Source organism: Caretta caretta, chromosome 9, assembly GCF_965140235.1.
Source record: "Caretta caretta isolate rCarCar2 chromosome 9, rCarCar1.hap1, whole genome shotgun sequence".
Classification (NCBI taxonomy): domain Eukaryota; kingdom Metazoa; phylum Chordata; order Testudines; family Cheloniidae; genus Caretta; species Caretta caretta.
In genome coordinates this window covers 7,434,808-7,566,456 of record NC_134214.1, presented here as the reverse complement: position 1 = coordinate 7,566,456, position 131,649 = coordinate 7,434,808, and the positions used below count along the sequence as shown (strand labels likewise).

At 57.3% G+C, this 131,649-nt stretch overlaps 6 protein-coding genes across 7 annotated transcripts; 2 read left to right on the top strand and 4 right to left on the bottom strand.

Moving 5' to 3' along the window:
• The first annotated feature begins 621 nt into the window (after window positions 1–621).
• On the top strand, window positions 622–21,656 carry LOC125643143 (cytochrome P450 2J2). Its single transcript, XM_048865327.2, has 9 exons — window positions 622–1,002; window positions 3,948–4,110; window positions 4,958–5,107; window positions 11,551–11,711; window positions 13,670–13,846; window positions 14,366–14,507; window positions 19,100–19,287; window positions 19,927–20,068; window positions 21,387–21,656. Exons 1-9 carry the CDS (start codon window positions 832–834, stop codon window positions 21,563–21,565), a joined length of 1,473 nt encoding a protein of 490 aa, XP_048721284.2. The 5' UTR covers window positions 622–831; the 3' UTR covers window positions 21,566–21,656.
• A 5,331-nt stretch (window positions 21,657–26,987) lies between these two features.
• On the top strand, window positions 26,988–49,068 carry EIF4E2 (eukaryotic translation initiation factor 4E family member 2). Of its 2 annotated transcripts, XM_048865333.2 has the most exons (8): window positions 26,988–27,133; window positions 28,562–28,676; window positions 29,407–29,541; window positions 32,524–32,628; window positions 34,909–35,061; window positions 35,236–35,372; window positions 45,719–45,797; window positions 48,595–49,068. In XM_048865333.2, the coding sequence occupies exons 1-7, from the start codon at window positions 27,114–27,116 to the stop codon at window positions 45,762–45,764; spliced, it is 711 nt and encodes a 236-aa protein (XP_048721290.1). In that variant the 5' UTR covers window positions 26,988–27,113; the 3' UTR covers window positions 45,765–45,797; window positions 48,595–49,068. The 2 variants fall into 2 exon arrangements, with proteins under 2 accessions (XP_048721290.1, XP_048721291.1); XM_048865334.2 differs by lacking the exon at window positions 45,719–45,797.
• Window positions 49,069–54,510: 5,442 nt separating this feature from the next.
• LOC125643147 (phospholipid scramblase 2-like) lies at window positions 54,511–62,108 on the bottom strand. Its single transcript, XM_048865330.2, has 7 exons — window positions 61,525–62,108; window positions 60,597–60,671; window positions 59,842–60,034; window positions 59,417–59,528; window positions 56,854–56,953; window positions 56,141–56,199; window positions 54,511–55,330 (listed from the first exon to the last, which is right to left on the bottom strand). The coding sequence occupies exons 1-7, from the start codon at window positions 62,006–62,008 to the stop codon at window positions 55,304–55,306; spliced, it is 1,050 nt and encodes a 349-aa protein (XP_048721287.2). The 5' UTR covers window positions 62,009–62,108; the 3' UTR covers window positions 54,511–55,303.
• An 8,619-nt stretch (window positions 62,109–70,727) lies between these two features.
• CHRNG (cholinergic receptor nicotinic gamma subunit) lies at window positions 70,728–84,605 on the bottom strand. Its single transcript, XM_048865329.2, has 12 exons — window positions 84,563–84,605; window positions 82,016–82,155; window positions 81,039–81,083; window positions 80,192–80,301; window positions 79,405–79,560; window positions 77,996–78,093; window positions 74,719–74,922; window positions 74,118–74,232; window positions 73,174–73,288; window positions 72,266–72,473; window positions 71,328–71,461; window positions 70,728–71,005 (listed from the first exon to the last, which is right to left on the bottom strand). The coding sequence occupies exons 1-12, from the start codon at window positions 84,603–84,605 to the stop codon at window positions 70,841–70,843; spliced, it is 1,533 nt and encodes a 510-aa protein (XP_048721286.2). The 3' UTR covers window positions 70,728–70,840.
• Window positions 84,606–91,285: 6,680 nt separating this feature from the next.
• On the bottom strand, window positions 91,286–101,926 carry CHRND (cholinergic receptor nicotinic delta subunit). The gene is made up of 12 exons (XM_048865328.2): window positions 101,761–101,926; window positions 99,321–99,466; window positions 98,752–98,796; window positions 97,890–97,999; window positions 97,261–97,416; window positions 95,702–95,823; window positions 95,157–95,357; window positions 94,259–94,370; window positions 93,852–93,966; window positions 92,911–93,121; window positions 92,188–92,306; window positions 91,286–91,569 (listed from the first exon to the last, which is right to left on the bottom strand). The coding sequence occupies exons 1-12, from the start codon at window positions 101,810–101,812 to the stop codon at window positions 91,387–91,389; spliced, it is 1,572 nt and encodes a 523-aa protein (XP_048721285.1). The 5' UTR covers window positions 101,813–101,926; the 3' UTR covers window positions 91,286–91,386.
• Window positions 101,927–112,857: 10,931 nt separating this feature from the next.
• Window positions 112,858–128,258, bottom strand: PRSS56 (serine protease 56). The gene is made up of 17 exons (XM_048865336.2): window positions 128,083–128,258; window positions 124,234–124,395; window positions 122,992–123,192; window positions 121,938–121,991; window positions 121,005–121,191; window positions 120,512–120,620; window positions 120,170–120,329; window positions 119,717–119,859; window positions 119,084–119,243; window positions 118,498–118,686; window positions 117,866–118,027; window positions 116,775–116,829; window positions 116,085–116,244; window positions 115,483–115,603; window positions 115,047–115,136; window positions 114,281–114,387; window positions 112,858–113,697 (listed from the first exon to the last, which is right to left on the bottom strand). Exons 1-17 carry the CDS (start codon window positions 128,171–128,173, stop codon window positions 113,524–113,526), a joined length of 2,325 nt encoding a protein of 774 aa, XP_048721293.2. The 5' UTR covers window positions 128,174–128,258; the 3' UTR covers window positions 112,858–113,523.
• Window positions 128,259–131,649: the final 3,391 nt, after the last annotated feature.

Here is a 131,649-nt window from a genome sequence, read left to right as displayed (position 1 = left end):
TTGCCCTTTGCTTAGTTTGCCCTGCAAGGAGCCGCAGTGAGATCCTGGGGGCTCTGCTTAGGGGTAGGGATTATCTGGCAGGTTCGGGACCTATAGTTAGCGGATGTTTAATTAGGGAGGGGAGACCCAGATTGTGGGGTGTTGGATATGGTGAAACTTTTCTAACAGTGCTCCAGGAAGCATTTTGGAAAATAGTTTCCCCTCGTTTCAAACTGTCTTTTTCTCACTAAATTGAAGCCTGTACTATTCAAACCCTAAAACCTCTGGTTTGAATGTAATTCATGGCTGCTTCTAGTGCAGCCGGGGAACACAATTCTAAACAAAGCATGCAGCAGCCCAGAACGCTTGTTTTGCCATAGCCCGAGAGAACGCCCGACTCAGACGCTTTGAGGGGGGTTTAAAATCAGAACCCAATGATTTTGGGGGGAATTCCGCATTTGGCCAATAAAATCTCATGCCTGGATTTAACTATTATGTAATCAAGGTTTAAAATAGCTTTACGCAGAGAGATCTCTCCAATCCACTCTGCTTTTCAATGAGGAGGAGGCTGCTGTGGTTTGGAGCTCAAAGGTTAAGGTCTGGTGGGAGTGGTTTGGCTGGCGAGGACAAGGTATGTGGTATAAAAGTCTGCTCAGATAAACTTGAGCCTGGCATATCTCCAGACTCCAGTGTGATGGTGGGTCTGAAGGAAGAGAAACAAAACCAGAAGTGAGGCTCATAAGAGGGTTAAAAGCTCCCTGGGAACTGTTAAGACTCCAGCAAAGTGAGAGCTCAGCCTGCGAGCTCCAGGAGGTTTGCCCAGCGCCCGACGATAAAGGCAGCGGCAAGAGGATGTTGGGGATCAGTGAATTTTTTGTGGCTCTGGTTGCGTTTCTCTTGATTGTGCAGTTTCTGAAGCTGCAATGGGTAGGCAGGCGGCTTCCCCCTGGACCAACTCCCCTCCCCTTCATCGGGAACTTGTGGCTGTTGGGATTTAAACTTCATCCTGAGACTCTCGAGAAGGTAATTATTTATTTTTGTATACTTGATTAACTTACTTCTCAGACTCTCCCCAGGCAGCAGCTGAGATCAGCAGAGGCAGGGGAGGCTAGCAGACCGCTGTCTGATGGGCCCCAACCTTTGGGATGTGCTCCTTTCTTGGTCTGAAATCTGCCCAAGTTTGTTGATCTTCTGGGGACACAGCAAAGCCCATCTGTTCGACTGGTCTGGGCTTTCAGACTGTGTGAGCTCCGCTAACTGAGGATTGCTGCTGGTGAAGGTGCGGGAGAGGAAACGTCCATTGATTTTTGGTTTTGTAACACTCCTTTTATATAATGTGTTTTTCATTTCTGTGACAGGCACCTGGAGCCCCCTGATGGGAGATGTTTGGTGTGGAGTTTTGAACCTCAATTGGATAAATACATTTCAGTCATTTTCTCGGTTATTAATGTAAGCAGAGTCAGGATGAGCTCTGCCCTAACATCTGGTGGTGAATGGTGGCGAGTTGTGGCAAAGAACTTCAGGGGCTGATCTTGTTTGCATAGGCACGCCCACCTGCCTAGCATGAGCCCACAGCAGCCCAAATGCTGCTATCAGTGGAATAAGATATTTTTCATGCTCAGGAAATTTTATCCAGTGTCTAGGCTCGTGCAAATAAGTCAGGGTCATACATTTCATTTCTGGTTTGCAGGGAAGGTGTGACAGTGACATGAATCCTGCTGAGCACAAGATTTAATGGCAACTGAGTATATCGGACTTGACAAAAAAAAGTCATCTCACGTGACGAGAGCGACTTTCAGAGAGCGGGAAATGATCACACAAGATGTAAAACCTAAGGCCAAACGTTTCAGTCCTGGGAGCCTAACGTGGAGCTGCTAAATCTGCATTTAAACGCCTAAATGAAAGGCCTTCTGGGGGGGGTGCTATTTCCCTCTTCACGGCGACTGGTTGGTATTAATGAGACCTGGATTCAGGTTTGAATGCAGTGGCCCTGGGTTTGATGCTGCATAATGCCTTGTGAGAGTACAGAATTCTGCCTTCTGGGGGGGGTGCTAAAAACCTCACTGTCGTCAGTGGGACATGCAGGTGTGAGGACCCTGGGAACGTTAGGCTCCTTTTAGTTAGGTGTCTGAATGTGTATTTAGAGTCTCACTTTAGGCTCCCAGAATCCTAGGCTCCCCTCGACCAGCTACATTGAGGGAAAACTACCCTTGCCTAGTCCACACCAGTATTTTATGCCTTAGCTCTCTTGCAAAAAACATAGCTTTTTCTAGCGTAGACATGGCCAGAATGGCTGCATCGTGTAAGTCTTTTCTGATCCTTCCCCTGACCTCAGGCGCTATCCGCCCTATCTTTGGAATGGTGTTAAAGCCAATGTGCTTCAGGGAATAAGCCAACTTCTCGCTGAGGAGGGTTAGGGAAAAACCTTCCCCTATTGGCAGGCACAATTCTCCACTTTGCGACTTCTTGCATCTTTCTCTGAAGCTCCTGGCGCTGGTCTTTGTCAGAGACAAGATGCTTGACTAGATGAACCCTGGGTCTGACCCAATTCCTATGTTCTGTCTTCATCATTTCTTGCACCATGGCATTGTGAAAGATTCTACAGAGCCAGGCACATCTCTATCACAGAGTCCCTGAGGTGGCATCCCTGAAGAGAGCTGGGATACTGGTTTGTATGGTGTTCCCAAAGTGGCTCAGTTCCCTGAAACCAACAGCTTCTAGCAACACAAGCACTGCCTTCCAAGTCTCTGCAGACCTCACTCGCTCTGTACAGGTAGCGACAGGCACAAATCCCAATACTGGGAGCGTTCCAGGTACTATCTAGCCCCTTATCTGCTGAACACTCACAGAATTACCATGTCTACTATGCCCAAATGACCAGAACACGCCATCTTGTGAGATTCAACTCTGGACCAGCACTTTGCTTAACACCACAGCACTGAGATATATTTATAGTGAAAACAATAAGTTTATCATCAGAGATTCAAGTAATAGTAAGTAAGAATACTGGAAACCAGACAAAATCATTTCTAGAGACTAAACTTAACTAATAGGTCCTGTCTAAAGCAGTTGCCTAATGTTCTCTTCAGCATTTTCAAACAAGACTGGCTGAGACCTCTATTTCATTAAGTAAAAAGCACTGTCTTCCTCAGTGAAGGCTGAGGTGTCGTCTTTGCCTTGTAGAAGTACCCCCAAAGTTCACTCTCTTTACTCATAGACAGGACAATTCCCCCATGGCTAGTTTTTTCTTGTGTTGATTTCACATCTCTTTGCTAACCTTTGGCTTTGTATGGAAATGGATAGCCGCTGTGTGTAATTTAGATCCTGACATCAAGTTAGGTGAATAAACAACTCTGACAGAAAAGCCTGTTTTTCACCTCCTCTGGTGACTAATACTTTCATACATACTTAAGAACATATTTCCAGTTTGTATATCCATAGTTTGTTACATAATATCTGTACACACATTTCACACTGATAGTAATAAAACCAGTGTGATGCCAGATTTCATGGAAGACCTCACAAGACATTCTTGGGTGAACCACAATGTATAGACCAGCATAGGTGCCAACTCCATGGGTGCTCTGGGACTGGAGCTCCTGCGGGAAAAAATAGCGGGTGCTCCCCAGCCACCCATAGATCAGCTATGCCACCGGTGGCCTTCCGCCAATCAGCTGTTTGGTGGCGGCCAGGAGGCACTGGGGAGAGGGGGCGGAGCAGGGGTGGAAAGAGGCGGAGCGGGGGCAGGAAAAGGTGGCATGAGGGTAGGGTCTTGGGCGAAGGGGCGGGTTGGGGCAGGGCCTCGGGGTGGAGCACTCACCCAGAAAAATGAAAGTCAGTGCCTGTGCATACCAGAATCAAGACATTCCTGTAACACCCTTACCAGCTGGCATTAAGAGGTTCTTGGGTCACAATTTGTTGTACACAATTTTTCAGCCGTGCTTTGCTGACACTGATCATGTCTCTAGTTGGCACAGATTCATGGGAAGATCTTCACCTTGTGGTTGGGACAGAGCCCTGTGATTGTATTGCATGGATTCCAAGCAGTGAAAGACGGTCTAACCACCAACCCTGAAGATGTTTCTGGCCGGCCAGCAATGCCTTTCTTCAATGAAAAGGCCACTGAAAAGGGTAACGTTCTCTTTCCATGGACACCGTACAAAAACCTGGGGTGCCCATTGTAAGTGTGGCTGTTCCGTTATTCCATAGCCATCTTCCCCATGGAGCCGCATCTCCAGACTGCAAAAATAGCTACATGGATAGCTGGTCTGGTGATGAGTAATGGGGCAAGCAGCCACTGAATGGGACTGAAGGGTAAAGTCCTGAGTGTTAAGGAGCTTGTTTGAACCATTCATTGTCTCTTGGGCCCAGATCCTCAAAATCAGTGGGAGTTAGGCATCCAAATAACTTTGAGGATCATTAGTTCTTTGCTGTCCTGTGAACATCACTATCATCAACAGGCTTTCAGCACGGAGCATGAGCATCACTCAGTGTCCCACTGGACATGACGTTGACACAACGCTAGTTTTTGATCATTCACACAGCGTGAAGGCTTTTGAAACCTGGCCAAGATCTTCCTTCCTGCTGGGTTTCAACTCATAGTCCTGCACTGTCATTCAAAAAAATGCTCTTTTATCCATGCCCTGCGTTGCAATTGACCTCACCCCACATCTGTGTGCGTCCCCAGCTGTGAAATTATCCTCATATTTTCAGGTGATGTGTGAATTATGAAACCTGTATCCTGCGTGTTTGAAGCCCTGCTTTCTATTTCACCTAAAAAATGCAACAAAACCCTCCATAACGGGGAGTTTTCCAGAGTTGTCACAATCCATTCAGGCCTGAGGCCCCAGATAAAGCAACGAATAATGCGCTCACTCTTCTGGATTTCTCTCTCATGTTAGAAAATATATTTTAAGTTGAACTCTTACTTGGTGAATGATTTTGCTTTATATAAATAACGGATTCTCAATGGCCTCAGGTATCGTTATGACAAGTGGTCACACCTGGAAGCAGCAGAGACGCTTTGGGCTGATGACCCTGCGGAACCTGGGGCTGGGCAAGAAAGGTCTGGAGCACCGAATCCAGGAGGAGGCCCATCACCTGGTGGAGTACTTTATGAATGAGAGAGGTACATCATTGCCAGCATAGCTGGGGCTTTTCACTTACCATAACCTTATTTTCATAGAATCATAAAATCATAGGACTGGAAGGGACCTCGAGAGGTCGTTTAGTCTAGTCCCCTGCATTGAGACAGGACTAAGTATTATCTAGACCAGGGGTCGGCAACCTATGGCACGCGTGCCAAAGACAGCACGTGAGCCGATTTTTAATGGCACACTGCTGCCTGCTGCCGAACCTAGGCCCGGGACCCCAGCAGGCAGCAGCGAGCCATTAAAAATCTCCCCCCTGGCCTGCTCTTCTCTGCCTCCGCCCCCCCCCTTCCTCCCCCACAGGGGTAGTGTGAAGAAGCTTGGTCCTGCCGGCTGCTGCTGCAGGGAAGGCAAGTTCCCCCTCCCCGGCCTCTTCCCACAGTGTGCTGGGTTCCTGCCCCTCCTCTGCTCCCTTCCTGCCACCCATCAGCTGACGGCCCTTGCAAGGGAGGGAAAGAAGCGGAGCCGCAGTGCGCTCGCTGCTCCGGGGAGGAGGCGGAGAAGAGGTGGGGACGGGGCCGTGGGGATAGGGGGTGGAATCAGGGCATATCCCCTCCAGCCCCCTGCCGTGAGCTGCTCTGGGCAGGGGGCTGGGACCACCCCCATGACCCTAGCCCACACTCCCAGTCCTCTGCCCTAACCCCTACACCCCCCACACACATCTCAGCCGCCTGCCCTGACCCCTGCACCCCCCCACACACTCCCAGCCCTCTGCCCTGACCCCTGCACCCCCCCTCATACACTCTCAGCCCTCTGCCCTGTTCCTGGCACCCCTCACACACACCCAACCCTTTACTCTGACACCTGTACCCCCCCATAACCCCAGCCTTGACTCCAGCACCCCCCACACATACCCAGCCCCTCCACACCCCATGCCCTGGCCCCTGCACCCCACCACCACCCCAGCCTTGACTCCAGCACCCCCGACACCCCATGCCCTGACTCCTGCACCCCCCTCAGATGCCCCCAGCCCTCTTCCCTGATCCTGGCACCCCCACACATACCCAGCCCCCCAACACCCCATTCCCTGACTCTTGCACCCCCCACATTCTCACCCCTACCCTGAGCACCAAACAGGAGCTCCTGCACCCCCCTCCACATTCCTACCTGCACCCCTCGCACCAAATGGGAGCTGCCCATGTAGGCACTCCACACCCAAACCTCCTGCCCCAACCCTGAGCCCCCTCCCTCATTCTAGCTCCTGGCCAGACCCTACACCCCAACCCCCAGCCTGCTCCTTCACCCCCAGCCCTGTGCTCAGTGCTCTCCCACCCTCAGCTCAGTGCAGAGAGAGGAAGAGAATGGGCTAGAACCAGGGAGAAGGTAGGTACTCACTCTATGTAGGCAGGGCCGGGATCCCAGACCGGCAGCGGGCTGAGCGGGGCTGGCAGCCGGGACCCGGGCTGGCAGGAGCCGGCAGACGGAACCCGAGACTGGCAGTGGGCTGAGCCACTCAGCCCACTGCCAGTCTGGGGTCCCAGCCGCCAGCCCCACTCAGCCCATTGCCGGTCTTGGGTTCTGGCTGCTAGCCCCTTGCCAGCCGGGGTTCTGGCCACAGGCCCCGCTCAGCCCGCTGCCGGTCTGGGGTTCTGGCTGCCGGCTCCTTGCCAGCCGGGATTCCGGCCACAGGCCCCGCTCAGCCCACTGCTGGTCTGGGGTTCTGGCTGCCGGTTCCTTGCCAGACAGGGTCCCGGCCACAGGCCCCGCTCAGCCCACTGCCGGTCTGGGGTTCTGGCTGCCGGTTCCTTGCCAGACAGGGTCCCGGCCACAGGCCCCGCTCAGCCCACTGCTGGTCTGGGGTTCTGGCTGCTGGTTCCTTGCCAGACAGGGTCCCGGCCACAGGCCCCGCTCAGCCCACTGCCGGTCTGGGGTTCTGGCTGCCGGTTCCTTGCCAGACAGGGTCCCGGCCACAGGCCCCGCTCAGCCCGCTGCCGGTCTGGGGTTCTGGCTGCCGGCCCCTTGCCAGCCGAGGTTCCGGCCACAGGCCCCACTCAGCCTGCTGCTGATCTGGGGTTCTGGCTGCCGGCTCCTTGCCAGACGGGGTTCCGGCTACAGGCCCCGCTCAGCCCACTGCTGGTCTGGGGTTCTGGCTGCCGGCCCCTTGCCAGCCGAGGTTCCGGCCACAGGCCCCACTCAGCCTGCTGCTGATCTGGGGTTCTGGCTGCCGGCTCCTTGCCAGCCAGGGTCCCGGCCACAGGCCCCGCTCAGCCCACTGCTGGTCTGGGGTTCTGGCTGCCGGCTCCTTGCCAGCCAGGGTCCTGGCCACAGGCCCCGCTCAGCCCACTGCTGGTCTGGGGTTCTGGCTGCCGGCCCCTTGCCAGACGGGGTTCCGGCCACAGGCCCCACTCAGCCCGCTGCCGGTCTGGGGTCCCGGCCGCCAGCCCCGCTCAGCCCACTGCCGGTCTGGGGTTCTGGCTGCCAGCCCCTTGCCAGCCAGGGTCCCAGCCGCAGGCCTCGCTCAGCCTGCTGCCGGCCTAGGTGAATGGAACCCCAGGCCGGTTGCGGGGTGAGTGGGCCGGCGGCATAAGATCAGCATTTTAATTTAATTTTAAATGAAGCTTCTTAAACATTTTGAAAACCTTGTTTACTTTACATACAACAGTAGTTTAGTTATATAATATATAGACTTATAGAGAGAGACCTTCTAAAAACGTTAACATGTATTACTGGCACGCTAAACCTTTAAATTAAAGTGAATAAATGAAGACTCAGCACATCACTTCTGAAAGGTTGCCGACCCCTGATCAAGACCATCCCTGACAGGGGTTTGTCTAACCTGCTCTTAAACATCTCCGGTGATGGAGATTCCACAACCTCCCTAGGCAATTTATTCCAGGGCTTAAACACCCTGATAGTTAGGAAGTGTTTCCTAATGTCCAACCTAAACCGCCCTTGCTGTAATTTAAGCCCATTGCTTCTTGTCCTATTCTCAGAGGTTAAGAACAATAATTTTTCTCCCTCCTCCTTGTAACAACCTTTATGTACTTGAAAACTATTATCATGTCCCCTCTCAGTCTTCTCTTCTCCAGACTAAACAAACCCAATTTTTTCAATCTTCCCTCATAGGGCATGTTTTCTAGACCTTTAATCCTTTTTCTTGCCTTTTTCCAATTTGTCCATTGAAATGTGGCACCCAGAACTGGACACAACACTCCAGTTGAGGTCTAATCAGCATGGAGTAGAGCAGAAGAATTACTTCTCATGTCTTGCTTACAATACTCCTGCTAATATATCCCAGAATGATGTTCGCTTTTTTTTTTGCAAGTGTTACACTGTTGACTCATATTTACCTTGTGATCCACTCTGAGCCCCAGATCCCTTTCCCCAGTACTCCTTCCTGGGCAGTCATTTCCCATTTTGTATGTGTGCAGCTGATTTTTCCTTCCTAAGTGGAGTACTTTGCATTTGTCCTTATTGAATTTCACCCTATTTACTTCAGATCATTTCCTCAGTTTGTCCAGATCGTTTTGAATTTTAATCCTATCTTTCAAAGCACTTGCAACCTCTCCCAGCTTTGTATCATCAGCAAACTTCATAAGTATACTCTCTATGCCAATATATAAATCATTGATGAAGATATTAATATTTTCTGGCATGTGATCTGTCAGACCGGCGGGAAGAGTGAATTCCAGAGGGGAGGCCTCTTCCTGGAGGTCATTTGGCTCCAAGCCCCAGAGGGTTTAATATTAGACAAGGCACTTGGGTTAATATTCCCCATCTCAATTGTCAGAAGCAGGTCGCTAAGGTAGCCAGCAGCCAAACCACAAGGGCTTTACATGTCAAAACCGACACCTTGAATTGCATCCAGAAATGAACTGGAACTGGTTTTGGCTGTGGAGCAGGGGTGTGTTTCCTGTAGGCACCATCACCAAGTAAGCACTCAGCTGTGTTCTGCGCGAGCTGACATTTCTGCACTGTCTTCAGATGCAGCCCCCCACCCCCATGGAGTGCATTTCAGTGAGTCATTCCTGAGGCAGCAAAGGCTTGGTGTGATGGTGCATCTGTCCCACACAAGCCCTAGAAGGGGTTAAGGTGGCCAGGTAGGTCAATTAACTGCCCAGGCTGCACCTGCAGGAGGAGCCAAGGAGCAGGGAACTGATTAGACAAGGCTCAGCTGGGCAGAAACAGGAGGGGCCTGAATAGAGCCCAGGAGCTGAGAGCGGAAAAAGGGCTTCAGGGAAGTGTGTTGGGATTACAGAGGGTAGTTCACAGATACTCCCTGGGAGTTCTGGCAAACCCAGAGTGGGGGAAAGCCAGGAAGGTAGGAGAAGGCTTGAGGGAAAAGCAGCAAGGAACAGGAGTGCAGAGCTTGGCTGCTGAGTAGAGGGCCCCTGAGTGGGAACCTGGAGTAGAGGGCGGCCCCAGGTTCCCTGGCCAGTCACTGGAGGAGTGGCACAGTCAGAGCAGTAAAGGGAAGGCTGCCATTTTGTATGGTGGGACTTTGACACCCGTCCAGATGGAGACAGCTGCAGAGATGGGCAGGGTCCCTTTAACACACGTAGTGACCTGGCTGGAAGGGTGAGTCATGAGGAGGAGGCTGTGGTTCCTGGAGCGAGAGGGGTCCACAGGGCGAGAGAACAATGGGAGAGACATCTCCAGACTTGGATACCTGGTGTCTCTTGCTCATAGTTCTTGACACTAGTGTTTGGTGATCTGCACTGGGGAGCGGGGGGTCTGCTGGCCTCTGGGTAGAATTTAAGGTGTTGGCTTTGACCTACAAAGCCTGGGATCTGCGAACTTCATAGACTACCTCCCTCCCTGTTCCATGTTGCCACTGTTACGGTCAGCAGTGTCCATGTGAGTTGGAGTGCCCTCGATTTATGGGAAGGGGTGCAGTTACATCATTTTCCAGGAGAGGCCCTCAGCTCTGGAATTGGTTTCCACCCTGGAAATAGCTTGGTATTGTTGACCAACCTTCATCCTTTTTGCCTGAGTGTTTGGGGAGGGAGGAGCCTGATGGTGGTTATTGGCTGTAGGGGATGGGAGTTTGGCACAGTACGTCCCTTTTTACTTTGTCAGGCTGGGGCCTGAGTGTTTCGTGGGCATTACTGCTGGTTTTAGTTGCATAGTTTCTTCTGACACTATGTCAAAGGCACCTGGAGTAATAGATTAACCAAAAACAGGTGGTTGATTTTAGTGTGAATAAAAATTAATAACTGTGTCAAGGTCCAAATATGGGAGGAAAATCACAAGCTCCTTTCCAGACATAGGTAAAAATACACTCTTGGCTATTGCTTTTATAGCATCCAAACACAGCAGGGAATCCAGCAGAACCCAAGCCTGAGCCCCCTCCTAGCACACTTCTATCAAAGGGGCGGATATCAACTCCACTATCCCCTCGACCTGTTTTCCCCAATCAACCAGCTTGTCTACATAGCTAATTCATTGCATTTCTAATGCACCCTATCACCATTGTAGCTAATCATCATTCCTAGGATCTTGTCTGGGGTAAGAGTCAGCCAGCTAGCTGCCTTCATCCAGGCCTCAGTTTTGCAAAGCCCCTGCTCTCTCCAGGATCAAGCCCATAGGCCCAAATTCCACCCTGCCATCACACCCTGTGCAACATGAGTGAAGTCACTCAGGTTCTGTGGACTATACGTTAGGACAGAAGTAGCCCCAAAGTCTTAGCCCACTGCTAAGTGAGATCATCAACAAATAAGACCCAGTGCTGTGTTGGTACCATTACCTGCTCTGTAACTAGAGTGAAAGGGGTCCTAGAAGTGAATGTAAAAAAGATACCAGTGACTGTAATGACTGGGGAGAGAGCATAGCAACTTGGTGACACATACAATGGATCGATGTATAGCCAAGCTATCCCATAGCTCATTGCAAAACAATGGGGTATATTCACAGCCTTGCTCTGCTTCCTTTGCCCTGCTGGAATAGTTTAGAGAAAGAGCCAAGCAGAGAATCCAGGAGCTGTAACCAGCTTCCTGAAGCCCCTCCCCACTCCTATCTGCTGCACCAAGCAGACCTCAGCCGCCGGAGAGAATCCAGCCCAGTGAGTTTAGTGGGAATTCTGGGGCTGGGAGGAAAAAGCAGCCGTCAGTGACGTGCCCAGCAATCTCTCTCTCAGCCTGGGACAGGAGAACCTGCTGGCATGTGAGGGGTGTTACTGGGCAGGAGCTCTGCTCACGTCACCAAGTTTCCAGTGATGATCTGCTACCGCCTGGACTGCTGCAGAGATGGGCAGGGTCCCTTTAACACACTGAACCTTCCGCAGAGAGTTGGTTTGTAACCAGCTTGAGTTTTCTTTGATTGCTTCTTTTAAATGTTTATTAGTGAATGATGCTGGATACCAGAATCACAGGCTCAGAAACGTTCACGACTGAAAAGACCTGCTAGATCCCAGGCTCCTTCTCGTGCCAGGAGGGGGAGACACAGTAGCAGGCAACATTCATGTTAATAACTGTGTTTGCAGGACAGCCCTTGGACCCGAGCATCTTCTTCAGCCAAGCTCTGTCAAATGTCATTTGTGCTGTGGTTTTGGGACATCGCTTCTCTGCTGACGATGAGACCTTCCAGCAGCTGATTAAAGCCAATGCCTGTTTGCTCATATCTGCGAGCACCCTCAGCGAGAGAGTACGTTCCCAATTTGTTGCTGTTATTTCTTTTGCCCCCCTCCCCAAATGCGGGCTGGGCCCCTCCCTAAATAGAAGATGTCGGACAGGAACTCCTCCCTTAACGTTGTAGTTCTGTTCCGGAAAAATGCGACTTTAAGTGAAACGATGTTAAGCAAATCCAATTTCCCCATAAGAATGAATGTAAATGGGGGGGTTAGGTTCCAGGGGCATTTTTTTTTGCCATACAGTCCAGTCCAGTCCTATAGTTGGGAGGTGCCCCCGCCTCACCTCACACAGGCACAGCCTACCGGCACTGGAGGCAAGGAGGCAGCCAAGGAGGCTGAAGGAGCTGTAGGCTAGGAGAAGCGGGTTGCCAAGCAGCAGCGGCAGCTTCCCCTACTCTGCAAGCACCAGGGGCGGGGGGCTCCACCCTCGGCCTGCCCACTCCACCCCTTCCTTCCTCTCCTTGGGTTTGTTGCTCTGCCACCCCCACCTTGAAGTCCTTCCATTGGCCACCCCTCTTCCACCACAACAAACACAAGCTACTTGTTCTTCCCTTCAGAGACTTTCACAAGTTAGCTCTTTCCTACCTAGCCAGCCTATTCCCCCCCACAAGCTTTCTCCTCGACTGGCCCCTATGAGTAGGAAAGGTTACCATTCAGCATCTGTATCCACCACTGTACCCTCTTTCAAACCACTCCTATGTTAAAAGCATGTTAAGTTTGCACTGTCAAGCACTCCAAAGTTACGATATGCCAGAATTAAGGTTGTCCATGCAATCTTAATTTGGTCCCCCTTGTGCATATACATTATGATACTGCCTTTAATTACACGATCACTTCCAGTTTTTTCATGAGACCCCTGTCTCCTTTAGCACACAGGATGAACAATGCTCATGGAACGAGCCACTATTCAAGGTTTCTTTTTATCATCCTCATGCAGTGTGTGGGTCCGTGCACACCACTCAAACCCTGCTCTAATACAGAATTATTCATTTCCTCCTGGGCTTTTCTGTGGTGCTTTCGTGGTAGAATCTTAGCGCTTTATGAACATTAATGAGTTTATCTTCACAGTGGAGAAAAAAAGCCAAAATTGCCACCACGATCAACTAAATTTGGGGGCCCAATCTGAGACGCCCAGGGACTGATTTTTCAGAGTATTTAGTATTGTAGAGCACTTCAGATGTTCAGAGCAGAGCTCCATTGACTTCAGTTGCAGCTGTGAGTGCTCGGGTCTTCTGCAAATCAGACCCCTGGTATCTTAATTTGGATACCTAGAAAATGAGAATCCAGTGGCCACCTGTTAACATTTTGGGCTACGTGACTTGCCCGGCGTCACCTAGGAACTCAGTGGCAGAGGTAGACTACAGGTTGAAAATCTCTGAAACCAAAATCAACGAGGAGTCCAGTGGCACCTTAAAGACTAACAAATTTATTTGGGCATAAGTGTTCGTGAGTAAAAAACCCACTTCTTCAGATGCATCTGAAGATGTGGGTTTTTTATCCACGAAGGGTTATGCCCAAATAAATTTGTTAGTCTTTAAGGTGCCACTGGACTCCTCATTGTTTTTGTGGATACAGACTAACACAGCTACCCTCTGATATCTGTGACACAGTGTCAAAACACCAGTGTCTTTGAACTCTTTAGCTCAGTAGACCTTTACTTTCCGTCTGTTCCATGATTCTAAGCCCAGAAGAAGCAGACATCACAAGGGGAACTTGGAGCATCTCTCTCTCTCTCTCTCTCCGTGTTTGTCTATATCCAAATATCTTTCTGGACACTAGCGCTAGGTTCTAAAGAGTTTTAACCATCAGTGTCTAGGCTGAAGCCCCATACGTGATGCTGAAAATGTGTCCTTCAAAGCAATTGATCCAATAGCAAAATTCCCCACACTGGGCATTTTCGTCTTTGGAGAGCTCCTCCAGGAATGTGTTAATTGCAAAGAATGAAAGCAGCTTCTTTGTGTCTCTCCTACAGCTGCACAATACTTTCCCCTGGCTCATGGACCACCTCCCACGACCTCACAAGAAGGTGCTGTCCTCCCATGGGTTTCTGTATTGTTTTGCAAAGGAAGAGATCAGACGCCATGAGGAGAGTGGGGTACCAGATGAGCCACAGGATTTCATTGACTTCTACCTGGCACAGATGGTCAAAGTACGTTTCTGCACCGTATGTGACTATAACGTCTTTACAACTCCATTCCACCCTTCTAGCACAAACCTCTGCAGACTAAAGCAGAAAAGCTTCTTGAGATGGGATCAGGTGCGTGGCTGGGTGGGAGAGTGGCAGAGTCAGAAATCTATAGGGCTCCAGCCTGGGCAGGCAGACGGTAAATGACAGCTCAGTGTCAGTTGCAGCTCGGCAGCTTCCTAGAAACCCGGTGATAAGGAAGAGGGATCCCTTGTCCAACGGGCCCAGGCCAAGCGGTGTCTCAGAAGGGTGTTGCAAAGCAGCACAGCACAGAATTGGGATTGAAGGCGGTGACGGGAAGTAACAAAATCAAGAACCTGGAGGGCATCAGAAAAAACATTTCTGTTTTGTGATTTTCTGAAATCAGAAATACTAAAAAGACCTTGCAAATGGCAGGGAGTCAAAGGAATGAGCAAGTTCTGCTCTTTATCACGTTGACTGTCCTGCCTCCCGTGTCCTAATTTATCCCTCTGTCCCCTGCAGTGCAAAGATGACCCCACCTCTACATTTGATGAAGGTAACCTGATTCAGACTATCCTGGACCTCTTCATAGCTGGTACAGAGAGCACAGCCACGACCCTGCGCTGGGCACTGATCAGCCTGGTGCTTCATCCCCACATCCAAGGTGAGGGAGAGGGAGACGGGAACACACACCATGGATGCGAGTCTGCATGTATGTGGAAAATTACCCGGTTCTGCCCGTTTTTATTCGACAAATGTTCGTTCTAAAACTGACCATTGGCGGCGGCTGCTGCAGCCAGCAAAGCAGTGAGATTTCTGGTCCTACAATCATCGAATGACAGACATTAGAAGTGACAAAGCCTCATAGAGATGCCTAGGCCCCCCACTTCCCCAGTCCAACCCTACTGCGGGATTGTTAGTCCACCTGCTTTAAATGTCTTGGGCAATGGGACTTCCACCACTTCCTTTGGGAGACTGGCCACAGGCTAACAGATCTCACCAGTGGGAAGTTTTCTTTCCACAGCAGAACCTTCCTGATTCACCCTTTGCTAAGCCACAAACCTCATGATTCACACTCTAAATGCACTGGGACGGGATTTCCACCCCACTCAAGCAGAGCTCAGGTTCAGTGGGGAGGAGGGACTGCAGCCTGCAGGGACCTGTTAGGTGCTTCTGGGTCATCAGCCACCCAGCCCACCTGGGTGCAAGTTAGAGCTTCACAGGAGCAGCTCCGGGACCTTACATCAGCAGAAAACCAGGCCTAGTGGAGCTCTGCTCGTCCATGCTTCTTCCTCTCCCTGCCCTGCCTTCACCCCGGCCCTGATCTGCCCCCTTCCCTCTCCAGATGCCGAGATGGGGGTGGCATGGGCGGTGGCTCTGCTGCCTCGGTCAGCTATCTGCCCATTGATTAGTTGCCCTACACTGGTGGACTTTTCCACTGGCCACCTCCAGTCACTGTGGGTCTGTCTACACTGCACACTAAGCCTGGGTTCTGATGCAGGTTTGCCCCAAACCCCACTTCTGCCCATATACAGATCAGTCTGACTCAGGTCAGCAAGCACTCAGAGCCCGGGTCCTAGGACCTGGCCGGGGGGATGTCAGAGCCTGAGTCATGTTGTAACTCAGGTCCAAGCCCTGTCATTTGGTGGGGTGAAGGCAGCTCAAGCCACAGACCCGAGTCAGAAGGTCTGCGCAGTGCAGTCTGGACACGTTAGCATGGTCATGAGCCTAGGTCTAGCAATTGTAAACCCAGGTTTACAGTGCAGTGCCGATGATCAAGCGTTTAGAAACACCAAGTCCACAAGTCCAGGCCCCGCATACCTTGGCTCAGTAAGACCACTTGTAAGACCACTTTGTGCTGTGTGAGCCCAGCAGCCCCTCCTCACGTCTCAGCAACGCTCTGGTAGCAGAGATGGTACGGTAGGCAGGTCTCATTACCGGGACGTCATGCATGTTATTACAGAACACTTACCCATGTGGGTTGCAGTGTTACCATCCACACCTAAAACTCAGTTGCTCTTGCCCAGTTAATGAACAAAGGGCTTTTTGTGTTTCTCCTCCATGAGGCATTGAGCGGAGCTCTCTTCAGCGCCCACCCCCCCCAACCCACCCCCGTGTCGTATCAAATATAAACAGCACCATGTCCCAGATTTCTCAGGGCCCTCGCTGAAATCAGCATCTGGCTGGAGAACAGCTGGCTGGAGCTGAACCCAGGCCAGACTGAGGTGATGCTGGTGGGAAGTGCTATGAAGAACTTACCTTCTCGACACCCATCCCCCAGTACTGGAGGAATGTGCCTTCCGACTGAACGGGTCTGCAGCCTTGGGTCTGCAATGGCAGGTACAGATGCTCTGGAGCCCGCCCTTGTGGCCATGGTTCCCTACATCACAGTGTGACAGTTCTCAGGGCACCCAGGACTGTGAGTTTCCTGGTTACCCTCCTGCCTCCAGAAAGGGATGGGCTTGCTTGCACTTAGCTGAGTGTCAGCTACCTGACCCCACCAGCCTGTTAGCCATCCCAACAACCTCCTCGGGAGCAGGCCAGCCCTTCCTTTGCCTTGCAGGCTAATAAGAGGTGCACCCCGCTCCCGGAGCCCCTCTGAAGGGTTCCCCTGTAGCATCCAGCCCCTTATCCACTGAACACTCGGAAATACCAGGGCTGCTATCCCCAAAGACACAACGTACACACCAGCTTGTTTGATTCAACTCAGGATCTGCTCCTTGTATCACACCACAGCACTGAGCTGCATTTCTAGTGAAAACAACGATCAGTGTATTATCAAAGACTCGCGGTTCAAGAGATCGTGAGTACAGGTAATGGACACAAAGGTTGCATACAAAACAACATCAAGAACACACTTTCTAGAGACTAAACTTAGTTTACCAGGACAAGCTTTTGGCTGAAGAAGTTTATCTCACCCCAAAGGTCTTTTGCAGCATTTCAGCCAAGGTTGGTTGTGATCCTGTTTTCAGAAATGTAACCACACTGACCAATGACTTCCTAGGTGGAGGGTAAAGGTGTGTCTTCCTTGTCTTCTCTTTATATCCCCCACTCATTGTCTGTTCTTAGGGTCACAATAACCCACCCTAGCTTATTCTCCAGTGTGCTGCCTTCCTGTTGATTTCACATCCCCCTGTTGACTTTGTATGTAAATGCGGCTTCCATTGTGTCGGCTTACAATGCTTAGAGCAGAGGTTTCCACACTGTGGGGTGCGCACTCCTAGGGGGTGAGGAATGTTTGGGGAGGAGTGGAGGCCCCAGGTCACCCCACACAGGGGTTGGGGAGGGAGCACCACCCAGCACCGCTCCACTCCCAGCTCTGCTTCGCCTCCAGCCCCAGCTCCCAGCCCCGCGCCCGGCCACAGTGCCATTCCCAGCCCCGGCCCTTCTCCCTACCCCAGACCTGCCCCCAGCCTCTGCCCCCTTACTCCTTTCCACATCCTCTCCTGCCCCGGGAGCTGCGGCCCCAGCCTCTGTCCCCTTACTCCAGCCCCGAGTGCCATGGTCCCAGCCCTGGCACCAGGGGCTGGGGGGGGGCGCGACAGACAGGGGTAGGGGGATGTGACCCTCAAAAGTTTGGGGACCACTGGCTTAGAGATACAGGTGAATACACACCTTTTGTAGGGCACCAAACCTATTTGTCAGCTCTGCCTTGATACAGACTTCAGGACCATATTTTCAGCTCACACACACACGCTTACTCAGGCTTGGTCTCGGCATGAGGCAGTTTTCATCCACCTAATTATGTCAGTGCCTACACTGCAGTCTGGCTCCCATCAGTGTAAGTGCCCACCTACACCGACATCATAACTCCACCTCCAGGAGAGGCGCAGGGCTTATGTCTGTGGAGTTAGGGTGACGCAGTGTCCGTGTAGACACAGCGTTCCTTGCATTGGCTGTTGGCTGTCAATTTCAATGACTGCGGTGGTTATAAATTGACCTAACATAGGTTGACTTATGTTTCCAGTGTAAACATGCCCTCAGTATGTGCACAGACATTTCACAGCGATAGCGTGACCAGCAGGACCCTGGCTTTTGTTTCAGACCTTCCATGACCAATGTTCCCTCTAATTTTTCCCCACGCATGTGCGGAATGAATTTTGTTCTGTGCACCAATATGGAGGTGATGCATGGCGGGGCTGGGGGGTTCGGAGTGTGGGAGGGGGCTCAGGGCTGCAGCAAAGGGTTGGAGTGCGGTGTGGATGCGGGCTCTGGGGTGGGATTGGGGTGAGGGGTTCAGGGTGCGGGAGGGGGCTCAGAGCTGGGACAGAGGGTTGGGGCGCAGGGGGTGAGGGCTCCAGCTCGGGTGGGGGCTCTGTTCTTTGGGGAACCAGAATGTACAGTCCAGGATCAGGATAGTCTTGCAACCCCCTTTACCCGTTGGAACTGAGGAGTTCTTAGGGTCGCACCCAGTTGCCCTCACAAAACAGGGATGGCTATTTAAGCCTGGAAAACAGGGCAGCTGCTCCCAGCTCATATATAAAGATACAAGCCTGCTGCCCTAGGGAGAACCAGTTTGCTGCTCGCTGATAGTGTTTTTTCCTTGCGTTAACATTGTCTAGGCTTATTCCAATCCCTGCAAGTGGTTCCCTTTTGCCTTGGAAAGTTTGTGCTCAAGCTATTTGGCCACTTTCAGGTTAAGGAACTGTGAAGAATATACTAGGCCTGCTGTAAAACTACAAATCTGACATTGTTCTGGGCCTGGCTAACTCCTGAACAGTCTATTGGAGCCCAATTCCCCCCCAGTGGGTACCATTTCCATTTCCCTGAGCCCGTGGGGCTTCCAGTGCTGGGGGCAGGATTTTCATCAGGCTGCTAGTGCGCCCCTAGGTGCATCAGACAAACAGGAGTTTGGTCTGGGGAATGAAGTGAGAAGAAACTTTCCCTGCACTTTGGGATGCTCCTGCTGCACCTTGCCTCCAGCACCCTCTCACTGCAAAGAAAGGGAACGCTGTGCTCCAGGGCTGAATTTGGCCCTGATGCTGAGTTTCAACTGGCATCTGTGAGTCTGCTGGGAAAGTGCAGATCTCCCTTAGAGATAAAGATGTAGGAATCACCAGCGTAGCTATTCCCTTGGCATGGCTTCCCATCACCCACTGCAGTTAACCAGCATTAAAGGAGTAATTCCTCCTTCAAGCTAAAGGGAATCCTGCAGGGAAGTGACAGAGCCCCAGAATACGCACACATCTCTGGGCATGCACTCACTGCCTGAATACGTGTCCTTCCATTTGCATCAAGCTAAATGTGTCTCCTCAGAGGAGGTCCAGAAGGAGCTGGATGCTGTGTTGGGTCCTTCCCAATTAATCTGCTATGAGGATCGGAAGAACCTACCCTATACCAATGCCGTGATTCATGAGATCCAGCGCTACAGTTGCATTGCCCCGGTTGGAGTCCCCAGACAATGTGTGAAGGATACAACACTCTTGGGGTTACCTGTCCCAAAGGTACAGAGACATTCTCTTATGCTTATACCCTCCTCTCCCACCAAGGGGGTCAAATGTACTAGGAATGCAACTCATTCGTGTTTCCAGATATATAACATGTCTGCTTCTCCTTGCACCCTCTGAAGCCGTCAGCACTAGGGCAAAGTGAGACAGCAGAGTACAGCCGCTTTGTACACGTCCTGGTAACATGGTACAAAGTGCAAGGAAGTGGATAATCAGGTGCTGTGTCTCTTTATCGATATGTCACACTGCCCTGAATTTGCAAATGCTCCATCAGCCCCTTTAAACCTCTCACTGGCTTTGCTGCTTCGACATAAAAATATAACTTTTGTGAATCTGACACATTTAAAATATGAAGCATTAACGTTTTTCTTCCATTAAGGAATCTGTATTAAAGCAGGGAGAATCCTGGGGAACTGCCTCTTCTTTTGGGCTCCATCCTGCTAGCAGATGGCTCAGAAATGATGAACAGAAATAAAAATATACCATCCAGTAGTCTCCCAGTTTACTCCAATGAGACAGATCTCTCCCCGGGGGACATGCCATGCACTACAGTACATGAGAATTGAAAACTCTCTCTTTAAGCACTGCTCTGAGGGAGTGACGGTGAGAGCTAAGTCAGATCCTTCTTCCTTGCAGGGCACTGTCATCTTGCCAAATATATGTTCCGTCTTGTCTGATCCTGAGCAGTGGGAGACACCTCACCAGTTCAACCCGACTCATTTTCTGGATAAGGATGGAAACTTCATGAGCAGAGAAGCGTTCTTACCATTCTCAGCAGGTAAATGCACTGACAGCTAAACCATTTTTCACGGGGGAAAATTGTGAATGCATAATTCAGAGAGATTTACAGTTAAACCTTGCTAATGTGCACGCTTTATCATTTGCACTTAGAATGGCAAACTCCCCTCGCTTCTCAGCAAAGATTTATTTGCAGAATGCCATGGGTGGGTTCTTCTACTACACAATTTCATTATTTGTACAAAAATCACAGCATGCTGGCCATCATTAAAATGACAACATTTACAGCTAGTTGCCACAGTATGACATCTGAGATACCACAGGGTTTTCCCCTATACTTCAAAATTTAAATGTTGACTTTTAATGGGAAGCGCTGTATAGACTCATAGACTTGAAGGCCAGAAGGGACCATCTTGATCATCTAGTCTGACCTCCTGTACATTGCAGGCCACAGAACCTCACCCACCCACTGCTGCAATAGACCCCTAACCTCTGGCTGAGTTACTGAAGTCCTCAAATCATGGTTTAAAGACTTCAAATTATAGAAAATTCACATTTGCACTAGTTTAAACCTGGAAGTGAACCGTGCTCCATTCTGCAGAGGAGGGTGAAAAACCACCAGTGTCTCTGCCAATCTGACCTAGTGAGAAATTCCTTCCAGACCCCAAATATGGCGATCAATTAGACCTTAAGCATGTGGGCAAGACCCATCAGCCAGACACCTGGGAAAGAATTCTCTGTAGTAACTCAGAGCCCTCCCCATCTAGTGTCTTGTCTCCAGCCATTGGGGATTTTTGCTACAGGCAGTCGCTGATGGGTCACAGGCTATTGTAGGCAGTCCTGTCACACCATCCTCTCCATAAACTTATCAAGCTCAGTCTTGAAGTCAGATAGGTTTTTTGCATTTTGTATAGACATGAAAATGGAATGGAAGTTGTCTAAATCAATTTTGTGATAGATTTAAGTGTTGCTTGCTTATTAATTTGCAAAATTCCTTAATAAGCAATGGATTTCTCGGTCATTAGTGCAAATTAGCCAAGTTCTACTGTACTAAGAAATCTGTGGACTGTGCAAATAACCCCCTCCATCCTTTTGGGAATAGTCATGTGAAGAATGATTCCTAATGCTAATTACCTCAGAAATGCAAATTCTCAGATGCACATATGCAGGCCTAGCCTCAGACCTTTGACTTCAGAGGTAAAACATGATTTTGCTTTTAAGCAGATCTTATTTTTCCTTCCTCACTGAGGACTAGAATCCTGCCAAGTCTGAAATTTCTCATGCTGTCATTTTTGAGTTACACAAGCAATAGAAGGGAAATGTTTTTTTTTCTTAACTCACTAACTCTCCCCCGTTAGGGCACCGTGTGTGTTTGGGGGAGCGCCTGGCAAGGACTGAGCTCTTCATCTTCTTCACCAGCCTGCTGAGGGCATTCACGTTCAGGCTGCCGGAGGGAGTGACTGAAATTAACACTGAGCGTATTTTGGGGGGCCTATTACAACCGCACCACTATAAGATCTGTGCTATTCCTCGCTAGGCTGCAGCAAGTCACAGACGACCAGGAAACCCAATAGGCAGGTGTTTCTCATAGTGAATTTCCATAAGTAAACAAACTATAAAACAAAGAATTGTGGCACCTGGCGTTATTTATGGCTGACCAGGAATCTGACTGCTGGGAGGGAGAATTGAGAGAGGGTTAGTCTATTGTAATGCAAGGCTGGTAGGGTTTTTAAAAATCTCCTAATTATGAGATTAGCGTAGTGGGTGTGTGTGGTGGGTGAAACCCCATCATGGGCTAAAGAAGGTTAAAAGGTAGCTAGTCACGTTGATTACACCTGCACCCTGATTAATTAGCTGCTTCTCAGCGAGAGGTGCCGGGAGGGAGAGGCAACAGGTGATAACTTAGTGGATACCTGGCCCCCATAAAAGGGGCAAGAGCTTGGTCTGATGGGAGGAATAACAGAGAGATGTCTGTGAAGGGGCCCCGAGCCCCAGTCTGCAGAATAGATGTCTGGGGAAGGCTCAGTACTGGAGCTGGGGAGCCAGCCCAGAGAGGGGCACGGAAACAGAGCTTGGAGGGTGATGTGGGGGCACGTGGACGAGAACCCTGGCAAGGAGAAGCTCTAAGGACAGGGGGCGTTACGACAGGGAGTTCGATCCCTCGCAGCTGCGAGATGAGAGCTGACCAGAAGTTGGAGAGAAGGGCAGCAGTCAAAAGGACAGGAGGCAAGAACCAGAAGGGAAAAGAGGAACATATGGCCGCTGTTATCCAGGCTGTGTTTTAGCTGGTTAATTGTTATCTAGGCCCTAATTGCCACACAAGGGGTTGGCTGGAGCCTGTCCCTGGAGAATTTCCCCTGCTGAGAGGGACTCTCCATAGGCATGATACTGGCAGGGACAGTCTTAGTCAGCTGCCCTTCCCCTACCAGTGTAATGGGGTGAGGAGAACGGGGAGGGGGCATGTGCCCAAGCCTCGACTGGCGCAATCTCAGTTATCGAGCAGTAAAAGTTAGCATAGGTCACAGCTACTCTAACTTCCATCAGAGCAGGGAGGCAGAGGATCAGGGAGCCGGGACCAGCTCCCTCTGGCTGCTGCTGTCCTACAGCACTGCGCAGCGTCGGTGTACTGGAGATCTGGAGCCTAGCGTGTGTGGTTGGAATACGGTTTCAATCTGCCACACTCTAATCCATTGTCCTGGTGCTGCCAAAGCCCAGAGGCTCAAGAGCTGTCAATTCTATTGGTTTTCAGCTGCCTGCTAGAGCTGGGCAAAATGTGGGGGACGAATCGCTTATCTGGGGACATATGCCATTTCAGTCAACTTGGAATGATTTGTGAATTTGATACAAATTCAGTGTAGTTTTGGCCAACACCATTTGGGAGTTGGGGGAGAGGACTTAGGAGCTGTACAGAAAATGGGGGAAGAAGTGATGTGCCAGTGACCCCTTTATAATCTTTAGCCCCGGGGTCAGAGCTGTCAGCTGGGATGTGTGAAACCTGGGTTCAATTCCCCCTTCCACCCAATGTGGCACAAGGATTTGAACTTGCCACATCCCTGCCCATCTCAGGAGCATGCCCTGGGCTATGGAGCATCCTGGGATGTGGGGGGAGGGGGGTCTTTCAATCTCTCCCGTCAATGCTGTTCTACTTGGTGTAAATAAATAGTTGTTGGAGCAGGGACTTGGGACCCCCCCCATGTCTTAGGGGTGTGGCCTAACCATCAGCTGAGTCCTTTTCACTTGCGGGTCCAATGACGAATCTTTTATCTGAAGTGGAACAGCTTCCAAAGGAGAGATTGTGAGACCATCTGTGTCTAGCAGTTTGATTGCTCACCTGTGAAGGCTGGAAGACCTGGGTCCAAGACCCTTGCTCCAGAGCAGGGATTTGAAGCTGGGGGTCTCACACAAGCCAGGTAAGTGCTTTAACCACTGGGCCACAGTCATCTCATTCTTTGTCCCACTGACTATTTAAATTCATACTCAGTGGAATGGCTTCAACATGAACCACTGAGAGAAACCTGCCCCCGAATACCTCATAGCCCAGCTGCCAGGGCATTTTCCTGGGATTGGAAGACAGCAGGGCTCTAGGGAAGTCCTGCCTCTTTCCCCACACATGCTCAGAGAAGCAGTCCTGCCTCTGCCAGTGCCAAGCTGCAGAGGCACGTCCAGCATTAAGAGAGCATGTTGCAAAAGCCAGGACATGTGCTAAGACCACACATTTGAAGCCCTTATCACTTTGACAGGTGTGACCTGCTTTCCCCAGCTCGCTGGAAGTCCCTCGGTCACAGATGTGCCTCTCTCCCTGGCAGATGTCAGGCTTCCATCATACAGCGTCCATGTGCTGGAGCTGTTACAAATATTTTTCTTTGCAATTTTTTTAATGCATATGTGGAGGTTTTTTCCACTTTTCAGCCCTGAAAATCACTGACCCTGGCGGTCCCTTGTAACCCTATGATTCTACGACCCAGCCTTCCCAGAAATTCTTCTCACACATGTCCTAGTAGATGTGGTCACTCCCTGAACTCTTATCCCCTGAAACTAGCTGACTCTACTCTGTCTTCTTTCCCCACCAGCAATATTGTTTATTGTGCCTCTCAGGACTCCGAGGCCAAAGAGTTCAAAAGCGGCCATGGATTTGGGCCGTCTCAGATTTTGGGAGCCCAGCTTGACACACCTAGGACTGAGTTTTTTCAGAGGCACTGAGAACCCAAAATCAGCAGAAGTCATGGGAGCTGTAGACGCTCAGGGCTGCTCCAAGATATGCGACCCAAGACAGCTCAAGGAGAGCTGGGCCAAATTTTTTCATGCAAAATCTTTTTCCATTGCAAAATGCAGATTTGGGTTTCGGTCAGCTAATTGTTTTGGTAAGAAGAAAAAAAATCAGGAATGTCAAAATAGCTTGTTTGGCATTTCAAAAAGGAAATCTTTTGACTTTTCATTCTGGAAAGGTGTTTTGCTTTGGCAATTCCTCCAATTCTACTTCTGATAAAATGTAAAATCTCTCCCAAAATTGAAACAAACCGTTTCTTTGGTCACCATGAAACATAACCTTTTTTTCTTTGGACATTTCAGCTTGTCTAAAAGTTCGCAACGTTTTCATTTCAGGTTGCCCTGAAACAAAATTTCATTCCTGATTATTTTGCCCCCCCACCCCCCAGTTCTGCCACCAAACCAAAAAAAATAGTTTTTCACACAGTTCGAACCACAAAGAAGGCACCCCAAGCCCATGGCTGCTCTTGAAAGGTTTGGCCTGACTGCCTCTCAGAGAGACAAGGTGGGTGAGATAATATATTTTATTGGACTGACTTCTGCTGGCGAACGAGGCAAGCGGTCGAGCTGCACATTAGTCCACATACAGCAAGCAGTCACAACCGCAAGCCAATATCACCATCTAATGACCAAAGTTGTTAGTTAAAAATAAGGTTTCTTTTTACTTATATTGACTTGCAAGATTACACACAAGAAGTAACATGGAGTTGAGAGAGGAAAAAAAGATAATCTCTATTATCTAGCAGCGTCTGTTTGTCCCTTGGATAATCTAAGAGAAGAGGGAAGAAAATCATTTTTAAATGCGTTTCTGGCCTGAGGTGATAGCATGAGTTATGCTAGCATATTTTGTAATCATATATATACTGTTATCCCCGGGGTGGGGAGGGCACAGGAGTGAGGATGAAAGGTTCAGAAGGACAGCCAAAGGGGAGCCTGGGCAGAGACCCGGTCAGCACCCACTGCTGCAGAATGCTCCTCAGTAGCAAAGAACCTCCCTACTGTGCTTCCTGCTCCTGCATTGGTGAACGGCCACCGTAGCCAGCCCCAAGAGGAGGCTGACAAGGAGATCTCATGGCTCTACAGGGTGTGCGTGGATGAAGAGATGTGGGGGAAAGTGCAGCCACAGCCTCAGCAGGAGGAGCCTGAAGAGTGGCTACAACTCGGCGCACGCCAGGCGTATGTGCACCAGGGGCGCCCTGGCGCTGCAGAATGGGCAGGGGTTGGGGCGATGGAGAACCAGGCCTGTGCTCCTGGCTCCATGAAGGAGGCGCCAAATGATGTCCCAAGCACCCCCGGAGCTAATGTGACACGGACTGGCCCTGCCAGGGCCCCTCGGCCTCTGCAGGTGCGGAAAAGTCCTGGTGCTTTGTATCGGGGCCAGACACAGGGGTGAGGAAGTGGGTGGAGGCTCCAGCATTTCCACTGGCTAAAGTGGGACGGATCCTGCCACAGGGCAGTGGGGGTTTTTTTCCAGTGCTGGCCATGGGTGTGTGTGTGGAAGGCCTGGGGGACAGGTGCTGGCCATGGGGCATGAGAGGCCCAAGGTGGGGGCGGGGTAGAGGGGGGCAGGTGCTGGCCGTGGGGGGTGAGAGGCCCAAGGTGGAGGCGGGGCGGGAGGGCAGGTGCTGGCCGTGGGGGGTGAGAGGCCCAAGTTGGAGGCGGGGCGGGAGGGCAGGTGCTGGCTGGGGGGGTGAGAGGGCCAAGGTGGGGGCGGGACAGGGGGGGCAGGTGCTGGCCGTGGGGGGTGAGAGGGCCAAGGTGGGGGCTGGGCGGGGGGGGCAGGTGCTGGCCGTGGGGGGATGAGAGGGCCACGGTGGGGGGGGGGCAGGTGCTGGCCGTGGGGTTGAGAGGGCCACGGTGGGGGCGGGGGCAGGTGCTGGATGTGGGGGCGGGGCGGGCAGGTGCTGGCCGTGGGGGGATGGGAGGGCCAAGGTGGGGGCGGGGCGGAGGGGGACAGGTACTGGCCGGGGGGGTGAGAGGGCCAAGGTGGGGGCGGGACAGGGGGGGCAGGTGCTGGCCGTGGGGGGTGAGAGGGCCAAGGTGGGGGTGGGGCGGGGGGGGCAGGTGCTGGCCGTGGGGGGTGAGAGGGCCAAGGTGGGGGCTGGGCGGGGGGGGCAGGTGCTGGCCGTGGGGGGATGAGAGGGCCACGGTGGGGGGGGGCAGGTGCTGGCCGTGGGGTTGAGAGGGCCACGGTGGGGGCGGGGGGGGGGGCAGGTGCTGGATGTGGGGGCGGGGCGGGCAGGTGCTGGCCGTGGGGGGATGGGAGGGCCAAGGTGGGGGTGGGGCGGGGCGGGCAGGTGCTGGCCGTGGGGGGATGAGAGGGCCGCGGGGGGGCAGGTGCTGGCCGTGGGGGGTGAGAGGCCCAAGGTGGGGGCGGGGCGGAGGGGGACAGGTGCTGGCCGTGGGGGGTGAGAGGCCCAAGGTGGGGGCGGGGCGGAGGGGGACAGGTGCTGGCCGTGGGGGGTGAGAGGCCCAAGGTGGGGGCGGGGCGGAGGGGGACAGGTGCTGGCCGTGGGGGGTGAGAGGGCCGCGGGGGGGGCACGTGCTGGCAGTGGAGGGATGAGACGCGAAAAACCCAGGGTCGGGCCCGGCGGCGGCCGCGCCTCCTGACTTCCGCCACACTCAAGATGGTGGACTGGCTGCCCCCGCCCCCTAGCCGCGGCGCCCGTCCCGGTCTCGCGAGGACGGCGCGCGCATTCATTGCGCCGTGCGGAAACTTGCGTCGGTGCAGTGGAGTTCCGCCGCTCCCGGAAGTGGCGGAAGGGTGACTGGCGCGGAGCGGAAGTCACTGGAGAGACGGGCGGAGGCGGCGAGCGAGGATGAACAACAAATTTGACGCGTGAGTCTGAGGTGCCCCCCCCTCCCCCCCCCCCGGGCTTGGCTCCCTCCCCTTTGCTCTGCGGGAGCGGGTGGCGGGCAGGCGGCTCTGAGTGACACCTTCCACCCCCCCCCCCCCGCTCGGCCTCGGCCCCGGCCCCGGCTCGCCGCCCCTCCCCCCTCCGCGGGGCGAGCCCCCAGCCGGCCCGGGCCCGCACACGGAGTCGGCCCACGTGAGCCTCTTTCCGTCCGCCTCAAGCCGTCAGTGGCTGGTTGTGTAGCCGCCGCCGGGGGCAGCGGCCTCGGGGACCAGACGCCTCTCGGCCAGGGCCAGCCGCCAACGCCAGACGGGGCCCCGGTCAGAGCCTGGCTCCTGTTCCCCCAGCCTGCCCGCTGGCCTGTCCCGGTGAACGGAGAGCAGCGGGCTCCGGCACCGACTGCCACTTCCCCGGTGGGAAGCTCGACCCGCGGCCCTGCCCCGGCGCCACCCTTTCCGCCAAGGCCCCGCACCCAGCCCGCGCTGCCCCCTCCCCTGAGCGCACCCCGCCGCGGCCCGGCCTGCTCCGCCCCAGCGCCTCCTGCATGACGCTGAACAGGGGGCGGGAGGCGCTGGGGGGGGGAGCTGATCGACGGGGCCGCTGGGGGGTGCTGAGCACCCACGATTTTTTCCCTGTGGGTGCTCCAGCGGCACTGGGAGACCTGTTTGGTGCAAGATGCTCCCTGGGCTTCAACTGACTAACTCCCCTTAGGCCTGGTCTATATCTAAAGCATAGGACAACCTGGCTATGATGCTGAGAGGGTGAAAAATTCATCTCCTTGAGAGATGTAGTTGAGCCAGCCTGACCTCCAGTGTAGACACTGCTCGGTTGACAGAAGAATTCTTCTGTTGACCTTGCTACTGCCCCTTGAGGAGTGGATTTACTACAGCAATTGGAAAAGCATCTTCCCTTGCTGAAGTAAGTATCTGTGCTATGGCAGCATAGCTGCGGCTGTGCCATGTATCACTTGTGGTGTAGACGTACTTATAGAGACTCAGTCTCTTTTCCATTCCCCAGTTGACGGTTGTCAGTATTAGTTGGTGCATAGGTCCCGAAGTGATGGGTGTGCTATAATTGTCTTCAGTGGTACTTCCCTATTTAATGATCTTTCAAACAGATCTCAATGTAGGAAGAAAACCTGTAGTTGTCCTAAAAGTTAATCTGTTTTTTAAGAGTCGATGTGCTTGAGCTTGGGGTTCTTGTTGGCCAAGTGGTCTGTGACAGGGGTAGGGCACATAAGCTTTCTCATGTGGTTCTCCCTGTAAGAATCTGTTGTCAGTAGACTTGCAGCATAGGCTCCGTTGTGCCAGCGGTTTGTGCCTCGGGGAGAAGTCAAGTAATATAAGTCTCACTTTTGTAGGATGGCACCTCAGCCATGAAACATGTAAAGCTCATTCTTTTGCCCTTGCCAGTTTGAAAGATGATGACAGTGGGGACCATGACCAGAACGAAGAGAACAGCACACAGAAAGATGGTGAGAAGGAAAAAAATGATCGTGACAAACCCCAGAGTAGCACCAAGAGGAAGGTGAGTTCTTGATGCCCCACTGCCATCATCAAGGGATAATACTGGCATCTGCATGAGGTCAATCTGTCCCAGTGTAAGGAGTATGTCTAGGAATGCTGTCCTGGCTTAGTGCTGTGTTAGCACCGTGATGGGGAGCCATATAAGCTGTTGGGTAAATAGACTTTGGGTTATGGGTACATGAGTACACTTTACTAGTGCAGCCAGAGCTCTTTGCCTAGGAAATTGGGCTCCATATGGAGACGGAAAGCAAAGGTGGACTCTTTCCTCAATCAGATTTTCAGAAAGCCTTGGTTGGGGGGAGCTTCCCATCGCTTTACCAGATCAGCTTTGTGCTTTTTAAACAGTCTGCATTTCTTTGCTGCCAAGGACAAAAGGGAATTTACACAGAGATTAATGCTGCTCCTAAATTGGCAAGAGGGGTTCCTACTGAGAGACGTTCCTCCTGGGACTGAGCTGCAGCCTCTTTAGCACACCCAGTCCTACCAGTTTGGGGAACAAATGTGCTATGGATTTCTAATCTCCTATTTGAATTATAGTCAATTGCTGCCAAACTAATGGTCTGTGTCAAGCTATTAAAGTGAGATGAGATTTTTCTGCGAAAATGAGTCTAAATTGTTCATCTTAGATTGTGATGGCAGCAACGTGTGGGCAGCTAATGCTCTGAATGTAGCTTGTTCAATCTCCTCTTGAGAGAAATATGGGAGAATAAATGAGCTTATCTGTTCCCCAGGCTGTCGTCCCAGGGCCTGCCGAGCACCCCCTGCAGTATAATTATACTTTCTGGTACTCCAGACGAACACCCGGGAGACCCACCAGCTCTCAGAGCTATGAACAGAACATCAAACAGATCGGCACCTTCGCCTCAGTGAGTACATTCCAATTGTTCTACCTTTTTGACTAAACACGATGCAGCTTCTCAGTGTAGCTTTTCTCTATGGCTATGTGTCTGCATGCGTGTACCACGTTTATATACCTACCACCAGACGTAAAAGAGAGCGGTTCATCTGCCTTCATCTGAGTCTCACATTCTGACTCGCCTACAACAGAGGACAGCTCTAAAAGAGACCAGGAAGCAGCACTGCCTTTCCTGTTCTAGAGATTGGTGTCTTTGCTAATAGTAGCAGTGGAAACAGAACTCCCTGAGCTTGTAAGTAATGGCAAGTAAGAAGCATTTCCGTTCTCCTTTATGTCTCACAGTAGATACGCAGCAAGTCAGGCTCAGGACTTGGCAGGTGGGTAAGAGAGGAAGTGATTTTTCCTATATTTAGAAATATCGAATGGCTGTAACTGATGTGCGAATCATAAACCAAAAGCTTTTCTGTCCACTGCTTCTGGCAATAATGTTGTAGATTCCCATCTACATGCATCCCCTTCATGAATAATATACTTGGAGCAGACATTTGTCTGCTTTACACATGTAAATAGCTGATGGGCTTGTATCTGTTGACGACGTGGTTCCTTGTCTCTCCATGGAGTTGAGGACTGAAAAGCAAAGCTGGGTGGCACTGGCCCTCTGAAATACTGTTATAAAGCCAGGAGACATGGGAAACACATATAGAAATCACTGCCAAATCTTGCAGAAACAGAAATACAATGTCACCATCCAGGCAAGTAACCCTAAATTCAGACCTAGCCACTGTCTTCACTTGTGAATAGTTTCAGAAACACTCTCCAGGATGATCAGGACCGCAGAGGGTACAAGATAAGTAAACTTGTTGCTCCATGAATTTTCCAAGGGTCCCTTTCAGTGTGTTTATTTATCCTGTCCACTTCTGAACTCTCTACTGGACCATTTGAAATGTGAAAATATCCTATTCCAGTCACACAGCTTTGGAGGCAGGTTGTTGAAATAAGTCTATTAGTCTATACATGTTCAGTGTACTGAGGTGTCACATGGGCCTGTCCAGACATCTGGATCATATCATTCCACACACAGGGGGGCAGGAATGGGGAGAAGGCTGGTCATGGGCTGACCCCTAGGACTCATCAGTTTCTCTTACTTCAACAAGTAAAATTTGCTTATCTGCTCTCCCAGCTGTGGAGAAAGGAAACAGGTCTAAATAGTGAGGAACCAGCATAACTGTTCTGCATGTGGTGAGATAGGCAGTAGCTGTCAAACCACTTTAGTTTAAAAAAACAAAACACTTGTTGGAATGATTTGTGAATTTGATACAAATTCAGTGTAGTTTTGGCCAACACCATTTGGGAGTTGGGGGAGAGGACTCCCCCCTGCACTGCTTTTTTTTTTTTAAAGGAACTAAGAACCTGTGAATCTTTTGCTTTCACTACAATAAAGAACAAGGAGAAACTTATTGATTCTCCATTGTAGACTGGAAATGACGCACTTTCATGTGGGATAGGAGATATTAGCTTAAGAAAGAAACTTGTTGACAGGCAGGTAACAGTTTTCTGGTGCTAGGTTTCAAGGAGGAGGGAGAATAGGTTTAGGGAAAAGCATCATTTTGAGCGCAAGCCTACTGTGTGTAGTTTTGGCTAAAAATCACTAGGCATTTGCAAATACAAAATTAGCCACTAGAGGGCATATCATACAGTTTGGGGAATCTAATGTCTACACCGTATTTTAATGACAGACTGTATTCAACAAGATTTTTTTCCCCTCATTTCTTGGATCCATAATGAGTTCAGCTCTTGAAAGGGATTTTTCCCCCCTGAAAGATAAGTACAGACATTTTAAGTATAATTCCTGGACTTAAATTGGTGGCCATACTATTGGGTTTTCTCCTAGTCTTTGTGGCATTGCTCTTGTTCAACTCTTTTGACAGCCCTACCAGAACTTTTAATTAGCTCATTATTGGACAGAATCCTTTAAAATGCAAATGATGGCTTTTTGTATGAAAACAAATCCATCCTTATCTTCTAGCTGGGCCTTATCCTGTGCCATTGAACCAAGTTGGGGAGCTTTACTATTGAATTCAGTGCTTGCAGGATCTGGTCCTAAGTGCTTTATTTAAGGAGAAAACTCTCTGTCATCCAAAACAGCTCAAAGGGCCAGAATAAGGCATTCAGGAAAGTTTTAAGTGTCAAGAAAAACTTTACAGATTTAAAAAAAAACGCACAAAAAATCCCCTAATTCACTGCTGCCTGGGACACTGAAAGTCAATTCAAAGAGTGCTGCAGCAGAAACCAGTGCTCAAAGGGGTTAAAATGTACAGTGGTGGTTAATCTTAGCGGTGACTAGGCAGCCGTATGAATACGCACTTTAAAAGGTGGTTTAAGATCCTAAACTAGCACCAGAATATGTGTATTGTCCTTCAGTCACCTATGGTAAAACCCAAACTGTTCCTTGGTTGAGGGCTCCTGTGAGGAATAATTCCAGGAGTTCCCACTGTTGTAGAGAGGAAGGGTATGAAATGCTAATGAGACTTTGTGTAGTGTGGAGAGAACTATCAGTAGCTTACCCCTGTGTTGAGAAGCTTTTCACCACTGGCTGCAAATTGAGGGTGCTTGGGTGAGACTTGTGTATCTCTTCTCGCTCTCCTCCAAAGCAGCCTTCATCCCCCTCGGGTTTTCTTTACACAGATAGACTTTCCTGAATTATTTGGTGTGTCTGTTGCGCTCGCAACAGGCCAGACGCTAATAATTGGGCTGTGTGCCGGTCACACAGCTGTAACCACTCCCAGAAACACCTGCACAAGGCCTATCAATGCTACTGCTCTGTTTCTGAATGTCCTGAAGGCTACTGTCCTTACGTGCAGTCTGACAGGGAAGCAGCACAGAGCTGCCTCGCTGGAGGGAGAGAGACTGACATTGTGACGCCCCCTTCTAAAGTGTTGGAAGCCATATTGGATGACTTGTCTTTGACTGCCTGGTGCATGTGGCGTTACAGGTGGAGCAGTTCTGGAGGTTTTACAGTCACATGGTACGTCCCGGGGACCTGACAGGCCATAGCGACTTCCATCTCTTCAAAGAGGGAATCAAACCCATGTGGGAGGTGAGTTGGCGCTCAAGTGTCTGCCTTGTGTTGTTATCGGGAATTTTCTGGCAGAGCAGTGACTGGTCTCCTAGCATTAAATGTCAAGCCAGGCTGTCATTCCGGCTGCAGTTACATTTGTCCTCCTGCAGAGCCCTGTCTCCTCTCACATAGCGGCTACTGACACAACTAATGAGGCACTTGCCCTGCATGCAGAGGAGGGGCGTTCAGGAGCAATGCAAGCTGGCGCTCTCCCTGAGACTAAGAAAAATTGCCTCTGGTGATCAGCTGTCTCCAGTGTAAGATGACAGATTCCAGAGAGACTCCCGAAGCTGCGGCCCAAGAGAACTTGGCTACGTTACTGTGTGCTGTTTTTGTGACACATGCACCTTGTTCTGGCTGATTCAGTCAACTGCAGCCTGAATGTAGGAGACCAACTTCTCTCCTTGTGGAAGGAAGAAGCCAGTGGGTGAAAGCTCAGGCACTGAGAATAAACAGAATCATGATAAAGAATCTGGGGGTGGGTTGGGAGGCTTGGATCTGATTTCCTGTCTTCTTTTTCTTGGAGTTCAGCTTGTTTCTTTGTAGTAGTCAGACAGTAGGTCTGCATGGAAATTGCCACACCCGACCAATTTTCCCTCTAGCTTGCTCACCTGTCCCTAACAATGACCAGTACCAGTTGCAGTCTGAGAATTTTATGCCTTGCCATGAGGCACCTAACTGTGCTACTCTGCCTTGAAGAAATTATTTCTGACCCCAGTTGGCAATTAGTATATGCCCTGAAGCATGGGGATTTATAGCCCGTGTTGCCACAAATACTATTCTAATATAAATGTCTATCCTTTTTGGACTCTCCGTAACCTAGATGCTTTCATAAGATGCTGCAGCAGAAGATTCCACCTGTCAGTATTTAAACTTTTTTAAAAAGCATCTTAAAATGGTTCTTTTAATTTCGGGTACCCACTTTGTTCGTGTATTGAGAGAGGAGTAACTTGGAGCTCACTACTACCCTTCGTTTTTCCACTAGTTTCCTTGTGCTTTTTCTCCTTTCTAAATTAATCCTAGTCCACTGTCCTTGTATGGTCATATATAAAATACCACTCCCCGCCTCCGTGTGATGCTAATCCATTACCTGACCCTACCCTACCATCTAGCAGGATATCAGAAGCCTCAATCGTAATGTTTGTGGTTATTTACTGTGCTGGGAGATCGAGCTGCTCATCTGACAAAGGGAAATTAAGCAGCTCACTGAACTGAGGTGCACTCAACCTGAAAGAAAACTGACTCTAACCCACAACTACAAGACCCAATCCCTCACTCCAACCACTGTTTGTTCTGGCCCTGAAAACCTCCTAAGTTCTTCTGATTATTTTCAGCAGTCACATTGGCTCCTTTTTGCTTCCTTGTCCACCTTAGTCAATGTGGAAAAGTCTTCATGGGGTTAAACTAAACTTCCTGCTAAGGACTGACTCCTGGATAGCTCATTTCTTAAGGGGAATGGTCTGTTCTCCCAATCCTGAACATTTGCTCCAAAGGCAATTTGCCTCCCGTCGGTAATCTCCCACATTACTGGAGTTTGTGCTGATTTTGTTTGTCCTCCTTGCGTGTAGCTGTTTTTGCCACCTTCTGCACTGAAATCTTCAGCCTGCATCTGTGATAGCACCAACAGCCATCAGGATTAGGACTGTAACGTCTCCAGTCTTACTGTGACTCACTCCAGTACTGGATAGTCTGAGTGGGGGAGCCTGTATTTGTAACAGTTCTCTCTGGTAACTTGCAGAAATAACCTGTTCTCTGCAGTTCTTCCTCTGCCTTTAAGGAGCACTTTACAAACATTTGTTCCCTTAACATCCATGTGATGTAATTAGGTATTCTCCTCCTTTTACAGCTGGGAAAGCTGAATCACAGATTGCGAGGTGACTAGCCTAAGTCTAGAGGGGGAATCAGTGTTCGAGATGGAAGCAGAAGTCAGGAGTTCCTATCCCCTAGTTGCATGTGCAGACCCCCAGATCATGGTGATATGTTGTATCAATTTAACCTCCTTTAGAGTCAGTACACTGTGAATAGAGGGAAGATCTGTGGAATCTCTGGGGAGAGTCATTGTCTCAAATGTTGCCTGGCATTCAGAATACCTTTGTCATGCCTCCTTCATCACTAAACATGACAATGCTTTAGCATGAACATTCCTTCATTCTGTCCCTCTTGGTCCCATGTGATTGATATTTGCTCATTTGTGAGCTTGTTGTTTTAGCAGCAAAATAGCTGGGAGAAAACGAATCACTTTCTCACCCCTCTTCCCAGGATGATGCCAACAAAAATGGTGGCAAGTGGATTATCCGTCTGCGCAAGGGCTTAGCATCCCGCTGCTGGGAGAATCTCATTCTGGCGATGTTAGGAGAACAGTTTATGGTGGGGGAAGAAATCTGTGGGGCAGTTGTCTCTGTCCGATTCCAGGTAAGCCTCCATTGGGACTACGTTGGGCATGTGTGCTGACTTGGGGGTTGGCATCTGTGGGGCAGTCATCTCTGTCCAGTTCGATGTAAACGGCCCTGCGCACTATCAAGCATATGTTGTGGCTGGAGCGCACAAACACCCATCGGTTTACCCCCCATCATCATTGTTTTGTAGGAGGATATTATCTCCATATGGAACAAGACTGCTAGCGACCAGGCTACAACAGCACGGATACGCGACACGTTACGCCGAGTGCTTAACCTACCTCCGAACACCATCATGGAATACAAAACGCACACCGACAGCATCAAGTACGTGCGGGGGCAGGGGGAGGGAGCGCTGTCAGTTGAATGTGTGTTGGTTGGAGCAGTTTTCTGTAGGATCCAGGGGCAGAGAAAAGTGGTCACACACACTGATGCTTTGGGGCTGTTATCTGCTAACGATACTGTAAACAGCATGGCTTCAAAAAGCCTCTCGCTGCCCTACTGTTGTTGGGAATATATGAATTTACTAGTAAATCCCTCGGTTTGCCTGTAGCCTGCACTCCTAATCTCTTTCTTAGTGACCCGCCCTGGTCTTCATCTGGGAATGAGCTACCCATCATGGGAAGGGGCTTTTTCGATTAAGAAACAAGATTGCAGTGGGGAACAGTTCCTTTGAATGAGGAGGAATTATGGAGAATAAAATACCAAAGCTAACTGGGATTTATAGAATCATTAAGTTAATAAATGTTCTTGGGAAAGCACTGTGTAAATTTACAGTGCTGTACAACTGATTTCTAATCATAATAAATCTTTATAGTAAATCGTCCCAACCCTTGATAACAGAGGCTTTCTAACAAGACTAGAGGATCATGGTACGTAGAGAGGACAGTTGTATTTTAACAAAGCTCATTATAATTTGCCATGCTAGGCCATTCGGCGGACTTTTATTTCTCAAAGTGTCAAAGAGTTGCTGCATATATGGGTACTAGTCATAAGTAAATAACAATAAACCATTTTCACTGAGGTTTATTATAAACCAGGGTTAGACTAAGAACGTTTCAAAGTTTACATACGCACAAAGAAATTAATAAAGAGAGAAATTCAGTGGAGTAGAGGGCTTTCTAGTCCAGCTTGTAACCAAGGGCACAAGTACTTGTTGTTTTATTTTCCTTAGGCTAACCCTGTTTCCATGTCTAAAACTTCCCAGATCTTGGCAAGCCATCCATCCAATTTAAACACCACAGAGCAGTGGTCACAATGACTGGTGAGATCAGCCTAGTTTTTAGTGGGACAAGCGTCTACATCGGGGTGGGCAAACTTTTTGACCCTAGGGCCACATCAGGTACAGAAATTGTATGGAGGGGCAGGTAGGGGAGGCTGAGGGAGGCTATGCCTCCCAAAACAGCGAGGTGTGGCCTGGCCCCTGCCCCCATTCCAGCCCCCCGGAACTCCCACCCCTGACTGCCCCCTGGGACTCCTGCATCCTATCCAAACACCCCTGTTCTCTGCCCCCTGACAATCCCCCTGGGACGCCTTCCCCTATCCAATCCCACCTGCTCCCCACCCCCGGGACCCCCACCCCGTATCCAACCCTCCCTGCTCTCCCCGCCCCACGTTACCCGTGGGGTGGGGGAAAGGGGGTCTCAGTCCTTTCCCTGTGTGTTTCCCCTGCTCGTTTGGCTGCTCTCCCTGGCAGTCGGGCAGGGCTTGCTCCCTGTCTGGGCTTGGCTGCTGGGGACAGGGGCCAAGCATGCTGGAGTTGGAGGGGGGCCCTGACTTGCTCTGCCCCTGTCCCCGGCAGCAGGGCCCAGGCCCCTTGACCGCCCTCCTGCAACCCTCCCTGCTCCTCGCCTCCCCCTTGCCGAACTCCCCCTGATCGTGCCGCCCTGGAGCCCCAGGTCTGGCCGCGCTATAGCCGGGCTGCCCGGCCTGAGCTAGCTGCAGCCACGCTGCCCAGGCGCTGGGGGAACTGTGACAGGGAGGGAGGGGAGCAGAAGGGGCGGGGCCAGGGGCTAGCCTCCGGCCTGCTCACCACCAGGGAGTTGGGCTGGCTCCTCTGCAAGCCTGTCCTGACCCCGCTCCCTGGCAGGAGCTCAGGGGCCAGAGGAAAGGGTCCCGCAGGCCAGATGTGGCCCACGGGCCATAGTTTGCCCCCCTCTGATTTACATCATGGAAGCCACAGTTGCTGCATGTTTAGATTGTTGGTCAGCTAGTCAAATTACATATTTTTTGTATTAATGTCAAAGAACCTTTCTTTGCCAGAGAACCTCTCCTTGGATGACTACTGGTGTATGGGGATGGAGGGGGAAAGAGATTTTTCTTATTAACCTAAAGCTGTTCCTGACTATTCTGTTTCTAAAAGATCTGACTTGTTTTATTGACTGAATCTCTCATTGGGCTCTGTGAGCCATCTCGCTGTGTAGCAAGCACTCCTCCTCCTGCACATGCTTATGTTAAATGCTTGTGGAGAGCAACATTTCTGTCATGCCTGTTTTATTCCGAGATCTCAGAGGGCTCCTGCAGACCTGCATTTGGCTGTGTTGTGTCTGACCTTTGTTTAGAGACGGCATAGTCTTCAACCTAAGGTTGCGGGACTCTCTGTGGGTGAGGGGACTGTAGAAACTCCTCAGTCACTTTCACTTTCCCTTCTCTTCTCCCTACCTTCCTCCATGGCTCTGTATAGAAAGGCCCTGCTCTGAGCCAGCATTCCGGCTATCGTGGCTGGAGGCAGCTTGGCTGTCTTGGTGAGGGAGAGAGGGTTTACCAAGCGGTGCTTCCAGTGTAGCCATCCCGGCCTTTCCCCGGAGACTGAATGTGCTCTTTCCACAGCATTCCTAGCCTTTGCTGCCCTAGGAAATGGGAATGCATTGCATTGCCCCAGGCTGCTGTATTCTGCCCCTTTGCTCATGGCCCCTTGTCTCTGGATATTGTCCCTTGCATTTGTTCTGCTGACATACAATCCAGGATGCCAGTGTCTGGGAATAACAGGTGTTTGAGGAACAGATTCACTTAAACAGGACATGGTGTTGACTAGCTCACATTACAGCTGGGAATGATTCTTAAAAGGGGCTAAATTGGCTTGTCTCCTGCTCATTCTGGTGCAGTTAAGAATGCAGGAAGTGAGCTTGCAGCTTCTTTGAAGCAGGGCTAGGCTATTCATTGATTTATCCAAGGGAGAACAAGAACTGATTGCTGTTAGCTAGTTCAAGTCTGCTGCTGTGTGTTTCCAACACAGTCCCAGATCTCCCTTTAATAGTGTTGTTTTCACTGCACAGATTCTGATCTCACTTCCACCGTGTAAATCCAGAATCTGGCCTGTTGTGTCTTGCTTTCATACTGTTTGCATTAGTGTGTAGTTGCTGCTAACAACCAGTTTAATTGCTGCAGTTGTAAACTCTCTGGGTTGGGCGCAGTCTTTGGCAGATTAACAACTCTGTTAGTTTTCAGAGGAACAGCCGTGTTAGTCTGTATTCGCAAAAAGAAAAGGAGTGTATTACAGCACTGGCTGCAGTCTGACTGTATCTGGCTGAGCTGGTTTGCGTTAGCAGAGTCCTTTTGCTAATAAAGAATCTCTTGCAAACCTGCTGTTATCTCCCAGAAAATCTCACCCTCGTTACCTTCCCTGTCTGACAAGTCCTGTTGAAATACAAGACTACACTCCACTTATGTTGCACATGTACCATCTGATTTATGACTCTAGGGGGGCTTTCTAGCCATTACTCTATTCTCTCACGCTGTGGCTGTGTTTTATGAGAGGCCCTAATGGACCTGCCCTGCTGGAGATTGTGTCAGGGCCTCCTTTCCAAGTGGTTTCTGGTGGTTTTGTTTGTATGGACTGCATCTCTCCACCGGAGCTCAGCTCACGTGCAGAGTTTGATTGGCATCTCCGCTCTGGGGAGGGAGTGGGTTTCGGGAGAACATGGGCTTTTCTCACAAAAGTGTGTGTGTGTGTGTGTGTTTGTTTGTGTAGGGCATTGCCCTTTATTAGCTTTTGACACATTGCAAATGAACATCTCTAGAAATCTCCAGCATGTCCCTCACTGCAGTTTCTGGGCCCTGTTGTGCAGGATTTATAAATTAAATGTACATATTAAACTTATTTTATACACCCCAATTCTTCCAGCCACTCAGAGGTGACAAGCCCCTCTGCTGCTGAAGGTACTGATGCTGCCACGTTGGTTAGAAAAGTATCGGTTGTACCCCTGTCGTTCAGAGGGGTTGTTCTACACGCCATTCTTCCTGGGCTCTGGCCGTGTTTTTAGCTAGATAAGTGGATCTTTCAGAGCCTTTTTCCTGTGTCCCTTCATTCTCATGCTTATGATTTTGAGAAATGTCCTAAATCCCAGCAAGTAGTAGGGTCCATTTGTTTCCATATCATTAGAAGAGCTAGACCAGTCCCTTGCAGCATTGCGTAAGTCCTCGGACCTGCAGTACCATAGACATCAGTGCTGGTCTCCTTTGAAATGCATGTGGCATTGCAGTAGCGGTCTTGTTTTAATGGATGGGGAGAACGTCTCTTACTGTTCCCCAAGAGCTCTTCCTTTAGCTGTTGTTCTTCAAAACCTGTAATGCTTGGAGAGTTGAGGGAAATTCTGTTGTACCTCTGCAGCCATAACTGCTCCTGTCACCCCTAGGTGTTTTAAACGACCGAGTGAGACGTGGTCCCCAGCCCATTAACCCTGCACCTGGCACAGCCTGGGAATAAAAGTGGATTCTTGACAGTTGCACCCTTCACTTGGCACTTCCTGGCTTTTGAACGTTGTCCCCTTCCCATTACCTTGTTACAACGGAGGCTGTGCCATTTTCCAAGGGAGCGAGGGATTGGCCACCAGCACAGTAGCGTCTGGCGTAAACTACTGCAAATATTGACCCTGGTAGTGGGTGAACCTGGAGCTTGTTGGGGTCAGTGGTGCATTTAGGGAGAACTGGCTGCTGCAGTTGTGGGACATTTGTTTGCTGGTTTAGCAGGGTTCCTTCACTGACCCATATGTTTTCCCCCATGTCTACCCCCAATCCTTCTTTCCAACTCACGCTGTGTGTTCGGATGGCTGCTCCCACCAGCACCACGCAGTCAGCAACCCAGGGTAATGTAGGAGTGATACCCCCCGAGAGAGGGGAACATATTCCTTGTGTGGCCGCACAGCAGACTTCTGCAGAGCCAGCGGGGCTGGAAATAGTTTTAAGTGACTCTGGAGTATCCTGTCAGAGCTTTGAGCAGGGCGGCTTTTCTGAAAACAAAGCCCCTGTTTGTAGGTGGCTGCTGCTGCAGTGGGAGCTGAGCAGGGTATAAAACTCTGCCTTCCCTTCGGAGTCAGCACTGAGAAATACTGGAACTACTCGAGTCAATTGGAAGAATGGCTGATCTTCTTAGTGCTGGCGTCAGGTCTTTGTCACTGCAGACACTTGGAGAAAATAAAAGGTCTGAGGTTAGCCAGACGATGAGCAGATACAGAAGGGAACAGAGGGAGGGTTCTGCGGTGTAGGGAAATGAATTACACGGTTATGTAGAGCCCCACAGGACACGCACGGGGAACTAGGTCTTGGATCCACTGGAGACTGCTGGAAAGTGAAATCCCCACAGAGTTTAGCGCTGTTTGGCCAGAAAATCCTAGCAGAAACTGATTCTATGGGAAAGTGCAACGGCAAGTCAGTGGGCTTCGTGTTTGTGGGGGGCATCTCCTTTGCCGCCACATCAGAGCATAGCTAATTCTACAGCTCATTTGACCCACTGGGAGGCCCATTTCCATCTGCTCACAATTTCTCGAGAGCATGCTGGGAAATGAAATAGCTGAACGCTGCAGCCACTTCTACGATTGTCTCTTTACACTGCACTGAATGGGACCTGCCCCCAGGGCCTCTAATTTTTAGCCCTGTTCTTACCATTATGCAGCTGCTTTTGTGGAGGGTCTGTGGAAGGGAACCCGTAGAAATCCGCACTGGACTGACACATGCCTTAGTCTGGTCACGTGTCCAGATGTATGCATTGCTCTGTACTACTTCCCATCGGGCCTAGGAATAGAACTGTGGAGAGCAGCGACAGTCCAGGGCTAAAGATTGCTTCCTTTTGTCTTGAGCGTCTGCAGCAATGGCTCACTTCAGTTATCCCTCTATCCTCCAATCCCAGCCAGTAGATTCTGCAAGTTTAAAGAACCCTTTCTTAACACTAGGTTTTGAAATGGCGGTTCTGCTGCTAGGGTCCGTTCTGTAGCATCACAGCGCATGTCAGGGGTGCGGGCAATTCTGAAAGGTTCCTTTCTTTTGGTGGGTTGTCTTTGTCATCAGAAAAGTGACTAAAATGGAGCTATTCCGCATTTCTTCTCAGTGAGCCCAGCTCAAACATGTTCATTTCAAAACATTGCTTTGTCCCTAGTTGCCAGGGTGGCAAATGTCACCTGAGATCTGAAAAATCAAATTCTGGTCTAACTAGTTTACAAGAGCAAGAATTCTTCTTAGAAGATGTGGGATCTGTCTCCAGCTCTGCTACAAACTTCTGGGGTGACCTTGAGCATGTCACTTAATTTCAAGTGCTTCCATTTCGCCACCTGTAAAATGGTGGTAATCCCAACTGTTAAGGATAAATTCATTTAATGTTTCTGTGCTGCTCAGATACCATGGTGAGGGGCATAAAAATGCCTATAAATAAAAATATCCTTACACTGTGGCACTGTCTGCCTCTGGCCCTGCCGTAGGCCATAAAGATTCTGCAAGCAGAATTCAACGGGCAGCCTTGCCGATGCAGGACACAAACTAGATGGCCGCTCACTCTACCCTGGCTGCAGAGATGTGTCAGGGGCGAACAAAACTAGAGAGGTGGTTTTATCAGTAAAGTCAGCAGATCTCTTTAATGCTAATAGCACTATAAAAGGTGCGGTGTTTTATCACTTCAGATCCTTTGCCTGAAGAGTTTCACTCTAAAGCTGTGAGCAGGACTCGGGAGGTAGCAATACAGCATGGATGCTGTTGTCAAGGTGTCTTAGAATTTGCTGATTTGAAGGGGATGGTGGGTGCTAGGTTCGTCGGGGTAAGGAACTTGTTCCCAAGCACGTTGGAGTGGTGGCACGAGAAGGGGGCAGTTGGGAAAGAGGCTTGTGGGGTGGACATATCCGGGCTGGGAGGTGTGAAGGAAGGCTGACGGGCAGACAGGGGGCTGTGGGCAGCTTCCAGATGGAGGAGCAGACGGGGGGAGCCAGGGAGCACCCACGAAGCCGGGGTGCTGTGTAAGAAGGGCCCATTTTTGTTACCTTTTTGATAACTACACTCTGAATTCAGATGAACATTTGTGGGTTCCGCAGATCCTGGTGTCACACTCAGGCCAGGCAGTGCTCTCAGTAGTCCTGTCTCTGAAAGATCCCCAGGTTGCATATGTCACGGAGTCCCTGGGCGATGCTCTGGAACTGCTCCCCATGAAGCCAGTCAGGACTCTGGGGCAGTCGCCTTTCTGTGAGCAGCCTGTCTTCAGGACACGCAGCTCACACAGCTTCCACCTTCCTGCGTCTGACCTCGGAGCATTCAGCATCCTCTGCCCCTCCGTGCGCTTCCCACAGCGAGTCCGCTCAGGCGGGGCTCCTGGGGAAGCCAGAGGGTCCTGCCCCCCAACTCCGCAGTCAGACGTGACTCTCAGCCAGCCAGTAAAACAGAAGGTTTATTAGACGACAGGAACATGGTCTAAAACAGAGCTTGCAGGTGCAGAGAACGGGACCCCTCAGCTGGGTCCATTCTGGGGGGCAGTGAGCCAGACAACCACGTCTGCACTTCACTCCATGTCCCAGCCAGCCCCAAACTGAAAACCCCCTCCAGCCCCTCCTCCTCTGGGCTTTGTTCCTTTCCCGGGCCAGGTGGTCACCTGATTCCTTTGTTCTCCAACCCTTCAGCTCTCACCTTGCAGGGGGGGAAGGGCCCAGGCCATTAGTTGCCAGGAAACAGGGTGTCGGCCATTCTCTGTGTCCAGACTCCTGCACACACATGCCCTCTAGGGCTCTGCAATGATCATACACCCTTACCCCACCCCCTAGATACTTAAGAACTGCCTAGGGGAAACTGAGGCACCCCCACACTATTCAGAGGAAACATTAAGAACAGTCCCACTTCGTCACAGCATAGTCCTGAAGGAAGGTGCTCCCTGGGTGTACGTAAGGAGGGAAGATCTCAGGGGCTGAGGAGATTCTTGGGTGGGGCCCATCCACAGCATGCAGCCCCCTCAGGGGAGGGAGTAGGCTTTTTTCCTCTGGTGTAACTTACACATCTCTTTCCATGCTGTTGCCTTCCCTGTGATGAGCCCTTAGCACAGGGGCCTCCTGAGCAGCAGCTGCTATGCCTGTCCAAATGGAACCGTGAGTCTGTGCGTAAACATCCACGAGAGGCCACAGGCAGGCCCTGTTCCACAGTCGCTCGTGTTTGGTTTTGGACTGCAAGTAGCACCTGCAACCCCCCTCCCCCCCGCGGCCAGGTGTCCGCAGAAACGGTTAGTGTGCTGCCCCCTCAGGACGGCGCTGGCTGCTGTGATACGTTCAGCAGTGCTGACCCTCGCATTCCCTTTGTTTGGGAGGCTTCGGATCAGAGGTCGGACTCCAGTTGTGCTCATTTAACATCAGGCAGTGGTGTCTGTCTCTCTGATGCTGTCATCCCAGGGAACCACGTCCGTCACTCACCCATCCTAACAAAGGGAGTTCTGGGAGACAATGATGAGATTGTGAGCTCCCAGGCAGGGGAGAAGAGAACGGATAGAAAACAAGTCAGCTCTACACAACAGCCTCCTTAATTAACTCCTGTCACAACTAGAACTAAGGGCATGTCTACACTGTAATGCAAGATCCGTGGCTGGCCCAGGTCAGTTGATCCGGGCTTGCAGGGCTCAGGCTGAGGGGCTATACAATTGCAGAGTAGATGCTTGGGCTGGAGCCCGGGCTTTGAGACCCCTTGAGGGGGAGGGTCCCAGTACCCAGGCTCCAGTCCGAGCCCAAACGCGCTAGCTGACCTGGTTCTGAGACCTGGTGCTGAGGGTTTGGTACCGCAGTGTAAACATACCCGAAAGGGCACCCTCAGCAGTCTTCAAAGAGGCCACTGGCTGAATGGGCCATGGAGGCTGAGTTCCCCTTTTTCCCCAGAAGCGTGGTCACTGCGTGTCAGGCCTGAGGTTCATTGATGGGGTGATCTTGCTACTCCTGCCATGAGGTCCAAGCCAGGACCTTAGCCTCAAGGACTGTTCACCTTTCACCACTGCTGCGGTGGTTGTCAGAGGGATCTATCCATGTAATGTTCAGAGAGGGGGAATGCTTTTTTTAGGAGCGATCAATGTCACAACCTCCAAGAGGTAAGGTGTGTTGGGAAACCCTGCTTGTATTGGGCTAGTTCCCCAAGAGAAACTAACTAGAAGTGGGGGCTGGGGGGGAATCTCATGGCAGGGTATGCAGCCATCAAACACAGCCAGAAAAATATCTGGGATGAACCCTTGCTGGTAAGCCCTGGCCAGGGCTTTGGGCAGTGCTTTTACCAGGCAAGAGCAGTTGAAAATGTAGCCTAAAGATTTTATTGCTGAAGAGTTAATGCCCTCAGGAGCTTACAGCCTGGCTTTTAGGCACAGGTCATGTAAATGCATTGGGAGACTCCCAGAGTCCGGTGATAACACGGAGTGTTCTGTGTTATCTGGACTCTTGTGGGGGAGGAGGCATTGAACTGTCACAAACTCACTACAGAATAAGTGAACTCTTAGTTTGCTGGTAAATGTTTGGCTTTTGGTCTGAAAATTAGTACTGGAGGCAGAATCATGGAACGGAATCAGATTTTACAACTGAAATGGGTTGCTTCTAATCGACCATGCCCCCATGGATTGAGTGAAATGGCATGTACTATAGCAATAAGCTCAGTATTCGGGGGCACTGAGATACAGAGCTCCTTGATGTGTCTGATCTCAGATAATAGTTATGCTCATGTTCACCTCAGCATCTTTTCCCTGGGAGACCCTTCAATATGCTGTCTCTGTAAAACAGACAGTCATTTTTCAGTCTGCTAACTTTGTCCATAACAGATTCTTCGCCAGGGAATGGAACAATAGGCCTATCCCTGTAACTTATTTGAAAACATTTTCATTGCAAATAGCTGTCGTTTTTTAGCGTAGGTGTCATTAACTGAGCAGGCTTATGATAGGAAATGAGGCTCCCTCTCTAATAACAATTGGAATCTGCAGCCTGGTCAAAGAATGGTCTAATAACTAAGCCGTACGGCATGAAAAGCAGTGTATTTCTGGGGGATTACAGCGAGCCCTGGTATGTGCTGGAGAATGAGGCCACAGACTGGGTGAATTTAACCAGTCAAGGAACATGATGATCCTCCAGAAATACACAACCCTGGGTTATTTTATTAGGAATAGGAAATGGCAATTCTAGTCTAAAAACAGCTCAAGGGTCCCACCTTGTATCTGGTGGGTATTAACCTGCTATGATGTCACCGGCAGCCAATCAGAAAGCTTCATGTCTGTGCAGAACTTTAAAGCTGCCTCATGCTGTCAGATGTCTGGCTGTGTTTTAAGGATGCTTCTGTCCACTAGGCCCCAGTGAGAACATTGCCTTGCTCTCAGAATGGCCTTTCAAACGCCACTGAATGTCTCTGCGCTCGTTAAAAGTTAAGAACCCTTTGATCTGAAGTGCTGTTTTTTTTTTCCCCCTCTGGCTTACCAGGGCCTGGGAGGAGTTTCATGGCCTGGTGAACAGCAGCGGTCGCTGATCGAACGCTCCCCCTCTCTCTGTCACACCCAGGGTAGGGCCTCATCTTTCTTCTTACATGACTTTATGGCATACCTCTCAGCTTGCCCGCGTTCATATGGGGACAACACTCCACAGCAGACCTGAATACCTTCTGGCCTGGCGTCAGTCCCATCACTATTAGCTGATTTGCTAAAGTCCAAACTCACCTTTGAATCAAAAGGCACTCATAATCTCACCCTGGGAAAAACTGCTCACTTGGCATTTGTAGCCAGGATGCTGTCAGCCAGTTAGCCAATGCATCCCCTGTTGGCAAGGCAGCTGTGTCCCGGTGCCTCGTCGGCTGAGAGGTATGGCTTCAGCTTGTTTGTATTGTCTAGAGTTGGCGCTCGCGCTCGGAAGTGGAGTCGTAATCTGAAACGAAGAGCGTACCTGTAACACACCTTGGTAACGGCGTCTCCAGCTTGGCAGGCCTTGCTCTTGACCGAGGGCTGAGGTGGAAGAGCTAGACTGTGTCAATAAAGGCTTGTCCATGAGGGATGCGCAGTAGGTACTATATTTAAAAATAGTACTTGCTGTGGCTAACAGGATGAGAGTGCCTACAGCCCCTCTGTTAATGGCAACCCTGTGCAGGGAAAATAGCTAGGTACAGTTGTCCATCTTATGGCCAACATCATTTTCACACTCTGGTCCACGTACGGGATTGTGGGTGCCTTACTGTTAAGGGGGCAGAGTGCTACAAGAGTGCTACTTAGTGACTAGAGGTGTCTTCCGTTGTCAAGATGCTGTAGACAAGCTGGATCGCTGTCAAGCAATCCCTCCTCTTGCAGTGTATCCCAGTGTGGTACACAGTAATGTTCCCAAAGGGGATGTGTTGCAAGCTCCTAAATCCCACAAAGCCGCATATGTGACAGCTGCAACTCAGACCGGCTTCTGGAGTTCGTTGGTAATCCCGATTCTGCCACCGTCTCACTCTGTGGCCTTAGACAAACATTGTTTGGATAAACCCTGTGGCCTTGGGCAAAACGGAAGAGCGTTCTTTTTTTACCTACCTCACAGGATTGACTGTTGGGGAGGGTTAATGAGATGATGCTTGTGAAGTGCTACATAAGCACTTAGTAACGTTTTATTATTAGAAGACATTCAAACGACCTTCCAAAGTAAAAAGCTCCCAGCACAGGTTGTGAAATGCCAGCCTTAGAAGACAGTAAATGTGCCAAGTGCATTTGACTATGTGGGGAATGTTGATTTAACTTTCTTAATTGCATGGAGTTGCCTACCCTGGCCAGAGGAGAGGAGAGTAGAGGCAAGAACAAATATAGCGTAGTCCACAAAGAAACACGTTAGGGACCATATAATACTGGGGGATGGTGAAAGAAAGTGGAACGGCAGTACTCCACCAAAGCAAGAACTAACCCAGCGATAGGAGTCCCACCGAAACCTGCTTTCGAGGTCGATGCTTTGCTGTCTGTGTGTTTGGCATGGGCTAGGGCGCAGCAGTAATTGAACTCTGGATTCGAGAAGAGTTTAGACCCATGTTCCCAATTCTGCCATTAGAGCGCTCAGGAGTAGAATGGTTACCACTCTTTTTCTGACGGTGACCTCCAAGCATGTGTCTAAGTAATAGCAGGGAAAGTACTTACTGCCCCAAATCGCAGAAGGGCATTCGGCATGCAATCACCTTTAAATTCACTACTTTCAGGTTGCCCATAGACACACCAGCCTGCCCCACTGGGATATCCCAGCATGCACCATGCTGTGATGTCACAGCCACCACATGGCTCCTTAGCAGCACAGAGGTTGAAGAAACATTTCACAGTCCTACAGTATACTGCCACGCCTTTGGGCTGCTTGCATTCCCCAGCAAGGGGAGCTCTGCTGGCCTGCTATGATGCATGCTTGGGTGTCACTCGTTTCAGGTGCCCCAAAAGTCTGTTCTGAATGACCCTGTGCCCTGCTACTGTTGTGGGAACTCTGCCCATTGCCATGCAGTTACAGAACCTGCCTTCTCAACAGGTATCCCTCCCTCCCCTCCAACTTCCCTCCTGTCCGAAAGGTCCCTCTAGAAACCTGACATTATGATGTGTCCATCGCTGTCAGCCCCGCTCTAGCAGTCGCCTGGGTTGCTGCTGCTGAGGGGGGTCAGAAAGCACCACCGCAGAGGCTAACCATCGGTTTAGGTTATCCGTGACCAGGCCATGTGCCCCGAGCTAAGACGGACAAGGGGCTGATCCTGCAGCAGCAGGGGTACTAGTCACACAAGGAAGGGCTGCAGGATTGGCCCCTCTGTGTTTGAACTCTGAGAACTTCCCTTCCAGGGTACGGGATTTTTAAGGTAGGGCGCATTTGGTGCCTAACCTTCTTGCCAGTCCCTTTACAAAGAGACCCCTGGGTTAGGGGCTAAAGGCAGGAGAGCTAAGAGCACAGATGCTAAACAAAATGACTTGTCACTCGTTTGAGAGCAGAATAGATGTATGGGAAAGAGACCCTGCAATGAGCCAACTTAGTCCAGTCCTGAAATCTACCAAGCTGGTTGTGCAGGTCTAACACACCCGTTACTAGCAATAATATCCTATCTGTTTCCGAATGGATGAGGATGAAACCAGGATCTTCTCATTTTCCCTCTAAGTATACTAGCGATTGGTAGCAGCTTGGAATAAACAGAGACGCTGTTTGGGTGTAGTGTGGATGTTTAGCGGTTAACTAGAGGTGATTTGGGAGGTGAATGTGAATCAGGTGGGTTGTTGCTTGTTGCCCTCAGTGTGGTGGGACCGGTCAGGCTCTGTGTCTGTATCTGGGGCTATGTACTTACCTACGTATTAAACTTCTCATTCTCTCCCTCTCTCTTCCAGGGATAATTCGAGCTTTCGAAACACCAAAATCACATTGTGAGAACAAGGCTGGTGGTAAATTCCTCTCTTGGTGTGAACCCGCTGAGAGGTCTCCATCCGTGCCCTGCCATTTCTGGAGGGCCGCGCAGGCTGGATTGACCACGCCACCCTTTTGCACTCAACCCCAGAGGAAGGATTTCATTCAAAGCCCTTCTGCATCGGTGACTAATAAGCGGCTGACCTAGTCACACGAAACTCTTTGCAATGGCAGGGCGGGAGGCCGACTTTTCAGTTATCAGAGTGCCCTCCCCGTGCCTCCTTCAGCACTTTCTCTCCTCTTTCCATACCCTGTGCAGAGGATATTGTGATCCCATGCGCTCGTGCTGAGGGGTACCAGTATTAATGAATCTCTGCGGTCAGGAGAGATGACCCATTGGTTTGCAAATGCCCCCTTTCAGCTCTGCCAATAAATTATTGGGTCTCTGTTTCTTTCAATCTCTCTGGCTTGGTTTGTTTAAGAATAGCTGGGGTGGCGATTTTCTAGCTTGGCATCTCCTCCTCTGCCCTTTCACCCCAGAGAGGGGGCCAGCCTGCCTCCTTCCCCTTCCCCATCAACCACACAGGAACTGTCCCAACAAAGGGCTGGCTGTGCAATCTGCTCCTCTAGAGGAGGAGTGGAGGGCAGCCCTGCCATAACCCCACAGTATTCATTGCAGTCACAGCAGGGATGACTTCAGCCTGAGGTGTTTACCTATAAAAGCACAGGCTCCGTACCAAAGATTGGTGAATTATAACAATGACTGGGATGGGTCTAGGTTCCTGCCACCTAGTCAGGCTCTTACAGGTGCTCCTGCCCGTGCCACCATCATACATGTCAATTAGCTGTCCCTTAAATGAGAAGGAGGGGCTTCCGAGGCCTTAACTGCCTTGACTCCGGCTGTCTGGTGACCCTGCACAACGTCATAGGTGGAAAGATCAAATGTGGTGTGGGATTAGGGAAGAGCCCCCTCTCCTCGCAGCCAGGGTGGGGGGGCTGGAGGAGCAGCAGCTGAGTTCCTGCTCTGTCGCTGGGGGCAACCCAGCCTGGAGCTGCCTTCCAGCATTAGCCCGTGTCTGAGAGCAGGCCAGCAGGATGGGTGGAAAAGGCTGTTAGGGGACCTGGGGATGGGAATGACACTGCTGCCACCCTAGCTTTAGGCCAGTGGTGATCTTGCTCACCTGGGAACGCACCCTCAGATTCCACAGCAACTAAGGGAGTGGATTATTTCCTCTGGTTAGTGCTGTATCCAAACTCAGTTCTGCTCAGGAACAGCTCCTGCCTTTTCCCCTCCTCTTCCTCCTGGAGCCCATAGACTTGAATTTTGGCAAAAACTGCTGTTCCCCAGTCAGCCGGATTTTGAGCCTCAGTCAAACTGGAGGAAAGGACTTTGTTAGCCAGTCTCTTTTGCACAGTGCGCAGTGACCCAAAGACCTGGAATTCAGGAGTCAAGGCAGATAGATGCTGGATTTTCCTTGCTGACTGCAGAGGTCTTCAGCCTCTTAACCTTCAGTTAGCCTCAGAACAGCACAGTCTAGGGTGAGGGATCTTAGAAAATCTTGCTCTTCCTTCCAGAGTCACTTTCCATCATCCCATGCTCTGGGAGAGTCACGCCTGGAATTCCTCAAAGCGCTCGGGGGGCCGGGGGGGGGGATGGATAAAAAACAGCTACTGTTGCTCTGACCAGGCTGCGTGGCCCTGCACAGGGTGGCTGGATCAGGGGGGAAGACGTGAAAATCCCCAGCTGCTGGCTTTCCGTAGGCGAGACAGTGGGACGGATAGCCCTTCTCTCTGTAGCTGTGCTTTTCAGGGCACCTTGTCCCCTCTCACCTCTTGCTGCTTGTTTACCCACCACCAGTTGCTAGGGCATCTCTTAAACAATGGATCCAGTCCAGATGCAGCTTGTTTTGCCTGATACTACCGGGTAGCATACCATAGCTGCAGCACTTAAAATGCTCCTTTTGAAATAATACTCTGTCCTGGTGCCTTCAAGGTTTGTAAGGGGGGATTTATTCTCAGTCGTAATAAGATACTCCTCTGAGCCACATTGTGTTAAGCTTTCTGCAGATGACAGCACTTAAGGTTTTAGTCTCGTTTCCACTCCCCGCGATGCGCAGAGCCCAGTGTTGCTATTTTATGTGTTTTCAGACTTTTCCCCTCGGACGCATGCCGTGGAAGGCCGTACCCAGGAGTGGGCTTGCTATTACCTCTGCCAGGGCAGCAGTCGTGCTGTTTTAAAGTGAGCCACCCTATGGAACTGCCATTCTGTTGGATGTCTGCTTCTCTCCTTCCCCAGCCCCTCTGCCCCTGTTTCTGTTCAAAACATCAGTCCCTCTGGCTCTGATTGTTCGATGGAGATTACTTTGCCCTGTGGTTTGGTCTATGGAGCTCAGAACGAACGCAGTCCCTGGGGCTAAAGGGAGAGTGCGGGGGGCAGGGGTCACAGCTGTCTGAGTCATGGTGGCTGGTACAAAGGGACAGGGTGAGAAGCGGGTTTCGACAGGGCTGTTCTTTTGTAGCCTGTTTTGCTGCACTAATGAAATCCTGCAAGAACAAGAGTGTGGACTGTTTTAATGGAGAGCGAGGGAAGGGCTTGTCTCTACTTCCAGCTTTCAAAGCCGTTCCCAGCAAAAGACAGTCAAAGGCTCCTCCACCTTGGATGGTCTGTTTAGCCCCACTTCTCACTGAGAGCAGGGAACCATGTGGCTGTGTAGGGAGCTGCCTGGCCCCTTGTGTCTCCGCTGTTTTATCAGCCACTAGTGAGCACTGACAATAGCATCTTCACGGGGAGGAGAAGCACCTTAGGCCTCTTGCAAGTGAGCCTGTGCTCCCTGTGACGAAGTGGGACTGTTCTTCATGTTTCCTCTGAATACTGTAGGGGTGCCTCAGTTTCCCCTGTGCATTTCTTAAGTCTCTAGGTGGTGGGATAAGGGGGTGTAATTGTTGCAAAGCAAAGGGCCACGGTACATAGATGGCCGACACTCTGTCTCCTGGCAACTGATGGCCTGTGCCCTCCCCCCCTGCAAGGTGAGAGCTAAAGGGTTGGGGAATAAAGGAATCCGGTGACCCGGGAAAGGGACAAAGCCCAGGGGAGGAGGGGCTGGAGGGAGTTTCAGTTTGGGGCTGGCTGGGACATGGAGTGAAGGGCAGATGTGGTTGTCTGGCTCACTGCCCCCCAAAATGGACCCAGCTGAGGGGTCCTGTTCTCTACACCTACAAGCTCTGTTTTAGACTATGTTCCTGTCGTCTACTAAACCTTCTGTTTTACTGTCTGGCTGAGAGTCACGTCTGACTGCGGAGTTGGGGGGCAGGACCCTCTGGCTTCCCCAGGAGCCCGCCTGAGCGGACTGGCTGTGGGAAGCGCACGGAGGGGCAGAGGATGCTGAATGCTCCGAGGTCAGACGCAGGAAGGTGGAAGCCGGGTGAACTGTGTGTCCTGCAGACAGGCTGCTCCCAGAGAGGAGACTTCCCCAGTGTCCTGCCTGGCTGCGTAGGGAGGAGTTCCAGAGCAGCGCCCCGGGGACTCCGTGACACCCCCCGCCCGCCCCCAAGTGCTTCATTCAGACATTTGTCAATTCCACCTGGTTCTGCCGTCAGCCCTGCTGGGGCAGGACAGGCCCAGCAGGATTTGCTCCCTGCACTCTCAGAACAGACCCAGCTCCATTTGGCTGGGAATGCATTGTGCCAATGCACCGTTCTTGGCCCTGGCTCCCCAATGAACACACGGGCCAGTCCAAGGTCCCTAGCTCTGGATGCGAGCCCTCCATTGGCATAGCCCTGGCTCCATGAAAGACCACCGTTCCTTCTGCCCCCATGACGTCCCACAGCACCTATCGACCCATCAAGTCAATTCTCCCATAGACTCAAGAGGGAGAGTTATTTCTCAACACTTGGGAGGCATTCGTATTGATCCCATGAGGGCGACAGGGCGTCTCTACAACAAGGACCAACCAGCAAGTGGCCAGAGTTGCTGGCAGAGCATTACATCGGGTTGGGTTTTTAGAACGATGTTTCACCTCTCGGAGAGTAGCCAGCATGATGGCCCACAGACGAACCAGGCTTTCCAGCCAGCTAACGCAGGGAGCCTTGCCATGATGAAACCTGTTCCATGCTGCATTTGATCAATTCCTGATCGCTGACCAGAGCCTGGGGGAGAAAAAGCTGCTCAAGCATTGCAGGAGAAATGCTGGGTCTCCTACCAGTAGAGAGGGGGCATCAATCCGAACTGCCCCAAGGGGGTTGTCTGTTCCTGCCAGGATGGGAATAGGCCAAAAATAAGCCATCAAAAAAAAAAAAAAGTCACCCATGCAGAGGAAGGGTCTCTGGATTTCAGGTAACGATACTGAACGCTGGCCACTAGGCCTCGCCCCCCCGCTCATGTGCGATAGCTGAATAAGGGGGATCTCCATGGTACAGACTCGGGGTGCAGTGATTCTCCAAAGCTCATGGGAGCGGGAGAATGAGAGCCCACCCAGAACTTGTTGTTTCCCAGGTCCACAAGGGCATCTGATGTTTTACAGAGACTGGTTCTCCTAGAAAAACCCAGGTTCCTTCATTTATTAAAAGGGAACTTGATTCGCCTCTACTGAAAGGCCACCCCTGGCCACCAGAAACCCAGCAAGCTCTGTCACAGAGCTACATGAGCTGCCTTTCTTATAAGCCTGGTAACTTACCCATAATTCCCTTTCTTAAAGGGGAAATTCATCATTTCCTCTCAGCTGACCAGGGGGAAAAAGCCTGCCTTTGCTGCATCTGTGACATATGGGGCAGGGGACGGAGCAGGCAGGTGGCTTCCACACAGCAAGCGGTAAGGGCCTCGGGCCACAACATCACCGGGGTTAGGGGAATCGTGGTAAAGCGGCCAGGGTTGGCTCCTTTGAAAGCACGTAGCCTTTAAACCTGCTGCTGGGTTTGCACTCTGCTTTGGGAGCTAAGGGGCCAGTCCTGCATTTTCCTGTGGAGTCGGTTGCCCCTCTCACAGGGAATTAGGAGCCAGGACTCCTGGCTTACCACTGACTAGCTCTGGGACTGTGAGCAAGTGTTTACTCCTCTGTAAAATAGGGCTGATGCTGGTTCCGGCTTGGTTAGGTGTCTGAGGTCCCTCTGAGCAACACGTGTCCTGGTTTTAAAAGCCCTGGGCTAATTTCTCCCCTGCACGTGTGGGGTTCGGTGTGAGCTGCACCCCCCTCCCCCCGCAGACTTTTGCACCCAAAGGCTGCAGCAGGGTCCGTGTTAGAAGCTACGCACCTGATAAGGAAAGGAAACGATGTGTGGGGCGGGGCTGGCTGGGCAAAGGTGTGGTTAGTTGGGAAATCTGCCTCGAGGGGTAACTCCTTAGAGGTCTGTGGCACTTGACAACACCCCCCCCCCCCGCCCTGTTGCTTGCCCCATGCCTCTGAGAACCTGCCATCAGCTAGTGGGTAGACAGGCAGCCAAGCAGGGCTCAGCAATGGTCAGCGAGCTGGTTCATGTATTCGTTTGCACTCGAGAGCTAGGTCATTAACGGACCTGCACCATCAAAGTGCGTGCAGGACTCCTCTGTGTTACCGCACGGTCCTAGCCCTGTTCCTGCAGCCTCGTTACTCCAGTCGCTCGCTCATGCCGCTGCTCCCATTTGTTGCATCTGGTCCTGTGTTCAGTCATCTGCCCTTCAAGGTGGGGACCGTGGTTTCGTATGTGTCTGTACAGCGCCCCGCACCACGCAGCCCTGATTCCGAATGGGGCCGCTGACCCCTGGAACCTCTGTGTTTCTGAAAACAAGTCCCCAAAGAGCCCCTGGGGTGGTTTTGCACCAAACCCTCCTGCTTCCAGACGCACCTGCCCAGCTGCCAGCAGCCCAAAGGGAAACTCCCATTCCTCGATTTAACGGGGAAACCCCACATACACCAGGTCCACCAAGAGCTGATTTGATGGTTTAATTGACTTCCTGTGTCAGTTACTCAGAGCAATCTGGGAGGGCCGTGGACAGACTGGGTTATGGTGCCCAGTAGGTTGAGGACCTGAGCCTGGCATATGCTTTCGCCATGTCTGAATGCTTTGCCTCGTTCTGCTCCCCTGGCTTGTGGTGGGTTTGAACCGTTCATTGGCTCCTTCCTCTTCCTGCCCTTGTGATGCTGGGGCTGTCGAGGATTCCCAGCGCCAGGTACTGTAGAGTTCAGGGTGTGAAAAGCATGGGTGTGCCTTCTGCAATGTGGGTTCAGCAAGCGGCCCAGCCAGTGCTGGATTTTACGGTGACCTGGGAGCGGAAGGGTGGCCTAGTGGTTGGGGCTCTAGCTTAGCACTTGGGAGACCTGGCGTCAATTCCCTGCTCTGCCACCGACTTCCTGTGTGACCGTGGGCATCTCCCTTAGCTTCCCCTGTGTACAATGGGGATACCTGCCCTGCCTCTCAGGGATGTTGCATTGAGGATTGGGAGGGGCTCAGACACACTGGTGGTGGGGCCATGTGCACACCTAAGACAGACAGAAAGTACGTCAGACTCCAGGTTCTCCAGTTGCCTCATGAAAGCAGCACATGCAAAGCCAGGCGTTGAGTGCCATCCCACCTGCCCAGGCGATCCGGCGTTCACGAGGCAGCAGCGGCCTGTGCCTCGCTGTTGGGATTTCCATGACTCGGGGGGGGGGGGGGGGTTGCTGGACGAGTCCCAGAGTCTCTGGCATGGCAGGGCTCCCAGCAGGTCTCTTCTAGGCCTCCTCAGCTCATCTCGAAGAACATGAAGTTCTGGGAGACATGAGAAGAGGTTACAAACAGGCGGGCGCGTCCTTGTGCTCCACACAAAGGTGGAGGGGGCGTCCTATGCCCCTGACTTTACCACTCCTCTGAGCAGGAGATGGGCATCCCCTTGGGTGACAGCTAACGACAAAACACACGGGTGCTGCTGCCTGGAGCACCGTGGGTGCACGGGCCAGGCCGGAGACGGTACGCTCCGTGGAGCAGGGGGCCAGTCGAAGCGAGGTGGCTAAGGACATCCCAAGACATGACAGCTGATGGGGGAGGGGAGCTTGGCGAGGAAAAGGCAAAGCGAATCCTGCCCAGCGCCTGTGCCCAGTTGTCCCCAGCTCAGTGCCCGCACAGGGGTGTTGTGCTGCGGGGAGGATGGTGCGGAGGAGGCCTGGCGGGGGGGGGGGAGGTGTAGCTGTGTTTGTCTTGGGTCTAGTGTAACCAGGCACCGGAGGGGAACCGAGGCAGCGAGCTGGCAGGTGCGGGGCAGTGCGTTTAGGTAAAACAACGCCATGTCAGGCAGCAGCCAAGAGAACTCGCTAAGGCCCCCTCAACAGAGCTGTTTGCTCAGGGGCAAGCTGAACCCGGGTGCCCTGCTGCCAGGGGTCGCTGGCGAGGCCCCTTCGCTCCTGTCCCCTCCGGTTGTTCGCCGGGTTAGGGCTGGAAGGTTCAGTGTCCCTGCCCCAGGGCTCTGGCCCACACGAGCCACTGGCAGGGTGGCCAGCCCATGAGTGCGAGCAGGGGGCAGAGGGCACGCAGTGGAGGGCCGGCGCGTGAGCTGGCGGGGAGGGTTCGGCTGCTGGCACTTACCAGGAGGAAGGCTGCTGCCAGCAGGAGAGCGGTGTCCTCGGCCCCCAGCTTTGCTGAAACTGACAGAGAGACGGTGGAAAGGCATGTTGCCCACAGCTCAGCTATGGGTACAGGGGGCGATGCCAGCATCCTCCCGGCCCCAGAACAGCCCCACTGCTTGGGTTTGGGGGCCTCTCTCCCTCATGGGACATTCTGCGGCCTCAGGAGGCGAGCATCCCATCTGCATCCTCTCCTGCCAGGTGCTGATAGCCCCCCTCCCTGGCAAGAGCATCCGAGAGGAGAGCCTCTGCTCTCTGGGTGGCCGAGACACAGCAGGGCTCTTCGCCACCACCCCGGGGCTCTCCCTGCAGCTCGCTCCGTGGGTGAGGCCAGTTCCCTCGTCCTTGCTGGAGCTCAGGTGCTTTGGGGGCAGATGCTGGAGAAGGAGCTGCCTCTATTAGGGATGGGAGGAAATTAAACCAGTGCCTATCTCCATGGTGACTGAGCCTGAGCAAAGCCTGTTTGGAGGGTGAAATGCACCAGGAACCTTCTCTAGCGACAGCAGCGGAGTTTGTCCTGCTAGGGGGCGCTGTGGAGAGCGCGGCCAGCTCTGAACCCCACCGGCGTGTGGTCACCTCGGCGTGCCCCCAGAGCCTGCCAGCCTGCCCATCCCAGAGGCCGCACTGCTGGGGGGCTCTCCCTGGCAGCCTGGCCGCTCTGCACTCCCCACTTACTGTCCACCCCGAAGAACTCATGGTCCATGTTCCGGTCCTCGTTGAAACCCGGCCACCTCTTCCAGATCACTGCCAGGGGGCTGCCAGCGCAGGAGGTGACCTGGGCGGGTGGACAAAGATGAGCAGCTCCATGGCAAGGCCGTGCTAGCAATGGGCTGGGGCTGCGGACATCCCAAAGGGGGGTTCTAGCAAGGCCCCAGCTTAACATCATCGCTAGACTACATAAGAACATAAGCGCTGCCCCACTGGGTCAGACCATGGCCCATCTGTACCAGTGTCCTGTCTGCATCCATGGCCAGTACCAGAGCTTCGTGGGGGGTGGGGGGTGTTCTGAACAGGGCACTTATGGAGTGATCCACCCCTGTCTTCCACTCCTCGCTTCTGGCAGTCAGAGGTTTAGGGTCACCTTGAGCATGGGGTTGTGTCCTGACCATCTTGGCTACTATCCATCGACGGACCTATCCTCCATGAACTCCTCCTAGTTATGCTTTTGACCTTCACAACATCCCCTGGCACGGAGTTCCACAGGTTAATTGTGCATTGTGTGAAATACTTCCTTTAGTTTGTTTGAAACCTGCTGCCTATTAGTTCCCTAATTCTTGTGCTATGGTGTGACGATGTGACACAGCAGGGATGGGTGAGTGTTGACCTGGGAATGTGCCCTGGAGATGGGAGACCTGAGAGCCTGTCACCTGAGCCAGGGAGGGGGAGGCAACACCTCTGCCCAGGAATGTGAACAGAGGCTGCAGAAAGAAAAGGAGTACTTGTGGCACCTTAGAGACTAACCAATTTATTTGAGCATGAGCTTTCGTGAGCTACAGCTCACTTCATCAGATGTGCCAGCAATGCCCCTCTGCCATGTACATTGGTCAAACTGGACAGTCTCTACGTAAAAGAATAAATGGACACAAATCAGATGTCAAGAATTATAACATTCATAAACCAGTCGGAGAACACTTCAATCTCTCTGGTCACGCAATCACAGACATGAAGGTCGCTATCTTAAAACAAAAAAACTTCAAATCCAGACTCCAGCGAGAAAATGCTGAATTGGAATTCATTTGCAAATTGGATACTATTAATTTAGGCTTAAATAGAGACTGGGAGTGGCTAAGTCATTATGCAAGGTAGCCTGTTTCCTCTTGTTTTTTCCTACCCCCCCCCCCCAGATGTTCTGGTTTAACTTGGATTTAAACTTGGAGAGTGGTCAGTTTAGATGAGCTATTACCAGCAGGAGAGTGAGTTTGTGTGTGTATGGGGGTGGGGGGGATGTGAGAAAACCTGGATCTATGCAGGAAATAGCCCGACTTGATTATGTAAAGAGTTGTCACTTTGGATGGGCTAGCACCAGCAGGAGAGTGAATTTGTGTGGGGGGGGTGGAGGGTGAGAAAACCTGGATTTGTGCTGGAAATGCCCACCTGTTGATCACTTTAGATAAGCTATTACCAGCAGGACAGTGGGGTGGGAGGAGGTATTGTTTCATATTCTCTGTGTGTATATAAAGTCTGCTGCAGTTTCCACGGTATACATCTGATGAAGTGAGCTGTAGCTCACGAAAGCTCATGCTCAAATAAATTGGTTAGTCGCTAAGGTGCCACAAGTACTCCTTTTCTTTTTGCGAATACAGACTAACACGGCTGTTCCTCTGAGAGGCTGCAGAAGGGAACCTGCTGGGGAAGTGCTGACCTGGGAATGTGCCCTGGGGATGGGAAACCTGAGAGCCTGTCACCTGAGCCAGGAGGGGGAGGGGGAGGTAACACCTCTGCCCAAGAATGTGAACAGAGGCTGCAGAAGGGAACCTGCTGGGGGGGATTAGTTTCAGTTTGGGGCTGGGTGGAGGAGCGCAGGGAACCCCAGGGCTGGGGTCTGAGCTCCCTGCTCCCCCAGAAGGACTTGACTGAGGGGTCCTGGTTGTACCCACAAGCTCTGTTTTGGACTGTGTTCCCGTTGTCCAATAAACCTTCTGTTTTACTGGCTGGCTGAGAGTCTCAATGAATCCCAGGAAGAGGGGTGCAGGGCCTGGACTCCCCCACACTCCGTGACATATGGGTAGGACTAAATAACTCTTCCTTGTTCCTTTTCCCACGCCAGGCATGATTTTATAGACCTCTGTCATACCTTCCATTAGTCGTCTCCTGTCTAAGCTGAATGGGCCCTATCTTTTTAATCTCTCTCCGCATGGAGGCCGTTTCATACCCTTGACCACCTCTGTTGCCCTTCTGTGAACCTTTCCCAGTCCCGCTGCATCCTTGCTGAGATGGGGTGACCAGAGCTGGACACAGTATTCACAGTGTGGGCGCTGGTAGACTTTACACCAATTACTTCTGTTGCGTTCCTTCCTGCCCATGTTCACCCACGCTGTATAGCAAGCATGGCAAATGAGTACAGCTGCCAGCTTCCGGGTGGATGATCTATAAGAAGCCCGTGTTGCTGTCTAGAGAGTGTAGATAATCCAACGGAAACCAGTGAAAGCCCCCCACCATCCACCACAAAACGTCCAAGGTCTGTGTTTGGCGGGAGCCCCAGGGCGACGCGCTGCCCTATTCCACCCACCCCCCTTACCTGGAACTCCTGGTTGGAGGAGCAGCGGCTGGCCGCACAGGAGCCTCGGATCCTCATGGTGGCTACACCGTGGGGGTCACGCAGGTCCCAGAGATGGGCAAGGATGCCCCACCTAGACACAGAGCATGCCGTGTGGTACAGCCAGGCCGTGGGCAGGGCAGCGGGCCCCACGCCAGCCAGAGAGGCGGCGGGAGCCCCTGGGCTGCACTGCGGCGCATGGCGCAGGGTCTGATCACTGGTCCATCCGCCCCGTGCAGCTTGCCGCCCACCAGTGGCCAAACCCTGGCGCCTCAGAGGGGGGCGCTGCCCCCCGGTTCACCCACGCTGCCTCCACCAGCCCCTCGTCCGCGTGGGGCCCGGCTCCTCTCCGTGCTGAGGAGCAATCCCTCCCTGAGCCCTGGTGCCCGAACCCACGGTGCCCTCACCGCTGCCGCACGCTGCCCACGAGCTGGTCACCGGCGGTGAACACCCGCATCTCCCTCTGGCAGCAGCCCAGGCAGCTGGCGCCCCCCCCGAAGGGCCGCTGGAGCCACAGGATTTCTTGGCCTTGCGGGTCCTGGAGGTGGATGCAGCAGGAGCGGGCAGGGCCACACAGATGCAGGCACAAGCGGCTGGTTTCTGAGGTGGGCACAGAGAATGGTGCAGACCAGGCGGCCGTCACGCATGGGGGAGACTGCGCCCCGATGCTGGGTCGAAGGGGCTGCGCGAGGGGCCTGCGCCCCGATGCTGGGTCGAAGGGGCTGCGCGAGGGGCCTGCGCCCCGATGCTGGGGCGAGGGGGCTGCGCGAGGGGCCTGCGCCCCGATGCTGGGTCGAAGGGGCTGCGCTAGGGGCCTGCGCCCTGATGCTGGGGCGAGGGGCCTGCGCTAGGGGCCTGCGGGGGGAGGGGGGCTGCGCTAGGGGCCCTGCTCCCCTGCACTGGGGGGGCTGTGCTGCGCCCCGCCCTGAGCCAAGGCAGCGCCGCGGGGGATGGGAACGGAGGGGCCGTGGCAGGATCTGGGGCTGCTGCGGGAGGGGGCTCCCGGGGGTGGGGGGGTGGGGGTGGGAGGCACATCCTGCTGGGGGATGGGCTCGGCCCTTTCCATGGCTTCCTATCCAGACCCTTTCCCCCCATTTGGGAGGGTTTAGTGCCCCTCCCCCCATGGCTGGTGACAATGAGGGGGGTGGGGGCGACCAGTTACCTTCGCTAGCTACCAGCAGCTCCTTTGCCTGCGTGGTGCCCACCACGTACGTTCTCCCTGGGTCCCCGGCGAACCCTGCAACAGTCGCAGCGACGGTGTCTGAGCTGTGCCCCCCCCCGCCCCGCACCTCCCCGCCCTGCTAGTGCCAGGCCTGGGTGGGCAGGAAATGTCACTGCCCGGCATGGTGCCTTTAGATTCCTCAAGCAGGGCCGGCGTGGAGCGCCCGTCTGGGACCGGGCCGGGGGTGTTCATGGCCCCATGGCTTGGGGCTGGTGGGCCCATCGCATATTGGCCAGCTCGGGTTAAACAGTGTAGGTACCAGAGATCCCACAAAGCACCCAGCCCGGGGGCAGGTCTGACATTCAGCCTGCGGGGAGCAGGTGACGGGACCATGACGGGACACAGCTTCCTGGCGCGTCCTCCACCAAACCAACGCCCCCCGTCGTCCCCCCCTCGCCCCTTGGCCGCTCTGCTCCCCTTCTTCTGCTCCTCTGCGCTGCAGGTTCGGGCGGGGTTGTCACTGCACTGGGCCAGGCTGATTTGGGGCCATCTGAACCCCAGAGACAAGCGGGTCGGAGCCGAGATTGGGGGGCGCTCCTCCCCTCAGAGACAGCCCCCACGCATGTGGGAGCCGCTCGCTATTGGCTCCCAGGCCTGGCTGGTGCTGGCTTTTGTGATCTGGGTGACCTGGGTCAGCCTGAACCCCCCAGACACTGCCAGGGGGCACCAGCTTTTGCTCCCTACTGATGGGCAGAGCTGAAGAGAGGAGCTGGGCTGAAAGGCTCTGTGCCCCACTGCCAATCCCTGGGTCCTGGGTGCTGGGATCACGGCAGGGGTCTCGTAAGGAGGAGGTGGGGGCTGAGTGCTGCGAGGGCCACAGGCCAGCAGGGAGCTGAGGCCAGCGGATTGGGCCTCGCACGGGCCTTACCGCGTGGATCAGCTCGGGCAGTGATGCACAGCTGGGAGACGCCGGCCAGCACCTGCAGCCCGAACGGGGGAAATTCGTCGTCCTCCTGAACCCGCTGCAAGCTCTGCTCCAGGCTCCGTCGGTAGGTTCTCCTGCCCCGCCAGCCCAGCCGTGGCAGAGGTGACTCGCTGGTTTCCTCCCCGGCAGTCCCACCGCGCTCGCTTCCCGGCCGTCTCCGGCCCTTGAGCTGGTGGCCAGGGTCCTCGGCACTCGAAGGGGCATCGGCTCCAACCCGCCGATCTGGCTCCGGGCTCCCCTGGCTGCTCCCAAAGGCCGGCTCCTCAGCCTGGTTAGCCCGGCTTGTGCCTTCCCAGCTGGGGGATGTCCCCCCGGCCCGGAGGCCCGGAGACCCATCCTTCTTCCTCAAGGATCTTGCCAGCGCTTGGATGTGCCTCTCCCGCGTCAGGTGCCCAAAGGGAGACGGCTGGGAGCTGAGCGCGGCCATCCCGAGGGGGCCGAGAGCTGAGGGCAAGCCCCGGGCGGCAGAGGGCTGGAGCCGAGCGGAGTTCAGGGTTTGGAGGGCACCTGCTCTTCAAACTCCCCGGCCCCTGTGCAGCTGGTGCCGCCAGCCCCCTCCAACAGCTCAGCCCCCGCCACAGCCCCCCTGCCCCTCCCGCCCGCCGGCGTTGCCATCCCAACCAGCCGGATCTCCCCCATTGTGCGGGGACAATGGCACGGCTGGAGCAAAGGGCAGAGCTCTGGCCCCGAGGGGTCAGCGAAGGGCAGGAGGGAGCAGCAGTTTTCCCAGGAGGAGGGGCCCATCAGGCGGGCGGTGGGGGGGTGTTAATCAGGGCAGCGGGGGAGACCTGGCAGAGTGACATTAGAGCCAGAGGCCAGTCCAGAGCCCGGTTGGTGCCATGCGAGCCAGGCCGGGTCAGGGTGCTGCCAGGCCTACGGGGGGCAGGAGAAAACAGGGTCGCTTGCAAATCTGCGTCTGCACCAAAGTGACTCGAGGCCCCTGTGACGCAGCAGGGAGGGGGGAGTGTTGACCTGGGAATGTGGCAGGGGAGTTTCAATGGGAGACCTGAGAGCCTGTAACCTGAGCCAGGAGGGGGAGGTAACACCTCTGCCCAGGAATGTGAACAGAGGCTGCAGAAGGGAACCTGCTGGGTGGGTTTAGTTTCAGTTTGGGGCTGGGTGGAGGAGCGCAGGCAACCCCAGGGCTGGGGTCTGAGCTCCCTGCTCCCCCAGAAGGACTTGACTGAGGGGTCCTGGGTGTACCCACAAGCTCTGTTTGGGACTGTGTTCCTGTTGTCCAATAAACCTTCTGTTTTACTGGCTGGCTGAGAGTCTCAGTGAATCCCAGGAAGAGGGGTGCAGGGCCCGGACTCCCCCACACTCCATGACAACTGGTGGCAGAGGTGGGATCTACTGCACCCCGTGAACGGCGCTTCCTGCAGTAAGTGACTGGGGAACAGTAAAACGAAGGGGGATTGACGGGGACCAGGCGTGCTGAAGATTCAGAGAGAGACGGTTTCAGGGGGCGGTTAACCCCTGGGAGTGTGTGACCAGAGAGAAGGACTTTTGCAGTAACAGGGTTCCCCGGGGGATTGCAGCGAGCGGTCCCAGGGGCAGAGGAGTCTGCAGCTCGACCCTGGCAAAGAGGTGGTGACCTCAAGAAGGACTGGCACCCTCGGGGTTTTTCCTGGAAACTGTGGAAAGCTGCCCAGGCCTGCGAGTGGCCAGCAGGGAGATGTACGCTAAACGCCTTAAGAGCGACCTGGTGGAGCTGTGCAGGCAGAGGGGGCTGCGCATTGGGAGGTCCACCAAGGAACAGCTGATTGCCCAGTTGGAGGAGAGGGATCGCTTGGATGATCCGATCCCTGTCCCTGAGGGAAGCCGCCCGGCAGACGCAGCGTGGGCCCTGGGGCCTGACCGGGCTGGGAGGGGTCAGACTGCTGCCAAGGACATCCCGAGACCCTTCCTACCTATGCCTGGGGGAGGGGTTGGGGGAAGCCCAGTGAAGACCGAGGGCACCCTGACCCCGGCAGCCAGCAGGGGATCCTCCCGGCAGAGCTCCCCATCCCTGGAGCGGAGGCGGCTGGAATGGGAGAGGGAGATGAAAATGAGGGAGCTGGAGGACCGTGAAAAGCAGCGTCAGCATGAGGAGAAACAACGTTGGCATGAGCAGGAGGAGAAGGAGAGGGAACGTCAGGAGAAGGAGAGGCAACGTAGGCATGAACAGGAGGAGAAGGAGAAACAAAGACAGCATGAACTGGAGCTGGCCAGACTGAGGAGCAGTGGGGCCCCAGCTGCGGTGAGTGCGGGGGGACCCAAGACTGCAAAGAGCTTTGATAAGTGCTTCCTGGCCCAGCGGAAGGAGGGGGAGGACATAGATAGCTTCCTGACGGCCTTTGAGAATGCCTGCGAGCTGCACAAGGTTGACCCTGCAGACAGGCTCCAGTTCCTCACCCCCTTACTGGACCCCAAAGCCGTGGAGGTGTACAGCCGAATGACAGGGCCGGAGGCAGGGGACTATGAACTGTTCAAACAGGCCCTGCTCCGTGAGTTTGGGCTGACCCCCGAGATGTACCGGAAAAGGTTCCGGAGTCAGCGTAAAATGCCTGAGGTCACATATCTACAACTGGTCAACCGAATGCAGGGATATGCCCGCAAGTGGACAGCTGGGGCCCAAGCTAAAGAGGATCTGCTTGACCTAATCATACTGGAGCAACTGTATGAACAGTGCCCTTCCGACCTGAGGCTGTGGTTGATGGACAAAAAGCTAGAGAACCCCCAGTACGCAGGGCAGCTGGCCGATGAGTTTGTGAACAGTTGGTCAGGGGGTAGCCGGGAGGAGTCCCAAAATAACAGGCCCCCCACGATGCAGACAGAGAGTCACCATGGGACCTCCCAGCGGGGAAATAGGGAGAACCCCCTCCCAAGGGGAATGTCTGGCGTTGGGACCCTCCGACCCGCTCGAGGGGACCAACGTGACCTGAGCTGCTATCACTGTGGCCAGAGAGGCCACATACGGACCCAGTGCCCCAGGCTCAGGGACAGACTGAGCAGACCCAACCTACCCTGGGTTAAATGGGGAGGGACCCAGCTGGACGAGGGGCAGACGGCCCAGGCAAGGGGGGCTGCTAGCTGACTACCTACTCGGGAGGGAAGAGTACCCCAGGCCAGCTCCGCCAGAGGGCTGGAGGCTCTGGGCTCAGGGTGCTCGGTTTACAGGGTGGGTGTGGGGCTGTCCCTCCGGAGCGAGTGCCTTGTTCCCCTGGAGGTGGATGGGAGGAAGGTCAATGGATACTGGGATACAGGCGCGGAGGTGACACTGGCCCGGCCTGAGGTGGTGGCCCCAGATCGGGTGGTGCCCAACACCTACCTGACCCTGACGGGGGTGGGCAGGACCCCATTCAAGGTGCCCGTGGCAAGGGTACACCTGAAATGGGGGGCCAAGGAGGGCCCCAAGGACGTGGGGGTGCACCACCATTTGCCCACTGAGGTTTTGATGGGGGGGGACCTAGAGGACTGGCCAAGCAACCCCCAGACCGTCCTGGTTGTGACGCGTAGCCAGAGCCGGCGAGGGGTACTGCACCCTGACCTTGGGGAGGGTACCACACGGGAGGCGCAGGACCCTACCCTGGTGGGGAGGGAGCGCCGAGGGGCACGGCTCAGAGAGGCTGTGGCCTCAGACCCAGCCAGTGAGAGGGAACTGGTCCCCATCCCTTCCCCAGCCGCTGAGTTCCAGGCTGAGTTGCAGAAAGATCCCTCCTTGCGGAAGCTCAGGGACCTGGCCGACCTCAGTGTGGTACGGAGAGGTTGCCAGGAGAGGTTCCTGTGGGAGAAGGGGTTCCTGTACCGAGAATGGGCTCCCCCAAGGGAAGTGGAGTCATGTGGGATCAGGAGGCAGCTGGTGGTCCCCCAGAAGTATCGCTGCAAGCTACTGTACCTGGCCCATGACATCCCCCTCTCAGGGCACGAGGGAATCCGGGGCACCCGGCAGAGGTTGCTACAGAACTTTTACTGGCCCGGGGTCTTTACCACTGTCCGGCAGTATTGCCGATCCTGTGACCCCTGTAAGAGGGTGGGGAAGGCCCGGGACAAGGGGAAAGCAGCTTTGAGACTTTTGCCCATCATAGAGGAACCTTTCCAGAAGGTGGCCATGGACATAATGGGACCGGTGAGCAAGACGACCAGGTTGAGGAAGAAATACATTCTGGTGGTGGTAGATTTTGCCACTCGCTACCCCGAGGCAGTGCCCTTAGCTTCCATTGAAGCAGACACCGTGGCAGATGCGCTCCTGACCATTTTCAGCCGAGTGGGGTTCCCCAAGGAAGTCTTGACAGACCAAGGCTCCAACTTCATGTCGGCCCTGCTCAGGTGCTTGTGGGAGAAATGTGGGGTCCAGCACAACTGGGCCTCAGCTTATCACCCCCAGTCCAATGGGCTGGTGGAGAGGTTCAACGGGACGCTAAAGATGATATTGAAAACCTTTATGAACCAGCACCCGCAGGATTGGGACAAATACTTACCTCACCTGCTGTTCGCGTACAGGGAGGTGCCCCAGGAGTCTACCGGATTTTCACCTTTCGAACTGTTATATGGAAGGAGGGTGAGGGGCCCCCTGGACCTGATGAGAGACGAGTGGGAGGGGAAGGCCACTCCCGATGGAGAGTCAGTGGTGGAGTATGTCCTGATCTTCCGAGAGAGACTTGTTGAACTCATGGGCCTGGCCAGGGAGAATCTGGCCAGAGCCCAGAAGAAGCAGAAGGTCTGGTATGACCACACGGCGCGGGCCCGTGCCTACGCCACCGGGGATCCGGTGATGGTTCTCATCCCTGTGAGAAAGAACAAACTACAGGCCGCCTGGGAGGGCCCTTTCAAGGTTGTCAAGCAGCTAAATGAGGTAAACTATGTGGTGGAGCTGTCGAACCGGGCGCACCACCGCCGGGTGTACCATGTGAATATGATGAAGCCATATTATGCCAGGGGGAATGTGGTGTTGGCCGTGTGTGGACATTGGGAGGAGCAGGGAGATGACCCTTTAGTAGATCTATTCCCTGGGACCAGAGCTGGTTCCCCCCTGGAAACAATTCCCCTCTCGGATCAGCTAACCCCTGCCCAGCAAGCTGAGGTCAGGGGGGTGCTGCATCCGTACCGACAGCTGTTTTCCAACCAGCCTGGACGCACTAATCTGACTGTCCACCGGGTGCAGACAGGGTCGCACCCACCGATAAGATGCTCCCCCTTCCGAGTCACAAGGAAAACTGCTCAGGACCTGGAAAGAGAGGTCAGGGATATGCTGGCTTTGGGGGTGATCCAGCCATCTGCCAGCCCTTGGGCCTCGCCGGTGGTGCTGGTCCCCAAAAAGGACGGGTTGGTCCGGTTCTGTGTGGACTATGGGAAGCTCAGTGCCATCACTGTATCTGATGCCTACCCCATGCCCAGGCCAGACGAGCTCCTAGACAAGCTGGGAGGAGCTCGGTACCTTACCACCATGGACCTTACAAAGGGCTACTGGCAAGTGCCGCTGGATGCAGATGCCCGGCTGAAATCGGCCTTTATCACCCCTCTGGGGCTCTATGAGTTCCTGACCCTGCCTTTCGGCCTCAAGGGAGCGCCGGCCACCTTCCAGTGCCTGGTGGACCAGCTCCTGAGGGGGATGGAGAGTTTTGCCATGGCGTATATTGATGACATCTGTGTCTTTAGCCAGACCTGGGAGGACCACGTGTCCCAGGTTAGACAAATGCTGGACCGACTCCAGGGGGCTGGGCTGACCATAAAAGCTGAGAAGTGCAAGGTAGGGATGGCGGAAGTATCTTACCTGGGCCATCGGGTGGGGAGCAGCTACCTAAAGCCGGAACCAGCTAAGGTGGAGGTGATCAGAGACTGGCCCGCTCCCCACACCAAAAAGCAGGTCCAAGCCTTTATTGAGTTGGCAGGATACTACCGAAGGTTTGTGCCCCACTTTAGCGCCATAGCCACCCCCATCACTGAGCTATGCAAGAAGGGGCAGCCAGAGAAGGTGGTCTGGACCGAGCAGTGCCAGGAGGCTTTCCGCGCACTGAAGGAGGCTCTGGTCAGCGGCCCAGTTCTGGCAAACCCAGACTTTGACAAGCCCTTTGTGGTGTTCACCGACGCCTCAGACATGGGACTGGGGGCGGTGTTAATGCAGGAGGATGAAAAGGGGGAGAGACACCCCATCGTGTACCTGAGCAAGAAGTTGCTACCCCGGGAGCAACACTACGCGGCCATCGAGAAGGAGTGCCTGGCCATGGTGTGGGCCCTCAAGAAACTAGAGCCCTATCTCTTCGGGCGGCACTTCACCGTCTACACCGACCACTCTCCCCTGACCTGGCTGCACCAGATGAAAGGAGCCAACGCCAAGCTCCTGAGATGGAGCCTGCTCCTGCAGGATTACGACATGGACATGGTCCACGTGAAGGGAAGTGCCAACATGATAGCGGAGGCGTTGTCCCGGAGAGGGGGCCCCGAACTTCCCCAGGTCACTGGTCAGCGTGACCCCGCTCAGTTCAGTCTCGAAGGGGGGAGAGATGTGACGCAGCAGGGAGGGGGGAGTGTTGACCTGGGAATGTGGCAGGGGAGTTTCAATGGGAGACCTGAGAGCCTGTAACCTGAGCCAGGAGGGGGAGGGGGAGGTAACACCTCTGACCAGGAATGTGAACAGAGGCTGCAGGAGGGAGCCTGCTGGAGGGCGGGGGGGGGGGGGGGGGGGGGGGTTAGTTTCAGGCTTGGTGCTGGGTGGCGGAACGCAGGCAACCCCAGGGCTGGGGTCTAAGCTCCCTGCTCCCCCAGAAGGACTTGACTGAGGGGTCCTGGTTGTACCCACAAGCTCTGTTTGGGACTGTGTTCCTGTTGTCCAATAAACCTTCTGTTTTACTGGCTGGCTGAGAGTCTCAGTGAATCCCAGGAAGAGGGGTGCAGGGCCTGGACTCCCCCACACTCCATGACAGCCCCCAGTATCCAATGGGGCATTTTGAATCCTCAGCCCGGATCCTGGCAGTGCTGGGCTCCTCCTGCCCCATAGGACTCCCTGCTACCCTCTGAGATGCGGCCCAGGAAAGGGGCAACGTCCTCTGGCACGGGCTGGCCAGCCACACTGTTAGCTCCCATCCCCACCCCGACCCAGGCCAGCCCCAGCTGAGCTCCAGGGGAGTGCTGCCTTAGTAAACAGGACAAGGCACTGGGAGGTTTCCTCCCACCCTGGTGCAAGCAGCCAGCTGACCCTGCCCTGTCTCTATAGGGCCGGCTCAGCTCTGGCACCCCATAGCCCCCCCCATGGTAGCAGCTTCCAGCTGCTAGTGCCTGGGGCAATCCAAAGCAGTCGACTCTGGAGCCCACCTCTGGAACCCCCTCCCCAGTGCCTGTGGCTCCCGCACATGGCAGCGCCCTCTGTGGCAAAGCAACCCGTGCCTTTCCCCCCCACGAACCCCGTTTCCGACTCTGGCTTGTTCACAGCCGGGACGGGAGGTTGAGCACACAGCTGTTCCGCTTGCATGGCGCTTTCCTTTCCTCCGCCACTTTGGGGCCATCTCCCGCTGGGGCTCTTTGGGTGGCTGCTCCTGGCCCCGTGGGGGGAGGACGGGGGAGGGCAGCAGGGATTAGGGCTTTGCTCCAGGATCGAAGCCGGAGGAGGAAGCGGATCAGGGCGGTGAAAAGGCTTCACCAGAATCTCTGCTCTGAAAATCAGGTCTGCCGGATTTGAGGCCCCTTTCTGCCCCAGCCCCCTTGTGCCTGGGTGTGGCATGACAGAAGGCCCTATGGGGGTCTTATGGACCTTCTGGGGCGTCCCACCCATTGCCCTTACACTGCCTGCCCCCCAGCCAGCTGGGGATTGTGGCTAAGGTCTGAGGAACGAGCCAGAGCCCCTCTCGGTTCCTGAGATCTGCAAGGGGCCCGATCTGAACCCCTCGCCTCTCCTGCGGCAGCGTGCCCCTGCCTGGCCATGCTGCTCAGCCGGGTGGCCCCCGCCAGAGACCGAATGCAGAGTGTGAGAGGTGCAGTCAGAGCCGCAGAGGCCAAGGCGTCTTGGCCAGCGTGCGCTGGGTGTCCCAGAGCCGGCTGGGAACTGCCTGGAGCAGCGACTGGCGAGGGGGGAGTTTGGAAACGGTCGTGGGAGGCCCAGCTGGCTGAATCCAAAGGGGAGCCAGTGCTCCCTGTGCAGCCGTTACTGGGCACGAATGGTCACGGTGGCCTCCTTCCCTGGCCAGTTGGCCGAGCGGGCGCGTGTGCCCACAGATCTGCAGCGTGCTCCGGGACTGACTCCAGGGCTCTCCCCAGGCAGCTCAAAGCAGAACCCCTCCCCACCCCCACCCCGTGTCTGGGCCAGGCAAAGAGCAGGTTAATGGCCAGTCGAGAGGGAAGGGGCTGGCCAGAGCTGCCCTGCAAAGTAGGAATTAATCCAGCTGAGCATGTGCCAAACCACTCATGCCCCCTGGAATGCCGGAGCTCCACCAGCCAGCCTGGCGCCGCAGGGACCGCAGTGTGGCCGGCGAGCAGGTGCTCTGGGCCTGAGCTGCTCACCCTAAAGAACAGGAACCCCACAGCTTGGGCGAGTGTACCCAGAGCCGTGGCTGGCGCTCAGCAGCCTGGGAGCAGCAGCGGGCAGCCTCCCCCACCCCATCTCCCTCTGCCCGGCCGCTTCTGGGAAGCCGGGGCCAGCTGGGCCAACAGAGAAGGACCTGTCTCCCCGCCCCCAGCGCCCGCCTGGCCTTTCCTTGCGGCCAGCAAAGAAGTCCAGCAGCCGTTTGGAAACGCGGTGGTGTTTACTCCCATGCCTGGCTCACATGAAACACACGCGGCCGCCCGAGATCTCCCGCCAAACCCACGCGAACCTGCCCCGCTCCCCTCGCTGGGCTGTCGCCACGTAGCTACCCACGGGGGCAGACAGGCTCCTTGTCCCCTGGGGTTCCAGAGCTGCCAGCTGCAGTGTTTGGGGGGGGCCCAGATTCAGCCAGCGCCCTTCAGCTCACTTGCCCTTTCCATGTAAACGAGGCAAGCAAGAGGGCTGCAGCTGGGTGCAGCGTGGGCGTGGCAGGCTCCGAATTCTCCCGTTCGGCTGCCATCTCTCCCAGCGGTCCGCGTCGTCTCCATCTGCGGCTCCCACGAGCAGCCCCAGCTGAAGGGTCCAGTGGGCGGGTGCAGCCGCAGGCTCCACTCTGCAGCAGCTCTGTGAGCCCCGCCTGGGACCCGGTGCCTGGAGCCCAGGGGCCCCCCGTCGCCGTGCAGGGAGGGCTCAGCCTCCCGCGGCAGAGCTGTGGGGTGAGGCTCTCGTGCAGACGTCCTGGGCTCGCCCCCTCCAAGTGGGGCGCTATGGCAGGTAGCGCTTGGGGTCCCCGGGAAAGGGCACTACTGGTGCCTGGTTGAAATGGGCCATCAGGAAGATGCTGACCGTCCCCAGGACGAAGAGCGAGGCCATGACCAAGAAGCAGACGCGGTCGATGACTCTCCCCACCAGGATCCACTCCTCGTTCTCCTGCGGGGAGGAGAGACAGATGCTCACGGCCAAACCTGCTGCAGGCTCCCGCTGTCGCTGGGCCCGTGTGCCCTGGGGCCTTTGGGCTTCGGACCACGGGCAGCCACCGCTGAACTCAGTCAAAACTTCGCTCGCTTCCCCTGCGGCTAAACACGGCCCCTTCTCTCCTTCCTCCCCCATTTCCCTTTCCAGCTTGGTCGCTGATCTGCTTCTCCATATGCGAGTCCTTGCAAATTGGGCCCCTCTGTCCCCACTGTTCTGGGTCCCGCTCTGACCTGAGAGCCCCCCCCATCGGTTAAGGCTCTGCAAGGGTGGCACTCACGTTGTCGAAGTCGTTCTGCTCCTGCAGCGTCTTGGCAATGTGGTTGCAGGCGTCCACGCAGGCCCGGATCTCGGGACCAGCCTGCACCAAGCTGTGACAGAGATCCTGGGAGCACCCGTTTTCCAGGCCTTTCCCTAGAGACAAGGAGGGAAGGGGATAGCACCAGACAGCTGGCTGCCTTGAAGGCCAGCGCTGCCCGGGAAAGCCTCCACCAACCATCTCTGTTACCCTCAGGCATCTCAAAGGCACCTGGCCCTTTGCAAAGCACCGGCCGGCCAGGCCCCAGCCCAGCGGAGCAGGCCGAACGGCACACAGCGAATTCACGACTAGCTTCCTGCACTGAAGCCTGGTGCTTTTGTGGCTGCTCCGAAGCGTTTCACGCAGTTTAGCACCAGGGACGCCATGTTTGGCTCTCCCTGCTGGAAAGGCCACGGCCAGCTGGCGGTTCTCCTGTTTTCCAACACGGCTGGGCATCCAGTCAGGGACCCAGAGCAGCGCCACGTGAGTCAGGTGCCCAGTCGCACCCCTCGCGGGAGGGAAGAGTTGAAGCCTGAATTTTGTTGGCGTCACTGATTCTCCCAAACGAGATGGCCCACGCAGGGGGGGAGCTGGTGCCGCTTGCCTCACCCTGCTTGCTGCCCGCTGGCGGGCACAGGGATGGGTTTGCATCAGGACCCGATGCCGGAGCAATGGGAGCTATTCACTCTCCTCTCCTCTGCAGTCTGGCTCCTGGCACTTGGCGTCCATGGTGACACCCTCACTCCAGTACCATTTCCCTGTCAGCACCCCCACCCCCACCTCATTCCAGCCCTGGGGGGCTGCTCTTACGGGGTGGATTTGCTGCCGGCAAAAGGCCCAGGGGGTCACTGTCCGGGAGGTGGGGGCCTCAGGCTGCTCCACCATGAGATTCTCCCCGGCTCCACGGAGCCGTCACTCACCGATCTTTTCCAGGACGGCCTTCATCAGCCCGGCCCTCTCCTTCTGCTTCTCAAAGATCAGCTCGGTCCGGGCCTTCCACAGCATGTACTCGTCAGCCTTCACCATCAGCCCCAGGGAGCTGCGGCGCCGGGCCATCAGCGGGCGGGGGGCCATGTCCCTGCGGCGCATGTGCATCCCCAGGAAGTGGGGCAGCTGCTGCAGGCAGATCTGGGGACAGAGCGAGGAGCCGGTGCTGTGACGCTCGGGGCAGGCCGGGGGGGTCTGCGCCGTCACGCTTGGCACAGGGGAGGCCCTGTCTGTCGGGGGGCTCATGGAGCCTGAGTCTGGCCCCGGGGCCGTTCCATCGGGCGCAGTGCACTTTCCCCTGACTGACGCCGGTGGGAGCAGAAGCAGCGTGGGCTCCATCTCCCCCACCTCCGCCGAGTGGGAGCTGCCAGGGGGGCGCTAATGCCCAGTGGTTCCTTGGCAGCTGGGGACCCGATTCCATCCCCGCGGCCCTGCCCCCTGTGCCCTCATTTGGGCCTGGGCAAAGCGGTGTGGAGATGCAGTCAGATCCGGGCGGTGAGCCCGCGGCTGTGGTGCGGCCAGGGTAACGAGACACCAGGGCCAGGCCCTGCGCCCCCGTGGAGGAGAGTGCCCCATGCGCCATGGGTCGGACGATCCGGCCAAGTCTCTGGGGCTCTCGATCCCGGGAAATGGTTTGACGGCTCAGTGCACTTGCCTTTGCTCTCTGACCTTCCCCCTGAACCCCCGTTTTCCTGAGGCAGCGACCCCAGCCCCGCAGCATGGGCCGTGTCTGCTCTCCGGAGCTGGCGGCTCTGGGAGGAGCCGGAGGCCGATCACGCGGGCGTTAAGCGGGTCTCTGCCCAGCCTGGGTGGGAGCGCGTGCCGGCCCCGCCCGGCCTACCTGCCGCACTTTCTGCGACATGGAGTGCGTATTGGGGGTCCTCAGCGAGATGTTCAGCACAATGACGGCATTCACCACGATCACCACCGTCACCACCAGGAGAAAGGTCAGGTACCTGGAGGAGAGAAGGGGCCGCCGTCGCTGGTCGCCAGGCCGCCCCACCCGCTTCACTAGCCACGGGGCCTGTGCTGGGGCATCTGCCAGCTCTTGGTGAGGCCCTAGCAGCAGGCACAGGGCAAAGCCGAAGGCCAGCTGGGATCCGGGAATGGGAAGCGCCTGGATCTCTCGCTCCACAGCCCATATGTTCATAGAAGACAAAGGGAGCCCAGACCAGAACTTCCCAATGGTCCATCTAATCCGCCTAGCAGCAGACATCTCCTCCGACAATGCCCCTGGCTGTGCAAGACTGCTGCATGGGGGGATCTCCCTCCGAACTCCCAGCTGTGCGCTCACTTTCTGTTCAAAATGTGAAGGAGGATGGTGCTTCTAGCTCCATCCTAGCCCCCGGAGAACACTCTTGAGTTGGGCCATGCTGTTTGCCTCAGCACCCTCCTGCAGCGGTGAGTTCCGCAGATGAACCCTGGGCTGTGCAGCAAGGCATGTCCTGTGGGCCACTAGGAAGTTCTGTTAATTCGTGCCCTGGTTCTTGCATTGCGGGGCAGGGGAGAAGGAGCGGCATGGCCACACATCCAAGGCCTCTGCTGATGCTCGCTTTGAGTTACCAGTCCCCAAACCCCACCTACGACGGCTCTCATTCTCTGGCCCTGCCCATGTCCATTGTGTCCCTTGGAGCAGAGCCTTGAAGGACCCCACTTGTTCTGCCCTCCCAGGCTGAGGTGAATAGTCTCAGCTGGGATTGGGGGGTGAGGAGCCCAGCGGGTTTGGGAGCTTGCCTGGGGCCCTGCCAGATATGGGCTGGCAGGCCCCCAGAGAGCATCACTTACTTGCCAATGAGAGGCATAGCATCGGAGGTCTCAGGCACCTTCTGTGCAATCAGGAAGAGGAAGACGGTCTGGGCCAGGAGGACGTTTATGGAGACCGTGCACTTCTGGCCGCCCGCTGCCGGGATGCAGAAAGCAAGAGATTAGCCTGCGTCTGCACCGAGCTCCCCAAGCACCGGCACCCTCTGGGAAGGGCTTTGCTCTTCTCCTGCACACCAGAGCCCGCGAAGAGCCTGCCTTCCTAGTGGTTAGAGCAGAGGGCTGGGAGCCAGGTGTGGGAAAGAATTCTCTGCCGTTCCATCCTGATGTGTGCGAGCGAGCCATGCGCTCCCAGAGACACGGGGGAGCCGAGGGGCCAGAAGTGGGACATAACTGGGCAGGGGCAGGGGAGAGTTTTGCCCATTTCGGTTCAGATAACCAGGGCGCGAGGGTGAGCCCCCGGTGGCCCGTCTCACCCGCATGGGCATTGGACTGGGTCTGTCCCCATCAACTGCTGCTGCCCCCTTCCCACTCCGGGAGGTGTGGATTGTCCACAGGCCAATGCCAGTGGCTCGAGCCATGTCGGTGGCTGGTGGCAGCGAACTCGGGTGGGCCAGGGCTCTACCTTTGGCAGGCAGGAAATACACCAGCACAGCCACGGACGAGATGAGCACGCAGGGCACGATGATGTTGATGACATAGAAGAGCGGTTTCCTCTGGATGATCAGGTAGAAGACGACCTGCTGGTAACCTAAGTCGTCCGGGGTGAAGCGCTCGGCGTTCACGATCTTCTTGGCGGGCCGGTGCTTGATTGCCCACTCCCCATTCTCTGCGGGGAAGACAATACCGCGTGCCTATGGAAACCACGCAGGCCCAGCCTCCTGGGGGTCCAACTTTGGGCCCCAACTCCCCTTGGGAGCAGCATATGCCACCCCTGGGGGAACAGGAGTTCATCCAGCGATGCCCGGAACTGCCTCTTGCCCACATTACAGCAGCGTGGGGGGGGCACTGCTCTTATTTGGGGTCTTTGGGGGCAGGAGGATAGATTGGAAGAGGAATCCTGCTTGCTGGCATGGTCTGAGCCTGGACACTGAGCTGCCAGTTCTCCCCAGATGTTTGCAGGTGTCTTTGGAAACAGCAAGGCCGGGCGGGCCGAGGTCTGTGCTGCGAGCCTGTTCCTGTCTCTGCATGCCGCCCAGGCCCGAGGACGTGAATGACAGGACCAGCTGAGCAACTATTGACATTTCTGTCTGTGCCTGGGGAGCCCATTCACCCTGCCCCTGCTGCCGCCATGTCTCTAGGGGGACGGAGGGGGCCCGAGACAATGCCTCCTGGATACGGGGGAAGAGAAATCCTTTGCTGGGGGCTTCCCGGGGGGGGAGGGGCAGCTGCTAAAGATCCAGAGAAAGGGGCTGGGAGAAGATTTACAGCGCTGCCTGGGAACCCTGCAATGTTCTCTGTCACGGCAGGACATATGCAGCCACCAGCTTAATGCACCCCATTTTGCAGGGGCTGGCTCCCAGGGGCCCGATCCCGCTTGGGGGCTAAGCATTGCCAGCTCCCATGGTGCAGGGGGTTTGGATGGAGGCTCCGTCACTCTCCCACCTGACTCCCAGCTGCTGGGGGAAGCCGCGCGTGACACCTTACTAAGCCTTGTTGTCCTGTCTCCTACGACAGATTTTATTTTTTTACCAACCTAGATATCTGGCTCGGCCCGGTAATGAAAGAATAAATCTCGCTGCCCAAAAAAGCATTTTGCTCCTTCAAGATGCAATTAAAAGGTGATGGGAAACATCCCTGTCTGCCTGCGAAAGCTCCATTCCCCACATCAATCCGCTCCCGGTACCGGTTTGCGATTTGCAGGCAGAAGGACCGAGAACAGGGGTTAGAAAAACTCTCTCTGAGTGTGATTATTGACTTAAATACCTGTGTGATGGTGAAAAGAAAAGGCGGACTTGTGGCACCTTAGAGACTAACCAATTTATTTGAGCATAAGCTTTCGTGAGCTACAGCTCACGAAAGCTTATGCTCAAACAAATTGGTTAGTCTCTAAGGTGCCACAAGTCCTCCTTTTCTTTTTGCGAATAGAGACTAACACGGCTGCTACTCTGAAACCTGTGTGATGGTGGCAGCTGCTAATAACCCTCTGTGCGGGGGATACCTGTGGCGCGATGCTGAGCGTGCACAGGCCAGCAACTCCTGTTCCAAATCTTGGCTACAAAACCTGACCCGGACACCTGCTCCAGCCAAGAGGGAAGGACCCAGGACAGTGCAACCAGCCCTGGGACTTCCCAGTGCTCAGGGCCCGAGTGCGCCTCCGGCGGCTCTGCTCTCTGTGATTTCCGTGTGGTGGTGCCCACAATCTGAACAACTTTCCTGAGTGCGTCCTTCCCCCTCTCGGGGCAAGCCACCGTGACGGGAGACGGGCCTTTACCCCGACTGCACACAAGCTGCATTACCCGACCAGGAGTCAAGGGGCAAAGTCCCGCGCTCGGAAGTTAAGAAAAGAGAGCCTGGGAGCCACCTGTGCACCCTCCCGGCCTCGCTCATGACACACGTGCCAACCTCTGTACCAAGTGAGGCCGGAGGCCGGCAGACAACGGCCTCCCCACCCCTGGTTCGGCCCCAGAGCAGGCCCATCCCGGGCACGGAATGAGGCTGGGCCCCTGTGGGAAACAGGACGTGCCCAGGGAATTAACGGCCATCTTCAGGAAGACCCGCGAGAAGGCTGAATTCAGGTTGCCCAGGAGCCCTTTGTTCTGGCCTTTCCTAAGCCTTGAGTGCGGATAGGGGTCAGGGCAGTCTGGGAGCAGGGGGTGGTTGGATGGGGTGGAGGTTCGGAGGTGGCGGTCAGGGTACGGGGAACGGGGGGTTTGAATAGGGCGTGGGATCCCGGGGGGCCTGTCAGGGGGTGGGAGTCAGGGGACAGGGAGCGGAGGGGGGGTGTTGGATAGGGGGTGGGGTCCCGGGGGGGTGGTTAGGGGCAGGGGGTTCCGGGAGGAGGTGGTGAGGGGACAAGGAGCAGGGGGGCTTGGATGGGTCGGAGGTTCTGAGGGGGGCGGGAAGTGGGAGGGGGTGGACAGGGGGCCAGGGCCAGGCCATTTGGGGGGCACAGCCCTCCCTCCCCGGCCCTCCATACAGTTTTGCAACCCCAGTGGGCCCTCGGGCCAAAAAGTCTGCCCACCCCCATGCTCGTCTCTACTGAGCTGGGGGCAGCCGCAATTTTTCAGAGGCTCGTACCGTCGCCAGGTTTGGGAGCATTTTCACCAGGGTGGCAAAAGGTGCATCCCCGCCCCAAACACCTCCCCCGCCCCGCGCCGTGTTCCCACGCTTTGGAGCAGGGATTCGGGGCACTACAGCTGTTCAAGGGAAAGGTCCCTGGAATTTGGGCAAAACGAGTTATTTTTCCCCGGCCTCGTTCTTGGACCCGGCTGAACCGCTTCAGCTGACACTTTCCCAACCGGCTGAGCCCGAGGCGGACGCCCGGCGTGGAGAATTTCAGCCGAATGGTTAAAGTTTGGCAAAGACTTTAAGCAACTGAAAACGAGATCTCCTATACGGGAAGGGTCAGGAAACCTTCACAACAGGCCGTGCTACCAGTCCCGCCTAACCGTCAGTTGAACGCCAGTTATTTACAAATGTCTCCATCCCACACTGGGTGGGCTGGAGGGACCGGTTGGGTGGCTGTTGTGCTTTGCTACATTTCTGGGCCGTGCTGAGCCACGCTGCCAGCCGCTGGGCTCCTCCTGACTAGTGGTGACATCACCCTTTCTGGCACTGGCATTTCCTCCTGTAGCCAACAGCTGGAAGATTTCCGCAGACACAACTGGTAGGCTGGCCCCATGGGGCCAGGGAACCCCACCCCACCCCCCGGGAAACAGATAGAGGAAGCAGGTCGTTACCTGTGAAAGCTTCGGGGTCGATGACGATCCACTCAATGGTCTGCCCATCTTCCACCGTCAGCAGCAGGTTAATTTCATTGGCGCTGTAGGTCTGGGACCTATGTGGCAGGGATCGGGGGGGAGGACGCGTGTGGCTGAGACTGGCTGTCTAAAGGACATGCTCATACAAACAGAAATGCCAAGATCCAACCAGCTAGCGGGTGCTTCAGCCGCTCCTGGGATCGGCGCTACACCCAGACTTACGCAGGGCCGCGGAATTGGCTTTCCCTTCCTTTTGAAGCGAGGCAGCGTCTGGGCTGCCTGGCCTATGGCTCCGGCACCTCCCCAGCTTGGGATCAAGCCCAGCTCTGACTCAGACCCATCCTACGTAGCACCACTGCAGCCACCAGCCTTGCCTGGATCCAGCCAGCTGGTAGGCGTGTGGGCACAGACAGGGGAAGAGTTTTCATGTAGGCCTCAGTCCTGCAATCGAACCCGCCCGGCTGGTCGCTCGCCCTGGTGCGGGACCTCCCCAAGTCTGACTTCAGAGTCGGGACGTGGGGTGCTCGCTTTCCAGGCTGGGGACTCCGTCTGTCTCTGCATTACGGGGCGTTAGGCACATCACTGGGGCCAGGTCCAGTTATCAAGACGGGAGCTGACTTTTATCGTCCAAGGCCTTTCAGCGATGCTCGGGGTGAGCTCCCGTCCTGCTATCGATCGGCACTGGCCGATGCTGGGGGAAGGGACCCCTGCGTCACTAACTTGGATGCACTCAGAATTTAGTGACCGCTTCAGAAATCAGATCCGGTCACACGTAGCCACGGACTGATCGGAGAGGAACAACAGTCAGACGAGCCGCCGGGGCCCTGGTCCTGCACGCTGTTCCATGCAGGTGACCCCCACCAAGAACAACACCCACCTGGGTCCATCGGATCGGGGCCCATACAATGGGAGAATTTGTGGGAAGGGGGAGGAAGTGTTGATCACACACATTTCACTCTCCCAGGGCTAGCTCGGTCTGTCTTGGGAGGGGACGGAAATGTCTGATAAAGCAGGGCACCACGCTGCCACACGCAGGGCCGTCTTGGGCTCAGGGCAATGGGCTAGAACAGGGGTCCCTGGGTTTCTTTGGTTTGCATGCCTTCGTTGGCTAGCTCGGCAACCTACAGGGCTCATGCCATGGTAACCGACCTGGCGGCTGCCGCGGAGCTGAGCACAACCTGCCTCTGGCTAAGGCGGAGGGAGGTGCAGAGGGTCACAGCTGTGCATGATCTCATGGGCCCTTAGCTGGTGATCTGGGCAAGCTGCCACCTGAGAGAGGGCGTGAGAACCGCCTGCCTGGCAGGAGACCTGCGTGCGTGCCCCGGGCTCTGCCCCCTGCCCTCCCATCTGGGGGGCAGCCCAGCCCCTTCCCGGGCAGCCGCACTCACTGAAACACCATGGAGCAGTTCTGCCAGTCGAAGGGGAAGTAGGTGACGAAGATGGCGCAGGAGGTGCGGTAGATGGCGGGCGGCATCCACAGGAGGCAGCCTTTGGAATCCAGCAGCGTGTTGCAGTACAGGGTGATCTCAAACACCCCGTCGATGCTGGGGGAAGGAGAGGGGCAGGTCAGGCCAGCCAGGCGCTCCCTCCCTCCCTGCCGGAGCTCATGCTGTGGGCTGGCCACTGCCCACGGGACTGGAACTGTCCCAGGGCCACAGAGCAAGGCAGCCCCAGCAAGGCAGAGGCGATCCCAAAATGCCCCCGGACAGCCAGCCAGTGCCCAACTATGGGCTCCAAACCCCCAGGAGCGCCCTACCAGCTGCAGGACAGGACGTGATTGGGGGGAAGGGCGCGCCACCACTGCCCTCTGCTGGATGGAATCGGAACTGCTCATGGCTGGGATCATGCTGCTGCCTATTGGCTGCTGCTCACAGGAGATAAAAGCCTACTACTGCTGCCTCTAGTAGAGATCTTCCCTTTAGCCCCCCTGGTAGGGCCCTGTGCTGGTGGAGCAGAGCATGTGGGGTTCTATCTGTTCTGTCTGCTGGATGCGTGAGAGTTAGCTGCTGACCGTGACGTCTCTGGGTGGGTAGCCACAGATGCGGCCCCTGCAGGGAATGGAGCCTCACATGGAGTGCCCGGGCAGAGGGACAGCTGGACAAGGTCTGTTTGTATTGCTGGGGTCCTCACCCGGCTTCCCACTGCCCCCCTGCCCTGGGCCCTGCAGCTGCTCACTTGTTCTCCAGGACGATGTCCGGCAGCCACACCTCGGTGGAGGGCACCCTCAGTATCTGGATGTTGTCGTATTCGTCAGGATCCCACTGCAGCCGATAATCGCACCACTTCTGGAATGGAGGGGAAGGGGCTGAGCAAAGCAGGGTCAGTCACTTGTCATAGAATGAGCATCTCTGGCCACCCCGTGACCCCCCAATACCACACTGCCCGGGGGCGTGGTCTGCAGGGAAACGGCATGCTCTGGCCACAGGCTGGGACCTGCTAGGGTTTCTCTGCAGGGCCGGCTCCACCGTTTTTGCCACCCCAAGCAGGACGTCTGAAGACAGAAGCTGCCGCTGAATTGCCGCCGCGGCAGCCTGCAGAGTAAAGCTGCCGCCCATGTGCAAAAAGACGAGACGCCGCCCTGTCGGCACACGGACGGCCGCCCCTTTCCCAGTGCCGCCCCAAGCTCCTGCTTGGAACGCTGGTGCCTGGAGCCGGCCCTGTTTCTCCGTGACTTGTGCTGGGAGCCGTGGCGTGGAGTGACCCCTCTGGCCTGCGCTCTGTGGCAGGGGTCTCTGCCCAAGCCGCTGATCTCAGCGCCAAAGTGGGGTCTGGCTATGGAACGAGCCCTGAACAATCCTCTCCCTCCCGGCTGCCGTTTGTGAGGCTTTGGCCCCAGCCACATCTGCCTTCAGGCCAGGAGGGGGCTGCGACCTGCCCTAGCCCTTGGGCTGCAGGTGCATCGGGGCGCTGGGGCGTTGGAAGGCTGCTGGAGCTTATCATGGGGAGCGGGAGGCATTAGCTGATCTCTGCCTGCTGCATGCCGCCCAGCCCGAGTGGCTGGCGGCACCCCTGGGCATCTTACCATCTCAATCCAGATGTTGGTGGTGAGGGTCTCTTCCCGCTCGTTCTGGAACCCAGAAAGGAGAGAGGGATTTTGGGATTGCTGCCCCGCCGCCCTGCCCTCTCCCGCCACCGCAACAGCTTCCCGCTGGCGGCTGGGCAGCCCTGCTGCACGGTGCATGGTGAACGTGAAGCTGCACGGTGCACGCCAGCTACTGGGCACTCAGGCAACGCCCGCCTCATGGGGCTCCGGTGCATGGAGCCCTGAGGAATTCTCTCCCAGGGTGCAGCAGGGTGTGGGGCATCCCAGGGGTGCCCTGAGCAGGGCAGCGTCCCATGATCCCGGCCCCTGCCCCCCCAGGGGAAGCCAGCAGCAGCCACAGAGCCACTGAGGTACAGCCAGGCCATGCCCTCACTGCAACTCTGTTGCTGCCAGGAACCCTGCCTCTAATGCATTCACTGCCCCGGGCCCCTATCCAACATCGCCCCAGCTCAATCACCACCCCATGCCCACCTCCCCAATCTCCCTCTTCCTTCCCCTACTCCCCCCAGCACAGTGATTCTCCTCAGGGACCGTTACCAAGGGCGGCTCGGACAGAGAGTCCCGCAGCCAGTTCCATGGGCATCTGCCCTGGCATGGACTCCCCATTCTGACGGCAGGGGTAGTGTGAGGGACGCCCAGGCAGGACTGGCTGTCCCCGGTCAGCGCTGGGGGCTGGGTGCCTTTGGGAGGAGAGGTGGCAGGGACCCACTGAGCAGGTGGGACAGGCTGGCGCCCAGCTCGGCATGTTCCTGGCATCGGTGCCCCTGCCTCTGTCATTCCCTGTCCTGGGCAGTGCACTCAGGCCTCTGTCCCCCATGCTAGCCTAACGAGGGAGCAGCCATCCCTGCCCCCGCCCCCAATCTGAGCTGCTCAAGGAGAAAGGCAGGAAAGGGCCCAGCTCTGCAGGTGGGGGCTGGCAAGGAACGGGGACGGGGGGGGGGGGGGGCTCTGCTTACCAGGGAGATGAGGTTGGTGAGGGTGAGCTTCAGCGTGACGTTAATGATGTCCCCCTCCCGCTGGGCCGGACGCAGGTTGCGGTTGTAGTTGGTCATCAGGTCATTGAGCAGCTTCTCCTCCAGGTTCCGGCACAGCACGGCTGAAAGCAGGGCACTGCCAGGCCCCGAGGGAAGCCGGCACCATGCCACCCCCACCCAGTGGCCACGCCAGCCCCACAGAGGGGAGGCCGAGCGGTTCCCTCGAGCACTGGTCACGAGCGGCCCCTCCAGATGGCGCCAAGTGCCTGCCCTGGCAACCTGAGGGCGCAGGGCAGGCCCAGCATGGGCAGCAGCAAGGTAAGCTCCCCCTACACCGCTCCGCCGGTCTACCCCAGCTCGCCCCTTTGAGAGGGCGCTCGGCATCTGTGGCCTCTCCGGTGAGACCCAAAGTGGGCAGGTGTATTGTCAGCACCCACGGAGCGCACAGGGCTGCCTGGCTTTGTGCTGTGCGCCGGGACCCGTCAAACGGGATTCATACGGGGGCACCACATGGGAGCTGCTTGCAGCCTCCGCTCACCCACGTGGGGTTTGAACTGACAACAGGCAACAGTGTAACAAGCTTCTGGAGTGGGGGATGGGACTGGCCACACAGGATAAAAGCCTACTCTTGTTGTGTAGTAATGGAGTGACTTCTTGAACACAAGAGGCCGAGCTCTATGCTTCAGAGCCAAAGGGCCCGGGTTCAGACCCTGCCAATGACCTCCAGGGGGCTGCCCAGGGCTCCGGGGCTGGACGCCCTGAGGGTGTAGCGAGTCATAACAATAACCCATTTCTCTCTGGGGTGAGGGCCGCAGGCGTCCCGCTCTCCAATCTTCGTGAGCTGGCCCCGACTCTGGGACCCCAGAAGGAGTAAACGTGGCTTGAACTCTACAGGCAATGTGTGTTGAACCCAGCTTAACTGTGGCCTAACAATGGGGTCCTGCAGCCTGTCAGCGCTGGCCCCGGGATCAATCCCCATCCGCTGCCCGGATCGTTAGCTCATGAGCTGGGGCTTTACAAATGCCCGGCATTATTAAATTATTAATGGCCAGACGGGCCAAGCGCCTCTGAATGAAATGCCTCTGGAGAGAAGCGTAAGGGGCTAACGAATTACCTTCGTTAGCAAACCTGCTGCTGCTGCTTCCTGGAAAGCGTTGGGGCCAGAGGCCAGAGGAGGACTCAGAGAGCAGCTTGGGGTTTAGCGCTGGCAACTGGCCAGCACCACTGTGTGTGTATGTGTGTGTCCCACACTCGTGGGGAGGGGGTCTGCGCGTGCCCTGCCCATGTGTGTGCACGTGTCTCTGGCTTCTCTGGGCTCAAAGCCCCTGCTAACAGGCCTAAGCAGCAGCTGGTTCCACTGTCACAATGGTGCCTGCCAAGAATTGTTTTGTGGCCTCTGTCCGTCACGCTCTCAAAGCGGAAGAAGCCCAGTTCAGTCCCCCCTTCGTCCCCAGCATGAAACGGACGAGGGTGGGTGCCCCAGGACCGGCAGCGTGAAACGGACGGGGGTGGGTGCCCCAGGACCGGCAGCGTGAAATGGACGGGGGTGGGTGCCCCAGGACCGGCAGCGTGAAACGGGGTGGGTGCCCCAGGACCGGCAGCGTGAAACGGACGAGGGTGGGTGCCCCAGGACCGGCAGCGTGAAACGGACGAGGGTGGGTGCCCCAGGACCGGCAGCGTGAAACGGACGGGGGTGGGTTCCCCAGGACCGGCAGCGTGAAACGGACGGGGGTGGGTGCCCCAGGACCGGCAGCGTGAAACGGACGGGGGTGGGTGCCCCAGGACCGGCAGCGTGAAACGGACGGGGGTGGGTGCCCCAGGACCGGCAGCGTGAAACGGACGAGGGTGGGTGCCCCAGGACCGGCAGCGTGAAATGGACGGGGGTGGGTGCCCCAGGACCGGCAGCGTGAAACGGACGGGGGTGGGTGCCCCAAGCAGGTGGAGCGGTGGGAGACGGTCGCAGCGTAACATCCCAGTGCGCTGAGCAGGGTTCTGGCGGGCGTGTCATGCTCCAGGACTCCCTGCAGCTGTTCAGGGCTGGGAGTGGGTACAGGGGGCTGGGGTAAGGGCTGCTGATGCTCAGAGCTGAACCCTCTGGCAGGCAGGGCGTGGAAGGGGCTGCTCACCGGGCAGAGATACTGATATTGGGAGCCCCAGTCAGAAGCAGGACCCTGCTGCGCTAGGTGCTGTATGCACACATAGTAGCTAGGCCAGCCTGCCGGGGGCTGTGCAGAATGGCACTCTGCCCTGCGCCAGCCAGCAGGACAAGGGGGCTGCTGCTGTGCCCCAAGCCCTGAAGGGAGAAGTGGAGCGTGATGATAGCAAGAGAGGAGGCTGCTCTCTGGTCCCCACCCCCAGCCCCAGGATGGAGTGGTGTGGGGGTGGTCTTCTGAGCTTCCCTGATTACCTGCTGCTGAACCCAAAACAGAGCCCTCTGAGCTCACAGCCTAGGTTTAGCCATCACCTCCCCAGCACCGTACCCGGCTGCCCCTCGCCCCGTCCCCTGTCCGCAGGCCGGGCATGGCTTACCGGTGAGGGAGCCGAGGGTCGCGAGCAGAGCCAGGCAGCGCATGGTGGTGGCAACCTCCCTTCCAGCACGGTGGCGGCTGTGTGCTCGGCAAGCTCTGGAGGTTTATTTTGGGCCGTGGTCAGCCCCCCTGCGCCCCTCCTCTCCCCGATCGCACTGTGCCTGAAGTCCAGCTGTCCGGCCAGCATTATCAGCTGTTCCCCAGCGGATCGCCAAGTGCCTCTGAAACGACAATGGGGGAGGGAGCGACTCACCCTGACAGCCACCTACCGGGGACATGCAGACCCCCCCTCTCCGTGCTGAGTTGGCAATATTTGTATGAGCCAAGTGTGCCTCAGTTTCCCTGTGTGCTCTGTACTGCTGTGCCCTGATGCAGTGTTTGACTCCCATAGCTGCCTGGTTGGAGGCCAGACCCCTCAGACTGGCTGAACAGACCGGAGGAGGCAGAAGAGACAAAGGGAGCCCCATGGCCCGGGACATTACGGCCACCGTAGCCTGGGCGCGTGAACACTGCATGGCTAGAGCCAGAGCAGCCAGGTGTGAACAGGCTGTTCTCAGTGTCTTAGCTGGGAAGAGAGGGCCAGAGAGAAGCAGAGAATCAGGGCCCGCCGGAGCCCAGTGGGATCCTCTGTCTCTCACTTGCCTTTCCCGTGCTGAGCTGCCGACTGCTGGAGCCCGGATGCCAGCTGACGCAGAAGGGCTGCCCAGTATCGCTGCAAATACTCCCTGACATGCTGCTCCCTGTAGGGGTACAGAGCCTCGAAACCGGCCTGCACCTCAGTCGGACCCGCTGGTCAGAGCTCACAGCAGGGAACAGATGCTGCTGGAGCCTGAAGGCCCAAGTCCAGAGGTGTGGAGACCGTGTGGAAAAAAAGCAGCCCCTTGGGCACTAAAGGGGATCTCCCGGGAGCCTGCATGTGCCTGGAGTATAGCACAGATCCTGTGAATCCATGACTCTCCCCCAGCCTGCAGCTAGGCCCCACACAGGATCAGGACCCAGGCCAGGGCTTGGGGATGGCTCCCCGAAGCCACGGTTCCACAGGGCCGGGATACGTCTGAGGAGGGACCGGAGAGTCCATCAGGACCAGAGAGTCCAGGCAGTCCCCTGGGAGCCTGCCAGCCCAGAGCTTCTGGTTTGGTGGCTAGAGCTGGAGACTGGGACGCCGGAGACCTGGGTTTTCTTTCCATCTCTGCCATGGAGCTGTCGTGGGAGCTTGGGCGAATCCCTCCCCCTCCCTGGGCCTCAGTTTCTCCAGCTCTGAACTGAGGATGATCTTTTCCTCCTCCTCACCTTTAATGCCTGTCAGGTGCTTTGAGAGCCCCTAAGTGAAGGCGCCAGAGGAAGGCAGTGTTGTCTCAGTGAGGATACATGACCCGCTTAGCCCACAACTCGGGCTTACCCAGTCTGCATAGCTTTGTCCCTGACTGGTGTCCCCTCCCTGGCTGGGTGTGACACACGGACACCAGCCCCCACCTTTCACTGGGGAGAGGGGTCTCACACGTGCATGGTGTCATGGATCGATAGGGACTCGGCTATACCCTGGCCTCTACGTGCCAGCTCCCCCCCCCCCCCGGGCCCCCGGGCCACACGGCTCCACCTGGCCTCCATGACTCCAACTTCTGACCCTTTGGGCTCTGTGACGAAGTGGGACTGTTCTTAATGTTTCCTCTGAATAGTGTGGGGGTGCCTCAGTTTCCCCCAGGCAGTTCTTAAGTATCTAGGGGGTGGAGTAAGGGTGTATGATCATTGCAGAGCCCTAGAGGGCATGTGTGTGCAGGAGTCTGGACACAGAGAATGGCCGACACCCTGTTTCCTGGCAACTGATGGCCTGGGCCCTTCCCCCCCTGCAAGGTGAGAGCTGAAGGGTTGGAGAACAAAGGAATCAGGTGACCACCTGGCCCGGGAAAGGAACAAAGCCCAGAGGAGGAGGGGCTGGAGGGAGTTTCAGTTTGGGGCTGGCTGGGACATGGAGTGAAGTGCAGACGTGGTTGTCTGGCTCACTGCCCCCCAAAATGGACCCAGCTGAGGGGTCCCGTTCTCTGCACCTGCAAGCTCTGTGTTAGACCATGTTCCTGTCGTCTAATAAACCTTCTGTTTTACTGGCTGGCTGAGAGTCACGTCTGACTGCGAAGTTGGGGTGCAGGACCCTCTGGCTTCCCCAGGAGCCCCGCCTGAGCGGACTCGCTGTGGGAAGCGCACGGAGGGGCAGAGGATGCTGAATGCTCCGAGGTCAGACCCAGGAAGGTGGAAGCTGTGTGAGCTGTGTGTCCTGAAGACAGGCTGCTCACAGAAAGGCGACTGCCCCAGAGTCCTGACTGGCTTCATGGGGAGCAGTTCCAGAGCATCGCCCAGGGACTCCGTGACAGGCTCCAGCGATCCCTGTTCCTCACCGAGATCAGACTCCCGAACGAGGAGCAATGCAGGGACGCAGGGCAGCCCTTCCAACATGAGGGGCCCCGTGACGTTCTGCCAGCCCTCGTTCCTGTTCACGCTCAGTGTGTGACAGTACCAAGCGCATAGGGAAACTGAGGCACGCATCTGGTTCATAAAGATATTACCGGAATGCCCACCTTTATCACCCCCGCATCTGGGGCATGGAACAGGGAAATCACACCAGGGCCTCCCACCCCCCGCTGGGGGCATGCTAGCCACACAAAGGTTTCTGATTCCAATGCCCAGGACCCGAGGCCCCATGTCCAGCATGCTGGAGACACACTGGCAGAGTGTAATGGGGGCAGAGTGTGGGCCTGGGTAATGCCCATGGCACTCCCTCTGCCTGGGCAGTGTGCAGTTGGGGACACTGGTTTCATGAGTGTCTCTAAGGGCAGCTGATGCTGCTGAGTGGCCCCCCCGGGTGGGTCTGCCCAGCTTCCAAGCTGCTCATGTTACGGTGGGCTCCCATCCCCCACAGGCCAAACGCTGCCCTCGCTCTCCCGCTGCCCACGGAGAAGGTTGGCGCAGCCCAGGCCAGGGAAGGATTCGGCCCTGCAGATGGCTCTGCATTGACAGCTCAGTTGCTGCTGATGCACCAGCCCAGTCCGGGGAAATGGATTGGGCCCTGCAGGTGACGTGAGGTCCGATCCCAGTTTCCCACCGCTCAGGACACTCGACACCGCCTGGAGCTTTCGCTGTGTGTTTGATCCAGGAGCTCCGGGGTTAACTAGCTCTGGTCTGCACAAAGGCTGGGATGCAGCCCAGCCCAGCTGCCTGGAGAGGCTTGCACCAGGTGAGAGATTGCAACTGATGTTCTAGCCGGCACCTGTGTATCGGGCTGGGGAGAGGCTTCCTCACACCCCTAGCAGTACAGGACCATGTCAGCCTGGAACAGGGCTAGGGAGAGACTTCTCTTCAGGGCTGGGAGTGCTGGGGGCTGGGCTGGCGTCTGAGGGATGAGCACCAGCCCCAGCTGTCCTGGGGGAGGGGAGGGGTGACCAGCCTGTCTGGGGGTCACATACCAGGCTTGCCTGAGCCCGCAATGTGGGCGACGCGAGCAGCATCAGCTGTCCTGAGAAATGGGATTCCTGGCATATCCCATCTGACGCCCCCTCCCCCCCCCCCCCGGCCTGTCTCCCCTGCACTGCCCCCCCCTTCACCTGCTGCTGCCTCACCCCCCCAGCCTCCCTCCTGCACACTGCCCACCCCCACCTGCTTCCACCTGACCCACTGGCCAGGGAGCCTGAGTTAATAATACCCATAGGCAGGCCCCAGCCTGGCTCAGGGGGCTCCCCGGCATTCCCCATTGCAGGCCCTAGTGCCCCGTATCTGCCCCACGCCAGTGGGCAAGTGAGGTCAGGGCTGGGCCTGACGCCAGGCTCTAGGGGGCCAAGGGGCTTCTGCCAGCCAGGCCCAGGCTTGGTACGTAGGGCCCTGGAGAGAGGGCACCGATCCTGCCGGTTTAGTGCTGGGGCCCCCAGGGGGGGTGTCTGCTCAGGGGTCCCATCCAGCCCTGGCTCCTTGGGAGGATGGTGCAGGGGTGATGGGAGGCTGGGCTTAGCAGGGCACTGCTTGGCTCGGGAAGGAGGGGCGTCCATCATTCTCCCTACCCCAAGGCGGCTGGGTGGCCGCAGCGTGGAATGAGTTTGTGGGTCTCAGCCCCATGACTGGTGGGCGAGTGGCAATCAACGCTAACTGCCCCCCATCTGGGCAGTGTCAGCGGGGAGGCCATGGACTGAATGGGCCCCAGAGGGCGGGGCAGGTTGGCAGGGGCTGCTGTGGGAAGCTGGCCGTGCTCCCTGGAGAGATCTCAGGCTCCAGCATTGTCTGCATGGCACCTTCCACCCGCACCATCTCCTCAAAGGACAGCTCGGGGCAGCCATGCCCAGCACCCTCCTGCCCCGTGGGGGTCACTGCTGTGATAACGAGACACCCCCTCCCCCCCGTGGCCTCCCCTTGTCCCTGGGCTGCTAAGTGCAGTGCAGGGAGGCCGGGTGAGCACCCATGTCTGGTGTGCCCTGGGGAAAGGCGCCAATGGTGGGGGGGAGAGGGGAGGGACCGTTTCCCCCTGGAGCAGGGTGGGGCTACTGGGAACACACGGCATCCGCCCCCGTGAGGCCACCCCCTGGCTGGAACAGCAACTCCCCATGCGGAATCGAGGGCCTTGCTGCCAAAGGTGCTGGGTTTGATCCCTGCCTAGGATCCAATGTCTATGTAGGTGCCATGGTGCCCCACACGCGTACCTGCAGACCCGGCTCTGGGTCAACCCTGGTGGGCTGCTGCATTCAGTTCTGGGTGCTCCCCAGCAGCCAGAGGCCAGAGAAGGGTGAGACAAACCAGCAGGGGCTGATCTGCAAAGAAGGGCTCAAGTGCCCAGAGTCTAGGTCAGCTGGGACAGGCTGAGTGCCCAGGTGGAGGGCATGGGAACACTGCATGGAACGGAAGGGTACAAAGCCCGAGAGGGGGCTGTGACGTTATTGACATGAACTGGGACTGTATAGATCATTGTTGCAATCAAGGTCCTGTGGTGGCACCAAATCTTGTATAAAGGGGGTCAAATAAGGTGTCTAAGACAAGGTTATGGTTTGCTGGTTAGGATTATGCTGTCTGTATGCAGGTATCATTTTTGTATTTAGAATTACAGGTATTGGCTCGATACTGTCTGTATTGCGAACTTGTGCTATGCTTCTGGGGGACACCCCAGACAAGTTGGTGTCAGCTCTGCCTAGCCTGCTGGATGGCCATTAAGGACCATCAGCTACACAACTGACCCATTGCGAGAAGGCAGATACGCCTTGGGACTCAGCAAGGTGTGCAGGGACCTGCTTAGGGACAGAGCTCTGAGGTTTTTCCAGGCCATGTGCTGGGCAGCTTGTCTTTGGGACAAAGAAAGCAGAGACCACATGGCAAGAGACTATAAAGACCTGCTGCAGCTCCTCCATCTTGTCTTCCATCCTGCTTCTGACCTCGGGAGGGACTTTGCTACACTGAAGCTCTGAACAAAGGACTGAATGACCCATCCCAGCTGGGGATGTTCTCCAGAGACTTGATTTGAGCCTGCAGCTTATTCCATCACTGCTACAAGCCTGCACCAAGAACTTGGCCATCACCGTATGTCATTGATTCCAGTTAACCCATTCTCGCTCTCATCTCTAGCTTTTTCCTTTTATGAATAAACCTTTAGATTGTAGATTCTGAAGGATTGGCAACAGCGTGGTTTGTGGGTAAGATCTGATTTGTATATTGACCTGGGTCTGGGGCTTGGTCCTTTAGGATCGAGGGAACCTTTTTTCTTTCACTGGGGCATTGGTTTTCATAACTATTCATCCCCATAATGAGTGGCACTGGTGGGAATACTGGGAAACTGGAGTGTCTAAGGGAATTGCTTGTGTGACTTGTGGTTAGCCAGTGAGGTGAGACCAAAGTCCTCTCTGTCTGGCTGGTTTGGTTTGCCTTAGAGGTGGAAAAACCCCAGCCTTGGGCTGTAACTGCCCTGCTTTAAGCAATGTGTCCTGAATTGGCACTCTCCGTTGTGTCCCACCAAAGCCAGCATCGTTACAGAGGCAGAGTTGCCCTGACCGGGGGATGGATCCAACCAGCTGGGAATTGTCCCCAGGGCAGGGCTGGGAGCGTTGTCACACCCCGACTGGGGGATGAATCTAGCTGGGAATTGTCCCCCGGAAGGGCCGGGGCTCCCTCACATCTGAGGGAAGGGCTGGTAGCCCTGGGGCTTGGAACTGCCAATAATCAAACATGTCCCTGGGTCTGACCCTGCCCATGATCAGCTCACCCTGTGGCCTGTAGCACTTGCTGGCTGGTCACATGGCACCAGCTTCGCCTTCTTCCCACCTACTTCCCAGCTGCTCAGAATCCACTAATTTCCCTATGTGCCTTTCCCAGTGAGGTTACACAGGTGTTATCCACCGCCCAGTGGGAGGGGAAATGGGGATACAGGGCCTAGCGTGGGGTGCTGGCCAGTGGGAGTGGAGGAGAGGGGAGATGGGGCAACAGGACCTAGCGTGGGGTGCTGGCCAGGGGGAGGGGAGGAGAGATGGGGAGACAGGGCCTAGCGTGGGGTGCTGGCCAGTGGGAGGGGAGGAGAGACGGGGAGACAGGGCCTAGCGTAGGGTGCTGGCCAGTGGGAAGGGAGGGGAGGCTGGCCGGGGTGGGGGCCAGTGGGAGGGGAGACTGGTCCGGGCTTGGGATGGCGACTCCCCACCATGCACTCCCTGCAGCCGCTGGCTGAGAACCGTGGAGTTTATTCAAGCGCCAGGAATGAGACAAGAGCAGCCAAGGTCACCGACACGCCAAAGCCCCGGGGAGGGGCCTGGCACCCCGCGGGCAGAGGGCGGGGCGGCGGTGCAGCCCAGCAGGAGCAGGTAGCCGTGGCCCCTAGACGAAGTGTCTGTGCTCCATCCTGTAGTCGAAGGGGTCCCCAGCGAAGGGCAGCTCGGGGGGTTCGTTGTAGATTCCCATCAGAAAGATCCCCAGGGTCCCAAGGATCACCACCGGGGTCACCAGGAAGAGGCAGAGGCGGTCAACCGTCCGGGCAACGCGGTTCCAGTTATCCTTCTCCTGGGGCGGGGGGACACCAGGGGCGGGGATGGGACACAGAGTGGGGCAGAAACAGACAGTGGTGGGGCACAACACGTGAAGGGGGGGCAGAGCTTGTTAACTGGGGTGAGTCTGAGGCTGGTGAACGTGCCATGGCCAGGAGCCCCCTATCCACACAGCAGAGACAGCCTAGGCTCCCCCGGCACCCTGCTCCCCTTGGCACCCCACTTCCCCAACACGACACTCCCTGTGGTACCCTGCACCCCCAGCACACCCCTTCCCATGGAACTCTGCTCCCCCTGGCACCCCGCTCCCCCTGGCACCCTGATCCCCCGGCATCCACCAACAGAACTCACCCTAGCCTGAAGGGAGGGGAGTTCAGGCTTTCTGTCCCACTTAGTCTCTTGTGCCCGGATGAGGTTGCCAGCAAGGGGCCAGTTAGAACCCACTGTGGCAACTGGGGGTGTTCTGGCCCCCAACAGGCACCTCCATCTTGCTGTGTGAGTCTGACTGGGAGGGCGTTGCTGGGACTGGCCAGTGAGGCAGCCCTGGGGCCGTTCCCACTCAACACCCCGGGGCTGGGCTCTGCCCAAGCCCCTCCTGGCGGCTCTGGGCTGCTGCCTGCCCGGGCACACCCACCTCGTTGTAGTCATTCTTGTCCCGCGTGTGCTTGATGATGAAGTTGGCGCCGTCGATGGCCGGCTTCACCTCGCTGTATAGCTGCTCTTGAATGTCGGCCATGCCCAGGGGCCTGGGCCCTGCCAGCGGGCAGGAAGGAAAGGAGATGCTGTGAGGGATGGCACCAGTTTGCTGGCTTCATGTGTGGGGCCAGGGTCCTGACCTGGGACATGGGGCTCAGGGGGTGGGGCTCCAGGGTCCCATCCCAGGGTGCAGGGCTCAGGGATCAGGGCCAGGGTCCTGGCATGAGGCAGGGGTCCCATTCTGGGGCGCAGGCTCAGTGGGGCCAAGGTCCTGTCCCAGGGCCCGGGGGCGGGAGGGAGGGCCAGGTTCCTGTCCTTGGGCATCGGGTTTGGGGTAGCTGGGGTCCCATCCAGGACTCGGTTGAGGGGGTAGGACTGGATCCCATGCCGGGGAGGGGCAGCCGGGTCCCGTTCTGCGGTTCAGGGAGTGGGCAGGGTCTTGCCCTTGGGTGTGGGGCGTGGGCTGAGCTCCCAGCCTGGGACGCGTGGAGCCCTCCCTTCTGTGCTCTGTGGGTGCCTGCCGCCCTGGGCTGTACAGCCCAGTTCTCTCGAGGCCTCAGCCTGCCGGGACCTGCCGTTCCCCCGGGCACTAAAGGAGCCACCGGGCCCGCTGGGAGAGCCCCGTGGCACCCACCCCGTCCCCCGGCCGCGGGGCGCTCACGGGAGGGGGTGACGCGGCTGGCCAGCCCGTGCCGCTCCGACTGCTTCTCGAACATGAGCTCGCTGCGGGACTTGACGGCGAAGTACTCCTCCGCCTTGGCCATGTAGCCCACGGAGCTGCTCCGCCGGATGAGCAGGCTGGCGCGGGGCCCCGGCTTGCTCTCCGCCGGCCTGGACATGTGCAGCAGGCACGGCAGTGTCTCCAGGAAGAGCTGGGGACAGGGGAGAGGCCGGTGCTGGGTGCGTCTCGGGGCAGCGGGGGGCTCCAGAGCCGGCTCGACGCTCCCCAGCCTCCCACAGGTGCGTGACTGCAGCCCGGCCTTTGGGGGGCGCTCCCGGGCAGCCGCTCTCCCCTGGGCCGAGCCTTCAGGAGCTGGGCTGACCTGTCTCCCCTAGCTGGGCTGAGGGCCAGGTGGGGTGCCCCTGCGCCAGGCCCTGGGGGGCCGGGGTGACGCCTAGAGAGAAGGGGCTGGTGCTGGCCAGGCCTAGCTGGAGAGAGCCACTGTACTGGAGGTGCATGGGAACTCTCATGCCACTGGGTGGCAGCATTACTCAGCAGCTGTGGGCACTGCCAGGGTTGAACGCAGGATGCCCGGGGCCGTGACTCCCGGGGGGCGTGGGCCTCTGCCCTGATGTGAATCTACCCCGGGGCCTGCCGCTTGGTCTGCACAGTGCCAGTGGGGCTGGCTGATTTGTGCGGTGCCCAGGCCTTTCCCATGCCCCTCGCTCCCAGGCCCGGGGATCGTGCTAGCGGATTCTGGAGCTGCAGCCAGAGATGGTGGTTGGGCTCCAGGGGCCCCGGCACGAGCCGAGGGAGCAGCCAGTCCCCGGAAGGCATAGGGGCACGGAGACGGGGTGATGGGCTGATGGAGGTAGCTGGGCGTCCGCCCTCCTGGGCACTAAGCCCAGCCAGAGGCCCCTGTGCCCAGCTCCCCCGCTCACCTCTTTGACCCAGCTGGACATGACGTGGGTGCTGGGTGTCCGGAAGTGGATGTTCAGCACGATCACGCAGGTCCCCACCACCGCGGTCACCAGCAGCATGATGAAGAGCAGGTACCTGCAAGGGCAGAGACCAGCTCCCAGTGGGGGCAGACTGGCTTCCCTCCTGGAGACAGCAGGGCCTGGGCCCCCTGCCAGAGGGGGGCTCTGTAGGAGCCCCATGGACCAGCGACGACGCAAGGGGTCTCCTTCGCTGTGAGTGCATCCGCTGCTGGGGGAAACACTCCGAGACCTTCCCAGCAGGGACCAGCCACCTCCACCAGCCACGGGACACCCAGCATCCCCGTTCCAGCATCCCCAGCAAGCAGAGCGGGCCAGCGGGGCACGTGGGGCAACCCATGGAGACTCACTTGCCAATGAGGGGGATGGCGAGGGAGGTGGCTGGCAGGCGCTGGGAGATCAGCAGCAGGAAGACAGACTGGGCCAGCAGGACGGAGATAGCCAGAGTCATCTTCTCCCCACCTGGAGAACAGACAGAGCTCAGAGTAACACCCCCTCTGCTCCCCATCAGCCCAGTGGGAAGACCCCTAGGGAAAGAGGGGATCCAAGGAGATGGAGCCCCTCCCCCCCCCCAGGAACTGCTCCCGGCTCACGAACCCCATGACACCCGGGATGCCAGCTCTGATCCCTACCTGACACAATGCAGGCCTGTGCGTTTCCAGCCACCTTCCTGGGGGAGCTCTGGCCAAGGGAACAGCAGCTCCACTGGGGAGGAATCTGAGCCCGAAGGCACAAACGGGGGCAGGTGCTCAGCATGGGTGGGGCTTGGCCTTGCCAAATCCTCACTGTCAGTATCGGGGGGGGGGGGGTAGAAGGCTCTCCCTGCCCAGCTGGGTACTCATGGTTGGGGGAGACCCAGTACTCACTGTGGGGGGGTCAGGATCCTGCACTCAGTGGGGGTGTGTTGGGGGGGTCTGTGTACTCACTGTAGGAGCAACCCTGTACTCCCTTGGGGTGGGGGTCCTGCACTCACTGGGGGTGGGATGGTGGTCCCCATACTCACTCGGGGGGGAGCCCTGTACTCACAGGAGGTGAGATGGGGGACCCTGTACTCCCTTGGGGTGGTGGTCTCACTGGGGGTCGGATGGGGGTCCCTGTACTCCCTGGGGCGGGTGAGGACCCTGCATTCCCTGGAGGTGGGATGTGGGAGCTCTGTACTCCCTGGGGGGTGAGGACCCCATGCTCCCTGGGGTTGGGATGGGGGAGGCCTGCACTCCCTGGGGGTGAGATGGGGGACCCCGCACTCACTTTCGGCTGGCAGGTAGAAGACGAAGATGGCCATGAAGGCGATGAGGATGCAGGGCAGGACGATGTTGATGATGTAGAAGAGCGGCTTGCGCTTGATGATGAGGTAGAAGGTGATGTCCTGGTACTTGCTGCTCTCGGGCGAGACGCTCCTGTCGATGTTCTTGCGGGCCGGTTTGTGGATGATCTCCCACTCACCATTCTCTGTGGGAGCAGGGTGGGCAGAGAGGAGGTGTATTGCTGGGGCCCCACTGGCCCTCACAGCCCCCAACATCCCCACACGGCACCCTGGGACATGGGACTGGCCCTGCCATGCCTTTTGATCCCGGTGTCTCAGTGCCCTGATGGCCCATGCTCTACCCTCTCCACCTTGGGGAGACCTCTCTGCCCCTGGAGCCCCCTTGTTTCCTCCCATGAGGAGACAGCCTCAGGATAAAGCCGCCTCCTCCAGGGCAGTGCCCTGCCCCGGGCAAACTACTCAGGTCACCGGAAGCTGCCATGCCAGCCCCTGGCTCTGCCCAGCGGGGGGAGGCGGGAACGTGCTTTACCCGTGAAGGCCTCCAGGTCGATGGTGATCCATTCCACGAGGTAGCTTTTGTTGAGCGTTCTGTCAGGATCAGGTTCCTGCTTCAGGTTCATGGTGATCTCCTTGGCGTTGTAGCGGAGCGAGCTGGGCCCGACAAGAGACGGGTGAGTGGCGGCTTGCCCCCCCCTTGCTCCACCCCACTCCCCCGTGCCTCATGCTGCCAGCGAGGATGGGGGCTCCCCATGAGTGGTGCGCCCCGGCTGAGGTCTGGCACTCAATGGCTGCCCCAGTTGTCATGGGGAAGCTGATCCAAAGCCCCAGTGGGTGGTAGATCTGGCCCAGGATACAGTGCCAGGGCAACTTTGATGGGCATCTTTCCATTGACTTCAAAGGGCTCTGGCTCTTTGGGCCTGGCCTGGTGGTGGGCACTGGGGCTGGGCTGGGCCTCCAGCCGGTGGGGTGTGACGTTATTAATATGAACTGTGACTGTATAGATCATTGTTGCAACCAAGGTCCTGTAGTGGCACCAAATCTTGGCCAAAGAAGGTCGGATAAGGTGTCTAGGAGAAGGTTATGATTTGCTGGTTATGATTATGCTGTCTGTATGCAGGTATCATTTTTGTATTTAGAATTACAGGTATTGGCTCGATACTGACTGTAGTTCAAACCTGGGCTATGCTTCTGGGTGACACCCCAGACAATTTGGCATCAGCACTGCCTAGCCTGCTTGATGGCCCACTGAGGACCATCAGCTCTACAGCTGGCCCAATGAGAGAAGGCAGACATGCCTTGTGACTCAGCAAGGCCTGCAGGGACCTGCCTATGGACAGAGCTCTGAGGCTTTCAAGCCATGGCTGGGCAGCTTGTGTTTGGGACAAAGGAAGCACAAGCCACATGGCAAAAGGACTATAAAAGGCAGCTGCATCATCTCCATCTTGTCTTCAATCCTGCTTCTTACCTCTGGAGGGACTTGGCTATACTGAAGCTCTGAACAAAGGACTGAATGACCCATCCCAGCTGGGGATGTTCTCCAGAGACTTGATTTGAACCCTCAGTTTATTCTATCACTACTACAAGCGTGAACCAAGAACTTGGCCATCACTGTATGTCATTGATTCCAGTTAACCCATTCTAGCTCTCATCTCTAGCTTTTTCCTTTTATGAATAAACCTTTAGACTTTAGATTCTAAAGGATTGGCAAGAGCGTGATTTGTGGGTAAGATCTGATTTGTATATTGACCCGGGTCTGGGGCTTGGTCCTTTGGGATCGAGGGAACCTTTTCTCTTTTACTGGGGTGTTGGTTTTCATAACCATTCGTCCCCATAACGAGTGGCACTGGTGGGGATACTGGGAAACTGGAGTGTCTCAGGGAATTGCTTGTGTGTCTTATGGTTAGCCAATGGGGTAAAACCAAAGTCCTCTCTGTTTGGCGGGTTTGGTGTCTTAATAGTAAAGGAACCCCAGCCTTGGGCTGTGACTGCCCCGCTTGAAGCGATTCGCCCTGAACTGATACTCGCAGTGCGTCCCGCCCGAGGCCACACTGGTACACGGGGCTGCAGCGAGCGGGGTGAGGCCCTCACCTGAACTTGAGGCTGCAGTTCTGCCAGTCGAAGGGGAAGAAGTTGACGTTGATGGGGCAGGGGCTGTGGAAGATGGCGGGCGGCAGCCAGTATACGAAGCCGGAGTCGTAGATCAGCACGTTGCAGTAGTAGGCGATCTGGAAGAAGCCATCGTTGCTGCGCAAACAGAGACACGAGCGGGGCTGACGGGGAGCTCAGCATGGCTGGGGGAGCCCTGGGCTAGTGCAGAAAACCCTGTGTCCCTAGGAGTAATGGGCCGGGACCAGTGTGTGGGAAAGCCCAAGGGGACCTTTCACCCCTGCGCTGCGGGGTGGGATCTGTGATTGGAGTTCTGGGTGCCCCAGCACGGACACAGCTGTCCCCAGGGCGATGGCACCTGCTGTGGGGTGGGATTGGAGTTCCGGGTGCTGGGCACCCGCTGCCAGATTCCCTGACGCACTTGGAACCACCCCAGATCTGGGCTGGGTGCAGCCCCCACGGCTCAGAGGCACCTTGTGGGCAGGCGCAAGGCGAGGGAGCCCCGCTCCGAGCCCTCGCTCTGCCAGCTGCGGGACTGTGACGATCTTGCCAAGGGCCCGAAGGCAGTGCTGTGGGCGGGGTCCTCTGGGAAAAGCCAGGCCAGGACTCACTTGTTCTCCAAGACGATCTCGGGCAGCCACAGCATGTCCGGGGGCAGGCGAAGGATCTTCAGGCCACCGAACTCCGACGTGTTCCACTGCAGCCTGTAATCTGTCCAGCTCTGCGGGAAATCAAGCTTCCAGGATGGAGCCTCCACCCAGCGGCTGGGACCCCCTCCCACACTCCCGCCTGCTCCGAATCTCCCGTTCCCAGGCCGGCAGGCTCTGAGGAGAGGCCAAGGAACAGAGCCTGGCCCAGCTGCCCACCGTGATGGAATAAAGGGCAGGGAGCTGCACCAGACGTGGGCACTAGTGGTGGCATTGCAGTGGAGAAGGTGCCCTGAGCCCCAAGGTCCCGTTGCGTGTCCCTGGAGGCTGGAGCTCCCTGCGATGGGATGGGGGCGGGATAGAGGGTTTTGTTTTGTTTGTAGTCCGAGCTCTCTAGAGGTGGCCAGGGAGCAGCCCTGGGGCCTGCTCCCCTGAGAAGGAAGAGCGCTGTTTGGTGAAGTTCTGCTTTACTTGGAAGGACTTTGCTGCTGGCCCAGAGGAGATGGGCGAGGGATCTTTGAAGGGGACAGACCATTCACAGCTAGACTGGGATCCTCTGGAAGGGGAAGAACTCACTAATGTGGCATGGCTGGAGGGCTGTCACCTCCACAGCGGGAACTGACCGGAGTTCCTAAAAGGGAAACTGAGGCAGGGTGCCGCAATGCCGGGTCTTAGTGCCAGGGGGCACGGCGAGAGGAGGCATCACGTGACACACACCGAGCACCGGTCGGCTGGTTGGCTTTCAGCACTGGGGGCCCACCCAGAGAAATCCCTCCCCAAGTGGCTGGGCGCCGGGGACTCAGAACCCAACAGGGGGCCAACTTACGTGATCAAGCCACACGCTGGTGGTGAGGGTCTCGTCGGCCTCTTTCTGGAAGGACACCAAGCAGAAATGAGACACAGAGTGGGCCCCAGCCCTGCTGCTTGGCACCAGCGGGGTCAATAGTTGCTTGGGAAAGGCATGTTTGTGTCACGTGTGGTGCCGATGCAAACCCAAGGAGCCTTGAGATCTGAACCCAGGCTAACTCCTGCTGAGCTGAGGGGCCTTGGGCCTGGAAGGGGCTTGGCCAGGGGCTCAGTAACTGGCTCGGTTCTCTCTCCAAGGCAGGGTGAGGGCTGTGACGAGTCTCCGGCCTTAAAGAGAGGCCATGCTGAGCTCCTGGAGGGCCAGAAAGCCGTGGTGAACTTCAGCCCTTGTGGACCGCCGCTGTGTTCTCCCCCGGGCTACCTCCAACGCAGCCATGCAGGTGCAATCAGCCCCTCCCGACCAATGACCCGCAGGGCTTAGGACGCACCCGAGCCGGAGGGGCCCAAAGGATCTCCACCAGCCAGGGCAGGCCCGGGATCCGGCGAGCCGAGTGGTGAAAGGCCCCCCGAGGTGCCTGCCAAGCTCACCAGAGAGACGAGGTTGGAGAGCGTCAGGCCCAGGTCCACGTTGACGCTCTCGTCCCTGGAGGTGACGGGCCGCAGCTCCTTGTTGTAGCCCTTCTCCACAAAGAGGTAGTTCATGAGCCGCTCCTCCTGGTTCACAGCCAGGCCGCCTGCGGGACACGGGCGCAAGCACAGGGCTGAGCCCACGACTCCAGGGGAGCGGGACTCGCTGAGTCTGAGCAGGCAGGAAGGAGCAGAGGTGAGACCCCTCTGTGACGTGATTGGCATAAACGGTGACCGTGTGGATCGGTGTTGCAACGGCTGTCATGTATTTGCCGCAAATATTGTACAAAGGCTGTCGTGTGAGGTGTCTGTGGAAAGGTTACGATTTGCGGGCTGGGATTATGCTGTCTGTGTGTGTGTACCATTTTTGTAGTTGAAGTTGTGAATATTGGCTATGTACAGTACTTGTATCTCACTGTGTTTTGATTCTAAGTAGCCTCAGTGAAGCATTTGGTCAGCTTCTTAAGAAAGGACTATTCTCAGTAAGTGCCCAGTCAAGAAACACTTAGCTGACAATAAGAACAGGAGGACTTGTGGCACTTTAGAGACTAACAAATTTATTAGTCTCTAAGGTGCCACGAGTCCTCCTTTTCTTTTAACTGACAGTGAACTTTGGGAAATGCCAATCCACATCTGAGCTTTCCTGGGAACGTTCAAACTAACATGCAAACAACGGTGTTGGCCTGTAAAGAACTCAGTCATGCATAGACATGTGACTTGCCCATGTGACTCCAAACTCCATCTTGCTGCTGTGATTTTCCACAGTAAGAGCAAAAGGGGTCCTTCCACAGGCAGAGAATATAAAAGGCCATGAAAACGCCTCCATTTTGTCTTCAGTCCTGCTTCTGACCTCTGGAGGAACCTTGCTACAAACTGAAGCTCTGAATGAAGGACTGATGACCCGTCCCAGCTGTGGATGTTCTCCAGAGATTTGATTTGAGCCTGCAGTTTATTCTATCACTGCTACAAGCCTGAACCAAGAACTTGGCCATTACTGTATGTCATTGATTCCATTTAACCAATTCTAGCTCTCATCTATATTTTTTTCCTTTTATGAATAAACCTTTAGATTTTAGATTCTAAAGGATTGGCTACAGCGTGATTTGTGGTAAGATCTGATTTGTATATTGACCTGGGTCTGGGGCTTGGTCCTTTGGGATCGAGGGAACCTTTTTTCTTTTACTGGGGTATTGGTTTTCATAACTATTTCATCCCCATAACGAGTGGCACTGGTGGGGATACTGGGAAACTGGAGTGTCTAAGGGAATTGCTTGTATGGCTTATGGTTAGCCAGTGGGATAAAACCAAAGTCCTCTCTATTTGGCTGGTTTGGTTTGCCTTAGAAGTGGAGAAACCCCAGCCTTGGGCTGTAACTGCCCTGCTCTAAGCAATTTGTCCTGAACTGATACTCTCAGAAGGGTCCCACCAAAGCCAGCATCGTTACACCCTCCACCCACTGCATGCACTTCCCAGCCCCCCCACCCTTCCACTTGGAGAGAAGCCCTACCCTGGATGGACCAGGCTGCAGCAGAGAGGCCTGGAGGGCAGAGGGAATGGCTTGGAGGGGTGAGATGGGCACTGCCCACATGTGAGGGTCTTACTGGGCTGCTGGGAGCCTAGAACAGGGCACTGCATGGCCGTGGCCCACCTTCTGGGGCTTGCTGCTGAGGGAATAACCAGTCGCTCCACTACCAGAGCCCCATGCTTGCTGCGCTCCCCGGCTCAGCGCCCCCAGGGGATTTAGGCACTTGACTCCTGTTGACTGCCAGGAGCCAGCTCCTCAGGCCAGGCTGGGAAGCTGGATGGGATCTTCCTAGGAGAGGATTGACCCCCACACCCGGGTGCGCACACACATGCATGAATGCGTGAACACACACACGCCCCTCCACATCCATCCCTCGGCCCTGAGCCTGTTCTGAGTGGGTGGGTTTGGTGAGCCCGTCGCTGGGGCCGGGCCGGGGGGGAATTCAGGAGCATTCTGCTCTGGAGCAGGGGATGAGTCATTCCTGTCCGGCTGCCCGTGGGCAGAGGGGCAGGTGGGCTCCAGGGGGCAGGGGCAGCGATACCCGGGGGCCTGCTGTGTGGGTGGGGAGGGGGTGCTGTCAGCGCAGCACGGACGGGCAGCAGGATCCCAGCCTGGTGCTCTCTCCCTGGCAGGGGCTGGAGACCTGGCCAAAGCAAAACAGCCGGGGGGAGGGGGGGCTCAATGGGGTGGAGTCACTCCAGAACCATCACCCCAGTGCCCCTCCTGGCTTGGCCTCGGTCAGGCCCCCGCCCCGAGCTCCCACCCTGACCCCTGAGATTGGTGCCCGCAGCATCAGTTCTCCCCGTGGGAAACAGAATGGGGGGGAGCAGAGGGTGCGGGGGGGGGGGTGTTTCACTGGCAGCCCCGCGTCCTTACCCGACAGGGTGACGGCCCAGAGCAGAGCGAGCCGCAGGGCCGGCCTCTCCATGTTCCGTGGGTGCTGGTGCCCGGCCGTGCCTTGCTCCCTGCCAGCCCCTTGCTGGCTCCTGGGTCTGTGGCGAAGGCCGGAAGCCCGAGCTGGGAATGTGGATGGACAGCGACAGGTGGGAGTGGGAGGGGGACATGGGAAGAAAATAGCAACAGCTCAATCCCTTCCCACGCCCCCCAACATCCCCCCCCATGCCAGGAGCAGGGACTTGGTTTGCTTGTGGTATGTGCTGGGCAGAAAGGGGTGGCTGGGGAACAGAGCACACCTGTCCTGGCCCCAGCGCTGGGTACCCGGCAGCTCACGGAGTGGACCCTGGCCCCTCGTGTGACACTGCGGAGGGAGGGGAGGCCCCGCAGGACTGGGTCCGGGGAATGGGGCTGCTCTGCTCAGGCCACTGTCCGCAGCCCAGTCCCCCAGCTGGGACTGTCTGGGCTCTGTGGCAGCTGATCCACCCCATCTCGGGGGGGGCAGGCCACTGGGCCAACGGCAGCCCCCAGCCACGGTAGGGGGGCTGAGCCTGGGCAGGAGATGGGGGTGCCATAATCCACATGGTCTGGTCTAAGCCCTGGCCTCTGACCAGTCCCATTGGAGTGTCCCCTGCAGTGGGCTGGACCCCAAGGACCCCCCAGGACTGGGCCCCCACGACTCCAGAGCTGGCCCTTCGGGGTCCAGTGCCTCATGGCTCCCTGCAGCAAACCCAGCCCAGCCAGGCCCTGCGGGGGCTCGGCCTGTGCCCGTCAGGGCTCCAAGCTCCAGGGAGTGTCCGCGGCGACACCAGGAGCCTTGTCAAACCGAGGTAGTCGTGTACCAGTCCCCGGGCACCCAGCCGCTGAGAGCCCTCAGGCTGGCACAGTGAGGCGGGGGTTAAGCCAGTGTTCAGCCAGGCTACAGCCAGGGCTCTGCACAATCTGTCATCTTTGCATCCTTCCTCCAGCCTTGAACCTTTGCTCTCCGTCCCAGGGCAGGCCTGGACCAGTGTGAGCTCCGTTCTTAATCCAGCAGCCGGCCACCTTTCCCCATCGTTCTCCAGCTCGCTCAGGGCCTTTTCTCTGCTTCCCTGCAGGGCGGTGGGGCCCACCCCACCCCACCCTTGGTCCCAGGATGAGAGAGACCAGGTCGGGGAGGGAATAGATTTTATTGGGCCAGTGTCTGTGGGCGGGCGACACAAGCTTTCGAGCTCGGCAGATCGGTCTCCAGGTGGGAACGGCCCAGCCAATGCGCTTTCCATCAGCTGGGCTGCATCCTCCATTCGCAGGTGGGTCTTTACCCAGTTTGTTAAGGGCTCTGGTCTCCATGTGTCTCAACCGCCCCGTCCCATGCCATTACACTCAGCGGACAGCAACACAGAGCCTGGGGGAAACTGAGGCACGCATGGGCCTCATGAATATTATCACAATGTCCACGTTCCTCAGCGGGGGTGAGTGAGGCTGAGAGACACAGGGTGGCACAGAGGAGGAGGCTCCCGGGCTCATGGTGGGGGCCGGGGATGGTGAGGGAGAGAGGCAGTTGCCGGCATGTGGAGGATGTGGGAGAGGAGAGAGCGACGAGGGACAGATTCCCCACACAGACCCTAAAGCTGGCTCCTGCCCCCGGCACTGTGGGGCTGGGAGGGGCAGGGCGTGACATGGCCAGGCTCCTCCCCCTGTAAAGACATCTGTTCTGCAGGGCCAAGCTGCGTGTCTTCCTGTGGCTCTCCCGGCAACTCGAGCGGCCTGGCTGGGGCCCTGCCCATCCCATTGCAGACGTGCCCGGACCTAGGGGGCAGCCTGCCCAGAAAGGTGCTCGGTTTGGCCCTGTCTGTTGCTTTGACGCACAGAGGGAGCGGGAGGCTGGTTTTTGCACTGGGAGGTCAGATGGTGTTGGTAACTCAGATACCTGCCACACAGCAGGGAGCAAAGCTCTCTTTGTTAATGATACCACAGCCCTGCCCTTCAGTGAAGGGCCAGCTGAGCTCCCAGCCCACATCTCTTGGGGCCTCCAAGGAGACCTCCAGCAGCCCACACCCCTGCCCTGCCACCTCCCCGAGATCTGGGACTCCAGGCTCAGTCCTGTGGGCAGGGGGCCCAGGCTGGGGGCAGAGGAGCAACACAGAGTGAATTGCCCCTGGGGATCAGCAGCTGGCACGCCTCTCCCCCACACCCCATGTAGCTGCCGGATGAGTCCCCAGGCTGGGGCAGGGGCCCTCAGTGAGGAGGGGACCCCCTGCGGGAGGCCGTAATTAAGGCTAAGATTTTGTCACCGTTATTTTTAGTAAACGTCACAGGAACAAACAAAAATTCACAGCCTGTGACCTGTGCTTGACATTCACTAAAAATATCCCTCACAAAACGGGGAGGTGGATTCAGCACCCAAGGTTGCTGGGGATACGGGATCCCCCACCTCTAAGGAGGCCCCGCCGCCCAGGGCAGGAGGGAGCTCCGGGGGGTTCTCCGCCACCTGTGACAAGTGCAAGCTCCGGGGTCCTTCACCACCCACAGGGGCTGGGCTGCTGCGGGTCCCCTCACCCCCCGGCTAAGAGTTGCAGGGTCCCCCTGTGACGAAGTGGGACTGTTTTTAATGTTTCCTCTGAATAGTGTGGGGGTGCCTCAGTTTTCCCTAGGCAGTTCTTAAATATCTAGGGTGTATGATCACTGCAGAGCCCTAGAGGGCAGGACACAGAGAATGGCCGACACCCTGTTTCCTGGCAGCTGATGGCCTGGGCCCTTCCGCCCTGCAAGGTGAGAGCTAAAGGGTTGGAGAACAAAGGAATCAGGTGCCCTCCTGGCCCCGGAAAGGGACAAAGCCCAGGGGAGGAGGGGCTGGAGGGAGTTTCAGTTTAGGACTGGCTGGAGACATGGAGTGAAGGGCAGACGTGGTTGTCTGGCTCACTGCCCCACAAAATGGACCCAGCTGAGGGGTCCTGTTCTCTGCACCCACAACCTCTGTGGTAGATCATGTTCCTGTCGTCTAATAAACCTCTTTTTTACTGGCTGGCTGAGAGTCACGTCTGACTGCGGAGTTGGGGGGCAGGACCCTCTGGCTTCCCCGGGAGCCCACCTGGGTGGACTCACTGTGGGAAGCTCACGGAGGAGCAGAGGAGGCTGAATGCTCCGAGGTCAGACCCAGGAAGGTGGAAGCCGTGTGAGCTGTGTGTCCTGCAGACAGGCTGCTCACAGAAAGGCGACTGCCCCAGAGTCCTGACTGGCTTCATGGGGAGCAGTTCCAGAGCATCGCCCAGGGACTCCGTGACAACTGGTGGCAGCGGTGGGATGTACTGCACCCCGTGGATGGCGCTTCCTGCAGTAAGTGACTGGGGAGCAGTAACACGAAGGGGGATTGCCGAGGACCAGGCCTGCTGAAGGCTCAGAGAGGAGCGGTTTCGGGGGGCGGTTAACCCCTGGGAGTGTGTGACCAGCGAGAAGGACTGTGCAGTAATGGGGTCCCCTGGGGACTGCAGTGAGCAGTCTCAGGGGCGGAGGAGCCTGCAGCTTGGCCCGGGGAGAGAGAAGGACTTTTGCAGTAACAGGGTTCCCCTGGGGATTGCAGCGAGCAGTCCAAGGGGCGGAGGAGTCTGCAGCTCGACCCTGGCAAAGAGGTGGTGACCTCGAGAAGGGCTGGCACACTAGGGGTTCTCCCTGGAAACCGTGGGGAGCTGAGAACACACGGGCCTGTGAGTCCACAACAACTTGGGAGGAGCGGAGTGATGGCCTGTCCCTGTCTCCTTAAGAAGGACATTGTAACCCTGTGCAAAAAGAGAGGGTTGAGCGTTGGAAAGTTCACCAAAGCAGAGTTAATCGTGCAGCTGGAGGAGGATGACCGCTCTAAGGAACAGATTCCTGACCCCAACTGGGGCTATAGCAGGATCTGGGAGCAGCTGGAGCGGGAGCCAGGCATCGCCAAGACTCCTGTCCCCGACCAGATGGGGGTCTTCACGATCGAGTTCCCCATCGGGGGATCGAGACGGACGGGATTGGAGCTGAGTGCGAGAGAGCAAGAGGACCATGGGAGACAGCGAGAGCCCGAGAAAGAGCTGCAGAAGCAGCAGCAGCATGAACTGGCGGTGGTGGGGCGGAGAGGCCTAGGGGACCTCCCCAGGGTGAGTGGGGATAGACCCCGGGGGGCCAGTTCCGCAGGGAACCTCGAGACTAAATTGCTGCCCCTAGTTAAGGGGGGGGGGGGTGTGGATGCCACCTCACTGCCTTTGAGCAGGCTGGCGATTTGAACCAAGGGGACCCTGCAGAAAAGCCCCGGTGTCTAGCTCCCTTGCTGGGTCCCAAGGCCATAGACTCCAACAGCCCGATGGGTGGGGAGGTGGACACGCTCCCACTCCTGACCCCAACCTATATATCTGTGTGGAGTTTCCTGGGGCCAGGCCCCTCGGACCCCCAGTGGGAGCGGAAGGTGATGGTTGACGGGGAGACATTCCTGGGGTGGCCAGACCCTGGGACAGAGAGAACTGGTGTCAGACCCTGGGTGGTGCAGCCTCAGAGGCTGAGGGCCTGTGTGAGCTGGGTGAGGGTCCCAGGGACGAAGCCCCTCGCCTTCCCTATGGCCCAGATCCCTGTGCAGACCCAGGAGGAGTGGGGCTGGCTGGTCGTTGGGGTGCCCCAGGACACCAGCTGCGAGACCCTGTTGTGGGGTGACTGTGTCTCTTTGGGACAGGATCCAGGCCCTGTTCCGGTAACTGCCAAGGGTTTGAATTTGAATCCAGGGAACCAATCGGCGGAGAGGGAAATGGTCAGTGAAAATGCAGATGACCTGGCTGGCAGCAGGGAGGAGCCGCTAGGCTCAGGCTACCTGCCTGCCTGTAACCAGACCCCTGGGGCTGGGTGGGACAGAGAGATGCTCCCTGCCCCCTTGCACACCAGAGCGGGGACTCTCGCTGGCTCTGATGCACTGAGGAAAGCAGCGAGCTCGCTGCCTGCCCCCACTGGGACAGCAAGGGCAGTGCTGAGCACAGTGGGAGCTGAGACCCCAGCTGAGTGGGGGGAGACACAGGCAGGGCAGGGGATCTGTGGGGAGTGGCAAGGTGCTTGGTAAGGAAAGTCTGGATGAGCCTAGGCAGCCTTGTGATCTGATGGCTGTGTCCAGTCAGCAGGGTGGGAAGGCGAGGAGAGTGGAAGATGAGAGTCCCTGGACCTTACCTGTTAGCTGGGTGGAGAATTGGGACAGTGAAGGAAATGGGTCTCTGTCTGTCAGGGGTATTGACTTGCCTATGGAGGGAGCTACCCTGATCTCCAAGCAGTTGTCTGTGACCAGCCTTGTGTGCTGGGACAAAGGGAATGAGATCCCAACCTGTGTGTCTGGTAAAGGAGAAAGTGTGTCCGGCTCTTCTTGGTCTGTGGAGCAAACAGAACGGGCCTTTCAGCCTGTGATGGTTGAGGGTCGTGCAGTTGTCTCAGAGCTGGTTCTGGATTCAGCTAAAGCCTAGGAAGGGAATGGTCCTAAGTTTGTGTCTGCTCGGGAGAATGGCCCTGTAACTAGGTCGCATCCAGTTAGTGTCTATGTAAAATCCCGAGACCAGACAATTCTGGTTCTTGTATTTTGCCTGTTGCTAGTGTGTTGTTGGAAAGGGTGGAGCAACTCTGTCTAATCAGGGTGAGATCCTAGCCAGGGCACAAGGAGAGCATGAAGGTGTGTGATTGTGTTACCTACTGAGGGTGTGGAAACCTGTAGCAAGGAGGAAAAGATTCCTGAATTTGTGTGTGGCAAAGGGAAGGAGAAGGCTTCTAACCTTTTATCTAGAAAGTCTGTAAGTTTGCCTGAAAGGGGATTGTGTAGGAATCCGCCTGATGGGCCAGAGGTGATTCTGGATGTAAGGGAGACCCAGAAAGAGTCTGTTGTTGCTCAGGAAAGTGTTCCCCTAGAGCAAGCCCTAGGTAAAGAGGGTAAGAGCAGAATTTCTGGGAGGGGTGAATTGTTGCATAGAAAAGCCCTCGAGAAAGGAATCCTCATGGAGTCTTTGCAAGCAGTTTACTGCAACTGAAGGGTGTGAAAATGATTTAATCAAGAAAGTTTCAGTTCCTAACAGCCAGAAATTTTCTGTTGTAAATGGATCCACTGACTTTCCTGTTGAAAGATCCAGTGTGGATAGCTTTGAGAAGGTCTCAGATGGAGTGAAAGCTGTTAAGAAAGGTATACCGTCCTATAACCAAGTGGCTGTGTTTGGCCAGCTTGTTGAGGAGACAAGGTTGTGGAGAAAGGGATGTCTCCATGCTAGTTCTGTAAGTGAACAGTATGTGCCCCAGGTCAAGATGGGGGCCCTTGACCAAGAGAGCCCGAATTGCAGCCCTCCAGACTGGAGCTCTGGGAGAAAACCCAATCCCAGTTTGACCCCCTGGGGTTTTGGGGTGGCCAAAGGGCATGGGCTGCAGAAACCTTCCCACATGCAGCCTGCTAGTGCTATCGACCACCCCCGACCTAAGGGAGGGCGTGAAACTGGAAGGGCCTGGTGTAACCCCTACCAAGGAATGGGAGAGATGCTGGGGCATCCATGGGAACATTGGTGGCTTCGAACTTCCCCAGGTCACCGGGTAAAGTGACCCCGCTCAGTTCGATCTCGAAGGGGGGAGAGATGTGACGAAGTGGGCCTGTTCTTAATGTTTCCTCCGAATATTGTGGGGGTGCCTCAGTTCCCCCCTATGCAGTTCTTAAGTATCTAGGTGGTGGGGTAAGGGTGTATGATCATTGCAGAGCCCTAGAGGGCAGGTGTGTGCAGGGGTCTGGACACAGAGAATGGCCAACACCCTGTTTCCTGGCAACTGATGGCCTGGGCTCTTCCCCCCCTGCAAGGTGAAAGCTGAAGGGTTGGAGAACAAAGGAATCAGGTGCCCTCCTGGCCCGGGAAAGGAACAAAGCCCAGAGGAGGAGGGGCTGGAGGGGGTTTCAGTTTGGGGCTGGCTGGGACATGGAGTGAAGGGCAGACGTGGTTGTCTGGCTCACTGCCCCCAAAATGGACCCAGCTGAGGGGTCCCGTTCTCTGCACCTGCAAGCTCTGTTTTAGACCATGTTCCTGTCGTCTAATAAACCTTCTGTTTTACTGGCTGGCTGAGAGTCACGTCTGACTGCGGAGTTGGGGGGCAGGACCCTCTGGCTTCCCCAGGAGCCCCGCCTGAGCGGACTCGCTGGGGGAAGCGCACGGAGGGGCAGAGGATGCTGAAGGCTCCGAGGTCAGACCCAGGAAGGTGGAAGCCGGGTGAGCTGTGTGTCCTGTAGACAGGCTGCTCAGAGAAAGGCGACTGCCCCAGAGTCCTGCCTGGCTTCATGGGGAGCAGTTCCCGAGCAGCGCCCGGGGACTCCGTGACACAGGGCTCCTTGGGCTGTTCCCTTAGCGCCAGCCTCTTCCAACCGCTACTCATCACAGAAGCGCCAACAGCTCCGAGCCCAATGCAGAGAGCTCACCTGGGGGTGACCGTGGCCCCCAATGCCCAGGCCCCACAGAGAGACCCCGCCCAGGGCTGACTGCAGCCTCTCCAGCAACTGGGCTGGGAGGCCGAGCAGTGGGGCTCCAGATGGGCACCCCAGCCACGCCATGGCTGCCCTGCCCGCCCACTTCCTGGATCCCAATAAGGCCTGGCACTGGCTGGCATTAGTTTTCTGTGTGGTTCATCTCCATTTCCTGCTGTGAATTTGGGGGCTCTGCAGCAGCTGCATTTTGGGGGGCTGGCAGGGGAGGGGAGCATTGGCAGGGCTGGGATAGCACGTGGCCCTGGAGGGGGGGGATTTCTGGAGGGCCACAGGGGAAAGGCCTAGTGCGACCCCCCCACAGGGCCTGAAGGGGTGAATCAGGCCAATTCACCTGCAGGCAACACCTGAGGAAAGCCAGGGCGTACTAAGGCCTAAGTGGCTGATGAACTCCATCTGCAGGAGGAGCTGGGCTGGGCTTATAAAGCCAGGAAGCTGGCAGCAGAAAGGGGCTGTGGAGAAGTAAACTACAGCCCCTCCCTGGGAGAAGAGAGCTGCATTGGAGGTAGGGGGTGTCACGGAGTCCCTGGGCGATGCTCTGGAACTGCTCCCCATGAAGCCAGTCAGGACTCTGGGGCAGTCTCCTTTCTGTGAGCAGCCTGTCTTCAGCACACACAGCTTCCACCTTCCTGGGTCTGACCTCAGAGCATTCAGCATCCTCTGCCTCTCCGTGCGCTTCCCCCAGCCAGTCCGCTCAGGCGGGGCTCCTGGGGAAGCCAGAGGGTCCGGCACCCCAACTTTGCAGTCAGATGTGACTCTCAGCCAGCCAGTAAAACAGAGGTTTATTAGATGACAGGAACATGGTCTGAAACAGAGCTTGTAGGTGCAGAGAACGGGACCCCTCAGCTGGGTCCATTCTGGGGGGCAGTGAGCCAGACAACCACGTCTGTACTTCACTCCATGTCTCCAGCCAGCCCCAAACTGAAAACCCCCTCCAGCCCCTCCTCCCCTGGGCTTTGTCCCATTCCAGGGCCAGGAGGTCACCTGATTCTTTTGTTCTCCAACCCTTTAGCTCTCACCTCGCAGGGGGGAAGGGCCCAGGCCATCAGTTGCCAGGAAACAGGGTGTCGGCCATTCTCTGTGTCCAGACTCCTGCACACACCTGCCCTCTAGGGCTCTGCAATGACCATACACCCTTACCCCACCACCTAGATACTTAAAAACTTCATAGGGGAAACTGAGGCACCCCCACAATATTCAGAGGAACCATTAAGAACAGTCCCGCTTCGTCACAGGGGGTTCAATAACCTGCAGCCCCCAACAAGGAGGGTGTTGGAGCTGGCATGCCCGGAGAGGGGGGTCTGGAAGCTGTAGGAAGGAGCCCAGGGAAAGCGCAAACAGGGTCTGAGCGGAAGGTAGCCCTGTACAGGGTCCCTGGACTGGAGCCCGGTGTTGTGGGCAGACCCAGGTTCCCCTAGCAGCCCCTGGGGAAGTGACCCTCTTAGGGCTGTGGCGGAGAAGACTGCCTGAGGACTGTTGTGGGGCAGGGCTTTGGGACCCGGCAGGGGGAACCGGGCTAAGGCCAGAGGGCTGAGACACGAAGAGGAGCTGCAAATAGAGCATGGTGAGTGTAACCGCAGGAAGGGGTGCTGGCCGTACAGTGCTAAGCCCCAGGACGGCCAGGCGGGGGGGCTGCCCGTGCTGAGCAGAGTGCCCTGCCCCACCTTGGACCATGGGGCATCTTGCCCACTCCTTTGAACCGTGTGGGATTTCTCCCTGTGCAAGTAGCCCAGGGCCTTGTGTGATGCCCTGGCAGGAGGTGAGAGGAACACCTAGCAGGCCCTGCCCCACGATAGCCCAGCCCCCCCCAGTGCTTGGCATGTCCACTCCTTTGTGGGCAATGCCCACAGGTGTCAGAGGCCAGGCTGTCACCCGCAGGAGACAGGCCCAGTGGGAATCCATGGCCCAGCAGGCTCCCAGTCCTTGGCCTTTGCCCACGGAGCTGTGAGCCCCCAGAGCTCCTGGCTTTCCAGTGGTCCAGCTAGCCTGTGCTGCCTGCTCTGGAGGAGCATTTCCCTGCCTGCCGCTGCCTGTCCCTTTAAATCTGGGGGAGGCATCCACCTGCTAGCCTATGGGGCTCCCCTGGCCTCTGGCCCTTGCCAGCTGCGCCTCCCTGCCCATGCCCAGCCAGGGAGTCCTGGAGCCCTGCTCCCTTCCTCCCATGCACGGTGCCTGTTCTGGGTGCCAGGCTGGGATCACAAATTGCTCTGGCCGCCAGGAGGCGGTGGGAGGCAACATGGTGCTAGGGTTGGCTGGATGGGGCAGCCAGCATGGCAGGGCTGGTTGGAGCCCTGCCTGCTCTCCCTGGGAGCTGCCCATGGGCCCTTCCTCCATCAGGCCCGTGCAGGGTGTGGACAGGGTGCATGCCTTTCTCTCTGGTTTTGCTGTGCTGAGGAATTGGCGATTTGGGGAGATGGATGGCCCTGGGGTGCTGAGTTGCACCCTGCAGGTGGGGCTGCCTGGCACCTGGCCTAGCAGGCATGGACAGCACTGGGTCCTGGCTGGCCAGGCAGGATGCGGGGAGCCTCGGGGAATCGGGCCCAGGTGTCCAGCTGGTTTCCCTGGAATCCCAGAGCTCTGTGCGGCCAGCCGTGCTCAGTGCATTAGCCATTCACGTCCTGAGCCCCACACCCGTGGTGCAGGTCTGCATTCTCCTCCTTGCTCTACATGTGGGGAGACCAGTGAGTCACTGGGAGAGCTGCAGAGAACCCAGGAGTCCTGGAGCCCAGTCCCTGCTCTAACCACTAGGCCACATTCCCTCCTGTAGCTGGGAGGAGAACCCAGGAGTGCTGGCTCCCATGCCCCAACTCTGACTAGCGCTTACCCCTGCCCAGAGAACCCAGGAGTCTGGTCCCCCACAACCCTGGCTCTAACCTGTAGCCAACGCTCCCTCAGTGAGAGGCAACCCCAGTAGGTGCCTGGGGAGCTGACTGATGGGAGGGGGGGCCCGTAGCTGTTGGGGGTGGGGAAGGGGGGGATGCTGTCTCTGATGCTGTGGGCAAACAGTGTCATTCCCAGCAGGGTGAGCAGCTGTGCCCCTGGGCTGAGCGGGGTGCTGGGCCCAGCCCGCTCCGTCACTCACCCGACAGCTGGGCCTTGGCCTGGAGGAAATGACCTCTCCGGTGCTAGCAGCCGAGCCTGAAAGGCAGTACCAGGGCATGGGAGGCGGGGGGCCATCTCCTGGGGCTGCCAGGGCAGCTGGGAGGGCCAGGCGGGGGAGAGGGGTGTGAGAGCAGGGGGAGTGTGAAGGGAGGGCAGACAGCCTGTGACGGCCCCTTGGGGGGAGTTTGCCTGTGAAGAGATTGGTGGATGCTCACCACCTGCTGGAGGTGCTATAGTCCACCAGCTGCCCCCTGCCACACCCTGGAGCCCATGGCTGAGATGCCTGGGGGGGGCCTGCCCAGCAGCAATGCTTGGGGGGAGGTAGAACCCCAAGAGGGGCCCCCGCCTGGCTGAGATGTGGGGTAGGGGTAGAACCCCAGGTGGGGAACTTCTACCCAGCTGATATGCCCAGGGGGGTAACCCGGGGGGGGGGGGGTGTCCCTGGTGGCAATGCCTGGGGGTGAAATCCCCTTTACTCCTCTTTGGTGCCTTGTGGGGTTTGTTTATTACGGACACTTTGGTTACCATAAAACATAGCTTTAATTTCAAAAATAACCCTTTCTTTGTACAAATAAATAGCTTCTGAGAGGCGTGCCCTCAAGGGGGAGCCTGCGGACGCCCCCAAAGGAATCAGCTCCCTCTGGTGGCTGTTTGACAGGGAGCCGAAGCTGCTGGGGCTGGCATGGGGGTCTGGAAACGGGCCTGGGGGGCCCAGGATTAGAGCCCTTTAGGACCCAGCTTGACCGAGAAAGGAAAGCCCAGGGGGAGGCTGTTCCTTCTGGTTGCCCATGTCCAGGCCATGCCCTGCCAAGGGGCACTCAGCTGCAGTTCGGCTTAGCCCTCTGAGGTGGGGGGGCTGCATTTCAGCCCCATGTAGCCCCTGCAACAGCTGGGGGGGCTGGCCCAGACTCCAGGGTGCATGGGAGGTGGAAGGGACCCCTCCAGTCCTGGCTGCCCCCCTGCCCAGTGAAGGCCTTGCTGTGAGGAGCTGGCTTTGGGGTCCCGGCATTCTCCATGGCAACAGGCTGTGCCAGGCTGGATCCTGCTTGCTGTGCCAAGGGACCCGGCCGGCACCTGGCTCTGGTGCTGCCCTGTCTCCAGGCTGGCCCTGAATAGGGACCCCCGGCCGGTTCTCCCCTCTCTACGAGGGGGCAGCAGGGGCCCCGTTAGGTCTGCAAAGCTGCCAGTGCCAGGGCGATGAGGCCGGGCATGCTGCGGTACAGCGAGTCGCTCTCCAGCCCCACCAGGGCGGGGAAGGCAGTGGCTTTCCCGCCAACCGTGGCCCGAACCCGTGCCCTGTACAGCCCCTTGGTGTTCTTGGAGCCCAGGTCCACCAGGATCTGTGGGGAGAGGGGAGCAGCATGAGGGGGAGAGGGGGCACAGAGCCACAGGGGAGCCCCTGGCAGCCTGGTGACCCGGGGCAGCAGGTGCTCCAGGCTGCACAACGCCTGGGCTGGCAGAACTGCCCTGAGCGTGGGCTGGGGGCCTGCCTGCCTCTGCTGTGGGGTGCAGCTGGCTGGCAGCCCCTGAGGGAAGCTGGGCTCTGAGGGGTGGCACCCTCCCCACCCTGGCAGCAGGATTTGAACCCAGGCTGCATGGAGGTAAAGGTTAAAGGGCTCAGCCCCCAGCTGGCACCTGGAGCTGCCACCAGAGGGGGACAGACCCTCCCCACCCGCCCCCCCCAGCCAGGGGATGGGGCAAGGGGGGGTGGGGATGGAGACCAGGAGGGAGAGGCAGCATGTTGGGGGTACTGGGAGTGGAGGCCAGCGGGGGCAATGTGGGGAGCGGGGGAATGGTGGGGTGGGCCTCTCCGTGGCAGTAGCCCTTGCAGCCCAGGGGGGCCCAGTGGGAGGCAGGGTGTGGTGCTGGGGGCTGGCTCAATACCCCCAGCCCCTGTGTCCCCGCGGGGCATGGCTCACTCACCTCCTGGAAGGTCATGACCAGGTCCCCCTCCGGCACCCGCAGGACCCAGCGGTAGAGCTCCTGCACGGCGCGTACCTGCAACGCTGCCTCCTGCAGCCCTGGGCAGCCTGCGCCAAGAGGGGGAGGCGGTCAGGGCACTCACCGAAATCCCCCAGCTGGTGGAGAGCCAGGCTGCCAGGAGCTGGTCCGGGCCTGTCCCCTGCCACCCAACCGTTGGCGTTTCCCTGGCACCTTTTGTCTCAAAGGGGCCAACAGGACTTGATGTGCTATACTGGCTGGGCAAGGATCACTGCAGCCACCTCTGGGATGGTGGGTAGCTGGTGTGTAATGGGGCCCAGCAATGCCATGGAGCCATTGGGGTGGGGGGAGGAATGTTTCCAGCTGAGAGGGCAGGGGGGTTGTATGGCACAAGAGTCCAGTGCCCTGGACCCAACAACCCCCTAGCCTGGCACAGCCCTACCCCTGGGGCCCTGACCCCTGAGGGGGAACAGGTAAGCCTAGCCCCGCACCCATGGGGTGGAGAGGAAAAGGCCTGGAGGGGGCACCTGGCTCAGCCAAGCTGCACGGGGCCCTCTGTGCTGATCCCAGCTGCCAGGCTGGGTGTAGTGGTGGGCTCAATATGGCTCTGCCCCAACAGGGCATGGTGGAAGCTAGGCACCTCTTGGCTGCAGCAGGGGGTCCCAGTGCAACCCTCCCCCCCACGCCTTGGGTGTGGGAGGTGGGAACCGAGGCCCTGTACCATGCAACCGCTGTGGGGTGGGCATACCTCTGTGATCATCTGGTCCCTCATTGCTGGGGAGGGCTCCCCCCAGCTCTCGCCTCGCCCGCAGGGATGGGTCCCCCGCAGCTGCAGATCCTGCCACAGAGAGAGAGAGATGCCCCAACTGCCCCCTGGGGAAAGGCTCCCCCCAGGCCCCGTACGCTGCCAGTGCACCCCCGGCAACACAATGCGATGGCACCATGAGCCAGGTGGCACGGCTGGCACTGGAGTGCCCTAGAGCGTCTGACGCCAGGCTGCCCAGTCCATGGCCAAGCCCCCTGGCATGAGACAGGGCAATGCCATGATGGGCCCTGCAGTGCCATCCAGGCTGAGGTCTAACAGGGCACGGCTGTGCCTTGAACCGCCCCCCCGCTGCGAGTAACTAGCTGGGGTGAGGCACCCCGAGACACGGCCCCCACCTCACCCATCCGCAAGCACTTACGGTTCAGCGGGGAGGCAGCTCCTGGGGGTGGCCCCGCTCCTTGGGCCCCCAGCTGAGCCCGCAGCTGCTGGAGAAAGGCCAAGCCGTGCCCCTTCAGCGCCTCCACTGCCCCCTCGGCCTGCTGAAGCGGAGAGACGGAGGGAGTGAGCGGGGCTGCATGAACTGGGCCCGTACGGGTGGCACCCGCCGGCAATGCCAGTGACGCCGGCCCCAGGCAGTGCTGGGCGCTGTGGGAGGAGGGGGCTCCCTGAGGCTGGGGGTTCAGGAGGGGGTGGGGATCGATAAGGTGCGGGGGATGATGGAGAAGGAGCTGGGCGGGGGAGGGGGAGAGTGGGGGGATCTGTGCTGAGGTCAGGGAGGGAGGGGGTGGGTTGATGGGGTGCCAAGGTCAGTTTGGGGGTGCTGGGGTCAGATGGGATTTCCAGCTGTTCCTGCCCCTGGGCTAGGGCCATGGTGGCCTGCGGGGGCTGGATTTGGGGTCCAGCTGAGTGGAGACTGTGAACCGGAGGGGCCAGGTGCCCCCGGGCAGCTTCAGGCTGCAGTGCTGCCCTCTTTGGAGAGACTGGGGGTCCCCCCTCCCCAATCAGAGCCCCCCCCCTTACCTGCAGGAAGAGCTGCTCCTCCCCTCGGAGCTGCCCAGCGGCCAGTGCAGGAGCTGGGGGGGCCGTGTCGCCCCCAGCCATGGCGCTCAGCTCCCCAACCCAGTCCTCCAGGGCGGGGCCCACGGCCTGGAACAGCGCCAAGAAGGGTGGGGGCTGGATCCTGCGATGAGGGGCAGGGTGAGCAGCGTGTCTCCCCCCCCCCCCCCAGCCAGCAGCAGAGCATTTTGGGAGGTGGGGGTCCCAGCAGCCCCGGGGTACGCCAGACAGCACCAGCCCATGAGACTAACCCTGCAGCCGGACCCTCTATTGCCCACCTTCGAGTCAATGCCACCCCCACGTGCCCAGCCTGGTGGGACCGTGCCCTCCGCAGAGCCTGGCTCCCGTGGCCGGCTGGCTGTGCAGCCCCTGGCAAAGGGTCTGTCCAAGAGGTGGGGGATGTGTGGGGTGAGGGAGGGGTGGCACATGCCCCCTGGACCTTGACAGGGGCCACCTGTGTATCCCCTGGCACCGGCCTAAGTCCCAAGGCCTGTCTCTTCCCCTCCCTCCCCCCCAAACCACAACAGGCCTCTTCCCTCCCACCCCAGCCCCTGATCCCGAGCCCCACACCTCCCTCCAATCCCTGGCCAGCACCTCTTCCCCCCTCTCCCTGATCTCACACGGGGCCCCACCCAGCCCTGGGACTGGCTTTACCTGCTGGGGGCGCTCGGGACCTCTTCAGGGCTTGCCTGCCCCTCGGCCCCCAGCCCTGGGGAGATGATACAGGACTCAGTCTCGGCAGCAGGGCGCTGGGGGGCGTGTGGGGCAGGATGGGGGGCTGGCAGCGGGTGGGGCAAGCAGTGGCCATGCTGCTGTGGGCAGGTGCCAGGGAGCTGGCCCAGTGCCCCAGCCCAGCCCCAGCCATGGGCTGAGACAGCCCCTCAGCAGGCAGCTGGACGCTGCCGGCGTGGGGGAGGCAGCCAGCTCCCGGAAAGACCCCGTACCCCTCGCAATGCTGAGGAGGGACAGGAGGTGCCGGGCTGTAGCTGACACAACTGGGGAGCCCATACTGGGGGTGCCTTCAAAGTCCCCAGTGGAGGTTGGGGGTGGAATCAAGGTTCCCGAAGCAATGCGAGTGGGTCCCCCTATGTCCTCATGCGGGCCCAGAGCTGGGATGTGGGGATCCAGAGGCAGGGTATGGGGGGGTCCAGGTCGGGAGTCCCGGCAAGGGCGGGGGAGGTGGGAAATCCAGGGGGCAGGGGTCCCTGCCGTGTCCCAGGTGGGGGAGATCTGGAGGGCAGATACCTGCCATGGCCTGGGGAGGTTGGAGATCCAGGGGGCAGGGGTCCCTGGTGTGGCCTGGGCAGGGGAGAAAGGAGATCAGGGCAAGGAGGTCCCTAGCATGGCCTGGCCGGGGCATGTGGGAGATCCGGGGGGATGTGGGTCCTTAGCATGACCCAGGAGGGAGATTGTGGGGGGGAGGTGGGGGGTCCCTGGCGTGGCCTGGGTGGAGGAAGTGGGGGGTGGCAGATCTGGGGGGGCATGTATCTGCCGTGGCCCGGCATGTCTGGCCCGGGGATGTGGGAGATCTGGGGGGATGGGGGTCCCTGGCATAGCCCGGGTGGAAGATTGTGGGGGGAAGGCGGGGGTCCCTGGTGGGGCCTGGGCAGGAGAAGTGGCAGATCTGGGGAGCAGGTACTTGCCGTGGCCCGGCATGTCTGGCCGGGGGATATGGGAGATCTGGGGGGATGGGAGTCCCTGGCGTGGCCTGGGCAGGAGAAGTGGCAGATCCAGGGAGCAGGTACCTGCCGTGGCCCGGCGAACCCGGGTGGGGAAGAGGTGCCCGTACAGCTGCTCCATGAAGCGGGGCAGGGTGTGGGTGAAGAAGGCAAAGTCCACCTGGTTTCGGAAGAACTCCTCGGCCCGGCGCAGGAAATCCAGCAGCGTCTGGGCATAGGCGCGCAGCTCTGTGGGGAACTGGGCGTTAGCGGGACGTCCCCCAGTGCCCCCGGCGCCAGGGCCCACAGAGCAGCTGGCACAACCCTGACTCAGCGAGGCCTTTGTCCCCTTAGCTCCTCAGCCTGGGCCTGGGGCACCGTGTGCCCTCCCTGTCCCGCTCTCCCCTACAGCACGTTATCAGCCACCCCGTTAGCTATAGGACCTCAGCCTCCCCCCCCCCCCCGGCCCTGCTCTGCTCCCCCCTGCCCTTCCCCTCGGGTGGCCCCATCTGCAGAGTGGGGGCAGCAGAGGGTAGCTCTGCCCTGGGGGGCAAGGGGTTGGTGCCAGGTTGTGGGCATAAGCCTGAGGCCCGAAGAGCGCTGAGGGTCAGAGCCCCTGGGCCACGGCTCTGGGTGTGTTCCCCAGGCCTCCCAACCCAGTGCCCCCGCAGGCTTTGCACCCTGGCAGCGCCCAGCCCCTCCCGGCCAGCGCCACTCACCGCATCTCTTCCTCTTCATCCTGCAGGTCTCCTCGGCGACCCGGGCGCAGGCGGCCCGGCCTTGGGGCGGGGCGCACGACTGGGCATAGAAGGAGCACAGGTGGGCGAGCTCTGCGTGCTGGCGCTCGCCGGGCAGCTGGGATGCGGCCAGCAGCTCGAAGCAGGAGGGCTCTCTGCTCTCGGGTGATTCTGGGGAGGGCAAGGGGCTAGGGGCTAGGGACGGAGAGAAAGGGCCACACCCCTGGGCACCACCCCCTCCCCTGGGGGGACCCCGGGCACCGCCCCTCCCCTGGGGGGACCCCTGGGCACCACCCCCTCCCCTGGGGGGACCCCCGGGCGCCGCCCCATCACACCCTCCTATCCTGCCTACAGAGACTCCGGTGTCCTAGTGGCTCAGTTCCCCGCCCTGGCGCTGCCATCTGGGCCCCTCTTCCCCCATGGCTGACAGTACCTGGTCCCAGCCAGGCAATGCCCATTCCTCGCCCGACCCCCGCTGTTATCCAGCTCATGGCCCTGAGGTTCAGGGTGCTCTGCCCTGGCCTGTGCCCCCCGCAGCCCCTGCTGCCGAGCCGGCTGTGGTACTCACTGTCCATCTGGCGGCGGATCCAGTCGGCGAAGGCTGTCACGCGGGTGTACACGCCCGGCTTGCCCTGCTCCCCGCAGCCATCCCCCCAGGACGTGATGCCATACAGCACGGACTGCTGCGACCCGGACTCCCGGCACGTCAGGGGCCCACCAGAATCTCCCTGGGGGAGAAGCAGCCATAGGCTGGCATGAAGCTTGGGCAGGGGTGGGCAAAGCAGGGACCAGCTCTAAGGTCCCCCAGGAGCACGTGACCCAGGAAGCCTCCCTCCGTCTGGCCCCATCCTGCCATTGGCCCCTTTGGGTAGAGGGTAAACTGAGTCACAGAGCCGGGCAGGCCCTGGCCAGCAGCTGAGCCGGCAATAGGACCCAGGAGTCCTAGGCTCCTCAATGGTCAAGATTAAGGGAGCCCCCCTGCTCTGCCCTGCCCCAGCCAGGCAACCCATGCCTGGGTCTGCCCCCAGGTCACGCCCGGTGGAGGGATTCCAGCCAGTGTGTACCAGCCTCAGCAGCCAGCAGCTCCCAGCTCTGCCCTCTGGTGGATCACAGTGGCACTGCTGGCCTTGGCACTGGTTGCTCCATCGTGGCCCATCGTGGGGGCACCCTCTCCTCACCCTGGGACCCCCCCAGCCGTTACCTGGCAGGAGTCGATGCCGCCAGCCAAGTAGCCGGCGCAAAACATGGCATTGGTGAGCAGCTCCTTGCCCAGCGCACTGCGGCAGGCGTCCTGGCTCAGCACGGGCACCCGAGCCTCCATCACCACCTTGGCCGACGGCCCCTCTGCCAGGGCAAAAAGCAAGTCACGGGAAGGGGCTGCTGTCCCCACTGCGCCCCCCAGCCCTGCGGTACCTGGGCCTAGTGCCCGGGCAGCAGGGAGCCATCCCCGGCCCGCTGGGTTGGCTGAGATGCCGGATGCCCCGTCCCAGCTTCGGGGAGATGCCCGGGTCGCTGGGGCCCACTGGCTTCCAGAGGACGCTACTCCGGCAGGGAAAGCACCTGGACCAACCCCCGCTCCCCTGGCAGAGGGCCTGCCAGCAGGGGGCGCAGGAGAGCGCTGGGTGGAACTGCCCCGGCCCTGCACCCGACCTACCTTGGTAGAGGGACCCCCAGCCGGCGATGTAGCAGGGTGTCCCTGGGCCGGGCTCCTCGGGACCGTCGGGCAGGCACACCGGGCTCAGCCAGGCCGAGGGGGCCACCGGGCGCCCCAGCTCCAGCAGCGCCACATCGCTGTGGAAGGTCTTGGGGTTGAACTGTGTGGGGAGAGGAGCAGGGGGTGAGGGAGTGGGGGTGCGGGGGATGGTCAGGGTGCTGGGGGATTGGGATGCTGGGGGCAGTCGGGGTCCTAGGGTGGTCGGGGGAGGGGCCGGGGGCCTCTGGGCACAGGCACCTGGGGCAGGCAGGTGGGGGACATGCTGGGGGCCCCCCCTCTTACCTTGGGGTGGGTGATGATGCGGTTGACGGGCAGCACCTGCTCGCCCTCGTCCCACTTGGCGAGATCGTAGTCCCCCACCACCACCGTCCAGGCCAGCTCATTGCCGTTCCTGCGGGAGGGTGGAGCAGGGAATGAAGGGGGGCAGGCAGAGCCAGGCCCCCCCTTCCGCTCCCCACACAGGGGATCTGGCCCCAGGCAGCTCTGCCAGCTGGGCCCCTTGGGGCTTCCCGCCCTGGGGCTCAGCTGCCCTGCGCCAGGCACCTCCCCCCCCCCATCAGGGGCCTGGCCCGAGCAGTGGCTGGGCAGGGTGGCATGGTGAGAGGGAGGCTGCCCCATTGCCCCTGAAGCCGAGCTGCACAGGGGCCATGCCCTGTCTCTGCCCTGGCACCGGCCAGCTGCACTCAGTGCTCCCATGGGAGACGCCCCCACTCGGCTGCAAGGCTGTCGGGCGCCTGTAGCTGCCTGTGCCCCCTGGGGCTATCCCCAGCCATACCCGGCGAAGCAGTGTGCAGCCGTGAGGACCCAGGTGTCCCCCACCAGCACCCCGCCACACATCAGCTCCCCGCCCAGCCGCACCGAGACCAGCCAGGGCCAGGCGCCCCGCGGCGCCACACTGCCCCCCACGATCTTGCCCTTGGTTGCTGTGGCATTGGGTGCCACCACCCCCCGGCCACACGTCCCTGGGGAGGAAGAGAGAGAGAGAAGAGATCAGATGGGGGGGGAGAGAAGATGCTCCCCTACAGCTTTGCCAATGTCCCTCACTCCCGACTCGCAGCCCCCTGCTATCCTTGTCCTACATGTTTCATGAGACAAGAGGCTCAACTGGGCCCCAATATTCTTGGGTGCCACCGAGGGCCCAAACCAGGCCGGTTAGAGCGTCTGTTCCTTTAACAGGGCTCTGCAGGGGCGGGTCCAGCTGCGACTGGGAGCTGGTGTGGAACGGCCTGTCTTCATGGAGCTGTCATGCTTAATTCCAGGAGTGCTTAATAACAAGGGGTGTGTATGTGTGTGTGTGTGTGTGTGTGTGTGTGTGTGCTTGACATCAGGGATGCACTGCATGGTGCATGCGTGTGTGGGCCAGGGACGCATGCAGTTGTGTCCTGGGGCAGCCGCGGGCGCACCCACAGCCCTGCCGACGCCAACCTCGGTGCCCACCGAGGCAGCGAGCACTGAGGGGTGGTGCTGTGGCCCCGTGCAAGCTAGGCAGGGTGGGCAGAGGGTATGAAGAGCTCAGCAAGCTGTGCCCATCCATGGTGAACCCTACGGGGCAGCTGCCCCTGCCCCCATCGCCACCTGTTACTGAAGCTGGGGCACATGGGAAGGCATGTCCCTGCCTGGCAGCAGGGTGATGCTCAGCCCTCGCTCCCACGCCCACCACTCACCCATGGGGTGTGGCCCCAAATGCCTTGAGCAGCTGCAGACTCACCTGGCACTGGCTGGTCCGAGAGGTTGTTCATATCGTCCATGTTGCTCTCCAGCCCTGCAGGGGGACGAGACCTGAGGGATGGGCCGCGCTGCCGGGCACACATGCCACCCGCATGCCGGGGCCTCCTGGACTCCCCACCCACCCCCTCGGCTGGGCCCCCTCACAACTCCTGGAAATCAGCCTCCTGCCCAGGCTGGGGTTTCCCTGCCATTTGGTGTTTGTTATTGTAGGAGCTCCTGAGAGCGTGGGGCAGCGCATGCTGGTTTATTAAGGGGTCTCCCGGAAATGCTGGGGTTGCACACACTGGTGTGTTATCGAAGGGTCTCCTATGACTGTGGGGGCTGCTCACAGTGGTTTGTGTATTGTAGGGTCTCCTGGGAGCGAAACCCAGCTACGCAGTGGGCTGGGATCATCCAGCTGGGGAGGAGCTATGCCAGCCTGGGACCTAGAGCTTCCCTCGCTCTGTCCCACCTGTGGGCGGGGGCAGGGAGGTGTTGGCCCTGGCGCCAGCCCTCTAGGAGGGGATGGGGCTGCAGGGCAGAGCAGCGGGCACCAGAGCCCAGTGCTGGGGCCTGATCTGGGCCTGTTTTCCCTGCACTGTGCACTGCGGGTCACTCCCACAGCACGACTTCTCTGTTGTCTGGGCTCCCTGTTTGTTATTGTAGGGTCTCCTGTGTGATCCCTCCATCAGACCAACGCTTAGGCTCAGCCCAAGGGGGCAGCAGAGAGCCCTGTGCTGCCCAGCGGCGCCCCCTGTGGATGCAGCTGAGGGTGGCGGCTGGCACAGCAGGCCAGGGGAGGGTTGGGAGCCGAGCCACGTTCGGCACCCGCTCCTGGGCTAGGGCTGCTGTGGGGGGGAGGGCTCAGGCCCAGTGGGTGACCCCCCTCCAGACCCTGCTGTGAGGGGTCCCGGGATGGGGGGGGCGCTGGGTCTGGAGTCACTTGGCCAGAGACCAGGTGGGCCATCCCCCTGCTCGGTGAACTCCACTGAGCTGCTGCATGAGGTTAGGATTCCCCCACCCACCCCGTGCCGCCATTCGGGGCTGGTACCTACTGCACTCCTGCAGGCGCAGCTGGCAGTGCCTGGCCATCAGCCGAACGCAGGCGTCAGGGCTCAGGTCGTCAGCGGGACACAGGCGCTGGTAGGGGGCACACGCCTTGCTCAGCGCCCAGTTCCTGTCGGTCTGCTCCGGGGTGGCCTGGGCTTCCAGGACAGCCTGGCAGCTGGGCAGGGGAGCCAGAGGGGCCTCCGGGGCTAGGGAGAGAGGAGACAGGTCAGAGTGGAGCCCACTCCCTGCCCACAGGCTATGCACGGGGCCGGGCTATCAGCTGAGGGCACCATGCTGCCGAATTTCCTTCCTTACCCTCATGCCCTCCCTCCGGTTCTTCCCCCATAGTGCAGTCTGAATACCTATTGGATGGGCCCTTGTTTGTTATTGTAGGGTCTCTCCAGAGAGCTGGACTGTGCACATGCAGGGTTTGTTATTGTAGGGTCTCTCGGGAGAGCTGGGCTGCACGCATGCAAGGTTTGTTGTTGTAGGGTCTCTCAGGAGAACTGGGCTGTGCACATGTGGGGTTTGTTATTGTAGGGTCTCTCCAGAGAGCTGGCCTGCACACATGGGCTTGCTCTGGGGGGGTGGCATGCGTGTGTTTGTGTCTGGGCATGCACGGCTGTGAGATTCCACTGTCTCTTACAGTGGTGCTCAGGTTCCCAGGAGTTACCTCAGAGCGGCCCCGGACCGGGATCCCAAGTGCCTCTCCAAGGCTCCCCGTGGGGGCTCAGCCCTTCCCTTCGCCTGGGAATTCCCACCCAAGCAGCAAGGCGGGGTTTGGCTGCAGTGGCTGGGGTTTAGGGATGAGCCCACCCCGGACCTGGTATTTTGGTATGCAGGTTTGTTATTGTAGGGTCTCCAGGAGAGCTGGCCTGTGCACATGCGGGGTTTGTTATTGTAGGGTCTCTCAGGAGCGCAGGGTTGTAGGGTGGTCTGTGGGGGCTGGTGCTGCCCACAGAGGTTAGCCATTCTAGCCCCCGCGCATGGTGTTACCAAGACAGCTGTGAGGCCGGCTGTGCGGGTTTGTTATTGTAGGGTCGCTTGCTGGAGCGAACAGCCTGTAGGCAACAGCAGGGCTCCTGCTGCTCCAGCAGGTCACCCCAGCCTGCCCCACCGATGACCTCCCCGCCGTGGGACTGCCACTGACCAGGGGACAGGCCATGGGGCCTCGTGCAGGAGCCCCCAGCCAGCCTGCGCTGCTGCTGTGTGTGGCTGGGCCGGCGGGGCGGGGGGCGGGCACTCACGGGCACACTCCCCGCTCCGGTTGCCGCAGTCCCCAAAGAGGCAGGGCGCGCACTCCCCACACTCCCGCAGCTGCCGCTCGTGCTCGGCCAGCGCCCCCTCCAAGGCCACCAGAGCGCTCTTCAGGGCGGCCTCCAGGACTAGCGTCCCCCGGCTGGAGAGTGCTGCAGAGAGAGAGAGAGAGGAGCCTGGTTAGCCCTAGCCCGCGGCCCTGACTGCCAGCCGCTTCGGCCTGGAGGGCGGCTCCAAGCCCCCTTGCCTCCCCTTGGGGCTGCTCTCACTTAACGCCACGCCTTGGCCGTGCCCCCTCCCTACCCCTGGCCGTGCCCCCCATCCCAGAGCACAGTTCCACCCCTCTTCTCCCCATTGGGCCTCTATGTGGCTGCGACTGAGGCCCTGGAGTGCAGAGAACAGACCAAAGCAGGTGTGAGGTTATGAGTGTAATAAAACATTAAACTCACTGAACATTAAATCCCACCAAATGAGGGTAAATCCATCCTCATCATCGTATCCACTCATTATACTCCACACCTGAACATAGGCATTATATGAACAACATACTCCCGTATCTCAATGTCTGTACTTTGACCCATTAAACTTTTACCCCCAATTGGGGAGATTGCAGATTATGTATTCCTTACACCACCCGTTCCTAAACCAAATTTCGCCCCCCTTGATCATCTGTACCTTATTCCCTTATAACCAGAAACTTCTATGCTTAAACTCTGTACCGTTTTCTTTTTACTTCAACATCATCTTAATGAAATTAATATATCTCATTGAACGGTGACAGGGCCAGAAAGAGTTAATTAACTCACAGACTGACCTGACGCATTGCCGGACTTTAAAGACGGTTAGGAAGAGATGGAAATGAACAGAGCTTTGAAATGCAAGCCTGCATTGTTAGAGATAGAAGGGTAGGTGTTTGCTCAGGGCTTGTGAGGTAAGCAAACAAATCTTGTCTATTGCTATGGCTTTGATTCAAAGATCAAAAAAGGAATATTAACATTTAGGAAAACTCTTGAGTGAAATAGTGTTATTGTCAATATGACTCTTTGAAGGTTGGGGTAACCTGCACGTGAACTACAGTATTTAATGGATAAATTACACTGTGCTAATTGCCATGATGTTTAGGAGAAGGAAAGTTAAGCCTGTTGTTTTCTCAGGCCAAAAGGCTGCTGGAAATGTATAAAGACCCTGGGACATGATCCTTCTTCATCTCCGATCTGCTTTGGGTTTCAAGAGGGGGAAACCCTGAGCCATAAGGATTGAGATCCCCAGTCACTGACTGGAGTCACCCTGAATGTAGACATTGGACTATAACCTCTGGACTATTTCTAAAAGGACTTTGGGCAAGTACAAACTCATCTCTGCTCTGTATCTGGACCTCAAGAATTGAATTCAAGTCTGTCTGTGTATTGATCATAGAATCATAGAATATCAGGGCTGGAAGGGACCTCAGGAGATCATCTAGTCCAACCCCCTGCTCAAAGCAGGACCAATCCCCAGCTAAATCATCCCAGCCAGGGCTTTGTCAAGCCTGACCTTAAAAACCTCTAAGGAAGGAGATTCCACCTATTGATCTTTCAACCAACTCTCTCTCTTTTCTTTTTTAATACATTTTAGCTTAGTTAATAAGAATTGGCTCTGAGCGTGGATTTGGGGTAAGGTCTAAGTTAGAATTGGAGCTGGGTGTGTGGCTGATCCTTTGGGATTGCAAGAACCTTTTCTTTTATATGATGAGACAAGATTTTCAGTAATCGTCATCGTATCTGACGTGGGTCTGGCTGGAGGCCGGAGGCTGGGCACTGGAAGGGAACTGCGTTGTTTGGACGTCTGAGTAACCCGGGAGGTGCTGCAGAAGCTGTTTTGGGCTGGCTTGGGAAATCGAAGTATTGGAATATCCACCAGCTTCTGGGGTTTGTCTGCCCCATTCTGTTTGCAGTTCACCCTAATTGAATGACCTCAGCAGGCTTCCACGGGCAGCACCATCACAGGGGACAATGTCAGGCCTTAGCAGCCAGGGAGATCAGGGGCTGAGCTGGGTCCTCCTGCCCACCTCGGCCTCTCCTGGGCAGATGGTCTCCCCTGCAGTAGCTGGGTCCAGTCCAACCCTGCGCATGGGGATCCCGCTGCCTGGGATTGGCTCGCCCCTGGCGTGGGGCCTGTCTCCCCCTCTTGGGGCTCAGAAGGTTGTGGCTGCTGTCCCCGCTGGGTGGGATCCCATCCCATGCCTGGCGGTGAGAGTCAGCGGGCGACGGGAGCCCCCCCTCCGGCGCCATGGCATCACAGCTGGTGAGCCAAGCAGGAGTCGTGAAGCCATGTGCCTCCCAGGCGGCCAGGTGCCGGTAAGGAGGGTCTTTCCCCTGTTGTGCTTGACCCTCGCACAGAGCACGTGGCTGCCCCGGGGCGTCCTGAGGTGGGGTCCACCCTCTCACACCGGGGCAAGCTGGCACACAGAGGGCAAAGGGCCTTGCCCGCTGTCCCAGGTGAGTACGTGGCAAAGTGGAGAATAGGACCCCGGAGACCTGGCTTCCCCGTGTGCATTGTGTGCGTTGCTGGTCGGACAAACAGAGTCCTCCCCTGCAGCAGGGCACGGCGCCTGGGTTTCAGGCCAGCCACTTCCAGGCCTGTAGAGTCTGGGTGCCGAGTGCCAGGCTCTGGGAGCTGGGGAGAGCTGAGCTTGGGACCCGGTTCAGCCTGTCTGGGCACCCCACCCCTCCAAACGGCAATGGGCTTGTCAGGGCTTCGTGCCACAACACGGGCGTGTGCTGGGCACCAGGCATGGCGCTTAGCAACCAGACTCACTGCAGGGAAGGCGCCCTGCCCCTCCAGCTGGGGTTGGAGATGTGTTTGCACTGTGGGGGGGGGGTTGCATTGCGGGGGTGTTTTAATGAGGGATTGTATTGGAGGGGTTGTTTGCATGGGGGTGCCTTGGGGATTGCACTGAGGGGTGCATGTGTGTGTTTGCATGGGGGGGTATTTGCATGGGGAGAGAGGTTGTGTTTGAATTGTCTGTGTGTGGTTGCATTAGGGGGTTGCGTGGGTGGTGTTTACATTGCGGGCTTGCTCTGGGGGGGTGGCATGCGTGTGTTTGTGTCTGGGCATGCACGGCTGTGAGATTCCATGGCCTCTTACAGTGGTGCTCAGGTTCCCAGGAGTTACCTCAGAGCGGCCCCGGGCCAGGATCCCAAGGTCCTCTCCAAGGCTCCCCGTGAGGGCTCAGCCCTTCCCTTCGCCTGGGAATTCCCACCCAAGCAGCAAGGCAGGGTTTGGTTGCAGTGGCTGGGGTTTAGGGATGAGCCCACCCCAGACCAGGTATTTTCTTCAGTTTACTATGCAAAAGCCAGCAGGTGCATGCAGGGTGGGACAGCTCCCTCCCCGACACATCTCCCCGTCGGCCTTTCCTGTTCCCAGCAGTGCCCCCCATGGGCCTGACCAGCCCCTGCAAAAAGCCCAGGGCGGCCACGGTGAAACCCACCAGGATGGGAGCCCCGAGCCATTACAATGAACCACACGGCCCTGGGGATCCCCAGGGGGGGACTGCGAAGGGGTTTGCCCACTGTTCCAAATGAGCAGGAGGCAAAGCTGGGAATATAGGACCCAGAAGTCCTGGCTCCCAGCTGCCCTGCTCCAACCACTAGACCCCACTCCCATCCCAGAGCTAGGAACGGGACCCAGGAATCCTGGTTCCCAGAACCCCTTCTCCCCCCACACCACTTGTCAGCTGCACCAATCCCGTAAGCAAAGCCCCCTGGCAGGAAATGAGCCCCTTGCCTGGAGCCTGGTTGCCCGGCGGGGCTCTGCCTGGGCTGAGCAGGGACTGGCGACCCACCGGTGCCCGCACTGACCTTGCAGGATGCTGGCTGGCATCTGGTGAAGCTCCTTGCCCACGGGGGCGCCAGCCGTCAGCTGCAGGAGGCAGACCAGCAGCAGCAGCATGGTGTGGCAGGTGGGAACACTAGGCTGGTTTTGGGCCGGCTCTTTCCCTCTGCCTGCCTGGCTGCTGTGCTGGGAGCTGGGCCGGCACAGGGGTCCCCCCCTCGCTCCTCGTCTCCACCGCTGCGTGCTCTGGAGATGACAGGGGAACAATGGGCCCCGGGGCGAACGGCGTTGTATATATACAGTGCCCTGGGGGGGGCCGGGGCCGCACTTTCCCATGCTGGGGGACACACAACAGCTGAATTCATTAAGGCAGCGCCCGGCGGTGGTGCCAGGGCCCTGCCGTGGGGATGGGCCGGGAAGGGGGAATAAAGGTGCCGGTAAATGGGGGCGGGAGGGGAGCTGATCCAGTTGGAATTCATTAGGGTAGTGAGTTCGCCGGGCCCGGGCTGGCTGGCTTGGGAGCAGGGGCCTGGCTGCAGCCTTCCCCGGTCTGAATGAGCTCATTGTTCCCGGCCCCCGAGCGGGCGGCCCCATCAAAGAGCCCCCTAATGATCACAGGCAACCCGCCTGGCTTGATCATTTTCACGCTTTTAGCCTCGCCAAGCCGCTGTTGTCAGTTCACATCACTGCGGCCCCGGCACGGACTCGGGGCCCGGGCCCCCCAAACGGCCCAGCCGTTAGCATCGGCGCTGGGGGCTCGGGCTGAGAACGGGCGCGTCAGCAAATCCTGCCAAGGCCCCGGTCCCCGGGGTTCTGGTGCCGACCCGCTCGCCCAGAACGATTCATGATGCAAGGCCTCGCTGTGCCCAGTGGCACCCGCGCTGTCCTGTGACCCTGCCGATGGCAGGACCTGGGGGCAGGGACAGGGCCCGGTGCTTGAGGGTGGGTAACCCCTGGGGGCTCAGAGACCACGCTGTCCTTGGGGTGGGACTCTGAACAGGTCGAGCTATTGCAGTGCCCCCCAGCCAGAGATTCCCACTTGCTCCCTGGAATGCCCACACCTCCCAGGCCCCAAACCCCCGCCCCCCCCCGCCGCTGTGCCCCCATCACCCCCTCTGAACATTGGGGCTGTTCAGCTTGGAAAAGAGACAACAATGGGGGGGATGTGATAGAGGGCTATAAAATCACGACTGGTGCGGAGACCGTGAATAGGGATGTGTTATTTACCCTTCACATCATGCAAGAGCCAGGGGTTACCTGCTCCCATTAATAGGCAGCAGCTTGAATTCAAAGTAGAGAAAATACTTTTTGCTATAATGCACAATTCACCTGTGGAACTCCTTGCCAGGGGATGTTGTAAAGGCCAAAAGCAGAACTGGGTTCAGAAGAGACCAGGAGGACTTGATGAAGGATAGTCCATCAATGGCTATTAGCCAAGATGGTCAGGGACACAACCCCATGCTCAGGGTGTCCCTAAACCTCTGACTGCTGGAAGCCAGGAGTGGAAGATGTGGGTGGACTGCCCCCATAATTGCCCTGTTTTGTACACTCCCCCTGCAGCTCTGGTAGGAGCCACTGTCAGAAGCAGGATACTGGGCTGGATGGACCATGGTCTGACCAAGGAGGGCAGCGCTTACGTTCCCATGACACCACTGTATTTTGGAAGGGCCTGTCACCCTTGTATCACGGCTTGGGGTGCAGGCACAGCCGTCCCCAGGAGCCTGGCCTAGCGTGCTGGGATCCAAGGGCTGCGGGAAGAACCCAGCCCAGCTCAGCAGTGACTGGGAGCCAGGCAGAGTCCCAGGGTCCCTGCCGGCGCTCGCTGTCTGCCTTGCTGCAGAGCCCCAGAGTGGAGGTGCCTCCCTGTCAGCAGGGGGGTGCTATAAACCAGGATGATAGGGGGGCAGGGAGCGCAGGGACCATCTGTGCCTGGGTCCCACCAGGATGGGAGAGCTGAGAGCTCTGTGTGCCCTCAGGCTGGCCGCTTGGCACCACGCACAGAGCCGCATTGTGGGGTGCTGGGAGCTCAGGGCCTGGCGAGTGTCAGGAAGCAGGGACCTGAGCAGATCCCTGCAGGCTGGACCAGGGGGCATTGCCTAGCTCTGTCTGGGCCAGGGGGCTGCATTGCTTGGCTCTGTCTGGGCCGGGGGCATTGCACGGCTCTGTCGGGGCCAGGGGCCATTGCCTGGCTCTGTCTGGGCCGGCGGCTTTGCACGGCTCTGTTGGGGCCGGGGGCTGCATTGTCTGGCTCTGTCTGGGCCGCGGGGCATTGCCTGAGCTTCGGGGGGCATTGTCTGGCTCTGTCTGGGCCGCGGGGCATTGCCTGAGCTTCTGGGGGCATTGCCTGGCTCTGTCTGGGCTCTGGGGGGCTGCATTGCATGGCTGTGTCGGGGCCGGGGGGGCTGCATTGCCTGGCTCTGTCTGGGCCGGGGGCCATTGCCTGGCTCTGTCCGGGCCGGGGGGCTGCATTGCCTGGCTCTGTCTGGGCCGGGGCCATTGCCTGGTTGTCTGGATGAGGGAGACACTGCTCCCCAGCTGGCTCTGGGCTGGGGGCCATTGCCTGGCTCCCCCGTCTCTCTGCCAAGGCACTGGGGGCCTGCAGCCTTTCCGGTCCCGCTCTGCACACAGGCTGGCTGATGACGACATCACGTTGCCTGGGCCTTAATTGTCCTACAATGTGTCCCTGACAATAGCCGATTCTCCGGCGGATCAAAGTGCGGTAATTGCCGAGGGTGAGCAAGCCGGGGCTGCTGGCACCGGGACAGGGGCAAAGGGAAAGATGAAAGGCCCCGAACAACTGATGCTGCTTCTGCATGTTCCCACCTCAGCCCCTTCCCGCTTCTGGCTGCCAGCCAAAGTGTGGGGCACGTAAACCCCTCTGGGGAGGGGGGATTTCAGCTACCCCCTTTGCAGGCTCTGGGTGCCTGGGGAAGGTGCCCAGAATGCAGTCAGTTGCTCTCAGCCCACGTCAGCGGTGCTGTGTCTGCATCCCTGAACCTGGCTCTGTGTCCCCCCATGACACCCCTAGGAGCTGGGACAGAGAGATTGCCAGCTCAGGTGGGAGCAGGGGCCTGTCTCCAATGGGGCCGCCCCATCCACTGCAGAGAAAGGTGCAAGGACTGTGTAACAGAGGGTTCTTGGGTGACCCTCTCCCCAACCTCCTGCTTGATCCCCCGAGACATTCAGACCCTCTGCAGTGGGTCACTGTGTGCTCTGTTTTTGACTCCAACCAAGCCCTTGGCCTCACTGATACTTTGTGGCAGTGAGTTCCACTGGTTAAACTGCCATTGATGATGGCAATGCAGCCATCTACCCCTGGCCTGGCCTGCAGCCTGTGGCTCTGCTGACCCACGGAAAATGAGAGACACCCGCCCTGTGCCATGATGAGGGTGTGAGTGGCCCTGGGCAGCCCCCCTCCTCCTCCTTGGGGCTAAGGGCCAGGGCTGCCGTGGGGATGGAGCAGAGCTGTCGAGGGCAGAACCTGGCTGGGCTGGCGGGACGCTCCCAGCAGATAGCAACGTGCTCCCAGGTGGGAGTGCCATGTTCACATTGGGAGTGACCCAACGCCACCCTGGCTGGGGCCTGCCTAGCGG

Excerpts from the sequence above, each read along its gene's own strand:
- LOC125643143 (XM_048865327.2), top strand. The coding sequence starts at position 832 with ATGTTGGGGATCAGTGAATTTTTTGTGGCTCTGGTTGCGTTTCTCTTG. Across the intron at positions 1,003-3,947 it reads ATCCTGAGACTCTCGAGAAG|TTGGCACAGATTCATGGGAA; the intron begins GTAATTATTTAT and ends TCATGTCTCTAG. Across the intron at positions 11,712-13,669 it reads CGAGCACCCTCAGCGAGAGA|CTGCACAATACTTTCCCCTG; the intron begins GTACGTTCCCAA and ends TCTCTCCTACAG.
- EIF4E2 (XM_048865333.2), top strand. The coding sequence starts at position 27,114 with ATGAACAACAAATTTGACGC. Across the intron at positions 28,677-29,406 it reads AGAGTAGCACCAAGAGGAAG|GCTGTCGTCCCAGGGCCTGC; the intron begins GTGAGTTCTTGA and ends TCTGTTCCCCAG. Across the intron at positions 29,542-32,523 it reads AGATCGGCACCTTCGCCTCA|GTGGAGCAGTTCTGGAGGTT; the intron begins GTGAGTACATTC and ends GTGGCGTTACAG.
- LOC125643147 (XM_048865330.2), bottom strand. The coding sequence starts at position 62,008 with ATGGCCGCGCTCAGCTCCCAGCCGTCTCCCTTTGGGCACCTGACGCGG. Across the intron at positions 59,529-59,841 it reads GTGGGCAGCGTGCGGCAGCG|GTGGGGCATCCTTGCCCATC; the intron begins GTGAGGGCACCG and ends CTCTGTGTCTAG. Across the intron at positions 56,954-59,416 it reads CCTCCAACCAGGAGTTCCAG|GTCACCTCCTGCGCTGGCAG; the intron begins GTAAGGGGGGTG and ends CCACCCGCCCAG.
- CHRNG (XM_048865329.2), bottom strand. The coding sequence starts at position 84,605 with ATGCGCTGCCTGGCTCTGCTCGCGACCCTCGGCTCCCTCACCG. Across the intron at positions 80,302-81,038 it reads CCAACATCTGGATTGAGATG|AAGTGGTGCGATTATCGGCT; the intron begins GTAAGATGCCCA and ends CCTCCATTCCAG. Across the intron at positions 71,462-72,265 it reads GGCCGTCCTGGAAAAGATCG|GGAAAGGCCTGGAAAACGGG; the intron begins GTGAGTGACGGC and ends CCTTGTCTCTAG.
- CHRND (XM_048865328.2), bottom strand. The coding sequence starts at position 101,812 with ATGGAGAGGCCGGCCCTGCGGCTCGCTCTGCTCTGGGCCGTCACCCTG. Across the intron at positions 93,967-94,258 it reads GCCATCCCCCTCATTGGCAA|GTACCTGCTCTTCATCATGC; the intron begins GTGAGTCTCCAT and ends CTGCCCTTGCAG. Across the intron at positions 92,307-92,910 it reads CAGCCGCGTCACCCCCTCCC|GGCCCAGGCCCCTGGGCATG; the intron begins GTGAGCGCCCCG and ends GCCCGCTGGCAG.
- PRSS56 (XM_048865336.2), bottom strand. The coding sequence starts at position 128,173 with ATGCTGCTGCTGCTGGTCTGCCTCCTGCAGCTGACGGCTGGCGCCCCC. Across the intron at positions 120,330-120,511 it reads GCATCATCACCCACCCCAAG|TTCAACCCCAAGACCTTCCA; the intron begins GTAAGAGGGGGG and ends CTCCCCACACAG. Across the intron at positions 118,687-119,083 it reads GATCCGCCGCCAGATGGACA|AATCACCCGAGAGCAGAGAG; the intron begins GTGAGTACCACA and ends TGCCCTCCCCAG.